This window comes from Citrus sinensis, chromosome 5 (assembly GCF_022201045.2).
Source record: "Citrus sinensis cultivar Valencia sweet orange chromosome 5, DVS_A1.0, whole genome shotgun sequence".
In the NCBI taxonomy this organism is placed as follows: Eukaryota; Viridiplantae; Streptophyta; class Magnoliopsida; order Sapindales; family Rutaceae; genus Citrus; species Citrus sinensis.
In genome coordinates, this window is record NC_068560.1 from 33,826,757 (window position 1) to 33,966,630 (window position 139,874).

The following is a 139,874-nucleotide window of genomic DNA, read 5'->3' on the forward strand; positions in this document are numbered from 1 at the left end:
AGTAATATATCATCACTAGATGTGTATAATATTGGTTAATATTATTATTCATTATTAATAAGATTATTTTACAATCTAATCAATAAGTGGCATATAAATTGTCACATTAATTAGTTGGGATAAAAATTATTTGTGTAGGGATAACTTCAATCTTAATTTAAATAAATGAATAAAAGCATTAAAAATATATAAACTGATATATTAAAAAAAAAATTCACACTTGACACCTTGCTTAACAGGACTTTGCTAGCTTATAAGCTACGGACTGCAGCATCAGCCGTTGGATGTCCTGCTTAACATTATTGGAAATTAACTATTGATTATTGTACTACGAGCACCAGATACGATATGGTACTCTCTTATTTGACGTTGCTAATTGCAATTGCTGGATAAACAAAAAATCTTAAATTAATGAATAGCGACACTTTGCAGCACAATGGTCTCAATCGAGAGACCCGGCCCGAACCCGAACAAGACGCCCCATTGAAGCCCCTCACCAGTGGTGGCTTTCCTTTCGTCCATGGACTTGTTCCTCATCTCATCAAGTATAAACAGCACGCTGGGACTCCACATGTTGCCATATTCGCTCAGCACATGCTTGCTGGCTCTTAATTTCTCCTTTGACAATCCAAGCTTTTCTTCCACTACTCTGAGAACTGATGGGCCCCCAGGATGAACTACATAAAACAATGAGTTCCAGTCACCGATACCAAATGGAGCGAATGTTTCAATACAGCATTGTACTATGTTGTCGCCAATGACCTTGGGCACCCCTTTGGACAAGTAATATTGCATGCCCACTTCTCTTATTCGCCCCACAATCGCATTATCTGAGTCAGGGATCATCGTTTGAGCTGTAGAAACAAGTTGGAACAGTGGACGTTCATTGCTGGTATCAGTATCGGGATCAGCACCAACAATGGCGGCGGCAGCTCCGTCGGAGAATATTGTTGAGCCAACAAGAACATCCATGTATGTATCAGAAGGTGCATGGAAACACACAACCATCAGTTCAGAGCACACGATGAGAACACGGGCGCCAACGTTGTTCTCGGCAAGGTCCTTGGCGAGGCGAAGAGCAGTGCCACCGGAGAAGCAACCTTGTTGATAGATCATAAATCTTTGAACAGAAGGTTGAAGGCCAATGAGCTTGGCAACCTTATGATCTGCACTAGGCATGTCTATCCCGGAAGAAGTACAAAATATGAGGTGTGTGATTTTTGACAGAGGCTGGCCCCATTCTTTGATGGCCTTCAGTGCTGCTTCCTTGCCCAGTTTCGGTACTTCGTCAACTAGAATTTCTTGACGTGTATTAAAAGATGGAGCGTTTTGGGTACCGATATTAGGGTTCTCCTTGATAATATCTTCAGTCAAGTACATGTGGCGTTTCCTTATAGTTGATTTCTCACCTGCAAATTAAATCAAAATCTTCTTCAAATGGGTTGTGAACAGTGTATATATATAGTCATTATACTGTTATGATTATGGTTTAATATCTTTTTTCGGACTTTAATAATCTTCAGAATTCCGAACTAAATCATAATTATATATATAAAGTTTTTTTTTACCTTATTCCTAATTTTATGTATGTATGTATTAATATAATCATTTTCTAGTAAATGCATCCTCACTTTTTTAAAGTAAGGATGCCGTTAAAAAACAAAAAAAAACACATATATTAATATACTAACAGATAAAAAAATAAAATTTTTAATATATTGAAATTCGTATTTTTTTATATTTTTAGTAACATCCTCACTTTATTACCAGAGAAGGACTTATATATAATCATTCTCTAGTGTGAAAAAATCTATGTTCTTTAATATTTTACTAACATCCTTACTTTAACAAAATAAATATGTCCTCACTAAAGAAGAGCTATATGTATATAATTTTTCAATGAGGAATCATTTGAATTATTAAAGTAAGACAAAAAAAAAAAATTCAATACACTATGTAACATAATACACAACAATGAATTTGTGTGCTTTGTTTATATTTTAGTTTATTTCTTGCTTTAATATTTTAAATGATCACTTGTTAGATAATGACTACACACACACGATCACTGGCAGTAACTGGGAATCCTATTACACCTAAAGCCAACTTCAATTCACCAAACCAAGGTTCATCTCGTGTAGTGATTATGGACTCGTACAAGGATATTGATAGGACCGAACTAAGGAAAAACTATCCCATAATGGATGAACGGAAATAATCCTTTAACAAGCAAGTTTTTATATATATAGAGAAAGACAAGAGAGATTTTTCAGACCTTAACAAAGTGTAGAATCCTAAATTAGAACATTATATATGTATGTATGTATGTATATAGAGGAGTGGTTGATGCCTAAATGAATTTTTATGCCCTAGTTCCCCTAGGGTTCGAACTCAGTTGGCCAATTACAACATAGTTAATTAAAGAACTATATAATATCAAATTGATCTTTAATAAGTAGATTTGAATATTTTTTTTCCAAAAAAAAAATTTTGAAAACAAAATTTGAAAAGCTATTAGTACCACAAGTACCCTTGCACTTCGCTATTATGACAATACTAGCTAGTTTAAGCTTAATCGAATTAATAATTTTTTTTTTGAAGTTACATGGTAATCTAAGGCTGCCTTTGACAATTAAACATTACAAGTCATAATTACAATAAAATAAAAATTATAATTGTGAAATAAAAATCATTAAAACTTATCAGATGTGACTTTTAAATTTTGAGGAATAATATTTTTGAAAAAAAAATTGAAAATAATAATTTTTTTAAAAAAATGAAGTTAATACTATGAGTTCCTATTTATTTGGAATTAAATTAATATAACTTTTAAGTTGTTAATATATTTTATGTATACGTAACATACTTTTACTGCTGCAGCTATGACATCAAAGTTAAAAGCATACTAACTGTTGCGACACAGCAACACCATGCAAAGCCTAAATGAACTTACACATTCGTTTGAACTTGTCTTTTAAATGAGTCAAATGCTCGCTTTTGGTAGCACGGAAATAGAAATCTGGATAATCTGATTGATAGAAAATGTTGGGTGGATTTGCGGTCCCGATTGCTAGAATTGCAGCAGGGCTTCGACCTCGAGCCTGCCGACTCTCCATGATATTTCCCATCGACGCCATATTTTTGCCAGCTGCTTCAAAGTTTTCAGTGTTTTATGAGGAGATGATATAAGTTATAACTGAGCTTCTTTGCTTTTATAGGCCAAAGAGTCTGTGCATTCATTCATTGTGCCTTCGGTTTTGGTAAATCAACGCTTTACAATTTAAAAATAGAATAATCTAAAATAAAATCGATTCGTCTGAGCTCTTTTTATTTTTTTAAGTATCGCTTGCTGACCAAACATGAGTTTTCCAATTATTGGGTGATATAAAAATGTAATCCTCTCGTGATCCTCAAAATTTATCAAGAAAAACCACACAAAAACGAGGAAAGCAGGAGGAAGAGGGCCAAAAGCTTTATTTTCTTTAAAAAGAAAAGACAAAGTAAAACTCTAGTAATATCAACAGTCAATATAATATAAATTTATTGATTTCATCCTTTAGATTTTGTTGACATTAGTTGTTGTATTCATATCCGTTTGCGTTCATGCATGGTTTTTGTTCTTTTAATATTTTGTATTGGTTTGTTATTAGGTTGTTTCGTAGGGTAAGATTTATTATATATCCCGTTAAATTAAATGTATCTCTTTTTCATTTTATTTAATTGAACTTCTCTCGTATCGTTGAGGTTCAACCGGAAAAAAAAAAGGCTAAACTTTTTTCATTATGAAATTGCATAATTACTATATCATAATCAATAATTTTTTTATATAAAATTAAATTCAAGCCTAGTTATTGCATGGTTACTGTCATCTTAATGCGCACACCCGCAATCATTATTTATGTGTATATGTGAATGATTTTTCTTTTTTTTTTTTAGTGTATTAAACTATCTGATATCCGAATATTACATTAAGCCCCGATTAATCTAGATTCAAGTCAGGTAGGACCACTAGGGCGGTAAAGTTTTCTCAACAAGTATTTAACACAACTACATTTTCAAGTCTCAAACCAAGAACCTTAATTAAAATAAAACAACTCATGTCAATTGATGTGCGCAATTGTTGGTAATGACTTCTCTTTCACCTACCGTCAATAACTAGTTGCCTTCTTTTGCAAGCCGCTGGCTGCTGGGAACTTGGAAAATTGATTTAAAGGTAGCCTGAGATTTCCCCAAATTTTTTTAACTCTAGTAATATCAACAGTCAATATAATATAAATTTATTGATTTCATCCTTTAGATTTTGTTGACATTCATTTTTGTCTTCACATCCGTTTGCGTGCATCAGTTTGCGTTCATGCATGATTTTTGTTCTTTTAATATTTTGTATTGGTTTTTATTAGTTTGTTTCGTACGGTAAGATTTATTATATATCCCGTTAAATTACTTGCCTTTTTTGGCAAACCACTGGCAATTGGAAAATTGATGTAATATCAATGGCGGCTAGTGGAAAGATGTACCCTGACGGCTATTAGTTACTTGCCTGTTTTGGCAAACCAATGGCAATTGGAAAATTGATGTAATATCAATGACGGCTAGTGGGAAGGATGTAATAATGAAACTGCGTTCCGGGTTTGCTACTCTTTTCTGTTGTTTTTTTTAAGGTCATTTATAATGGAGTCTTCTTATTTGTTATAAAAATAAAAATAAAATTAAAATTTTTAAATTTTCACACATTAGTCCTATATCCAAAAATTTTCAATTGCATTAATACTTATGGAGCCACGACTTTATTTAGAATTTAAGCATCTATAAATTCAAGCACTTACTCTCTTTATAAACATAAACACCAGTAAATTAAAAGAAAAGTTTTTTGAGTTGTGTGATTGAATTTGAGGCGCAATAGTTAAGAAACCAGGTTTAACAACATACAGCAAGACGAAATGGCTAATTCCAAGCCCAAGAGGAATAGCTCTACCTCCGTGGACCAAGAAGAAGTTGGAAAACTTGCCGTCCGACTAGCTAATGCGGCCGTTCTTCCGATGGTGCTAAAATCAGCTATCGAGCTCAATGTCATTGACATCATCTCTGCCGCCTCTGCTGCAGAAGATGGCCATGGTGAGTTACTCTCACCTTCTAAGATTGCAGCTAGGCTACCTACCGAGAATCCAGACGCACCGTTTCTGCTCGACCGGATGTTAAGTCTTTTGGCGAGCTATGACATACTCAGATGCTCGCTTCAGACGGGAGATAATGGACAAGTGGAGAGAGTTTACGGCGCCGCGCCGATTTGCAAGTTCCTGATTAAGAATCAAGATGACGATGATGGGTCTGTTGCCCCGTTGTTTTTGCTACACCACGACAAAGTATTCATGGAGAGCTGGTAATTTTAGTTGTTCATTGAATGTAATATACGTTGCTAGGTTGAAGATTCTCTATCGATTTTAGTTACTAATATATATTATCATACATTTTTTTTCCCAAATCTCAGGTACCACTTGAAAGACGTAATATTAGAAGGGGGTATTCCATTCCGCCGAGCTTATGGAATGACACAATTTGAATATCTTGGAACTGATCCAAGGTTCAACGGGGTATTCAATGAAGCCATGTCAAACCATAGTGCTTTAGTTATGAATAAGATACTAGATGTTTACAGAGGATTTGATGGTCTCAAAGTGTTGGTTGATGTGGGAGGTGGCATTGGTGTTACTCTAGGCATGATCACATCTAGATATCCTTGTATCAAGGGCATCAGCTTTGATCTCCCTCATGTTTTAGCCAATGCGCCTTCTTTTCCGGGTATTGGATTTTAAATTTATAATTAAAAACTACGTGGCCTGTACAAGTATGTTATAGTTGAACTTGCCAGATTTGATCTTGTAATTCTTTTCCATAAATAGGTGTGGAGCATGTGGGTGGAGATATGTTCGAAAATGTTCCTAGAGGAGATGCTATTTTCCTGAAGGCGAGTTTTTTTTTTTTTTTTTTTTTTAATTTATGTGAAGATAAATACTCATTTATTTCTTATGGTTTCAGCAAATTATCTAGTTAATTAGTCCTCACTTATACTTTAGAAAAATTATTCATATATATCGAATTTGCTTGAATTTAAGTTATGTTAGACAAAATATTATTTTACGCTTAAAAAATTCAAATCCAATTGTACTAATAAGAGTAACAGTATGACCAATTTTTATTAACTTTATGAAAATATAAAACTAACTAGGTAATTGGCCCAAATACTAGGGGCTAAAGGGAAATTTAACGTATTATAATTTATATAAAAGACATTGATGAGCCCCTTTATTTATAATTTTTTAAATTGTTTTAATTTGTACATGAAATTAATTATAATTTGCAGTGGATGCTACATGGATGGACTGATGAACACTGCTTGAAACTACTCAAAAATTGCTGGGAAGCTCTCCCAGAAAATGGAAAGGTCATCATTGTTGAATCGATCCTTCCTTTGGTTCCTGAGAATCAAGCGTCTTCTCACATTGTCTTCGAGCAAGACTTGTTCATGTTAGCTCAAACAACAGGAGGAAGAGAGAGGTCCAAAAAGGAATATGAGGCCTTAGCAAAGAACTCTGGTTTTTCAGGGCTTGAAATTGTGTGTTGTGCCTACAATAGCTGGGTAATGGAGTTTCACAAATGATCGAGCACGCTGGTTGCAGATCATTCGGAAACTTCAATTTCAATAAATCGTTTATATGCTATTACACCTTGTATTCTCTCAATATTAAATAACGATGTGGAACTCAGCTTGTGCATTATATGAACAATTTTTTTCTTTTTTGGCAGTTTAAATTTTTTAGTTTACTATGACACAGACAGCTCCTAGTAGAGGACATTTGGTGAGTTTTGAGCCCCAAAGAGCTTTTGTTGCATCTTTCAGTAACTTTATTATGTAATACAGTATTTAATAAAAGATATTTACAAAGCAATTCAGCATTAGGGGCTGAACTTTACCTAGGATGTATTCAACCAGATCATGGCCAGTATTCAAAACACTCATAAACTTTTCTATAATAATTATAACTTCTATTCCACATGCCACACGGAAGTTGTAACTTAAAAATTACAAAACCACAATACCAAACAAAGCTAAGTCTAATGGTAACACATATACATTATAAAGAGAAAACTAATTTTTCTAATTTTTTTACCTAAATGCAAATAAGTTTTAACTAATAGAAATAAAGTAACCATAAAGTAACAGTATTTATTTCCAACACAAATATTTCTTGTATACCTGAACAAAATCTCTATTCTTGCCTTACTAACAATGTTATAAAGATAAGTTGATCGAATTTGTGAAATATTTTGGATATGCTTATTAACAGTTACTTTCAAATCATTATTATGATATTATGACCCAGCCAATTAAGTCGTGCTAGGCAGGCTAATTAATTAGATCGTAAATGAAGCTGAACATCAAGCTTGAAATGTCGGACAAAACTTACTTTTTGTAGAGCATCGTCATAGGGATTTCACAACAATAGACAAATTCTTATTCATCAAGCTTGTAAAATTCAGAGTACAAATACACATTAATAAAGTAACAATCAGGAAAAACATAGAAATGAAAACAGTTCAGCCACCTCTAACTATGTATCTGACACGCTACAATTATGCTAATGTCAGACTGGCTACCTGCTATCAACTTGAGAGTAATGATAGAGCTTGGTTTATATAATAAGATGTGGCCGGCATTTTGATGTTCAAACAGCAATTTGATCGAGGTATTCTTCGACGGTGGTATTCTTAACTTCAGGATATAGCTCCGAAGCCTCGACCCCAGAGGCCGTATTGATTTCAAAGTTGGCCTGATGGCTGATCTCCTTTCACAAAGGTTGCATAGGTGATTGCTAACAGAACATTTAAGGGAATTGGGGCATCTGCAACGAAACAGCCAAGCTGAAGTTGAGCAAAACATACATGCATATAGCTAGAAAAGCTCAACTACATGAGCATCGTAATATTAATTACATACTAACCTTGGATGTCCTCGAGAAGTTTCTCCTCTGGAACATAAGTCTTCTCTAGGGTTTTTCCTATCTTGTTTTCCCAGAGGGTAACAAGCTCGTTGAATGAGTAAACGTTTCCGGGAGGCCTGATGTACAGAGTCCTGTTCAATGTTCTTGGGTCATCAATAGCTTTAATAGTGTAAGTTGCTATGTCATCTTCCTTGTTATAAACCGCTGCACGGAAAATCGGTCAGTTTGCAGTGAGCCATGTTTATGTATGAATGATATATCTACGAACTGACACCAAAGCATTGATAACTTGATGTAACTAACTGAATACCCTACCCCTACATAGTGGCCGACCCAAACACTTTAGTTAGGTCCAACGGGAATTCTCATGAATTCGTGGTATATTTTGTTATCTCGTGATGTTAAAAGTTTCTTTTTTTTAAAGAAAAAAAAAGATTTTGTTGTCCAAAGAATAAGATGATATTAAAAAAACTTTTAAGAGGTACGAGGTTAAATTCAAAATGTGGGAAGGTTTCAATTAAAATTTAATTATACCTCTGGCGTTTCCGTCACCAAAGATTGTGACTTTTTCTCTTGGAGGAGCAGTGGCTCCATTCTGGGCTAATGTGGGGAGAAAATAGCCCGCGAAGCAGTTGCAGGATACATAAGTGTATGGGATCCCTCTACAAGTACGTTTTTCTTATTAAAAAAACGAGACTCTCTAATTCACGTAGGGATAATATTGACATACAACTAAATTAATATCCAACCAATCAACATTTTTGTGACTGACTAATAATAATATTGGCGTAGTTCGATAGACAAGCCACCTAACAATCAAACCGAATATTATTATTATTATTATTAGTGTTATTTTTTTCCAGAATAGACTAAAATATGTTAACAACTAGCTATTAAATTAACCATTCATTCTCAAGACATAAGGAGGCTTTAATAAGAGTTGAGCAAGCAAGAGCTGACATATATAGATGAAGTTGCTTTCCTTTTAAGGAGATTTTTATCCCACATCAGCTAATTAAGAATAAATTTTATGCTAAGTATACAAGTTTGAAGTGATCCACAGTTCATGAGTTAGATTTTAAGTATGAATTATGTTTACGATTTCTATACAATATTAGAGTCAATTAGTTTCTGAATGAGACTTAGATATTTGCTACCTTTTCCTTTGATTAGGACCAACCATATTGACCAATTTGCATGTGATGGAATATGTTACGAGATAATCTCATGACCATGTGCAAAGAGTTAGAGACAGTCTTTTTGAAAATCAACAACATCACTCACCTGTGTCAAATATTTTCTCAAAAATCTACGACTAACTTTTTTTCTCTAGTACGGATGCCTGCATTTTTTAAAATGCAAAATCGTTCTACAATATATAGTGTATTAGTATTTTATCATTTTTTTTCAATTAACTCATACACCATATGATGTATTCAGCGAATCCATATTTTTGAAGATGCAGACATGCATACCTAAAAGCATATAATATTTCTTTATAAACTAATATTTTGTTTGTAATTTTTGAAAGGTGAGAAGTGAACTAAGGACAAATCAATGTTTTAGTCTTCTACCTTATAGAATTTGAACTCAGAGAACCAATAAAATAAAACGGCTTGAAAATCACTCAAACAAGTTCATGATAAGGGAAGTAATAAGCATAGTTTATTTCAATAACACAAGCAAAACGTGGTGTTCAAAGAGATCCAAAGAGCAGAAGCATATATTGATTCGATGGTGATCGCTTTGCCAAAAGCTGGGGGCGCTTTCCAATAGTTCTTGAGCAGTTTCAAGCAATGCTCCTCGCTTCAATCACGGAGTATCCACTGCAAGTTTCATCTTATATGTATCAGCAAAACGTGACGAAATTTGAGCCTCTTGTTATTAAATTATTCATACCTTCATGAAAATTGCACCTCCTTTCGTAACACTTGCAAACATATCTCTCCCATATTCTCTACACCTACAATCAACGAGCCTTCAGTTACTCATGGTGAATACAATTGACAATTTTTTTCTCTCAGGATTCAGATTTGAGTAGTTGATCAAAAAACGTTGCTTGGCAATGTCGAATTCAATCAAGCCATATGAGCGAATGCTATTCACAATTGATCAATGCATTATTGAAATTTGAAAACTCACTACGTCCCCTTCCAAAGTTTACTTGTTTTTATTGTTTAAAAAAAACAAATCGTGCCCCTAAAATTTGCATATAAAAAAAAACTTAAAAACAACAATATTAATCATCTAGTGAGTAATGAAAAAGAAGAAATTCATCAATACCTGAAAATGAAGGTGCATGAGCTAAAACATGAGGTAAATCAAAATTATTACTCTTGATATGAGAATACATAGAAGTGATCATGATAAGAGTAACATCAATTCCACCACCCACATCAACAACAATTTTAGGTCTTGAAATCCGCTGTAGGCATGGAGAGCACTGTTCATGATCAAGGTTGTGTGATTCGACATCGTCTGATTAAATAACTAGTTGAAACTTTGATCAATAACAGGGTATTCAAATGAAGTCATCCCATACGCCCTGTTGAAAGGGACCTCGCCTTCTAGTACCACATCATTTAAGTGATACATGAGGAATAAAGTTATTTAATCCAAACAAAATGTAACTCTAAATCACCTAATTAGCTAGTGAAGTTGTAATCAATGAACTATTAGAAAATAATATCATATATATGTACTAACTCTCCATGAGGACTTTATCCTGATGCAGCAATAGCAAAGTGGCAACTGATCCTCATGTTAGCCTATATGGCTATAAATATTGATTTTGATGATAACAAACCACATGTGTTGATTAAACAAAGATTTATGTATTGTGCTTTTATAATAAGAAAATGATTTTATGGAGTTAAGTTGTTTTTCAAGTTGCGAATTAAAATGAAAGAATTTTACAATCTTTGATTGTAATAAATATTGTTTTAAATTTCAGATTTGGACCTATTTGAAAGTATTTAAATATTTTTAGACCATTCTAAAATTTCACATATTTTGGGTCATATCATAATTTCAAAAACTTTTGGGATTAATAAAGTAATATTTAGAAATTCCGAAATTGGACTTATTTGAAAAGATTCATAACGTTTTGGGCCGCAATACAATTATATAAAGTTTTTGGGGCCAAACTATAATTTTTAGAAAATATTTTACTGTACCAGTTACTTTAGCAGGCGGCTATCCGGATCCTGACAAACGGTAGATCGGATTTGGACAGTAAGCTTCTGGAAAATAAACGACTATCCAGATTTCATAAGCGGCATACCGAATGTTCAAAAATTCAAATTTTGGTTGTAACGGTAACATTAAGTGACTAACCGGATGTCCATAAACGGTAAGCCGGTTATCACCAAAATGTGCATAACAGCTAGTTTTTTAGCTCAACCTATAAAAATTCAAATCTAATTCATTTTCACTCTCTCTTACAAGCAAAATAAAAAAGCAAACAACATTTATTAAGCTCTCATTTCGCAAATCATAAAACCTTGAATCATCTTTTATTCTTCAATTTGTATATCTATTCTTTAAGAGTGTTTTTATTGTAATATTCAATTCCTCATAAATTTGTGAGTGTTTGAGTGTGCGAGACACTTGAGTGAAGAGATTGAGAGTTAATCTCTTTGTTGTAAAGGTTCATTGACACCTTAGAAGTCAATTGTAATCATTTGAAGTCTTGGAAGGCTTGGATAGTGAAATCCTCAAGCTTGGATCGCTTGGAGGCGTGGACGTAGGTGGGGTTTGCCGAACCACGTAAAAATTCGTGTGTTTGTTTTTCTTTTCCCTTACTCATTTATTATCGTGCTTCTATTGAACTTATTGCTTTCGAATTTATTAATACATTAGATTGGATTATTGTGTAGTTTTGTTAGGATATTTTTTAAAATATCAATTCACCCCCCTCTTGGGTTGCACACTTGTATTTCATTTGGTATTAGAACAATGTGCTCTTTTTTAGACTTAACCATCTAGAGTTAAAGATCAATGGCAACTCAAAATGATTCCACATTTAGAGAATGACAGTCCACCACTAGACCACCATATTTTGATGGAAACGATTACCCGTATCGGAAAATTAGGATGAGAATTTACTTACAAGCTTTAGATTACGAAATTTGGGAAATCGTTAATGATGGTCCTTTTATGCCTTTGACTAAAAATGAAGTCGGGGAAGATATTCCAAAACCTTCACGGAAATGAAATGAATTGGAAAAGAGAAAAGCTTATCTAAATTCTAAAGTTATGAATGTCTTGTTTTGTGCACTAGATAAGAAAGAGTTTTATAGAGTGTCTAGTTGCGAAAGTACTAATGAAATTTGGCACAAACTTGAAGTTGTTTATAAAGGCACGAATCAAGTGAAAGAATATAAAATAAGTAGGTACACTCGACAATATGAATTGTTCCAAATAGAACAAAATAAGAGTGTGTATTCTATGTATATTATATTTACAGACATAGTGAAAACTCTAGGAGCCCTAGGAAAGACCTTTTCAAATAGCGAGAAAGTTAAGAAAATCATTAGGTTGCTACCTAAGGAATGAAGACAAAAAATGGCTGCCATTGAGGAAGCTAAAGATTTAAATACATTACCTATTGATGATTTAATTGGTTCTCTCATTTCATATGAAGAAGATTTGTTCTTCAATTTGTATATCTACTATTTAAGAGAGTTTTTATTGTAATCTTCAATTCCTCATAAATTTGTGAGTGTTTGAGTGTGTGAGACACGTGAATGAAGAGATTGAGAGTTAATCTCTTTGTTGTAAAGGTTCATTGACACCTTAGAAGTCAATTGTAATCATTTGAAGTCTTGGAAGGCTTGGATAGTGAAATCCTCAAGCTTGGATCGCTTGGAGGCGTGGACGTAGGTGGGGTTTGCCGAACCACGTAAAAATTCGTGTGTTTGTTTTTCTTTTCCCTTACTCATTTATTATCGTGCTTCTATTGAACTTATTGCTTTCGAATTTATTAATACATTAGATTGGATTATTGTGTAGTTTTGTTAGGATATTTTTTAAAATATCAATTCACCCCCCTCTTGGGTTGCACACTTGTATTTCATTTGGTATTAGAACAATGTGCTCTTTTTTAGACTTAACCATCTAGAGTTAAAGATCAATGGCAACTCAAAATGATTCCACATTTAGAGAATGACAGTCCACCACTAGACCACCATATTTTGATGGAAACGATTACCCGTATCGGAAAATTAGGATGAGAATTTACTTACAAGCTTTAGATTACGAAATTTGGGAAATCGTTAATGATGGTCCTTTTATGCCTTTGACTAAAAATGAAGTCGGGGAAGATATTCCAAAACCTTCACGGAAATGAAATGAATTGGAAAAGAGAAAAGCTTATCTAAATTCTAAAGTTATGAATGTCTTGTTTTGTGCACTAGATAAGAAAGAGTTTTATAGAGTGTCTAGTTGCGAAAGTACTAATGAAATTTGGCACAAACTTGAAGTTGTTTATAAAGGCACGAATCAAGTGAAAGAATATAAAATAAGTAGGTACACTTGACAATATGAATTGTTCCAAATAGAACAAAATAAGAGTGTGTATTCTATGTATATTATATTTACAGACATAGTGAAAACTCTAGGAGCCCTAGGAAAGACCTTTTCAAATAGCGAGAAAGTTAAGAAAATCATTAGGTTGCTACCTAAGGAATGAAGACAAAAAATGGCTGCCATTGAGGAAGCTAAAGATTTAAATACATTACCTATTGATGATTTAATTGGTTCTCTCATTTCATATGAAGAAGATTTGTTCTTCAATTTGTATATCTACTATTTAAGAGAGTTTTTATTGTAATCTTCAATTCCTCATAAATTTGTGAGTGTTTGAGTGTGTGAGACACGTGAATGAAGAGATTGAGAGTTAATCTCTTTATTGTAAAAGTTTATTGACACCTTAGAAGTCAGTTGTAATCATTTAAAGTCTTGGAAGGCTTGGATAGTGAAATCCTCAAGCTTGGATCGCTTGGAGGCATGGATGTAGGCGGGATTTGCCGAACCACGTAAAAATTCGTATGTTTGTTTTTCTTTTCCCTTACTCATTTATTATTGTGTTTCTATTGAACTTATTACTTTCGAATTTATTAAGGCATTAGATTGGATTGTTGTGTGGTTTTGTTAGGATATTTTTTAAAATACTAATTCACCCCCCTCTTGGGTTGCACACTTGTATTTCACCTCCATCTTCATTCTTAACTAGGAACTTGCAAATGGGTCTCGCACCATAGAGTCTCTCAACCACCCCATTTTCTCTCGTTCGAACCGAGCACTTGAGAATGTCATAGCCGGCCAAGAGCTGAAGCATTCGATCGGGCAAAATTAGGGCGTCGTGGTTCTTGGCGGGGAGCCTACTCGCGATCTCTATATATGAGGGGAACGCGCCTTCACTTGATCCCGATGAAGCAAAAATTGTGTCTATTATGTTCAGTTTCAGTGTTGATTTCAACACCATTGGCAGAACCGCCGCGTTCTCTAACCTTATGGCTAGCTTCCCCAACTCTTGCTCTTCTTCATCTTCAAATTTGGACATCATGTTAATTTCGCTATAGATAATTTTTTTTCACACAAATTTAACAATTGGGATGGATATATGGTATAATTTTAATATTTGTATTACCTATGCCCGCTATTCCAAAACCATGTATATGTATTTATAAAAACCATATTCAGTAAAATATTACAAAACATTATTCATCCACTAATTATTGTATATTTAACTATTATTAAAGGATTTTATCACTTTACCACCAAATGTTTTTAAAAATTACTTTTTCTCACCTTATATTTCAATTTAATATAAATTACAGTAAACATCTATTTTACCCCCTAAACTATATAAGTACAATTTAATCCTCTAAATTAAAAAAGTACGAAACTAATTATACATAAAGAGATAATGCTTTTATCTGTTGATTATTTTATATATCTAAAATAATCAATTGATAAAATTGTAAATATTATAATACTTTTGGCTTAATATACTAAAATTCTAAAATGCTCTTGTGATATCAGCAATTTTTTAATGGATTTCACAGTTGATGATGAAAAGTGAAACATTATGTGAGAAAAACCAATTGTTAAAAAATTTAGTGGTAAATTGATTTGTCATAAAAAAAAACTAGGTAGAAAAATTATAATATCCCATTATTAAATTATACATCAATATGTGTTTCTGGAGGGAAGATTCTACTTTTTTCCCTTGATGAAAACAAAATTTCTGGATACTAGATTTTTTAGTTGAAAAAAATCTCTTGATTTAGAACAAAAGGTTTGAATCAGGCTCATATGGATGGGGAGGGTTTAATTTTATATTTAAATAAAATAAATAAATAGATTATTAAACCCTATTTTTATTGAAATTAACCATTAGTTCCTTCATGTTTCATAAATCAAAGTCCTCCGTCGTTAACTTATTATGTGTCTTTTTATTCTTTTACCCTTGATGCAGTAAAACCCCCCAATTGATGGTAAAAATAGTAAAGTATTTAAAACATTGAAAATTAATAATTTTTTTCAACATTCAAAATTTTTTTATGTGTTTTTGAAATATATAGGGATAATGATTAACTTCGGCAACAATAAAGGAGTTTGATAATTTTCTCCATTGTTAATGCAATAATTAATTGTTGTTAATTAGCCACCACTTATTGGACGCAAGTCATACCGTCTTAGCAAATTGAATGCTATTCCAAGTAGTATGCTATTGGATTTGAATTAGTACGCCAAATGGATTTGAATTAGTGCTAATATGATCTTTGTGGTTTGTGCGCCTGTCAAGGAAGAGATGAACAAGTCTGGTTAATAAGTACGTAAGGACATACTGATAGACCAAATAAATATAGGAGAAGGGAGCTGGCTAAGTTACAGATTCTGTAACATACAGATCCAACTTAGCCAGCTCCTGATTGGTTAGCTAGCTACCAAACAAAAACAATTGCATGCTTTTTCTCCATATGCAGGACAGGTGTGGTGCATGCATTGGGTGCGTATGTTACAGCTTCTGTAACAGCAGCCAATGGGGAGCTTCCACGGGTGCTAGAGGAGAGAGACCGTTTTTAAATATATGCCGTCTTTCAGGACTCATTATTACATCCTTGGACCTGTCTATGGTACAGATTCTGACAAACATCTCCCGTCATCCCACCATCCGATTGGCTATTGTTTAGTTTCTCACTCCACATCCAACGGCTGATGCTGCAGTCTGTAGCTTACAGATTCTGTAGGCTAGTCAAGTTCTACATCCCTTGACTAGCTGTCATTCGGATTAAATCAATTTTCCAAGTTTCCAACAGCCAGCGGTTTGCAAAAGAAGGCAACTAGTTATTGACGGTAGGCGAAAGAAAAGTCATTACCAACAATTGCGTACATGGATTGTTTTATTTTAATTAAGATTTTCGATTTAAGATTTGAGAATGTAGTTGCGTTAAATATTTATTGAGAGAGTTTTGCAGCCCTAATGATCATACTTGATTTGAATATAAATTAGTCAGGGTTCAATATAATATTCGAATACTAAATTCTTTAATATACCGAAAAAAAGAAACGAAAAATCATTCACAACAATAGATACACATAAATAATGATTGCGGGTGTGGGCATTAAGATGACAGTAACCATGCAATAACTAGGCTTCAATTTAATTTTATAAAAAAAATTATTGATTATGATATAGTAATTATGCAATTTTATAATGAAAAAAGTTTAGCCTTTTTTTTTCGGTTGAACCTCAACGATACGAGAGAAGTTTTATTAAATAAAATGAAAAAGAGATACATTTAAATTAACAGAATATATAATAAATCTTACCCTACGAAACAAACTAATAACAAACCAATACAAAATATTAAAAGAACAAAAACCATGCATGAACGCAAACGGATATGAATACAACAACTAATGTCAAAATCTAAAGGATGAAATCAATAAATTTTTATTATATTGACTGTTGATATTACTAGAGTTTTACTTTGTCTTTTCTTTTTAAAGAAAATAAATCTTTTGGCCTTCTTCCTCCTGCTTTCCTCGTTTTTGTGTGGTTTTTCTTAATAAATTTTGAGGATCACGAAAGGATTACATTTTTATATTTCCCAATAATTGGAAAACTCATGTTTGGTCAGCAAACCGATACTTAAAAAAAAAAAATTAGAATGGTCCGGCTGAGCGCAGACGAAACGATTTTATTGTAGATTATTCTATTTTTAAATTGTAAAGCTGTGATTTACCAAAACCGAAGGCGCAATGAATGAATGCACAGACTCTTTGGCCTATAAAAGCAAAGAAGCTCAGTTATAACTTATATCATCTCCTCATATATGAGCTGTGGTGTAGGTTTAACATAAAACACTGAAAACTTTGAAGCAGGCAAAAATATGGCGTCGATGGGAAATATCATGGAGAGTCGGCAGGCTCGAGGTCGAAGCCCTGCTGCAATTCTAGCAATCGGGACCGCAAATCCACCCAACATTTTCTATCAATCCGATTATCCAGATTTCTATTTCAGTGTTACCAAAAGCGAGCATTTGACTCATTTAAAAGACAAGTTCAAACGAATGTGTAAGTTCATTTAGGCTTTGCATGGTGTTGCTGTGTCGCAACAGTTAGTATGCTTTTAACTTTCATGTCATAGCTGCAGCAGTAATAGTATGTTACGGATACATAAAATATATTACAACTTAAAAGTTATATTAATTTAATTCCAAATAAATAGGAACTCATAGTATTAACTTCATTTAAAAAAAAATTATTATTTTTCAATTTTTTTCAAAAATGTTATTCCTCAAAATTTAAAAGTCACATCTGATAAGTTTATTTCACCATTATAATTTTTATTTTACTGTAATTATGACTTGTAATGTTTAATTGTAAAAGGCATCCTTAGATTACCATGTAACTTCAAAAAAAAAAATTTATTAATTCGACTAAGCTTAAACTAGCTAGTACTGTCATAATCGCGAAGTGCAAGGATACTTTTGGTACTAACAGCTTTTCAAATTTTGTTTTCAAAGTTTGTTTTTTGGAAAAAAAAAAAAATTCAAATCTACTTATTAAAGATCAATTTGATATGTATATAGTTCTTTAATTAACTATTTTGTGATTGGCCAACTGAGTTCGAATCCTAAGGGAAATAGGGCATAAAAATTCATTTAGGCATCAACCACTCCTCTATATACATACATACATACATATATAATGTTCTAATTTAGGATTTTACACTTTGTTAAGGTCTGAAAAATGTCTCTTTGTCTTTCTCTCTATATATAAAAACTTGCTTGTTAAAGGATTATTTCCGTTCATCCATTATGGGATAGTTTTTCCTTGGTTCGGTCCGTCAATATCCTTGTACGAGTCCATAATCACTACACGAGATGAACCTTGGTTTGGTGAATTGAAGTTGGCTTTAGGTGTAACAGGATTTCCAATTACTGCACGCGATGGTGTGTGTGTAGTCATTATCTAACAAGTGATCATTTAAAATATTAAAGAAAGAAATAAACTAAAATATAAACAAAGCACACAAATTCATTGTTGTGTATTATGTTATATAGTGTGTTGAATTTTTTTTTTTGTGTATTATGTTACATAAAATTAAGAATAAGGTAAAAAAAAAATTATATATATAATTCTGATTTAGTTCGGAATTCTGAAGTTTATTAAAGTACGAAAAAAAATATTAAACCATAATCATAACAGTATAATGACTATATATATACACTATTCACAACCCATTTGAAGAAAATTTTGATTTAATTTGCAGGTGAGAAATCAACTATAAGGAAACGCCACATGTACTTGACTGAAGATATTATCAAGGAGAACCCTAATATCGGTACCCATAACGCTCCATCTTTTAATACACGTCAAGAAATTCTAGTTGACGAAGTACCGAAACTGGGCAAGGAAGCAGCACTGAAGGCCATCAAAGAATGGGGCCAGCCTCTGTCAAAAATCACACACCTCATATTTTGTACTTCTTCCGGGATAGACATGCCAAGTGCAGATCATAAGGTTGCCAAGCTTATTGGCCTTCAACCTTCTGTTCAAAGATTTATGATCTATCAACAAGGTTGCTTCTCCGGTGGCACTGCTCTTCGCCTCGCCAAGGACCTTGCCGAGAACAACGTTGGCGCCCGTGTTCTCATCGTGTGCTCTGAACTGATGGTTGTGTGTTTCCATGCACCTTCTGATACATACATGGATGTTCTTGTTGGCTCAACAATATTCTCCGACGGAGCTGCCGCTGCCATTGTTGGTGCTGATCCTGATACTGATACCAGCAATGAACGTCCACTGTTCCAACTTGTTTCTACAGCTCAAACGATGATCCCTGACTCAGATAATGCGATTGTGGGGCGAATAAGAGAAGTGGGCATGCAATATTACTTGTCCAAAGGGGTGCCCAAGGTCATTGGCGACAACATAGTACAATGCTGTATTGAAACATTCGCTCCATTTGGTATCGGTGACTGGAACTCATTGTTTTATGTAGTTCATCCTGGGGGCCCATCAGTTCTCAGAGTAGTGGAAGAAAAGCTTGGATTGTCAAAGGAGAAATTAAGAGCCAGCAAGCATGTGCTGAGCGAATATGGCAACATGTGGAGTCCCAGCGTGCTGTTTATACTTGATGAGATGAGGAACAAGTCCATGGACGAAAGGAAAGCCACCACTGGTGAGGGGCTTCAATGGGGCGTCTTGTTCGGGTTCGGGCCGGGTCTCACGATTGAGACTATTGTGCTGCAAAGTGTCGCTATTCATTAATTTATGATTTTTTATTTATCCAGCAATTGCAATTAGCAACGTCATAAGAGAGTACCATATCGTATCTGGTGTTCGTAGTACAATAATCAATAGATAATTTCCAATAATGTTAGGCAGGACATGCAACGGCTGATGCTGCAGTCTGTAAGCTAGCAAAGTCCTGGTAAGCAAGGTGTCAAGTGTGATTTTTTTTTTAATATATCAGTTTATATATTTTTTTAATGCTTTTATTCATTTATTTAAATTAAGATTGAAGTTATCCCTACACAAATAATTTTTATCCCAACTAATTAATGTGACAATTTATATGCCACTTATTGATTACTTGGGATACTAACTATATATCCCCACTTATTGCTTTGAATATTTCATATTTTTAGTCATTTTCCCATGCAACCTTTTTGAACGGAGATGATGATCACACCAACTTCAATAATTCATATTTGTTTGAGCCTTCCTTGACTGTCTAATAACCATATTGGCACCAGATATCATATGCAAATTTTATTTATAAAAACAATTGTAAATGTTTTAATAAACTCAAAATTATAGTTTTGTTTGAGCGATTGTTTATTGTGGAGCTAGAGAAACTGGATAATTAAAAGAGCTGAGCATGTATTGATGTATCACTCTCTTGTGCATTTTCTGAGATATCAAAATTCCGCGTGTTAATCAAACATATCTCTCCCATATTCTCTACACCTACAATCAACGAGCCTTTAGTTAATCATAGTGAATACAATTGACAATTGTTTTCTCTCAGGATTCAGATTTGAGTAGTCGATCAAAAAACGTTGCTAGGAAATGTGGAATTCAATCAAGCCATATGAGCGAATGCTATTCACAATTGATCAATGCATTATTGAAATTTGAAAACTCACTACGCCCCCTTCCAAAGTTTACTTGTTTTTATTGTTTAAAAAAACAAATCGTGCCCCCAAAATTTACATCTAAAAAAAAAAAAAGAAAACTTAAAAACAACAATATTAATCATCTAGTGAGTAATGAAAAAGAAAAAATTCATCAATACCTGAAAATGAAGGTGCATGAGCTAAGACATGAGGTAAATCAAAATTAATACTCTTGATGTGATAATACATAGAAGTGATCATATTAAGGGTAGCATCAATTCCACCACCCACATCAACAACACTTTCAGGTCTTGAAATCCTCTGTAGGCATAGAGAGCACTGTTCATGATCAAGGTTGTGTGATTCGACATCGCTTGATTAAATAACTAGTTGAACCTTTGATCAGTAACAGGGTATTCAAATGAAGTCATCACATACGCTCGGTTGAAAGGGACCTCGCCTTCTAGTACTACATCATTTAAGTGATACCTGAGGAATAAAGTTATTTAATCCAAACAAAATGTAACTCTAAATCACCTAATTAGCTAGTGAAGTTGTAATCAATGGACTATTAGAAAATAATATCATATATATGTACCAGCTCTCCATGAGGACTTTATCCTGATGCAACAATAGCAAAGTGGCAACTGATCCTCCATCTTCATTCTTAACTAGGAACTTGCAAATGGGTCCCGCGCCATAGAGTCTCTCAACCACCTCATTTTCTCCCGTTCGAACTGAGCACTTGAGAATGTCATAGCCGGCCAAGAGCCGAAGCATTCGATCGGGCAAAACTGGGGCGTCGTGGTTCTTGGCGGGGAGCCTACTCGCGATCTCTGCATGTGAGAGGAACGCGCCTTCACTTGATCCTGATGAAGCAAAAATTGTGTCTATTACGTTCAGTTCCAGTGCTGATTTCAGCACCATTGGCAGCACCGCCGCGTCCGCTAAACTTATGGCTAGTTTCCCCAACTCTTGCTCTTCTTCATCTTCAAATTTTGACATCATGTTAATTTCGCTATAGATAATTTTTTTCGCACAAATTTAACAATTGGGATGGATATATGGTATAATTTTAATAGTTGTATTACCTATGCCCGCTATTCCAAAACCATGTATATGTATATATATAAACCATATTCAGTAAAATATTACAAAACGTAATTCATCCACTAATTATTGTATATTTGACTATTATTAAAGGATTATTATCACTTTACCGCCAAATTTTTCTAAAAATTACTTTTTCTCACATTATATTTCAATTTTTATCATTTTACCACCAAACCTTTAAAAATATATATATAATTTTTAATATAAATTACAGTAAACATCTATTTTACCCCTAAACTATATAAGTACAATTTAATCATCTAAATTAAAAAAGTACGAAATTAATTATACACAAAGAGATAATGCTTTTATCTATTGATTATTTTATATATCTAAAATAATCAATTGATAAAATTGTAAATATTATAATACTTTTGGCTTAATATACTAAAATTCTAAAATACTCTTGTGATATCAGCAATTTCTTAATGAATTTCACAGTTGATGATCAAAACTGAAACATTATGTGAGAAAAAGCTATTGTTAAAAAATTTAGGGGTAAATTGATTTGTCAGAAAAAAAAACTAGGTAGAAAAATGATAATATTCCATTATTAAATTATACATCATTATGTGTTTCTAGAGGGAAGATTCTACTTTTTCCCTTGATGAAAAAAATATATTTATGGATGCTAGATTTTTTTGTTGAAAAAAAATCTCTTCATTTAGAGCAAATGGTTTGAATTTGGCTCATATGGTTGGGGAGGGTTTAATTATACATTTAAATAAACTAAATAAATAAATTATTAAACCCCATTTTATTGAAATTAACCATTAGTTCCATCATATTTCTAAATCAAAGCCCTTTGTCGTTAGCTTATTATGTGTCTTTTTATTCTTTTACCCTTGATGCACTGAGAGTCTGAAACCCCCCAATTGATGGTAAAAATAGTAAAGTATCTAAAAAATTGAAAATTAATAAATTTTTTTTAACATTCAAAATTTTTTTATGCGTTTTGAAATATATAGGGAAAATGATTAACTTCGGCAACAATAAAGGAGTTTGATAATTTTCTCCATTGTTAATGCAATAATTAATTGTTGTTAATTAGCCACCACTTATTGGACGCAAGTCATACCGTCTTAGCAAATTGAATGTTATTCCAAGTAGTATGCTATTGGATTTGAATTAGTACGCCAAATGGATTTGAATTAGTGCTAATATGATCTTTGTGGTTTGTGCGCCTGTCAAGGAAGAGATGAACAAGTCTGGTTATTAAGTACGTAAGGACATATTGATAGACCAAATAAATATAACCAATTCCCAACCAATCAAGATTATATTTAATATCATTGGCAAATACGATCGACAGGCAACCCAATTATCACAGAGAAATGTTATTTTAACCTCGTGATAGTCTCTTCCTCCGCATGGATCACAAAATTATAGTAATTATGATTATATTTTCCTTCGGGAATCGAGATGGATCACGTTTGGTCTAACCTGTTGGAAATATTAATACATAATCCTACATGTAATAATTCTCACCTAATGTATAGTTTGTCCGAATATAACAATCAATCATTGATACTTATAATTTTGTTAATTTATAAAATATTTTGCAGAGAATTTTTTTTCCCAAAACATTGTAGTAGAAGCTAGCTAATGATTCATTAATTTATTGGAGTAACTGATCGTTTAATCCCTTTAGTTCCAATAAATTACTCAATTAAGCTTTATATTTTTTTTCTAAATTAATCAAAAGATTCATGTTGCATAACCGCCTTCTAATTTGGGTAATTATTTAAATACAATAACTAATTGCATAATTGGCTTAGACTGTATACACTGATGGAGTATTTGCCTGATTTATTGATTATTCTGAAAGGAACAAACTACAGAAAGGAAGACTGTCTTTAGTCTAGCTCTCATCAATCATATAAAGGTTATGAACAGATTGTGAATCGACTATTTAAGGTTTTTACTTAATTTGATATTTTTGCAAAATCTAGAAAATACATATCTATTCTTTCACACGAGTGTCTTCCTTTCCTTTTATTTGATTGATGTTTTGATATATTTGCTTCTCTCATATTCCTCTTTGTTCATGTACGTTTTAACCTCTTTTTTTTTTTTTTTTTTCAAATTTGATTGTGGATTAGTCAACAATGAGTTCTGAGAGTCTAATTGAGAACTGCATGGGGTGGGCAATATATGTGCACCCTGTAGCTAGCTGGCTCGCTCAGACTAAATGATGGGCAATATAAATTTCTTACATTTCCTTAAACTAACTAAAGTATAGCTCTTGTCCTTGATAAATTACATGCAGACATGAGATTGTTGGAGCTGTAAAAGAAGTCGGATCAAATGTCAAGTGCTTCGAGGTTGGTGATCGTGTTGGAGTAGGGCCTTATGTCAACTCATGCCAAGATTGCAACTTTGCAAGTGTGAGCAGTGCTAGCAACAGTCGCTCATGCGTGCGACTCTTGCACTCGCTGCTTCACCGGACGACACGTGTGTGACAAATGTGTCAGCTTATTAAATTAGAAAAGCACTTATATTTTTATTTCTTTCACAATCCACTTGAGCTACTAAAATTACAATACTGCCCTTATTTTTTTGGCATTCACCAAGCACGCCGGTGACCACTGCTCATGAACTTTGATTCGTTGACTGACTGATGCTCCCATCTTTTGTAGTTCTTTTTCATTTTGTTTAATTATTACACTGATTAGTTTTTTTTTAATTTTAAAAAAAATCCTCTACATTTTGAACTATTATTTTGATTAAAGCATTTAACATTAAAGCCTTTTTTTTTCTCTGAATCATCGATGATTAATTTATAATTTTATATGCAGGCCTTAGCCAAATCTTATGACTTTATAATCGACACTGCAGCGGGTGATCACCCATTTGATCCACATATATATCTCTCCTGAAGATTGCCGGTGTTTATGTCATCGTTGAGGTTCCCAAAGAAGTCAAATTTAAAACTGTAAATCTTATCATGGGTACGTAATTGAATATTGCCTGCACAATATGTTTAGATTTTAATTAAGAATTTAATCATTTCAAATTTCACTTTTTTTATAAAAAAAATAAATAAATATTGGTTGATACTTTGGCAGAAATGAGGACAATTGCAGGAAGCATAGTAGGTGGTGGAACACAAGAGACAAAAGAAATGGTAGAATTTTGTGCTGAAAATGGAATATACCCGGAGATAGAGATCATCCCAATTCAATATGTGAATGGAGCTCTTGAGAGGCTAGAAAACAGGGACGTTAAATACCGATTTGTGATTGATATTGGGCAACACCTTGAATTGAAACCCAGGGTAGGGCCATGGTCATGCATGGATAAAATTCCAAGTAGGTTTTGATGTTATTTCCTTTTTGAATAAATTAAAATGCAATAAGTTATGTCTTGTTCCCTACCTGCGAAGGAGATTGAAGCAAATAAGTTATGTCGACCAAAGAAATGTTGGCGTGTTGCGCGGCGAAATGGAATAATACAAGCCCAAATTCGATATGTAAACGAAGCTCTTGACAGGGATGTTAGGCATCATCAACCTGTTATTGATATTGCCAACTCTTCAACTCCCTCAAGTGACTCCATGTTCCATGAAGAGAGAACTAAATTCATCCACATATTAAACTTGGGTAAAAAATTAATGTATCCAAATGGAATTATTTTACAAATAATCAGATGAACGTTGATTTCTCATTTTAATTGAAACCTAAATCTACGGTCTACTACCGTGTGCTCATCAACATTGTTATTTTGAGCTGCTAGTTGAATTGTTACAAGCTTTACCAAACAACATTGAATTGAGTTAAATGAGAGGAGATAGAATAAGCTTAGGATAAGGGCAAGAGAACAGTATCACTCACTCAAGATGATTCTTGCCAAATTGTAAAAAGAAAATTATAATGACAACTGCTTCCAGACAAAGCCATAAATATACACTCCATGGGACAGAAAGACAGAGACGAGGAAGAGGGCAAAATACACTCCCTAGTTTACAAAAGGCTCTCTGGGAGGGAATTACAAAGTACAAGCTCCAACTAGATATTTTTGAATTCCCATCCCGATATTGTTAGAGGGATATGAAACTATATCATAAATCAGAAAAATAATTAGAAAAACATGAAGCAACTCAAGAGGACTTAAAAACATCTCATTGATAAAAAAACACTATGCTATATGTTTTACTTTCTGGAATTAGTACAGATTGGGAAGGATGCATGCACGCCCTTGACTATTGTGCTATGTACCAATGATTCGCTATGGGCTACTGGCAGATCTGCCAATCCTCAATTCTCATGCTGCATATGCGGCAGCCATAATCAAGAACCCCAACATCTATTTTTTCAATTTTTTTTTTCCTGTTTTCACCAATAGGACTCTTACGGAGATGGTTTCCAATCAAATTGTAGATTATTGAAACCATTAACAGCTCCCAGCCCATTAAGCAGTTGATTCCCCAAATCTTGTTGATGATTCATGCTCTGATCCCGAGCCATTGCCGTCATGCCTACCCTTCCATTCATCATGGAATTATTACCCATTGCAGCTCTGATTCCATTAACCATTGCTGACTGGCCAAGACCACCCCCCATGTTGCCATATCCACCGGTTCCTATACCAGGATTATTGTTGACCGTCCCATTTCCCACTAGGCCATTGCCACCATTGAGTACCGTATTGTTGCCTGTTGCCATAATGTCGTTGACATTTTTAACATCATTCCCCAAAGAACCAACACCAACCATGCCCCCACCTCCCCCACTGCCACCATTAAGGTGGCTGCACAACATCATTTCATGCAAGATTTTCTGGACAGCACTTTGAGAATCACTTGGATCAGCATCACCAGAAAGAGCTCTTGGGTCAGCCTCACCAGAAAGAGCTGGCTGTTGAACTGATATATTTGCTGGTGAACTAGCAGAACTCATGTGATTGGCTGCTGTTAAGGCACTGTGAGATGTTTGCGGGGGATTGTTAGATGATGAAGGCGTTGGTGACTGGAAGGGGGAAGGGTTGGGTTGAGCCTGGGGAATATTATTGGACGAACCAGGGGATGGCATCTGAACTGAACTTCCACCATAAGGGCTGCTTGCATTATTCACGGTATTTTGCTGTCTGGAGTTCATAGAATTTTGGTGGAGAAGCCCAACGATGGTGCTGGCAGTGGAAGAAGCAGATGCTGGGTTGAGTGAGTTATTTACATTAGCCACACCGTTGCTAGTGGCAAGTTGCATCGCATTGGCCTGGACAGAACTCTCGCTATTTGAGTTCTGGCCCACTGTTTGTTGTTGTTGCTGCTGCTGCTGTAGCTGATCCTCAGGCTGTTGCGATGGACTGTGAAACCCAGAAGCTCCGCTTGTTCTACGAGGGAACTTGGCCAAGCTCTCTGAAAAAACAGAGAAAATTATATGAGCCACCATGACGCACAGAACCATAAATATATTCCAAAATGAGACTAATAAACTTGGAATAAAACTTGTAAAAAATTTGTGGCATGGAAGCAATTAAGTCCATGCATATAGTTTGACATATTGATCATAATGAGGTAGAACGCTGTTTCAGGTAACCATAGGCAATGACAGCACAATAGCAGGAGTAAAGTAAGAAGCACTTCTTTTTACATAATACAGGAAAGAGAATCCATAAGCTTATCCGAGCAAAGAAGAGAATTAGAGGGAACTATCAATGGTAAAGACAGTTTTGAAAAAAAAAAAAAACTAGGAGCAGGGTGGTGAGTTGGAAAAGAGAGAAGAAATAAAACAAAATTAAGATGGCAATTCCAATAAACTAAATCCAACTACAGAGGTGCCTTGTTTTGTTAAAGAGCTACAACTGAGTTGCCCAACACTGTAACTGTAGAGGTAATATTATATTGAAAGTCATAGGCAGATGAAACAAAAGTCTTCTTGTCAACAGGTCTTTCAGAAATGACTCTTCATTCACCATCCACTAACAGTTCTCCCAAGAGCATTTCTGCTATCTTCACCAATTGCAAAAATCAGACCCTCATCCTTTATGTGTCTACTGTAGTTTCAGGTCACCAAAGAAACAGTGAAACTACTCGATGCATATAATTAAGATTCTTAATCTTACACCCTTGATCTTTTTCAACAGACCCATTCTCCAACAGACACCTTGGCAAATGCCATAAAGTAAAGTATAGACAAAATCAACACTACAATCACATGACAGACAAATTTTCAACCCCCCCGCGCCACAGAAAAAGAAAAAAAGACAATTCAAATCGGGGCTAGATAATGAATAAGTTTAAAGGGATGTTACTACCTTCCCACTAGTACCACATTCAGAGCAAAAGACAATGAAGATAGAGAGACAGCAAGGGGAAGGGGTGGAGAAGATTAAAGGGATGTTACTATCTTCCCTCTAGTACCACATTCAGAGCAAGAGACAATGAAGATAGAAAGACAGCAAGGGGAGGGGGGGTGGAGAATAACTATAAGAATATATGATGAGAAAAATTATCAATCTTACCCATAGGTCCAGTTCCTGTAACTCGACTGTAATCAATCAAGTCCTTCATACTATTAACTACTTCTGATATCTGCAACATACCCAAAATGTGATAAACAATCATTAGGAATGGCAACCAAACTCCAATACAGTTCTTTTAATGAAGCAGCTTGTCTTGAGATTCTTGTAGTCATTTACATTACAAAACGACAACTACAAAAACACTATGATAACAGTATGACACAAGATTATAAACGAATGAACCAATAATAATAATCACACATGAAGAGAAAAATGAAATCACAAACACTTTATTTAAAAGGAGAAAAAATACATACATATGTTATTAAATTAAGGACCAATCTAAAAGACCTGAGAAACACACTCCAATCCAGTGGGTTTTGTCCTGTTGTGTATTGGAGTTTGTGCTTTTCTGTCTTTTAGCTTGGTCATATATATATGGTCCTGATCTAGTGCGCACGGTTGTGCACCACAAGCTCTCATTTGGGGGCTGTGATGTGGGTTCCACGGCTTACCAATGGGAGCTTGACACAAGCGTAGTCGCATGTCTTATGGTGCGCAACTGTACTTACCTGATCATGTTTTTGTGTGTGTGTATTCTGCACAAATTCACTGAATAAAGCAATAATGTCCTTTGAATTGTGCATTGAAACCAAATGTATGTCCAAAATCACTCAACAAGTGGCAATTGTTGAAAAAAAACACCATATTTTCAACAATAAGGATCAACTTCAGCGCCATGTTCCCATATTACCATACGATGGACATTACCTGAAGGCAACGAACATATCTCTTCGTATATCCTAAATCATTTACCAATGGCACTTCCAAGGCTTTCGCTAATTGCCGAGCTGATGCAACAAACCTGAGGAAAGCAACTCATCAAAATCAAAGGTAGGCATGCCATATCAATATGGTGTACAAAAATCAGTCACTGATAACTCTGGTATAATTCAGCAACTTTTATACAATTATGACGAAATTTTTTTTTAACAGAACTAGCTTCAGATCAGACACACAGTAATTGAATAACCATGGAATAGGACCATCTTCCAATGAATGCCATGACTTTATGTTATAATAGAATTTCCAGATGTTTGTTATCAGTCATAAAAACATTGAAACACGACAACAACAAACTTACATATTACAATTATTTTGTAATTCTGGGGCAGATAAATTAGATGATGCATTTTGAGTCGCAGCCTGGTACTTTTGAGCTGCAGCCCCAAGCTGACTAACCTGCACCACAAAAATTTTTGCCACTCAGAAAACAACAGAGCCTACTAACATCTATGTAAAGTATGTAAGCCAGCCAGGTTTAATTTAGTAAACGGTTCTGGTCAAACTGCAATAACCTCAATAATCAAGGTAATGCAGACCATCATCTTTCATAACATAATAAAATTCTGACAAATGAAAATAGCACAATCAGTAACCTGGGGTATCAATAATCTTCGAGGAATAAGCTCTTCATGACGACGAGCACAAAACTCCCAAGAACATATCTGGCAGAAAAACAGATGGAATCAAAAAGAGCCAATAAAAAATTTTACTTATAATCTTAAAGCAAGAAAACAATGAGGACCTTCAGGTCTGGTGAGAAAACTATCCGAAGTTGACCATCACGCACAACACGTAGTTGCTCAAAAACACTTTCTTGTATGGCTTTTGCATAGTCTAGTACAATTTGACCTGAAGCATTCTGATATTCACGGGGCATATCAACATAAAGAAGTTCTTCTAAAGTACCACTCTCATACTTTATCTTGAAAAGCCTGGGAAGAACCTCCACGGTTGCTTCTGCAACAACAGTTAACATAAATCAGAATAAAATATGAAACTACCATTGAGTTACACTCTGAACCCATGGATTTCAAAAAGACGCAGGGAAAACTTAAATTTATACAAATCTACTAAAATGACACACCAAAGCCACGGCCTGGCTTCCGATTGCATATCTCACAGTGCCATACATCCTGCACAGTCAGCAAGTAAATTAGCCCGTTAGAGTGAAGCTTGGCAAAACTTGACACCAGCCAGTGAGAGGCAGGTAAACCAATAGTACAGATCAATGTGTTTGCTCATCTAATAGACCATTAAAATTGTAGAAGCACTAAATTGAAGTGAGGAAGTTCAAACATAATATAAAGAGGAAAGTAGAAGAAACCAAAAAGCAATCCCCAGTTACACTTGACTTTGTTCAAACAAAAATACGTAAATGAATCAGATACAATAAGGTCCACTGAGGCTAAACATGCTCAGCAATAATAGCTAAATTTTCATTTTATTTCCAAGCAGCAGACCTGAGGAAAAACTCCAGTTGCTTGCCGGCCACTTCCATACATGGATACGCACCACTTTTTCTTGGCATTAGGAGCAAAGTATTCAGCAACAAATTTTCTCCAGAATTCAATATTGTTGTCCTGCACAAATACGCGAGAATTACAAATCACAATAGTTATGCACCATAAGCTGACAACAGATTCATCATGATGAGAAAATCTTACTTCAGGTCTGTGTTGTTGCTGATACATATAATGTGTCAGACGCCGAGCGCACATTCCTGGTTCATATACAGGTTTCGCAGGAGATCTCAAAGGCAAATTCTGCTGCTGAACAAAATGCTGTGGTAACTGGGGGCGTTGTTGAGGCATTGCCTTTAAGAGTTGCTGTTGCTGGTGCTGTTGCTGCAGCTGCAAATATCTTTGTTGTTGTAGAAGATTCATTTGGGCAGCAGCAGCCTGAGAGGATTGCCTCGACATGTGAAGGAACTGCTGCTGCTGCTGTTGCTGCTGCTGCTGCTGCTGCTGCTGCTGCTGCTGTTGCTGTTGTTGTTGATGCAGAAATAGTGACTGATCCGAATGTTGTGGCTCAATTTTTACAGGCGCCATACTTCTGATATTCTGAATTTGTTGGGGTTCCAATTTAACTGGATTAAGGCTTCTCAATGTTTGTAAATGCTGCTGCTGCTGCTGCTGTTGCTGTCCATGTTGATCGCTAGTCACCTGTGGCTCCAGCTTAACTTGTCCAATACCAGTTAACCCCCTTACTGATTGAAATTGTTGTTGCTGCTGCACCTGCTGAGTGTTATGTGCAGCAGAGAACTGTTGCATTGGTTGCTGACCATGCTGAAAATTCTGAGTTTCAAGCTGCTGGGTCTGCTGTTGATCTGGTAATTGATTGCTGGAAGGGTTTGTAAACTGCTGGCCCTGTACTTGACCGGATGAACCAGGATTCACCAAGTTAGATGGTACAAATGACGAAGAAGCGGCACTAAAACCCATTCCATTAGCAACACCTGAAAGTGGATCCGTCTCAGCCCCAGTATCCATACCTCCACGCTGACTATTGCCAGGACCAGAAAGCCCTGAAGTTGGACCCCCATTTCCAAAGGACTGATTAAGGAGAGAACTCACATTGGGTACATTTCCAAGCACATTCATACCCATGTTACTAAATTGTGTTCGAGGTGACATAAGTGATGGGAACCCTGCTTGGGAAGGCAAAGGACCCCCTTGACCTCCCAACATCCCCGAATTTGACCGCAAAAGAGAAGGTGAAACAGACTGGGCACCACCAATCGGAGCCTGCCCTGGTGGTACCATTTTACGAAAATGACAATAATCTAAGAACACTCACCGAAAACTACAACTATATCTAAAACAACATGAATTCAATAAACTATAATTACACAACCACACACGAAAAACTGGAGATAGAGCTCAGGCCAATTAGCATTTCAACCCAACATCCAAGGCTATAGGCTTCCAAGTCTTCATTTTGCACCAGCAGAAAAGGTTGTGTTTTGTGTCTTTGCATGTGGTGTTGAGTTCCACAATAAACAAACCACAAACTGAAGAGAACCAAAACCAAGGAACAAGCTTCAATTCTGAACATGCTAGAGTTGCGCCAACTCCACAACAGGAGCAGTACTCGTACGGCTTTTGCATGAATCTCTGCACAATAGAATAATTCTTAGATCCGCTGTAACAAGAAACATTCCAAGCAAACGAACAATTAACAGCAATTCAACTTTCAGTACAAAGCATAGCTTCTAACTCAAAATGACCACACTATCAACCAAAACCCTAAACTACCAACCACAAATCATCTTCAATCAAACGTTAAAAAGAAAACCAAATCACAAAAACCCAGAAAAGTGCAATCAAAATTAAGCAAAACCTACAAAAAGGACTTCTTGTTCCCACTATAAGCTCAAATTCCAACCTCAATAACCCCAAAACAAAACACCAAAAGCCCAAAAAACAAAAATCAAAACTTCAACAAACAAAAACCCAATTCCTGCTCAACCCATCAACCAAAAAGCTAAAAGAAGCTCAAAACAACAACTGAACAGCCTCGATCGAGCCCTGAAGGGGATAAATCAACGATCCAAACTCCCAAATAAGTGAAAAAGATAATGGGTATTACACACACACAAAAAGAAAGGGTCAAAGCTAAAGTCTTTGAAAGAGAAAGACTCACCGGAGTTGAAACCGAACAGTAACAGTAAAATATATATATATATATAAAGTCTTCAGCAATCTCCAACACAACCCCCAAAAAAGGAAAAAAAAAAAAAAAAAGAAACTTCAAACCACAATCAGCTCCTTTTATTCCCACTCATTGAACAAACACTAATCAGTTGAATAAAAAAGGTCTTGCTTTGGCCTTCTTCTTCTTCTTCAATAAAAAATCTAATTATTTTTCTTTAAAAAAAAATGATTCTAAAGAGTGGAGAAGGGTAGGGCTTCAGTGTAGGCGCCCTGTTATTCGCTGTATTGTAATCTAGAGAGAGAAGGGATTTTTTTAGAGAGAGAAAGAAAGAAGAATGTGTCTTGCTGTCCTTGCGGACGTCAAAATTGTATTCGATCTGATTGAATTTGTATTATTTTTATGTTTAGCCTGCCTTCATTCTTTCTTTCTTTACCTTTTCTTTTTACTTTCTCTCTCTTCTTCTCTTCTCTTCTCTTCTATCTATCAAATGAAGTCAAAATGCTCCCCCCCTCTCTCTCTCTTCACTTGCGTTTATTATGTTTTTACTTGCCGCTACTATTTTCTTATTCTGTTTTATTTTTATGCCTTGTGTGTGTGTGTGTGTTGTGTATGTGGTGTTCATAACACCACCACCATCATCATCATCATCATCATGTATGATTTTGGCGTGATGTTAAGAGAGACTTTGTTACGTGTGGTTTGCTTATACCCTGTTGTGGTACACAACCCTTTTGTACTTTCTTTCAATCTTGTATGAAAAAAAAAAGGGTTAATTTTATCCTGCCTCCAAATGTTTTAACATTTTTCGCCACGCACCTATATATTTTAAAAATACTCACTTCACACTCAATTTTGTTAATTTGACCGTTATGTTTAACGGAGTTATTTGAAATTTAAGTAAATATCCGAAATACCCCTTATCTTGAATTAGAAAAAAATAAAATAAAATAAAATGTTAATTTAATAATTAATGTTTACATTAAAAATTTTTATTTAAAGGTAATTAATAATAATTCCATCAATTAAATTATTAAATAAATTTAATTTATCATCATCAAATAATATTTAGGATATGAATTTCTAAATTTACCCTTTGACCGTTAGAATAAACGGTCAAAATAACGAAATTGGGTGTGGAGTGAGTATTTTCGAAACATATGGGTGCGTGGCGAAAAATATTGAAACATTTGGAGGCAGGACAAAATTAACCAAAAAAAAAAATGGTGGCACCACACACACACAGCACCAACATTTCATACTCTTTCCCCATTTGAATCTTTAACAATTTTGTCTCGCGTACGTGTATATAATTATACATCATTAAATTTCAATTAATCTAATTATTATTTGATAACTACTGACCACTTATTTATACTTTGATCTGAAAATATTTAGATCACAAGAGAATTCTGTTTTTTATATAGAGCAGCACATTTTTTTTTTTAGTTATACAACTAAATTTTTAGTTTTCATATATTATCATTATCATATTATTTAAGATGTATAGAGAAAGACTTGTTGATAGACGATTAAAATAATAATAATAATAAAATAATAGTTAGGAATATTCACTATTATCACAAAAGTTAAAAAAAAAAAATTGGAAAGAATAATAATGTTAGGAGAGGAAAAAGGTGATTTTGGCCAAAGATGCTTCTCAATCTTTTTTTGGATTTAATTATTCACTACAAGATATTGCAATATAAGACATAAAATAGTTAAGTATTTGTATCCGTGATTCAGAAACCTTGTAACCCTTACTCTCCAAGAAATTTTAGAACTCCTAATGCATCTAATTGATTTAAGGCTTATTTTACACATGAGTAAGCAAACTAAAATGGTCGAACTTAAAGAATAAATTGATCAACCTTTCCTCAGATGCGACTGAAAAGGAGAGAAAAATGTTTCAAGATTAATCAAGAAAAATGGTGAGTTTGCAATTTTAACAAATTAATCATTATTTCTTCAAGCTCTGAATGCACGATTACAAACTTTGCACTGTCAATGTTACTTTGTTTAATCCAGTATTTCTTAGATTCACAATTTTTCTCATGCATGTTTTTTGTAGTTTTCCTGCATTATTATTATTATTTCCTTAATTACTTGAACAAATTCCGAATTTTCAATACAAAACTCCACCGTTTTAATTAAAATTATACTCTAAAGCCTAAACCATAAAACACTTGAAAACTTAAGAACATGTTATTAATAACAACAAAATAGACAAAATTTTTTGTTCGTTTGAGCGTCTCAATCAAGACCGTTGAATGGTCTCAAGCCTGCTGCCTATTTTTGCCGCTTTGAACCTCATTAGAAACTGATACCGATACACACATAGCTCGAGATTTTATATCGTATTTAATATCAATGATTGAATTTCATTATTATTCTCTTTTCTTTTCTTTTTCTGGGTAACGTTCTTCTTCTTACATGTTATTAGATCAAAATTGTACCGTCACGAAAATTACTCGAGGATGTTAATGGAAAACTACAATTTTGTAATCCACATGCTCACGAAACTAGATATTTGTATCCATAAATGCTTTTCGCCGTATTGTTTCTGATTTGTCTTGGGTAGTTTTATTTTAGTTGTTTTTGTCCTTCTTGTTGATTGATGTTATGCTAATACATTATTCTTTTTTATTTGATACTTTTGAGACTCATATTTGAAAAGTTATATTACATTATTAATCAAAGGGACTCTCTCCGATATAAAAGTATCAGTAGGATGCATCATTTTCTTCCTTATTCATTAGTACGGCTTATTAGTTGATCTAATAGTATATTATAATGAATTTCTATAGGGTTGGGTAAATTGAGTTTCGGTTTAGGTTATATTCCATTCGGGTTAGAGAATTTAACTCAATCGAGTTCAAAACTTGAACTCAGACCAAACTGAACCAAATTTAATTCAGTTCAGGTTACAAATTCAAGTTGGTAAGAACTTTTATTTTCTTTCTTTTTTTAGAGGTGGGAAAATTTATATTCCAATAAAACCGATCAGATTTTGGATTGATCGGGTTGAGGAAAAAGTAATCTAAAATTAATTCGAACTTATAATCTGATCCGTACTATGGTCAGATCAAATCGGATAAAAAATTTAAATCATTTCCTAATGAAAATTTCCACTAAATATCCAATATTAACAAGTTAAGCTTCCATTAAGTAATGATATAGACGATTCAATAACCCCACTCTGACCTAAAACTAACAATGCTCTAAACACTCACAACCATCACCAATATAGTTAAGCAAGAAAGATGATACATTAAGCGTGTATTGGTTGGGTTTTGAGCCAAGACGATGGTGGTCGATCAACATCGAAGCATTGTTGTCAAAGTCAAGCAAGCTACAGCAACGGTTGAGGTGGCCGATAGAGCAGACTACAGCGAGTCACGGTGGAACAGGCTGCAATAGGTCGCCTCAACATGTCATGGTGGCCTGACTCCACGTTGGCCGGCAGGCTGGGTGCATGGTGATGAGTTTGGTCTGATTGGATCGATTTGTTTTGATTCGTGCACGGTGTTGGTTTGATGGGTTTCTTCAATTATTGTGTGCTATTATTGTGTAGCGTGTCGTGTGTGTAGTTAGTAGATATTTAGGTTAAAATTTAAAAATTTTCTTTCTAGTTTAGTATGTAAACCCAATTGAAATTTCTGATTGATTAGATTGGCCAAAATTTCACCCAATCGTGTTAGATTATTCATTTGTATTTATCTGAATCTAAATTTTTTAGGTCGGGTCGAGTCAGATTAGATTGAGTTATTTGCTCATCCTTTCTTTTTTTTTCTGCATTTGTCCATCAACCAAACACAATGACAAAAGGAATCCAAAAAAAACCACATAAGGTAGATTGAAAAAATAGAGATAGTAACATATCAAAATAGAAAAAAAAAAAAATTACAACATTTCAAGTACAAAAAGTTATCAATATGGAAGCTTGACGCCTTGAACTGGAATTTGAAGTTGACCTTCCCCTTCGAAAAGATTGAAAATGAGGAGGTAGTGGTAATCAGTTTGCATGCAGAAGCTAGCTAGGGACGGCAAATGACAGTGAATGCAATTTCTGTGTTTTTTTAAAGAAGAAGAAGAAAAAGAAAGATTAGGGAGCCATGCCATTCAAGGAATGACATACATACATGATCATACATGACCCATAAATTTAATTGTGATAAAATGAGATGATGATTGACATTACATGACCTGCAGTGATGTATCTTGTGTATGTTTGTTTGATATTTAGTCACATGTTACGTGAAATTTGATGGAGAAGGCCATGGCCGTTTAAAAGGTTTAAAATCACTGCAGCAGCTGACAGTTGGACCCTGAACTTAGGTGCTTCAAAAGGAGGTTTTTCACTCTTAAATAATTTGTTTTGAGATCCAATAACCTACGTGTCGCCTGACTCTGAGCAGTTATGCATCACCATTGCATGAGTGACACTGTTTTACGAACGTCATTTTATTGGGAATCGTGTGGGCTGGGGAGAGGGGTGTGTGATAAGAACGATACACATTATCATAACTGAGAGTTATTTAGTTAACTGTGTGGTTTACGATGCGAGAAAATAAAGTAGAATATTTTAATAGCGACTAATGTGAGAACTGAGGTGCTAAGATTTAATATGTGTTGATTAATAGATTCTTTCAACGGTAGTGATGCAACCTCTCAGCACCGATTCCATTGCTGGTTTGGTTCCAAGTTTTCACATAATTGTGAATCAATTGCATCACTTTAATTTTTGGGTTGTTGTTGTTGTTGGTCTCGTCGTCATTGTTATATACACATACATATTTTATTAGGCTTTAAGGTCTTTGTTGTCATATATCATTAAGATTTAACAAAAGGAAAAAAATAATTAGTATATAATACGCCATCTTATCACATAGAGAATTTAATTAATAAGTTAATTAATCAAAATTTATTTTTTATAAGATAATATCATAATTACCAATAAAACATGGGGATTTTCATACCTACAATATGACAAGTGCATGTGTTACCAAAGGATCGAAGCCGGTGCACCATCTTAGAATAGTGATAGTGGCGATAACTTATGTGTCACCATTAGAAAGACTACAAATGTAATTCGTTGTTAAAAGTTATTTCTTTAAAATGGTCAAACAAAAGACTTGATTCCTCTTTTACGCCTCTTAATAATCTAAATCGTTGTTTATATAATTATCGACATCTCTACTCACATGGTATGGTTTTAAGAGTTAAATCAACACTACGGTCATCATTTAACTCTTAAAAACATGCTGTTTGAACAAACACTAATCAAACTCCATTAAAAAAAAAATGAAAGCTGCTAACATTATTTTGATGAAATAATTGACTTTATTTTTTTTACAAGATAATATTATAGTTGTTAATAAAACATGGGGTTAAATTTTCATATTTACAATGTGATAAATGTTGATGTTGCCAAAGGTGGAGGGGCGGTGCACCATTTTAGTAGTGATATTGACGATAACTTATGTGTCACCACTAGAAAGACAACAAACGTCATATTCGTTGTTGAAAATGATTCATTTGAAACGGCGAAATATGGGACTCGATTCAACCTTTACGTTACTTAATAGTCTGAATCATTGCTTATATAACTATCGGCATCTCTACTCACATGGTATGGTTTCAAGAGTCAAAACGACACCACTATCATCCTTTTAACTCTTAAAAAAAACGTGTCATTCGAATAAATACTAGCAAAAATCTATTTTAAACTAAAAAAAATTGAAAGTTATAAAATTATTTTGATGAAAGATTGATTTTATTTATTTAATTAGATGAAATATTGTTTATTTTTATTATTATTTTTTTCATTTTAATTGATAGCCCTACCCACACACATATAATTTAACTAATTTTGGTTTGAAGAGAATTGACGACCTCTAGAAGTAACACTAGACTGTCCTCATCATAGATGACCAAGATGGCATTTATTACATGCCACTTATAACATTTTAAGCTACAGGTCAAGTTTTTAAGAATTGGGATTTAGGAACCAAACGGCCCACGGACTTGTAATGTTAGTTAAATTAATATTAAAAACATTAAAAATCAAAATAAAGAGGTAAGAGTGTTATGAGTTACGTGGTTGGTTTGGTAGGTTGGATTTAATTTAGAATAATAACATTTGAAGCCTCCCATTTCACTATCTTATTATTGTACACCGCCAAATTGATTTAATCACACCAATTTTGACACCCTTTACTACATGACTCCAATTTATTATATATTTTCTAAATAAGAATTGAATCTCTTCTCTCTATCTTAAGTCCTAATATTATATGCACAATGTTTGTTTAGGCTAACACATTATATTCTGCAAGAGAAAGATGTGATTTTCATGAAAAATGAGAATGATTGTTGCGTTGATGCATCATCTCCTTGCTAGTAGAACTCCCAACTTTTGACCACAAAAGTGGACTTTTTGTAAAAGTAAAATTATGGTGGGCATAGGCCCATTTATGAATATGGGCTTGTTACCTTTTACTCATCTAAAACATATTTGTTACCTAATTTGTTAGATTGTGTTGACGTCTTGGACATGTTTAAAATAATAAATAATATTTTCAATAAGAGTAACAAGAAAATCACAATCATTTTATATAAATAATTGTGTATAAATTAATTTCGCATGAGAAGATTAGGTATATATAAAATCATCGTAGGCTCACATAATTAAAAAAATAATTATTTTTATTTTTTAATTAAATTTTTCATATTACATCAGTTTGTATGTTAATTCTTATAATGCTGGCCAAACCATCCATTTATGTAGCAGCCGTACAGAGGACTAACGAAAAGGCGCCTCTAACTACTTTTTAATCAAGGCCAATTATATTAGAGTTTTCGCTTCTTCTTCGAGTTATATTAATGATATGAATGTTTATTGTAATTAACGGTGATTATTGAAGGCTGATGCGAATGAATTACCGCAGCCTCAGGAAATGCCAAGCACAAGGCTACCCAACAACGAAGAAAAGGAACAAGTGTTAAGAAGTTGAGTTGAAGCTCAACTCTTGAAGCATCTCAACTTAGTTTAGTGAGTCTTAAACTCTTCATTGTGTTTATTTATTATTCGCATATAGTGTTAAAAAAAAAAAAAAAAGGCTTGTGCTCTAGCGTGACCAACGTTATGTGTATTTACCTTTTGTCTTTGAGCAAAAAGTTTAGTTGATTCAACCATAGTAAAATCTTTATTTGTGGGTGCATGTCTATCAAGAAAGTATTTTTGATAATGAAGTAAAATTATTTACTAAAACAAAAAAAGAGGAAAGGTAAGATCTGCTATTTGAACCGAAAGCAAAGAAGGAAATACTACAAAGGGAGTTTAATTAATTAGCGATGGGTGAAAAAACTATTACAGTTCGATGCAAGTTTCATATTTTTTTGTGATTGAAACATTACATAGTACATAAATGCTTTTTCTTCTTTCAAATATATCACTATTTAGTAAACAGCCGTTCAAGAAATTTGATGCACTCAAGCTATTTAAAGTCTACATTTTCTCGAGAAAATTTTGCGTATGAGACTGAAAAACAAAGCTCAGTCGAATCCTTAAAAAACAAAGCATGGAGTCGAAAACTTACACTGTTGCATCGCCTCCATCAACTGTTACACTTAGCAACCAACGATTGTTTTTTATTTATTTTTCTTTAATTTTTACCAAAAGGAACAATCGACGATCTTTGCTATCTGGACTATTATATTATTAACGTTCAAAATCACAAAGACAAGAATCATTAAAAATATGGGTCGCTCTGTGATGATGTAAATTTTTACAGTATTAAAAATGTAAAAAATACATATCGTTAGATCTAATTAATAGTACACGTTATCTTTATTAATAGAAAATTTTTAATCATTTTAAAAATAATATTGCTAGTTAACAAACTGATTTTAAATTTAAAAATAAAAATTATAAGAGATAGGATAAAATAAAGTATCTCAAGTTTTTTTTTTTAATTGAAATTGAATTCTTGATGAATTCTTTTATTTGGTATTGAATTCTTGACACATTAAGCAAGTAAACTTCATTATGTAATGCTCGTGCATGCATTTTCTTTTAGATAAAGATGCTATATTCAAATATAATCAAAATATAAAATGGTTTTTGAAAGTTGGAGTTTGAATTAAGCTGCAATTAGTCATTTGCCATGCTTACACAACAACAAGAGACCTATTTCAAGGTTTGCATAGCAAGAGACCTATTTTAACATTTGTATAACAAGGGATCTGTTCTAGCAATCAAAGAGGAGCAATGGATTCAATTCCAGCGAGCAAAACATATTTTGTGTCAATGTCATTGTCATAGAACCTTAGAAATTTCTCTCTCAGTTGCTGAAGTTTAAGTAATATACTTGTGTATTATTCTAAATACATTACTAGATGTTGATTGGATGTAATTAGTTAGTTTTCTTTGGATTAATAATATCTATATTGGCAATTATCTAGTTATTGTACTTACTAGATGATAGGAAAATTTTAAATTAATGAAACTTTACTAATAAAAAGTGGATGTACACAAACTGGTTAAAGAAATTAGAACTTTTTAACTAATTAATTAATTATTTATAATTTATTAAATTATATTTGATGAATAACTAGGATTAAAACACTTAAATTTAAGGATCAACAACAATCTCATTATGAATATTGTAAAAATACATACAACAAACATAGAGAAATCCTTATTTCTCAACTAATTTATGCTAACTAATCTAATGGTGGATTTATTGCTTGGATTGGGAAATTAGAATAATTGACGATGTTTACTTCATAAAATAAGAGTGAAAATCGAGATTGGATTCGTGGGACCTACCCTAATTTGGGAATAAGGAATAGAGATTGATTCATACTCCTTTGGGAATTAGTCTTCCATTCCGGAGAATTATGATAATAGAAATTATAATATTCCTAGAATGCTCTCCCTTTAAATGAAAAATATTAATATAAAAAAAGACAAATGTCTAAGCCTAAGCTCCTTGCATTAAAGCTCCATCCAGCTAAATGCCATCGCAGTCAAACCTCATTGTCGATGCCAAAATCAACCATTGTCTTCATCGTCACTGGTTCGTCGGCTGTGGAGTAACAGCTAGTTGCCGATTTCATCTTTATTTGGGTCTTTTCAGTTTTGTCTATGTTTTGTCTGTCTTGGCTACATCTTTGACGGGCACAGTTCCGATATGATGAGGATGATGATGATGTTAACGATGAATATGATGTTGACGGCGACGATTTGTTGTTGCCATTGTTGTAGTTGTTGATGATGATTTCAATTTTGATTATTATTATTACGATGATGATGATTGATGATGATGGTGATAAAAAAGTATTATAATTAATTAATATATTATTGTTGATAATAATAATTTTTGAATAATAATAATCACAATAATTAAAATATAAAATAAAAATTATGATACTAGTTAATAAGGATTTTTAATAATTTGGAACAATATATCTCATTTTGATTTTAATTTCAAAATAAAATAAACACATAAATAGGAATAGAGTCAATTCTAATCCCAAATTCTATAGCCCAAGTAAACAACTTATTTGATTTTAATTTCTCATTTCAATTCTAAGCTTCTAACTCATTTCGATTCTACCAATTCCAATTCCTATTTAATAAACACACTATAAAATGACAGCAGTGAGATTTGAACCCACGCCCACGCCTTATGCCATTGGGCCAAACTTTGACTTAAGTATTGAGAATTAATGCTCCTTAATTAATAGCTAAATAGTAGCCTTTATTTAATTCTGTGTGAAAAATTTCAAATAGGTAGAGTAAAAAAGAAAAACATCCCGGTGGGATTAACAGTATACAATGATAAAATTGAAGGATAACCCGAAAAAAGGCTCATATGGAAGGTCTGCTTTATTCAAAATTAAGATTTTAAATAAGTTCAGCTAAACTGGCTATCTATTATATTACATTTTCATTATTGAAGGGGGCAATAAGTCATTTGTACCGTTCAATAGTTAATCCATCCTCCATTGTTGAATATCTAAATGTAAAATTAATAAGTAATCCATCTTCCGTTCTAACTATAACTAAAGTTATTCCTAGTGAGAAAATAGGTGAATAAAATAACCAACTTTTCTTTTGCATCATGTGATCATTTTGACTGTTGTGAAAAATTAAGTTCTAAGTGAGTCATCCTCCAGTCAAGCTTGCACATTTGCCCTTCCTTGGCCTTGACTTACAAGAGACTTAAAAAAATATTTTTAGAACCTACTTAACAGTAATCAAATTAAAATCCCCTAGTAATTATTGACAAACAAATAGCTCCTTTGAGCTACAAGCAAGAAAAGAGCTAGAAGAGAGCGTTGCCAGTCTTAACTATAACATTTACCTTAATTAAAGAATTATATGATATACTGCAAACAAGTAGCATAATATAAATGGTGGTTAAAAAACCAACACCTGGAATTTCCAACCTTTCCTTCATTCTTCAAGTCATTGTATTAATTAAAAAACAACAATACTAACTTTATAATGGATCAACATATTTGTCATGTTCTTAAAAATGAATCATTATTTTGTCATCAATACCAATCTTAAAATCATTATATAAATTACAAAACGACAATAATAACTTTTTAACAGATCAACACGTATTTGTCGTGTTTTTAAATATAAAATCTTTATTTTGTCGTTATTATGATAATTTAAGGTCATGATATTAATAACAAAACGACAATAATGACTTTTTGGCATATCGTCGTATTTGCTGTGTTAAATCTTTGTTTTGTCGTTAATTTCATAATTTAAAGTCATTGACCAGTAATAAAATGACAAGAATAATTTTTTAACGGTTCAGCAGAATCACACCGAAAATCTTTATTTTGTCGTTATTGACGATAATCTTGGTTTATGATATTCATATTTAATGCAAAATGGCCTAACAAGGATCTTTTCTTTTCTTTTTCTTTTTTTTTTTTGGTGAATTAAAAGAACTTTTGCATATATTGTTCAACAAATTTAGATTGCCACATTCAATCAGATTTACACATTTTTAAAAGAATATATGTGGTTACCTTAATTGAGATACAAGGTAAAAAAAACCATTTGATATTTCTTTTTAACTATTTAGGTAACTCTTTGGCAGTCAAACAAGAGTCCAAGGACTAAAATGAAGCAAAAATTAAATAGAAATTAGAACGGACTTAAGTGATGCATTTAGACACAACTAGCCTCATATTTTCGTTCTATAAACAAGAAGGGCCTCCAGTAATAAAACCACGAGCAAGTAGAAACCTTACCCATGAAGTTTTATCTCTTTTCTTCCTCTTTTATTTCCTCCAAGTCCAAAGTACAAACAAATCAGTTCAGGCTAAAATCAGAGCGGTTACATAGAGAAGAATGAGATTGCCAAATGGCCGAATCTTTCTCACCTATTCACTCATGGCTCTCACGCTATTTGCACTGCCTTGTGGCCCTGCTGGCACTAAAACCCTCCCCTTCTTCTCTATTTATAAGCAAACACAAACACTCGGTCATTGCATCTCTTCTTCAACCTCATACTATATAGCTTGTTTCTGTGTTTTGCTGGAACAATGGCAAGCCCAAATCAGTCACAAACAGTGGAAAATGAAACTAAGAATCGTACCCTGCATGAAGCTCGTGTAGCCCGGGTACGTAAATTAAAGCATTATTTTGTTTTGAAATTCCATTTTGTTTGATCGACGACTTTCTTTTTTCTAATTCTGTTTGGTTTTGGTTTGATTTCATGCTAAGCAGGCAAGACCAGTGGTGGAAGCTTTCATACAGAAAGTGAAAGAAACTTTCGTAAGTTATTTTAAAGCCAGGACTTCTTCCTTATTTTGGATAACGTTCACTTCTATGTATATATTATTTTCTAAAGTTTTATAGTCAAAGTATTTATTAATATAAGTGGCGATTAATTAATCAAGGCTCTGGCTGGCACTGCGGAAAGGCCTGCGGTAGAACCAAGTTCAAGCACTAAGCCTAATGAAGAAAAGGAACCTGATGAATTGAAGTTGGGGGATCTCAAAATTAAATGAAGCTCTCGAGTCTCGGCAATGATCGGCGTCATAGATCTTTTAATTTATCTTTGCAGTTGTAATGTCATGTGCTCTAGCACAATCATATGTATCAGTTACTGTTTTCCCTTTTGCTTTCAATAATTGTCTGTCGTGTGTTTCTCATTTGGTTTAATAAATTTCTAATTTTCAGCAGAGGTTTTTTTTTTTACCCTTTCAAAAAAGTTTCCACGGAGGGTTACCCTCGAACAAAAAGTATCAGTTACTTTCTCACTGAATAAGATCAAAGATTGGGCTTTAGGACAAATGCTCTGATTTATCATGAACTATATATTTTACCAAAAAAGACCGAAATTTTATCCTCCCTGAGCTTCTTCCAAGCAAAACCGAAGGTGGTAATTGATAGTTATCAATTGTTCGGAAGATAATTCAAACATTAGATGAGAATAATTTTTGGGCTAAGTATATATGCCAGGGGTTATAGCAATTTTTAATTTATGAGTTACCCTTTCCACATGATAAATACAATACTATTAAAAAAAAAAACTTTTTAAGTGCAAGATGTTAACAAGATAATCCAACCTTGACTAAAATACATAAAACTCGACTTACTGAATAGTTAGGCCCATGATCTTCTTCATTAAGTTCAATATATTGGCAACAAGATCCTTTTAACCATGCGAGTACAAACATGCAGGATTACATGATACGTGTAGCACATAAATCAAATGATCTTAGAAGATTTCCCGTGCCCGTAGCTGAGTAGCATATACATTTTTCACAGCTCATGACAGGAAATTTGAACACAAACTGCTTGATGATTCGAATCGTTTGAAGTAGCATTTTTGAGAAAGAGAAACATATGCATGAAGGAGCGAATATTGGCACTGCCACAGCCTGACACACAAGCTCACTCAAATCCATCAAAGACAAAGCATGGAGTCGCAACGCCTCTCTGCCCTTTGGCTTTTACTGCATCGGCCCACCAGGGACGGTTACATTTCAGCTATCAATGCTCCTGCCATCTGTAGATCGTTATCACCATGGCTGACACGTTCATATGTGACACATAAGCACAGCTGTGGCGTTTATTTCCATATTAGTTCTTCTTCTATACGTATATAAATTCAACTATAGAGTCCCACGATTTTATCATTCAACAAACATTTAAGAAAAAAGATTCTCAGATTTCTTACTCTGTGGTTTGTAACAAGTGTGGAAGAATCCAGTTGATGGATACTAAAACCCCTCCAGCTCCTGCAAAACTTGAGAGGAGACCATCAATCGAAACCGAACCCAAAACTTTGTTTGATGACGAAACGAACTTAGCAAGGGTTCGTGAAATTTTTGCATTTTTTACTTGATTTTATATATGTCTTTAACTAGAATTTCAGAGATAATGAAATTGTTTTCACAGGAGGCAGCGCTGAAAGTGATCAATAGTAAAACCAAAGAGGAAGCATTAAAGATATTTCTAGAGGTATATATATATATACCTATATACACATCAACTCTTTGTTTTTTTTTTTTTAGTTTTTAAATTAAGCTCATCAGTAATTAATTGTTCAGTTAATGCACGTAAAATACTAATAATTACATTTTTTTTTTTGGGTTAAATTTAATGTCTTTAGGGTCTGAAACCTGTTGGAGAAGTTGCAGTGGACCATACTTGGGATTTGAAGCCTTATTCTGATGTGGGTGCATAGAGTGATGGAGGCAAATGGTCTTGTTCTTATTACTGTTTTTCCTAATTCTCGATCGTCTTAAGCAAGTTTGTGTATAATTTGCTAGTAGGACTATGAAATAAGCTTAGTACATACATAAGCCATCAGTCACCTATGTTATGCCATCTTAAATAATTAAATTTTGCCTTTATGTAATTTTAAAAAAAAAAGAGAAAAAAATTGGGGTCTATTGTGTCTATGTTGAATTGATTTCCTCATATCAGTCAACATATTGGTAGATTAAATGGAAATTATTGTCACATTTTTTTTTATAAAAAGAAATCATTTAAGATATAGTTCAATTATAAAAGAGTACAATTTACCTCAAAACTGACCTTGCTAATGTATGAGTAAACATTGCAATTAATCCTCGAAACATGCCTCATTTGAAAATTATTTTTATGATCATGGTGCGGGTGCAAAAATCCTAAACAATAGAATTAAGTTAATTGGGCAGTTAAACAAAAATGAGAGCCGTGATATTTGAACCAACGCCCCTTCGGACCAGAGCCTAAATGTGGCACCATAGACCACGTGGCCAAACGAACTTCAATTATGCTAATTAACTTTTAACTAAAACTAGTTAATGAAAATATCTGTCAACGAACTTGAAGGAGCACAGAAACATTTATACGGATTATTTTATTCAAAATTAAGATTTCAGACTTTTAGTTGAGTTCAGCTAAAATTGAACTTCTGTTGCATTTTTCATCATCAACCATAATCTTACATATATGATTAAAATCATCACACCAATTATGTAAATAAAATTATCCATGTTTAACAAATCAAACATACTATCCGTGCTCTTATTTTTGTTTTGATGTTACCAACTATAATTCTGATCAAATATTTACCTAATTGTTGTGAGACTTAATATTTTTGTCGCATTTGATCTGTAACGAAAAATTTGTCGTATATGATTTGTAGTGAATTATTATTTTTTCCTATAATAGAATGACATAATTAATTAAATTATCGTTCTTGGTCAGATACGTGTGTAGTAATGACTTATTAATTATTTTTTTACAACAATTTGATAAGGTTTTCTAAAATTAAATTGAGGATTTGATATTTGATTTATTTGATCTTATTCCTGAACTCAGCACTATACTAGCCCTAGATGCTTTGGCAAATTTCAAATACAAAATTTCATATATATTTGATTGCTCTTAAGCCGTCATTTACTTAAAAAAACGGAGATACATTAAAAGAGACCTAATCCTATGTATGCACTCCAATTTTGCTATAGCAACAGCATCATTCGCTAGTCACCTGATTTACATTTCATGATGATCATGGAAAGATTATATATCTTAATTACTTGTAGTAAAACTAACTTAGTAGTGAAGAAGCAAAAACCCAAAAGAAAATAACTCATCCAACTTCCAGAGGACTGTTACGCCAAAGACAAAGCTTTTGTTGCCAAATGTGCGCCTTGATACCTAATTGCTGCCACGTCCGTATGTGCTGTAGTTTTCACAATATATATAGCTCTACTTCTCTATGCCCTTGCCCCTCAAATTGTTAAATCACTTAAGTTCTCTTTTCACTGCTCAAACCCCATTAGTCAGCTATAGGAATGGAAAGCCAGCAGCGATCTTTTGATCAGCATGAGGATGAGAGCAAGTCCTCCATGGAGTCAGAGCCAAAAATAACTCTGACCCAAGAGCAAATTGAACTAGCTATGGTATGCTTTCTCTTAAAATTAATTAACCTTACATAATTATATATTTGTAATACATTGCATATATATGGTCTACTTTTTGTTCGCTAATGATACCATACCAATCAAATTAATTATATTTGTATGTTCACGTATACGTACAGTATGCCATTGCATATATTAAAGCAAGAGAGAAAGAGATGGCTGAGAAGCAGGCGGCCGAAGGAGCGGAGGAGGCCAAGCCAGCGGAGAAATCAAATGATGGATCTGCCAGTACGCCAGTGGCAACAATTCATGAAGTTAATAAACTCTGAAAACACAGACAGTCACAGCCACAGCATCTCTATAATTTGTGTTTTAATTAATTTTATGTTGTCTCTCCTCTCGTATACTCGTCGTACATGTAACAACAATATCAATTATCAATGATAAATTAAAGAGTACTATATATGGCTGGTCATGTTACCGTGTGTCTATTAATTATATGCTAATTGCCTTAATTTTGAATCATTTGAATTTCATTTTTCAATTCTTCACCAAATATTGAGTAATTAATCCTACAACAATTAATTAGACACAGCGTTTTGAACAAAGTATCAGATACATGAAATTAGATGTTCATTGCTACACGCGCGCGCACACACACACACACTCGCTCATGTGCACAGCTGAAACCCAAATAAGCCTGCCTTAGACTTAGAGGAGAAGATTGATCATGAATGGTTAGCTGGTGATTCAAACAACCAGTAGCAATAAACTAATAATTAGCATGATTATACAAAATCATAATGATTAGAAAGACTACATGACAATCCTTGCGGGATATTGGGAGAAGACGATAACTAAGCAGCTGAAACCCTAATTTATAAAGACCGAAACAACTCATCATCATCTGTAGAGCAGACGACGGTTACATTACGCTCAAAGACAAAGCGTTTGTTGCCAAAAGTGCAGTATCTTTGTCGCCATTCGTAGCATGGCTGCCACCTCAAGACATCCATCAATTTAGATGCTTTTGACTTGACAAAACGAAAAGAGGTATTTACTTATTTGTTAGAAAGGGAGGAATATATTATGAATTTCTTCAACTTGGGCTAGGGGCAGCCCAATTTCATCTAGACCCATTCTTGATTAGCCCAGACACCAAGTCATCCAATTTCTGAGTTATTGTTCAGCAAAACTTAGGGCTATACTGCCAGGGATAATGTATCTAAACTTTTAGTAGATCTCATATTATAATAATTGAAAGAAAAAAGATATATATTATTTCTTACCCCTTATTACAGTTATGAATGTAAACAAACTAATGAAGGAAAATTAAATTACGCTATGGCCATTGACAAACAATAACTATGTGTACCGTGGGTTATGCCAAATCTAGGCTCTATTGAGGATCATTCACTCAACATCTCACATTAATTGTTTTTGAGTTTTGTTATTAAAGTTGCATATTAAATTAGATATAGTTGATTGACAAATTGCATTCACGGTCCGAGAACCAAAGTCAATTTCCATAAATTTAACTTGAAAAAGACGCGCAGCAGGTAGAGCTTTTGCATACAAGTTTTGTGCGGTCACGAACCTCAAATATTTATCTATACACACGCTCTAATTAGCATGTACTACCCACTAAATGCATATAACCATTTAGATTTTGCTGATATATTCATGAATCTTAAATCTTTATTATGTTCATGTTTTTACTAGTTCAAGGATGCCCCAGCCCCCAGTTGTGTTTGGAACGTCACCGTCCATAATTTGGAATGGAAAATACTAGACTTAAAAAGTACGATTCACTTGGAAAATTGCAAATTGAAGCCAGTCAAAATATCATTTCACATGATTCACTTACACATCTTATCTCTGTCTTGTCTACATTTCATCATCTAATTTCATTGGGAAAGTACAAAATTACATCAGAAAAAAAGAGGTGCGGTGGGGCGCCCGCGCCCGACGGGTACTGATCATAGACAAAGTGGTAAAATTTGAGGCAAAATCTCTTAGGAATGGTGCCCAGATTCTGCACTTCAAACTTGTTCAACTAGAGCCCCGTTGCCGTTAGCCATCTTGGTTCCTTCTAATGGTTTCTCTTGGCCCATTTCAACAGACCCATTTGCTGCCGATGGTTTCTCAGGCTCACCCTTCTTGTGATAGATGAAGTACAAAATCAACTGCATTGTGCCTAGCCCACACCCAAATCCATTGGGAACCTGCAATATTAATTTACTCAAAACATGAAATGAACAAGAATAATCATAATTCTCCAGAATTCAAGAACAGTGAGGTCAAAAAATATAAAACTTACGGCCACAAAAGGGTCACGGCCAAGAAGGCCAAACACGAACCAAGAGGTGCCACACAGGAAGACAAATAGTGACAAGAAAAATGGCATGAACTCAACACTCTTTGTTTTAATCACCATTCTCTGCATAACACTCACATACAAAAAAAAAATGCTCATAAATATAATCTGAAGCCAATTGAATACTTATTTTGAAACAATTGAGACAATAAAAGGACTAAAATTAATTAATTAAATTAAGTGAGCTTACCATGATAGAAAGAGGTGAGGCATACATGATAATAGAGAAAATGGTAGCAGCAAAGCCACAGAAAATCTTTCTAGCGTTGCCATGAAAGGCTAAGAGAGACACCAAGGCAACAGCAGCGAAGACTGTGAGAACAAGCATGAAAAGCCCAAAGATTTTCGCTTTCTCCTTCTTTGGCGCAAAGAGTAGGAAGATCAAAACATATATGATCTCAATTGCTGAACCAGTTCCATTGATTGTTGATACCAAAATGTTGTTCTTCGACACAAAAGGGAGACCATACCTGAAATATAGCCAAAAATTGGGTTAAAAAGCAAAATCTTTAAAAAGTTGCAAAGCCGGGCGATTTCATAAAGAAATTAACAAGAAACCCACCAGGCAGAGAGGAGACAATTAAGCAAGGTCATCACATAAGGAATTCCAGAGAATTGCTCTGTGGATTTCCTTCTTACAATCCTCCTAAATGTGATTCTGCATCAAAGATTTTCTTCAGAAAGAAAAAAAAAAAAAAAGAAATACCAGAAAAGCAAAAACCAACTGCTTTCTCGGTTACCCTTTCCAAGAAAAGATCAAGAATTGGTAGAAACTAAGTTCTGAAAAAGAAAGGGAAAACAAGAGTACCCAAACTAAAGAAAAGTAACATAATCAAGAACTCAAAAATCTGCGAAGATAAACCCCGAAAAAAAAAAAACACACAAAAACAAAAGTTGGTCGTTTTTGTATGCTTACGTTGGAGCCAAGAAGAGAAATAAAGCAGTAGCATTTCCTGGCAACAAAAACACAAAGAAAACGCAAAATCAAAACAAGCCAAGAAACGTAAACCAAGAAACAAAATAGCAGAAAGAACATATAAAAGCTCACCAAAAACACCGAACAAGAAATGTGCAATATCCATTATCTTCTTCTTCGAATCTTATCTTCAGTGAAAGAAGGGAAAGGAACTCAGATGAGGAAAGCACTCAAGAAAATGAAAACAAGCACGAGTTTCTTTGTGAAATGCAAAATGACTTGTGGGTAGCAGACTAGAAGCAAAAGCGGTTTATATAGGGAATTCAAAGAAACTAACTGCAACGCAGTAAAATAATAATAATAATAAAAAGTATTTTTGATTTGGTGCTTATCCGTGACGGAACTTTTATTTTATTTTTTTGGTTAAGGAAAAAGAGAAAATGGGAGGCAATTCTTGTAATGAAACTGTTGCTAACTGACATGAAAACTGAAGGATACGTAGTGGGATGTGAAAGTGATGCAAAGGATGGGGTTAAAAAATATTAAATTATGAGATAATAGAAACTTAAAATATATTGTGAATTTTTGGAGTTAAAAAATTGGGAATATTAATCTTATTTCTTAAGAGGTGTCCGCCAAAAGAATTAGAATCGGTGGGGGGAAATTTGAGATAAGAAATGTCACGCATTTGGTGCGGGCGCGCGGCTATGTCTGCCGGTAGAAATAAGGTGAGCATTTCAAATATTATTGAAAAAAAAAAAAAAACTGCAATTATAAATGTGATGGGATTGTCCTATTTTTGTGAATTTAATGGTAATTGGACACATATTTTCTGATGATTGAAACTATGCGGTAATTATCAGGCTCCGTTTAATATAACATTTTTAAATTGAATTTATTTAGGTAGAATTTTATCCAAATTTTTTTTTAGTTATTTGGTTGTCAAGGAAGTTTTTATTAAAAAGTATAAAATTACTTTAATAGATAAAATTTTAAAATTATGTTATAAAAAAATTGAAATAAAATTATTAAATAAGTAAAGAATATTTTAGACATTTTAATATTTGAAAAAACTTTTCAACTTCTATTCTCAAAAGCCCGAATTTTTGTTAGTAAAAATAAAATAACTTATTTAATTTTCAAAAACTCTATTAAAAAAACTAAACAATAATAAAAATAAACACCTACAATTGTTAAATAAGTCATACCAAACAGTATAAGTTTTTTTTTAAAATTTTTGTTGATTTTTATACAATGTCTTGCATTCCAATTTCATTTGGTAGAAATTAATTAACTTGTAAACGCACCATTAATTAGCTTGTCAAGGTTTGTATTAGATAGAAATTGGATGAAAAAAAATTGATAGTTATGCAGAACAATTGATTGAAAAAACTCACCTCCCAGGACGTAGTTGGGTTGGTTGCAATGTAGTTGTAATCTCTACTAAAACCTAGGTTCGATTCTTGGAAATGATAAAGGGTTAAAAAAATTATATTTGAGCTTACTCACCCCCTACCTTTAAAAAAATTAAAAATTAACAATTGGCTGAAAAAACTCAAGAAAGAAAGGTCCGTGGAGCATCAAAAAGTGTAAGAAATTTCCCCATTTTACCGGAGGGAATGTATCAATTGTTTAATTAGCTAGGATCCTATATTCAAAATAAAATAAAATAAAATAGAGATGCTGTACAGAATATTCTTATCTATTGGCAAGATTGCGGTTTAATAAAGTTGGGGGCAATCATGTCAATTCGTGTAGATATATTTATTTCGATTTTGGAACATCCAGAGGCATGGGTCACGAGTTAAAAGCAAAAAAAAAAGGGGGTTCTAAAATAAAAAAAGAAATGAAAACTTGTAACAGTTAAAATCACACGTGTGATGATGGCATGGCACGGTAGGTAATGTAACGATGATCAGTTACGTGTGACGTGTGTTGATGTGTCCCACTTTCGGCTGACGCATCTATTTACTGACAAACCGACGGATCGTCTGCTTGGAGTTGTAAAGGAAGGTGCCGTGCCATTCCTTACTCGCAAGCAGCAGTTGGAATCCTATGAATTTTGGGTTCCTAAAGTTGGTAACCCGATATTTATATTATATACTTTTTTTCTTTCAATCTATTGTTGAAAATCAAATCTTACTTTAGATATTAGATTGAATTTTTTTTTCTCTTTTACCAACAAAAGAATATGATATATAATATTATTTGAAAGCTCCTACTTGATGCTAAATCCGCATCTTAATGAAGATAGTTTCTAATAAGTGGATCCAAAGTGATATAAAGTCATGAGTTTTCATTTTCTTGAAAAAACAACCACAATATTAATTTTTTTATTTTTTATCATTTTATAATTAATTACCAATAACTAACTCCGTCTATATTTTAAATAAAAAAGGACACTTACACATTTAAGATTTGGAGAAATAGTCATATAAATCCCTAAGTTTTCAGTAATGGATACCAGGATTTCTTTTTCACTATAATACCATTTGGTTTTATTAACTTAAAAAATCGACTCCAATATTTTATAATAAATAAATGTAAAAATATACACAGTTTGAAATATTTTTTTTCCATTTTAAAAATATTTTAATACTTTACAATCTTATATTTTATAACAAATAGGAACATAATATTAAAATAAATAAATAAAAATCTATATTCTTTTCAATATTATGTAAATAATTCTAATATTATTAATACATGAGATATATTTTATTAATTTTAAAATCTACTTAACCCAAAGATTTATATAAATTTTTACAATAAGTATATTTTATTAATTTTAAAATCTACTTAACCCAAAGATTTATATAAATTTTTACAATAAGTACAAATACTATTAAAATAATTATAATAATCTATATTTAAAATTTATTTTATATATAAAAAATATTATAATATAGTTAGTCTATTAGACAAATTAAACTATTTAAATTATATTTGTATTATTAAAAAAATTTTAAAGTCGATTTTTTTAATTACTATTTACAAAGGATATTATAGTTAAAAGAGGGACTTGGTATCTTTTATTAAAAACTTAAGGATTTACATAGTTTTTTTTTTTAATTTTGGAGGTGTAGGTATTTTTTTTTTCTTAAATAAATGGACACTTTGGTAGGTGATAATTGTCATGTTAAGTGATGGCAATGTGGAATGTCACATCTTCGAAATTTGCTGCTAATCCCTCTCTTGAACCTCGGAATTAAAGGAAGGTAATTACAATTTGTATAAAGAAGCAGCACCTTTCTTATTTGACCCCAGTAGGTTGAAAGGAAAAAAAAGACAAATAAGAAAGAAATTTGTTGAAATTTGTTTGACCAGAAAAAAGAAATGATTCAATTATTGAAATGGTTATGGCAATAACGTGAATATAAAATATGTGCAAGTTGGATAATCAGTATCAAAAACCTAGTAAAAATAATGTTCACGAAAAGTGACTTTTCAATTAGAATATCGATTTAGCTGTTTTTGAGAACACACATGCTAGGAAATAGGAATAGGAATTTATCATGATGAAAGCCAATTTAGAAAGGAACATTTTCCTGAAACATTATAAAAAGGCACCAATTAAACTTTAAAACTTTTGAGAGCACGAAGTAGAGGTCGAAAAATGAGTCTAATTTTTTTCCGCAATTAGAAGATCAAAGAACTTGTCATCGGTAATCAAACTTTGGAATACACTTGAGTGGCAAGACCCATTTGAAAGGTAAGTACGTGATGCAAATTAAATTGATTGTCAAAAATCCCAAAAAAAAATTGCAAAAATCAATTGCATTGGACATGTGTACAAAGTCCTACAGTAAAAAAGAATTGATTACAGTGCATGGATCGATCCATAGCTGCTATACTTTTGTACATTTATCGGTTTTCGATAGAGAAATGATATATCATGCATCTATATATATATATATATGTACGTATATATTTGTGTGTATTTTTCCCCTTTTTTTTTTCGCTTTCTCCTCAACAACTCAAATTCTGATGCATCAAAATCTAATAGCCAGTTTCCAACCTCCAAGAATTTTTAATTACCCCGCATTGGTGGAATGAGAGAGGGAGGTTGTACAGTAAATGGCTGCCCGTACATCACATGCATTGCAAATGCAATGAAGCGATTTTAAAGCATGCAGGATGTGGGTCGCTCGAAAGCTTACTCAGTTTAGGCCAATCAAAAGGCTTTTTCTGACATGTCTTGTGACTTGTGGCAAATAGAGGCCTGTTCATTTAACATGTGATCCATAGTATTGAAGTTAGTGTTTAATGTTAGAACGATACAATCAATTACTATACGCATGAGATATGTATTTAGATCTAATATAATCACTAATTGTATGATGAGTTTTTAAAATAAATATACATATATTATAACATGATTTATTTGTTATGCGACTACCATAGTACATCTGACGTATTGTAGAATTTTTCTATTTATGCATACAGTAAAAATGTGCTGACGGTTTTACTTGTTCCATTTATTATATTTTTGTTTTTTCAGATGTTCAATACCTAAGATTTCGCAAAAGAAAAAAACTGTAACTGACTCCACTCAATCATACTTAATTAAGGGAGAGTGAATTCATAAAGATTCGAACTACTGCTCTCACTGAAGAAATGGAGAAATTTACTCCTCTATGTCCTAATACTTTTTTTGTATGTCCTATCTTCCAATATCTGAGATCAATAAAGAGAGACAAGTTATATATATTTTAATGCTAGGTCATTCTACCATACTAATTACAATTCTAGGCCTGGCCGTTTATTAGAAGCTGTTGTGAAATTAATGCTTTAATATTATTTGCAGGTGCCTTTCTCAAACTATCCACAATCTCTTCATAGTTGACATGAGCTTTCTTTATTATTAATGCTAATTGTTCCAATTTTCTAAGCATACATGATTTTATCGAGAAAATACTTAAAGTTGAGACTAATCACCAATATTTATAAAGTGGAGGGTCCTGAAGTACAACATCTTCGCTATTTATTCCAAAACAATAGTGCATGTGTCAAAAAGGGGTACCTTTCAGATCCATTGGTATGAATGCCTGTCAATTTTTCTCTAATTCTTGCTTCATCTTATTCTAAATTTTGTCCAAGCGTTTCCATTTACTCCACTACTAGGCAAATGCAAAAAGGGATATAATTTTTATGGTTCAATAATAGTGTTGCTTTACCAAGACTAGATCATTCATTGTTATCATTATTAATTTTACTGTTAATCATAATTGGACACGAGACTCTTAAGTAACAATTCAATGTATTATTATGGAGTAATGATATAGCCACAAACTCTTGTATAAATTTATTTTGTACAAATTGATGTGGCGTTAATTCATTAGTTGAATTAAATATCTCTTGACCCACATGATTTATTTATATTATTTTATATTTTCATTCAACCAATGAATTAATAACACATCAGTTTGTACAAGAATTTGTGGTTGTATCATCACTCATTATTATGTCTTATGTCAGAATCAAATACAATGGGGAACACTTAAATGTAGATGAGGCTTGAATTAATAAATTCCTTCTTGCTCGTCAAATTAACTTCTTAATTTTTTTGATCACATGACCGGAATCTGGCTCAAGTTTTTGACAAAGGACTTTTAAGTTGATCCATCGTGTAATTAATTGGTCTCAAAAGTCAAAACTGATCCTGATATTAATTATGACCGAATCAGTCAATTGGAGATCCTGGGTTTGCCTTGTAGTTTCAGTATACGGCTTCCACTGATTGAATGCTGTGGCAGTCTAACTCCGTTATTGGGTACCCATAAATGCGAGGACTCACGATCTATAAGATGATGGATACTTTGATTCATCTTAAAATTTGTATTTAAAATTTAGATCATAATAATTTTTTTGTATTTTATTCTACTTCTTGTGTTAATTCGATAACAGAAAAATGTATTGTTGACGGATAAATGTGATATTTTAATAATTAAATAAACTATTACTTTAATCTATTGAAAGTTATCAAACAATCAAATTTTATATATAAACATGTCAGCTTTATCATTCGACAGTGATTTATTTCATTATTGTTGTAACACTAAAATTAAAATAAGTCACTAAAAATTTTTAGTTATGTGAGTGGGAAAAATAATATCTGATAGAGACGTCATTCTCCTCTAGAACAGAAAGCAGATGAAACTAGTGATTAACCGTGTAACACCTGTTATTTTAGATCCTCATAATTAGTCCCCACCTAATTTGCTATTTTCTAAAGCATTGTTACTAGTTGTGAAATGAGTCGGTCCAATTAGAAACCAATAAATGACAGATGTGTATCTGGCTTGTTCTATAGAAACTTGTAAATCAACAGAATTTTGGGTTTGATCAGTTGGTTCAAGCTCGTTTTTGGATCCTTCTGAAAATTAAAATTATTGTCCCCGAAAGGAACATCTAACTTACGTTTTTGCTTTGTCTCTTTCACTCAAGAAATTAATGCAACGTACTTGTGTTCAGTTTTGTTTCTGAAAACACATTTATCTTTGACCACTAATAAAAATTAATCATAGCCTAATCTACACGGTACTTAATTTAATGAAGAACTAACTATATTTATTTTGCTTATACGGAAGAGTACTAAAGAAAGCCAGAATATATATTATTCAGTGTGAAAGTTTGCATGCGCACTTGAACTGAAATCTTAACGAAACAAATTAAACAATTTTATTTTATGCCCAATGTTTCTTTGCAAATATCACAGTTCATCAAGTCTAGAGTAGATCCAACGCAGTCAAACAAACATTATCTTCTGTAGCTTTTCAAGATTGTTTTACTAAGCTTCCAGTTCAAGTCCGTATTGAATGATGAGCAGAAAACAGTTTTGAAACGATTCCATGCCACTGGTGCAAGTTTTCAAGAACATTTGTCATGTCCCTATAAATTGCTTCATTGTTTTCATGTTCTCTTGCTGCTCCAAATGCACACGAAACTTTAGAAATGAGAATGTCAAAGAAAATCCATTATCATTATGATCATGAGAGAAATTATTGGGCGTAGTGTTTTCATGGGGACCAATTTCTTTAAGGACATGTACAGCATATATCATAAATGAGGGCTGTATCTGCGGCTTGAAAAGGCTATATACATTGCCCTCAAGGGAAGGACTCTTCTTATTCAAAGTGCTTCGCGGTTGAAAGTGCTTCACATTATTGTAAGGATTGCTTAGAAAAGGTTTGGCCACATATGGAAACCTCGAGCATTTATAATCGAAATAGCGGATAGCTAGGGACAATATTCATGGCCAAAAACATCCCAATTACTTAATATAATATGCTCTCAGAAGTAGGAATCCAATTTGTGGACGCAAGTTCATACAGCATTAATGATTTTTTCGAGCATTTTTCTTTATAATTGATCATTCTTCTATTTGGCATTTTGAGTGACCTGTGAGCCAGGTAATTCTGCAATAAAGGATTTCAAATATGTAGCCAAACTTGTTTTCTCTTCTACCCGAAGGAGTATTTTGTTCATGAATTTTGATTTGTGATGAGAATAAAAAAAAGCGGCACATGTGGGAACTTTTGAAATTGGTGTGATTTTGACTATCACTCCATTTTGAATATAAAATTAGTATATAACAGGTACATTAAGGGCCAATATGGTAATACTGTAACTTTTACAATAGTAGTTGCTAGCTATATTGTAAAAATAATCAGTTATGCATATATACAAAAAAAAAATAGTTATAAACAAATTAATTAAACGTTTGGTAAAAAAAAATTTTTAGAAGTACTGTGAGTTTTAAAAATAGCTGTATGTATTTGGTAAATCTTATAGTTAAACTGCTATAAGAATATAAATGATTAAATTAGATATAATATTAAATAAAATTTATTAACACATTTGTAAACATGTATATAAATTATTTTTTTATTGCATATATAATAATTGATAACTAAAATAAATATTATACAGTATTTTTTTCTCAAATATAATTGGTAATAATAATAATAGTCTCTTTAAAGTTAATGATTTTATTTCGTAATTACTAAAGATAATTTGAGAGTTTTATAATATATATATATATATATATATATATATATATATATATGAAATTATATTAAGTATAAAATTGATTTTCAAAATTAGATTTTGAAAAACCACTCCATTTTAACTTCTCAAAGTCCATTATAAGATATGGTGATTTTATCAAAAATGATTTTAAAAAAATTACTGAACATTAAAATTAACCTTTAACTTTTTAAAATCACTTTTGAATTCCTAGATGGGCCCTAAGAATATTTAAAATAAAAAAATACGTACAAGAATTTGATTTGTTTGTATATTATTGTTCTATATCATATTCGATCATAATTCGTTTAATTTTGAAGTAATCCAACTCAATTTATAAAAACATAGTAAATGGGATTGAGTTGTATATCAGAATAGGTTAATCGAACCAACAAACGCGTAGATCAACTGTCATGGGGTTGTTCTAACTTAACCAAGGTCCTCGGTTCGAGGCTTGGGAATACAGTTGCGTTATATACTTGTTGGGAGAGATTTGCCGCCCTAGTGGTCCTACCTGGCTCGAATCTGGATTAGTCGGGACCTAATATGGTCTTCGGATAACAGATGGTTTAATACACCGAAAAAAAAAGAATAGGTTAATCGAGTAAATGACATATACTAAGTTTTGTAAATTTGTTTGTATGGTATTGTTCTAGATTCTATATCATGAATTTTCCTTTTTTTTGTCTATTTAATATGCTAAGCTGGAGGAGGGCGGCCTTATAGTGACTGGAGATGAAGAGGAAGATAATGGGGTTTTTAGGATTGACTCACGTTACTGCCTGGTGGGGAGGTTCTTAACTGATAAGGTGATTAATTTTGGTGCCGTGAAAAATACTATGGCGGCATTGTGGCGGTCGGGCAAGGGTGTTTGCATCAAAGATTTGTCTCCTACATTATTTTTATTTCAATTTTTTCATGAAATTGATATCAAGAGGGTATTAGATTCTGGAACTTGGACTTTTGATCAGCACATCCTTCTCGTTCATAGACTGGAAGCGGCCCCAACAAGTCCTTTTATTCCATACTACTTTTTAAGTCCAAGCTTACAATATACCAATAGGTTTCTAATCGGAGAAAGTCTTGCAAAGTATTAGAACTTCTATTGGATCTTTTCTAGAATCAGATGAAAACAATTTTAAAGGTGTTTGGCAAAATTATATGCGGTTGCGAGTGTCAATTGATGTCAGGAAACCTCTAAAACGCCGAATGCGTATGAAGCGAGCAGGAGGGGAATGGATTTGGGTGGACTTAAAGTATGAACGGCTCAACACTTTTTGTTTTATTTGTGGCCTCCTCGGTCATACTGAGCGTAATTGCCCTTCGTTATATGAAAATGTAGACGGTCAAGTCATTAAACCTTATGGTCCCTGGATGAAAGCTCCTATTAGGAAAGACCTGATGAATTCCGACGAGCGTTGGTTGAGAAATGAGCCACCGGAGATGGAGGCAAGTAAATTTGGTAATAGCTCAAAATCTGGGAGTGTTATGATTATGGACGTGAATATGGCCACTAAATCCGTGCATGATGACAGGGAATCGCGTGGCAAAAATACTGCAGATGGGAATGTGCCAATGCATAAGGAAAGCCCAATTTTCCCCATAATTAATAGTCAAATGGGTTTTAATGGGCAAGATTTTGGAGATTCAGCCAATATCATGGCTCTACTCAAGGAAAATGAAGCTGAATATGATTCTGCATTAATTGTTTCGGATACCAAGCGAAGGAGATCACAATTTAGGCAGCAAAGTTCAGTGGGCCGTGATGACTCTAGTAATAGTAATATGATGGAGATTACAACCAGCCCAAAAAATGGATCAGCGGTAGGACCTGTGAATCAGGCCCACCGAGAGTAATGAGTTGCTTAAGCTGGAACTGTTGTGGGTTAGGCCACCCACGCACAGTTCAAGTTCTTGTAGACTTGGCCAAAACAAAAAAACCCGATTTTATTTTTCTAATGGAAACATTATGTCATAGAGATAAATTAGAGTGGATAAAAATTAAGCTGGGATATGTTGGTTTATTTGTTGTTGAGAAGGTGGGCCGGAGTGGAGGGCTAACTTTCTTTTGGAAGCCCAATTACAGAGTTAATATTCTTAAGTTTGGTAAAACTTTTGTTGACTTGGCTGTTGAAAACATGGAGGGGGAAAAATGGAGACTCACCGGCTTCTATGGCTTTCCGGAGTCAAACCGCCGACGGGATTCGTGGAATTTGCTGCGGACATTGGCTTTAGCTTCCTCGTTACCATGGGTTTGCTTAGGCGACTTCAACGATCTGCTTTACTCAAGTGAAAAACGTGGGAAGCATGCTCATCTTAGCTGGAAGTTACAGGGCTTTCAAGCTGCTGTTTCGGACTCGGGGCTTCAAGATTTGGGCATGGAGAGTTATCCATTCACATGGGAAAGGTGAAGGGGTACTATGGACTGTGCTTTTGCTTCAATATCTTGGATTCATTTATTTCTGCGAGCTAAGGTACACAATTTAGAAGCTTCCTGTTCAGACCATCTTTCCATTTTTCTTAAGCCTGCCCCTTTGGTTTTTCACTCATGGATTATGATATTTCAGTTTGAAAATGCTTGGCTCCGTGAGCCCGATTGTATGGAAGTTGTGAAGGATAGCTGGCTTTCTTCTGTTGAAATATCTATTCAATCCAAGATTGCTAAATGTGGCTCTGATTTGTTTCAGTGGGGTGATAATCTCTCTCGTGAATTTCGTAATCGAATGATGGAGTGTAAAAGGAGGATGAGTCTTTTACGGGGTAAGCGGGATGATGGTAGTATGACTCAATTTACAGAAGCTCGGTCCATGTATAATGAATTGCTGCACAGCCATGAAGTTTACTGGAAACAGAAATCGAAATTACTTTGGCTTAAGGAGGGCGATATGAACTCCAAGTACTTTCATGTTATATCTTCGACAAGAAAGAGAGTGAATACGATTGGAAAGCTCCGAAATGGTCAGGGACAATAGTGCACTCGTCCAGAGGAAGTAAATGAGATAATTACTGAGTATTTCACTAACATTTTTATCTCTGATAGAGGTTTCTGTCCTGAAGTTCTTTATTGTGTCAACCCAAAGATATCAACCGCTCAGAATCACTCACTTCTGGAATTGTTTACTGCTACGGATGTCCAATAAGCCATCTTCAGTATGCATCCTGATAAATCGCCAGGCTCGGATGGTATGAACCCTGTTTTTCTCCAAAAATCCTGGTCTATTGTTGGTGATGATGTCTTATCTGCTTGTTTAGACTTTATTCATAATTGTGCATTCCCCACTGGCTTGAATGACACTAGTGTTGTTTTGATTCCTAAAAAGTCCAATCCTGAGTATGTTACTGATTTGAGACCGATAGCATTGTGTAATGTTATTTATAAAATCATTGCTAAGATGCTTGTTAATCGGCTCAAAGGGATTTTGGGGTCTGTTATTTCAGATTCACAGAGTGCTTTCGTCCCGGGTAGAGCCATAACTGATAATATTATGATCTCTACTGAGATTATGCATTACTTAAAGCGGAAAAAGCAAGGTAGGGATGAGGTAGCAGCTCTAAAAATAGATATGTCTAAGGCTTATCATATAATCGAATAGCCTTTTCTTAAATTGATCATGCTCAAGTTAGGGTTTGCTGCTGATTTTGTTAACTTGATTATGTTGTGTGTAACTACTATTACTTATAAAATTGTGAGAGATGTGATGGAAATAGGTCCTATTGTACCTAGTCGTGGTCTAAGACAATGCGACCCTTTATCACAATACCTATTTATTATTTATGCAGAGGGGTTTAGTTTGTTAATACATCATTACGAGAAGGCAAGTTTTTTGCATAAGGGCTGGAGTAGCTAGAGGTGCTCCTTATATCTCGTACCTTTTTTTTGTAGATGATTGCCTCTTATTTTTCAAAACTAGTATCCAAGAAGCTCACTTAATGAAGAATATCTTGGCTATGTATGGGACTGTGTCGGGTCAAAGAGTTAATTTTCATAAATCTGTTATCGCCTTTAGCCGCAATGTGAAAGAAGAAGTTGCGCAACAAGTATGCGATTTGCTTGGGGTCCAGTCAACTGCTGACTATGGTACTTATTTGGGCTTGCCTTCCTCTATAGGTCGAAGTAAGTCTGCTGTTTTCCGCTACATTAAGGATAGAGTTTGGAAGCGCCTACAGGGCTGGAGTCAAAAGCTATTATCTAGAGCTGGCGAGGAGATTTTGTTCAAGACAGTGGTACAAGCCATGCCCAATTATGCCATGAGCGTGTACATGCTTCCTCTTGAGCTTTGTCGGGATATTAAGAAGATGATGAACTCTTTTTGGTGGGGTAATAAAGGTACGAGCAGCAAGGGTATCATTTGGATGAGATGGGAAAGGTTTTGCAAGCCTAAAACTCATGGGGGACTTGGTTTTAAGAAATTGCATCAGTTCAACATATCAATGCTTGGCAAACAAGGTTGGCGGTTTTTAACTAATCTGAATTCTCTTGTGGCTCGCTTATTTAAAGCTCGATACTTTCCTAAAACCTCTTTTCTTGAGGCTTCTTTGGGCAGTAACCCCAGCTATGTTTGGAGGTCTATTTTGGCAGCTCATAAGGCTATCTCACTGGTAGTCGCATTCGGATTGGAGGGGGCCATGAAACAGTCATTGGCCATGCCATCTGGCTTCCGGACCAAGATAATGGCTTTATAACCTCTTCACTGCCCACATACCTTTCTAATGCCACAGTAGACAGCCTTATGGTGCCTAATCTTCGTTGCTGGGATTTTGATATGGTGGCTGACATTTTCAATTGTAGATATCGTGATATAATCTTACAAATTCCTCTTGGCTCTCGGATTGTCGAAGATGGTTGGTATTGGTTACCAAATTCAAAGGGACAGTATACAGTTCGAAGTTACAAGATGTTGGTGAATCTGCCCATTCCTCCTAACAGCAGTGTATGGCGAAATCTGTGGCAGCTTCCAGTTCCTGCAAAAGTTAAAAATTTGCTTTGGCATGTTATGGCCAATGTTATCCCCACTGTTGATAATCTTGTGCAGCGCCAAGTTGAGGTACACCTTTTATGCCCTATATGTAATGTTTCCAATGAAACTATCTACCATGTGTTGCTTGAGTGTCATTTTGCTAAATCTTGCTAGTTAGCATCTGTTGTTGGTTTTATTGGGAATTTTGTGAATGTTGGGGAATGGCTGGAGACTCTCTTTACTCACTGTAGTAAAGATGATTGCAGCTTAGCTGCTATGATTTGCTGGGGAATCTGGTTGAATAGAAATAACAGAGTCTGGAGTAGAGATGAAAAAATAACCCGGACCCGGACGAACCCGGATAATCGGGGCCGGGTTGAACCCGTACCAAAATATAAAAAAATCTGGGTCCGGAATAAATTTTAATAACCCGGATATATCCATATCCGGGTCCGGGTTTAGGTTAACCCGGACCCGGATATCTAATTTTAATATTATTTTTTAATTAATTTTATTGATTAATCTAGATGTGTTATTGCTTGGAAATGTATTAATTTTTTATTTTTAGAATTTTAGAAATTGATATTGATTCATTGATCCGGGTTCAAAACCCGGAATCCGGAAACCCGGATTTTTCCGAGTTGAACCCGGACCCGGGTGAAAAAATCCGAGTCCGGGAAAAGAAAATAGTATCCGGGTCCGGATCCGGAAAGGCTAAACCCGGACCCGGACCCGGATTTTGCCATCCCTAGTCTGGAGGAATATCAATAGAAGGGTTAGTACTCTTCTCAATTTAGCAGGTCATAATTTATTCCAGTGGCAGCAAATTCGTAAGAATCCTTACTTCTCTCACTCTTTTGTGGCAAATGATCATGGTTCGGTTTGCTGGAAACGACCTCAGGATGGATGATTTAAGTGTAATGTTGATGCTGCCATCTCTCGACACAGAGGAACCATCAGCTTTGGGGCTGTTATCTGCTCCTCACAGGGTGATTTTATGCAGCTAAAAGTGCTTCCCTTCCTGGTACATTTGCATCTTGTGAGGCAGAGGGAATCAGCATGCGAGAAGCTCTCAGTTGGCTCATGCATCTTCCAGTTCGGCCAATTGTTGTTGAGATTGATAGCTTACAAGTGTTTAATGCTTTACATGACAGTGTTACTTATTCTAATGGTTTTGGTACTATAATTGCTAATTATAGAGCTTTAGCTCAATCTTTAGGAGAGTTTGTTTTCTTTTTTGTTCGTCCATCTGCGAATACCGCTGCCCATATTGTTGCTAGGGTGAGGGGTCTTTGTCAGGTCTGGGAGAATGGAGGCATGTTCCACCTCCCTGGTTGATTAATTGTCTTGGTTGATTTATAAAATTTACCTTTCTTCAAAAAAATATATATATATGCTAAACTATTTATGCACGGCAGGTTTTTGTAACATTAGTCGTTGAACATAATCAAATTGTTAAGGAGAAGCATCCTTTCATAAAGCCAAGAACCGATCAAATTAATAGTGGACCAATTATAATCTTATCAATTCGAAAGTTCAGTGGGTGGAAAGTCTACGTTATTCTGGATAACAGAGATCTGTCCAGTTTTGCATTATTATTTTCCGGAGAGAATAATTTATTATCGTCAGAAAAGATCAATAGAATTGTGAATTTATTGAACTCTCGAAGGATTAAACATCCTAATTAGAGAAGGTATATATGTTATGCTTTAACCAACATAAAGATTTCAATAATTATGTGATCTTCTTTCTTCCCCCCCTTTCCAGCCTTAATTCCATTAGAACATTCGATACAGATGACCCAACTCAAAAAGTACAAGCGATTCTTGTTTTTTCTTTTGTTCTCTCTGATTGATCTAAAATATTTAAGGAACTTATTTTGATTAATTTGGAATGCGTTCCTCCAGTATCAAGATTCGTCAAATAGCTATCTCCTATCTGGTTTCCCCACTTTAATTTTTTAATTTAGTGGAAGAGGGGGAAAAAAAAAGCATCCACGGCTGAGCCGGCCGGATTTGCCTATTATAAAAACCCTTTTCCTTGAGGTCTCATCATTTTTGGATGAATCCAATATTGGTTTCAACATGCATGATTTAGACAGTTGTTGATGTTTATCGATCTGTATACTGTTCGATTCAATACATGTAACCAAATCCTAATACCCACGTAAATGAAGAAGCAAAAGAGAGAAGAATTAATAATATATAGTTTTGCCGGACTTCTAGATCATACAAAGAACTGAGCCCTTTTATGAGTTTATCAGCTGGCAGGTATACATCGCCCATAAGACTGATAAGTGTGAGACAAATTTGCCAAACTTTACTGGCAAAAACTTTTGCTTCTTCTCGTTTGTTCTACACTGCTTCTATTTTGATCATTCACCGAAAGCAAGTTGGCGTATTTTGTCATAACACATGCCAGGCATGGCTTATAATTTTTATTTTAATTTATGGGACCAAAGCTGCCTTATTAGATTGCCGCCCATCTTACCAAAACAAGTAATTGATTCACTTTTCAAAAGATTTTGGAGTCTTCTACTGTATATCAATCCCAATAATCTTTCTCTGATGATGACCACGCATAACGAAAATTAAATTACTTTTTTTAAAAAAAATTGTATACTTAGTTAATGCATAACTTCAAATTCTTATAAATAGTAGTACAAGGCAATTTTTTTTTAAAATTTTGTTAATGCAACGTAACATTTTATGCATTAGAATCTTTAAATTCATATTTTAAATAGTACAGACTAATGCACTTGAGAATTTTTTGCAAACACATATTTTACGTATCAAAACAATTATTGTCAATAATAAGACGAAACAAATTATTATTATTTTGTTAACGCAATATGACATCTCAAGTATCAGCATGTCTTAAAGTTGTATTATAAAATATGCTGGTGAATGCATCAAAGAATTGCTATATATGATCGTATCAATTGACTGCCTTTTAACTTACTAGATTGCTTAAATCGAACACAAAACAAATGAGAAATAAATACAAGCAAGCGAAACAGGAATCACATAAACTATTATATAGGTAGCCATATCTTGGTTTCATAGGCCATTTTCGTCTATCTCATTCTTGAGTGCTCCATATATTTTTTGGTCTGTGCTTTTCAATATCTTATTAAAAACCCACCATTCACTCAAAATATTCCTGGAATGTGATTGATTGATTGATTCTGAAATTTACGGCGCCTGAAAGAAGGAGAAGCTCCAGCTTTTGTCCAAATTTTGTTAAGTCATTTACTTGGACTTGAAGATTGTGGTCAAGACAAAACACAAGTCCTGCATCAGTTTTTTGCATAATTGCATAAAACGTTTTGTCTTTCACGCAAACAATTTGTATACTCCCAAATTTACAAATTTTCTAATTCAAAGCTTGTACCAATTGTTCAGGCAAACAAATACAAGAAGGAGGAGCTTTCAAGTAACAGGTGAAAGCCAAGTCCATCAATTCAAATACGGCCCAATTTACAATCTAGCCCGGAACATAAAATATCTGTGGCGTAATATTTCACTGCCCTTTGAATTTGAACACTCGGAAACAATTTTTCTTTTGATTCAATAGCCAGCAGGGAAGAGGCATCTTTACACTTGAATAATTGACAAGCAAAACTGATTTTTATATTGAATATTTTCTATCAGTCATATGTTATAAGAACAATTCTATTACGAGTGTGATACCATCCATAGGTATGCAGCTTTTCTGCTGATAATAACATTCACTATCAAAAGGCCAAATGAATCGGAACCAACCAACACACTAAATCAAAAACCAAATTGATATGCTTCGTTTCCAAAAATAGTCATTTTGCATTTTCAACATCCCATCACGGGAAAATCAACACAAAAATAAAATTAAAATAGTACTTTTGATATTAAGAAACTACTTCATCATCTCTAACCATTTAATTTGAAGGTCGTGATCCTTAAGTGCAACAAACATCTCCCTATTTTCTTTTTCGAGAAAAAGTTTAGTGGCTACCCAGAAAAGCTCACTTCCTGTCCCGATTCCAGGCATGCTACGCAACATATCCATAACTTTTGCAATGCTATAACTACAGTCATCGTTTCTGGCCAATATAATTGACCTTTTCTCTATGGCATCACAGATGCGACCCAATTGTGTATACAATTTAGCTGCAGCTTCATCTCTCGCCCGAATTGTATTTTTTCTTTTTTCTTGCTTTCTCTCGTCTAGGAGGAGCCAAAACAAGTAGAACCTTCAGCGCTGATGTCCATATTCTCCTCCTGACCATACATTCTGTTTAAGTATCAAGCAGAGCTCGTTCCTTAGTCCTTCTCCTACAGCAAGAACATCTTGAACAAAGTATGTATGCTGGGCTGGTTCAACATGTTTCAAGCCTTTTCAACACATTCTTTTTGTTACATAAATCTATCCTATTATCAAATGAGTACCTACAACACATACAAAAGTATAATATCCTGGAAATTTAATGTTAAAACTGATATTTAAATTAGTTGTTTTTCTAAAAAAACAAAGATTGCTAAGAACAGAGAGATTATGTCAATGAAGGGAATCTTTTACATTGCTCAAGTGGAATTAATAAGGAAAATGGTAAACAAACAAAGGAATGAATGAAGGACGACAGAAACGGCAGTCAATGCTACCGTTTCACGCGCTCCTTTTTCTTTTTTGTGGGGCCCACAAATACCTTGTGATATCAAACTTGATTCACTCGTTCTCCAACACTCACTTCGTAATGGGAAAGAGAAAGTTACCAACTATCTGGCTACAATTTCATTAGTATTGTTGGCGTTGTCTTTGGCACCAAATTTAGATCTTCAGGATAATGGCCACTGGTTTTATTTCATTTTTCTTCTATAAATATAAATGCAAATATGAGTTCACTTGGTTTGATTTCGTCGGGTTTGGGAGATAATGATGTTTTAATGTTTTCTTTTCATTATTTAGTATTTTCTTTTCATTATTTTAATTTTTTAAATAAAAAAAGGAACAAAAGTAGGATCTATAAAAATGGTAGCACCCGCTGCCATTTATGTCGTCCTTCTTTCGTTCATTTGTTTGTTTAGCACTACTAAATTAATAAATCATGAGATTGAAATTTTTAAAAGAAAAATTTCTTGTAGAGTTATTAGATTATTAGTCTGTGGAAGATCTTAACTTTGCTCGCTCGTTGAATATATTAATCATTTGAAAAAAGACCCAATATATCAAACATTTTCTTTCTAAGATTTTATATATGTATGTATGTATGTATGTATAACAATTGGGCATCAATAATATAATAAAAAAATGAAAGAGAGAATGACGAAACTTACCGATGAAAGATGAGTACAATGTCAAAGTCCTCTGTTCCGTAAAGCTAGCTATAGATTAAATAGATAGTTGACGGGCTTTATCGTGGGGAGTAAGGGTAATACTCGAATTAGAAAAATAACTTTAGGCTATTTTTGTCAATTCCTAATTTTCTGAAGTAGAAGTGAGTCCAAGACTGAACCACTGGCAATGGAAAAAACAACACAACACCGCGCAGGCAGATGACTTGATGATATCTATTTTAATGCGGCAAAATTTCAGTAACATGAGAAATCAGAATGACACATTTGCCCGACATCCAATCGCATATTACAAAAATCCCTCATCACAAAAACTATCTGAAACAACACTCAGAATTGAATGTACGATTACAACAAAGCAAGACTGCAAATCAACCAACTTGGTCCTACATCATCAGAAAACACCTCACTCAAAATGCACCAAAAGACGCTCTTGTTATTTACAACCAAATTCGCCGTAAAGGACAATACATTTTAGGCCTGGTCCCTTTAATTTTCAAGGCTTGTACGTCTCTGTCAAGCATTAGCGACGGCAAAGCTTTGCACGCCGAGGCTGTCAAGTCTGGTGCAGATACTGAAGTCATGATTGGAACTTCATTGGTTAACATGTACGCAAAATGCGGCGATATATTAGCTTCCCGTAATGTGTTTGATGAAATGCCTGACAGAAATGTGGTTACGTGGAATGCTATGATCGGTGGGTATTTGAAACATGGGAATACAGATTCTGCATTTGGGTTATTTGCTCAGATGTTGGAAAGAACAGAAGTAACTTGGATAGAGATGATTGATGGGCTTGCAAGGAGTGGGGATACGGTTAAAGCTAGAATCTTGTTTGACAAGGTACCGGTAGAGTTGAAGAACGTGGTCACTTGGACTGTTATGATTGATGGGTATGCGAGTAGTGGGGAGATGGAGGCTGCCAGAGAACTTTTTGAGGTGATGCCACAAAGGAATTGCTACGTGTGGTCATCCATGATTTCGGGTTATTTCAATAGAGGCGATGTAAAGGAAGCTCAGGCCATGTTTAATCGGATTCCAGTCAGGAATTTGGTGAATTGGAATTCATTGATTTCTGGGTTAGCACAAAACGGGTTCTTTGAGGAGGCATTGGAAGTTTTTTGGAAAATGCAAGGTGAGAGGATTGAGCCGGATGAAGTCACTTTTGCAAGTATTTTATCAGCATGTGCTCATTTGGGGTGGTTGGATACCGGTAAAGAAATTCACAGTATGATTGATAAGAAGATGATAAAGCTTAATCAGTTTGTTTTGAATGCTTTGGTTGATATGTATGCGAAGTGTGGGGATTTAGCCAATGCAAGATCCATTTTTGAAGAAATGGTGCACAGGAACGTTGTCTGTTGGAACTCTCTGATCTCAGGTTTTGCCACTCATGGACACTGCAAAGAGGCCCTTGAGTTTTTCAGTAGAATGGAGATCACAAATGAGATGCCTGATAAGATCACATTTTTGTCTGTTCTTTCAGCTTGTGCACATGGGGGTTTCGTTGATGAAGGCTTGGAAATTTTCTCCAAGATGGAGAATTATGGCTTGGCACCAGGCATCCAGCATTATGGGTGCTTAGTTGATCTCCTGGGACGTGCAGGACGATTAAAAGATGCTTACAATTTGATCAAAACAATGCCAATGAAGCCAAATGATGCAGTTTGGGGGGCACTGCTTGGAGCTTGTCGGATTCATGCAGACACAGATATGGTAGAACAGATTATGGAAGAGCTGAGCGCATCAAATTCTACCTCGGACTCCGGTGATGATTCACATTATGTACTGCTGTCAAACATTTATGCTGGTTCTGATAGATGGGAGAGGGCTGAATCAATGAGGCTGGTCATGGCAAAGAAAGGGCTTCAAAAGATTCCGGGTCGCAGTTTAGTTATGCTTAACAATGTTGTGCAGCACATTACTACTGTTACTGGACAAGATTAAAGGTATTGAGTAGCGTAAAAACCAATCTGAAGGCAAAAGCCAGCGGGTGAACTTTGTAGCTATTTAGCTGTTTCAATTTTAAGCCTATTATGTCATCACTTCCATGAATTTTGATGGGTACACTGGAGAAATGTTCAATGACAGACTATCGGTTCAATTGAGTGTTAAAAATGCAAGCCTGAAGCTGCCTAAAATGGAAGATTTTCATACCTATGTAATCTAACTATTAATCAACTGTACTGTAGATACACACTCTGTTGTACTTATAGATTTTTCCTTTTTCCCAAAATGAATATTGTGAACAAAATTATATAACCTTCATTTGAATCCTTCTTTTCCTAGTAATCAAGAATCACAGTATATAAGATATACATACTCTATTTAAGCACTCTGAAATCAGAGTTCCAACTAGACAACACGAAAAGAGTCTGCTATCTTCTTCAAATCCGTGTAGTGCCTCTTCCATTGAAGACCTACAAAATCATTGCAGCAAGTCCAGTTTCTCCAACAGTGTTATAATTCTGCATTTATGATATTACAGAAAGTAGGGTAAAATACCATACCATTTCCAGTTACACTGAACAAGTAAAGACGATTTCCAGCCGCAGTTGCTGTTATCAGTACATGAGGTGGCTCCAACTCGTATCGGTAGTATGTCCGTCCAGAGTGCTCTTCTACATTCATGCTCAAAACCTTCCCCTCAACATTTTCCCCTATGACTTCTGGTCCAAATGCATTAATCACTTTTTCTGGAGGTCCAATCTTTTCAATTGTAGCGTCATCACCAAGATCTATAATCATAAACAGAAGCGCCAGAAAAATGTAAGATGTTGAAAAATGTAACTGTAGAGCTCGGTGTAATTTAAGTTCTAGTTGAATTGTGTGGGAACCGAATCTATTCAAACTCTCTGCAAAATCTGATAGCAGAAAACTAATAGAATAGAAATCTTAGCAAATGAAGCTAGAGCTTACCATCTGCAAATCTGAGAACGGGAGCAACAATAACAAATAACCGTCCTTTCTTTGGGCTTGCAAATCTCAAGTCAATCTCTGTGCCACCCAGATCCGCGATTGATACTGGAACCTATGATGTAGAAAAAAGAGAATCCGGGAAATAAACAAAATCAATTATGTGAAAGAGAAAGAAGAAAAGGAAACAGAGACTTCTGCAAACATTTACATAAAGAAAACACTTGTGATGATGAAACAGGAGTATAAAAATACAAGTATAGAGCTAAGACTATGAGTCAAGTACGGAGCTTGGCACCTCATCCCATTCTTGAGGAACTGAAAAGAGATATGGAATGATTGGACTCCATCCAACACCATGCCCTCCAGATTTATCATCTGGTCTTCGATAAGTCCTCCAACCTGTCTGAGTGAATATTTATCTATTAAGGTGCCATAAACATACAAATAGGAAAGCAAAGGAATCCAGGATGCAAGCTGTTTTGAGATTCAGTTTCTGCTTGGTTTTAGTATCAATAGACAAACTTTTACATCCAATTCCAGCCGTATACAAGGACTGTGTTATCTTTACAATTTACTTATATAATTATGAACATAAATTACTTCTTATATCCTAAACTGAAAAGAGGTATGAAAGGCGCCGCTAACCATGCAATGAACAAGCTGCACACAATCAACTTTCGGTACGAATATCATTCAACAATCTGGATCTTTTTTTTTTTTTAAAGTTCATGGGAATGCATGTTTAAATCATGATACATCAGTTTGTCAATCTAAGACATACCCAAATAAGAAAAGAAATGAAAACTTTTGCTGTTGCATGATAATATCTTAAGTATAAAACAAAAAAACAGAGAAATAGAATGGATGTAACAACAAAAACTAACCTTGTTCATCAGGTTCAGACAAACCAGGTACCCTCCCAGCTAGAAGGCCTTGCTTCACAACAGCCAATCCATCTGCTGGAAACCCCAAAACTGCAGAGGATATTAAAGAAGCCCCTGATACTAAAACTGATCTTCTCTTCATAACCCCATCAACAGAGTCACTCCCCGTTGAACATGCAACAGCTTTAACCCTTGAAATCCCATTTTCTACCGAAGATATTTGAGCAAGAAAGCTGCAGCTACTGAACAAAGTTGTTCCCATTTTCCCTTAGTCCTTAAACCCTTTAATACCAGCGCTTTTTTAAGCGCGAATTCGAGAGAAAACTAGTGGCTTGGTGTATCAAAGAAAATATTCTAGAGAGAATTGAAGGCGTTAAATGCCCCTTTTTTTGTTTTGGGCTCTTGTTTTTGTGGACGTGGAGTCACTGCAGTTGTCGTTGCAGATTCTTTCTGATAGAAAATAATTGTTTAGATCCTGACACGTGGTATATTGGTATTTTACCAGTTGGGTGATTTTTATTATGTGCCCCAGTCGATATAGTTCTTCATAAAGTCAAATAAATCTCCATTTCTATTCGTCAATTGAATTAAGATTACACTATTTCTTCAGGAGTAATGATAAGTATTTCTTCAGGAGTAACGATAAGTACAAATTGATGTGATATAATAAAATTAATTGAATTAAATATCTCTTAACTCATATAATTTATTTTTATTATTTTATATTTTTATTTAATCAATAAATTAATGACACATTTATACAAGAATTTATAGTTATATCATTACTCTCTCTTCAATGTCGAAATTTTTCAAAATGACATATTTAGTTAAAACCCAACTCATAATAAATGTCAAAAACCCCAATATAGATATATATATATATATATATATATAATTGAAAAAGTTAACCTAGATCAACAAGTTCAAACGCGGTCGATGTAACCCAGCAGACCCAATTAGAATGGGCTTGATCATAAACAATGTAATCAACAATCAGATAGATGTAAGGTCCGGGCAGATATATACTGAACTATTGAACTTTGTAACGAAGCAGTAAGCATGTGCGCCAACAAGAGATGAGACTGGCCACAATGCATGTGAATGCTATAATATCATTAAACATTTCTTTTACAGAAGTATACAATCAATTTGAAGCTGTCTATACAAGACTCGATATAAGAAAACAAAAATACCTGGTCCACCTAGAGAAATACTCTATGACTATAAAGAATTAGTAGTACTACCGCCTACAGGAACCAGAAACTTTTACCAACTGAAGTAATGTGCACAGAAACGATATGGCCAAATGTGAGAGATCCTAATCATAGTCAAGGCAACCGCACAGGAAGTTTCCAGTTGTTGAATTCAACAAGGTCTCTATTCACAATAGATCCATTGTGCAGCCAGAATGTCTCAGCTGACAGGTGGAATTGCCGCACTTTCCTCTGAAGTTCCCACATTATTCCTTGCATCGCAGAACAAGGCTCTGTTTCTGGAGCATAAGCCCATAAGCACCTTATTTGCCTACCATGGGCTATCATCTGCTCGATATGTTCATCTGAAACACAGACCAAAAGTTTAGTTGTGCGATGCCTACAGATACACCTAATGAGGGAAGGAAATAAATAGAGGTTGCTGATCTAACCTGGTATTGTAGCTAGGTAATCCAAAAGTTGGCGACCTATTCGAGATGATGGCCATTTTATTGATATCTGGGTGTAGTCAATGACATTCTGAAAAGGAAATTCTGCTTCATCTGATAAGATAACAGGGACGCACTCCTGTTCAGCAAGAAATGTTTTACCTTATGCAATCATTCAATGACGCCAAAATTTATTTGACAGAGCGGGGAAGGGGCAAGAGAGAGAGGAGAGAGGCCAGTACCACAAAAAAGGACTCATAAAACCTAAGTGTCCATGATGATTCTCCTCGAGGTGCAAGACAGAACTTGGCATTGCGCAGGTGTTGAAAATATTCAATCTTTCCCAATTTTTCAGGGCCTTTAAACTTCAAATCTGGAGATTCCAACTGTTTATAAAATCAATATGCATACTTTCGATACCAATTAAGAAAAACATGGAAAGTAAATGTTATCAGATTGAAGTTCCAATAGCTGGTCTAAAGATACAAGGTTACAATGTTTGCATGCTAATCAACCATAAGATTCCAATAGCAATATGGCATAAAATAATCCTTCGGAAGCCACCTACATTTAATAGAAAAAAGCCAAAAGAAAATTAAAAAAAGATTACAGAAAAGGCTGTGTTGCCGAAGCCTCACAAAGATATACATGAATTCTCATAAAAATTTACGTCATGCCATGTTGATCACCATATCAAACAATAGAACGAATTCAATTAACTACATAATATGGCATAAAATAATCCTTCAATTAACTACCAATAGCAATATGGCATAAAATAATCCTTCTGAAGCCACCTACATTTAATAGAAAAAAGCCAAAAGAAAATTAAAAAAAGATTACAGAAAAGGCTGTGTTGCCGAAGCCTCACAAAGATATACATGAATTCTCATAAAAATTTACGTCATGCCATGTTGATCACCATATCAAACAATAGAACGAATTCAATTAACTACATAATATGGCATAAAATAATCCTTCAATTAACTACCAATAGCAATATGGCATAAAATAATCCTTCTGAAGCCACCTACATTTAATAGAAAAAAGCCAAAAGAAAATTAAAAAAAGATTACAGAAAAGGCTGTGTTGCTGAAGCCTAACAAAGATATACATGAATTCTCATAAAAATTTACGTCACGCCATGTCGATCACCATATCAAACAATAGAACGAATTCAATTAACTACATAATATGCAAATGATTCTGAGTGTAGGCGATATAAGGAATCAAAGTCAAAGACAAATACGTTATATTGTTTCTGTGCTACTGAAGATGTTCTGTGCTGTAAAACCAAACTAATGTCAGCAACTCAACATATCTACTTTAGAAAGTCACCATTATATATATGACAGAAAACCAAGCAAGTTCTGCTTCCAAGTGCTCATGTAAAATCCCATGTACAGATGCATTTAAATGTCTCAACTGAACTATATATTATGCTAAAACTTAAATCATAACATAAAGTTTGATGTATAAGATACCTTTATCCAGATAATTTCTAAGACACATAAAACAACATACCTGATCTGGATATTGATTTGCAAGCTCAATCAATTGAAGACGCCCAACCTTCCCTTGTGCACGACCTAAATAGTTTGCCAAGTACTTACGTTTTGATAGAGGCAAAGGCTGGACCAAGGTAAGCCCACGTTTAGTCATCCCATCATCAACGTTGCCAGGAATGATGATATCTTTCCAAGTATTAAAGGCACTTGTGTCTCTCTTATCAGTTCGATCCCCCTGCACCAACAGACAACATTCTTCAGTCAAATAATACACTAGATTAGTTTCACATGACAAATCCATAGCTTTTCTAACAAACAGGAAATCAACAGATCTAAAACTTCTTTTGTTGATTTTACATTCCCATATTCTTATCACTAACGCCTCAAAACCTATGACAATCAATAGTGGATTAGCAATGGCGCCGAGATCCAGATAGTAGCAACATCTTAGGTTCTAAAGTAAACTGATACTGGTCACATTTTTAAACACGCAATAGAAAAATAAGAGCTCATTAAAGGGTGTTGGGAAGGATAATACCTCAGGAGTAAGAATTATCGACCGATTTATGAATGTTGCCCAAGATTTAAACAAGTGAGCTCCTGCACCACTGCAAATGTAAAAAGGCACACACACATTTGCATCAATATAAGGCAAACTTGAAACAAAATTTTACTCTGCCACTACTAACTTTTTGGCATAAGAAGCACGTGACTAAACCTTGGGAAGACAAAAATGTGATCGCGGCCTCCAGATCGCCTAAAATACGGCATTTGTCTTAAGACCTGGAAACAACATATCAGTAAGAAGAGCAGAGAGAGAGAGAGGGAGGAGGAGGAGGAGGAAAAAAAACACATTTATAATAAATAGATAAATATTTATACCTTGACATAGGTTTGGTTAATCTCTTTGTCATTAAGACCTCCCATCATCCTAACACATTTTGCATACGCCGGCACAAAGAATAAATCCGCTTCCTCTTTCTTTTTGGTTCGAAATCTCGATTGCAGAAGCAGCCTGTGTATTTTAACCTGCAATTCACATATTCAAAAGTACGTAATGGAATTGCAAACTGTTAGTATAATGAGTACGGGATTTAAGAGTATAATAAATAAAATGATCAAATTTTGGGACAAAATTTAAATACCTGAGTGCCCCACTGGCCTTTCACGCAAGAATCAGCTGAAATGGCTCCGTCTCTGCCGTACAACAACAATTTTAGACCGTCCAGCTCGTTCTCGTCGTAGACGTAGATCTTGAGGGAGAGGTGGGACCCGTAACCTCTCTCAGGCCACGAGATTGATCTGCCGCCGTCGGATATGTGAACGTGGTTTCGATGAGATATGCCGTCCTGATTGACGGGGGAGGAGTGGCAGGGAGAAAATGATTGATCGAAGAGCCTGGTGAGGAAGAAAGTTGTGGTGACTAGTAGGAGGGCGCCGATCTGGTGCGTGCGGGTGCAGGGAGTGAAGATTCGAGATTTGTTGTTGTGTGAGCTTCCCATTTCTCTGTGTAGTAGTAACAAGCTTTAGGACGTTCAGTTAGTAAAGTTACGTGGTTTCACTGTTTGATGTTTCGGTATGAATTGAAAGGTGAACTGAGCGTCTGAGCCAGGCACTGAGTCCGCAAGAAATCAGCGTTGCGAAAATGGCGACCGTATCCAAATTTGCAGTAATTACTTATAGGTCCCTAATTTTTAGATTTATATTAAATAAGTCCCTGTACCAATTTAGAAAGACCAGATTACCTTTGAAATTGGGGCATTTGATTATGCAACGCTGAAACCGCTGTTACCTGCAGGAGAAGGAAGGCATCATTAAATGTTTAGAACAACTTGTGAAGAAATTTTATTATTGTAAAGTTTGAAATTGAGGTGTTATATTTTTTAAATTACAATTGATGTGAAAAAAATTATAACTATAAAATAAAAATTAATAATATATAATAAATATAAATTTTGAATAATAATTTTTAAATTATTAAAAATATAATAAATTTTTATTACACAAGTAAAAAATTATATCAACATAATTTTTAAATTACAGTAGTTAGTATTTACTAAACAGTTTAGTGCTATAACTTTCAAGTTGCTTGATTATGCAGATAGAATCTACTTACTTCAAAAAAGCCAACAATTTTTAATGGGAAAAAGGCTTACAAATTTTATCTGAAGATTATCTATGATGATCAAAATATGAAGGATATATCCGAAAAATTAGCAAATGAGTGATACAAGAGAGCTCCAAAGAATCATCCAAATTAATAGTTTGATTCTGCAGCCAGTCCCAGAAAAACTCCATGTATTGCTGAATGCTGAACAAGGTCACGCCTGCCGTCAGCTATCATTGGCTCTCTATTTTCATTCATCTGAGCCGTGAAAAATCAAAGTTAAGCAACACGAAATGTTGAGGATTAAGAGTGTAACATGTGAATCAATAATAAGTAAATAAAGTGCTGACCATTGATTGTTACTTGTGTGTAGTCAAGGATATTCTCAAATGGCAATTCTATTTCATGATAACATGACATTCAACACAACCATTAGCATTATTTCAGTTGACTTATTGTATCTATGAAGTTGTGCGGGAAATGAGAATGTATGGCCAATGAAGTTGTGTGGATTATCTTCATGGGTCTATATCCTCAGCAACAAAGTTTTATTTCAGTTGACTTATTGTAGAATCTGGAGTCCAAGAAGATAATCTATGAGGAATTAGGCAGAGCTTGGCATTGTTAAGCAGTTTAATTATTAGGAAAAATGTACTTCAAATCTCGATATTTCAACTTTATAATACCAAATTATTGCAAATATTATGTGCATTAAAAAACATATAATGTATTAGGATTATCATGTGAAAATGTTTGATGACATACGACTTTTCTTGTATGCAATTAGAACTAGTCGTAGGTATTAGATATCATATCCTAAATGACGCGATAAAATCATATGGTTCAAGTTCTAATTGAATGAATTGAATTGTGGTGAGGAATTTAATCTGTTTTAATACAAAAATTAAGAAATGAATTGAAATTTAATTATATCCCAATAAACTGATTGTGAAACTATATATTGGATTTTTCATTAATAACTTGAGTTAACTTAGACAAACACAAGCAAAGAGCTATAGCAATAAAATTCATTTATTCCTAATTCAGCTATACGTATGTGATATATGTAACATATATTATTAATTTCTGTGACACTAAAGCTATATATTAAACCCACTAAATGCTTCAATTAACAGCAGCGCAGACTCGTCTAATCTCCCCCTCTGAGCCAGTTTTGACGCCAAGATTGCCCATCTTCACCATTGCTTTGGCAAAATCAGCCTTGAAAGATGGCAATGGCCCAGAGCTAGAAGAATTCCCGACAGCGCTACTAACATAGGATTCAAGTATCTGCTTGGTGTTCTCATCATCATAAAGCCTAGCATCAGACGCTATCACAGCAAATCCATTTTTGATGTTCAAAAAAATCTGATCATCGAATATGAAATCAGTCACCGGATCCAGAGGTATTCTGGTATTAGGGTCGCCCTGAAATGGGCACTTGGATTTGAGTTGCTTCAGGAATTCAGGATTTATCGCTGGATCCGAACCACCTCCAGGGGTGAAATTGTAGAGACGGACTTGCATGAAGAAGCAAGCAGTGAGTCCAATCGTATGCCCACCTGAAAATAAAACACCAACTTAGTAGCTTTAATTATAACATAATTATATAGACTTCTAAATGTGTGTAGACAATCTAAACCAACAAAAAGATTCTTAAAGATTGTGTATCGGTATACCGCCACTAAGAAGGACAAGATCTCTATCAGAAAGACCCTTCTGCCTGAATTTAGATTTAAGAAGCTGAATTGAGTCATCAACTTCGGGTAAATTATCAGCCAGGGATTTGCTTGAAACCTTTCCATCCCTACGGCCGGTTGGTACTTCGTAAAATGGCCCTTTAACCTGTCAAAGATACCAACGCAGAATTTTTTTTTTAATAAAAATAATAATACAAAAGCAAATAAGTGAAATCTCCCGGTATAATAAATTTTACCAAAGCCACAGCATCTCTGGCAGCCAAAGCCACAATATCCGCGCAAGAAACAACTCCAGGGCAAATACCTTCCAATTTTGCTTTGGCTTCTGCTATGATCTCAAAACCACCAACTCCTAAGTTTCCCGACGCTTTTCTTTCTCCTTCTTCACCGTTATCAATCAGTATTGATGCGTCACAGCCCTGAACAAGCAATATATCAGCAAAAATCCTTCGGAATTGTGTGTGTGTGTTTGTGCACGTGCCACAGAGAAAAAAAAAAAAAAAACCTCGACATAGCAGTCATGGAACTGAAGCCTTAGCAAAACTGCGGCACTTCCTGGGTCACGCTCAAAGGTTTTCTGAGTGACAGAACTGACAATGGATTCGGCATTTGGGCATGTTTTTGAGTAGAAGCCAACTTGGAGTTGCCCTTGTGATGAAACAGTTCTGGCAGCAAGAAGGTTATAGATAATAATGAGAGCAAAAACTAAGGCCTTTGGACTTTTAAAATTGAGCATTTTGAAAAGATGAAATAAGTGACATAAACAAGATAATGAGATATAAATTCTGATCTATAAATTGTATCTAAAGATTTCAGATTATATGATTCATCGATGAACCGATGGCCTCTTTATATAGTACTGCAGTTGTGCATGTGCAATGTGTCCGAAAACTGCATATTTTCTGTTCACTTCCATCATTAGTTTTTGTTTGTCTTAAATTTTGTTTTTTAATATTGGGATTATCATCACATCGTTTGCAAATTTTTTTCCAGGGTAAGAATGAAAATTTAGCTCATTTATTTTTAAAGTTCATGATTAGGTGATCAATTATGCAATCAAAGTAACCGAATAAAGCAAAACGAGATCATAATGTCAGACTTTCTCTAGTTAAATTCAAACCCCGATATAGCAATATTCTTTAACTTGGAGAATTTTTTTGACTAATTAGTACCCAAAAACTAAGAAAGCTAGTTTTATTTTATTTTAAATGCAGCTATATATTATCTTCCTTTCTGGTTTACACCGACTGGTTGAGATTGGAAAAGTCTTGAAGAAATCGTCATCTCCAGCAACTTTTTTCGCTTCAGCTTTGGCACATACTAACTATAGCAGTAGGAGTTATAGCTAGCAAGCTGGCTGGCCAAAGTTTCAAAGTAACGCCTACTTTGCTCTCTGCAGAATTAAGGCAGTTGGGCATCTTTCTCCAGAGAATTCACACTGCTCATTCAAATGTTTAGTACAACTTTATTATTGGTTAGGTTGTAGGAAGCTGGTAAATTTTGTCTGGGAGAGAATTTAGCCCAACTACATAGTGTGAAATAATGACTTTCACTTGCACGGATCGCTTGAATATACATAAAGACAGTTTTCAAGACCCTTATCTTACTCACTTTCAGGCTCTTTCTGCTCTCTTAGAATATTAGATCCACATTTCACATGAGTAAGATTATCTACTGTTTTTTCTTATTTTTTGGTACTATTACTGAGCTCTTACTCAATATTAGTGGAAGCTTTTGAATTAAACAGCTTCATTACCAGCTGGCGAAGACAACTGATGGGATATTGTTGCACTCCTATCAATTAATGAATTTAGTTTCTACTAAGTTGAGGGTTGCAACTTCTTTTGTCGTCTTGCACTCCCATCAGTTAATCACTTCCTAATTTTTTTTCGATAAAAAGTATTATTCTTTTTTTTTTTTTTGGTACAAGGGATCATCTTCTCGACTAATTCAAATTCGAGTCGCGTAGGATCACTAGGGTGGTAAAATTCTCCCAACAAGTATTTAACACAACGACTAATCCATATTCGAGTCGGGTAGGACTACTAGAGCAGCAAAAATCTCTGAACAATAATTTAAAGCAGCTGCATTTTCAAGTTTCAAACTGAAGACTTTAGTTAAGTTAGAACAATCTTATGTCAACTAATCTACGCGCTTGTTGGTAAAAATATTATTTTTTTAATTACCTTGGAATAATATAATTACCAATACTAGGGCTGGCAAAATTTGACACGACCCGATTACCCGACACGAACACGACATAAATAAATGGGTATGAGTCGTTAAATTTAACACGATTATTAAATGGGTCGGGTTCGGGTCAACACGATTTTTTTCCGTGTCGGGTTTGGGTTAAAATTCTTAACCCATTTACCCGATCAATGACCCGATTATATTTTCTATTTTAAAATAATTTACATATTCTTATAATTAAAACTCAATTATTAGAGATGATTTTCTTTTTTTTATTCTTTAAAAGGGTGAATATAAACACAATATTTTATTTATAAAATTTTACATACATTTAAAGTTTCAATAGTGTAAATGTGTAAAAATTGATAGACATGTATATTTTATAATATTGATATATAATATTATATATATATATAATTAAAACCTCAATAGTGTACATGTGTAATATATTGGTAGATACATATATTTTATAATATCGATAAATTATGTATGTATGTATGTATGTATGTATTTATGTACATACGTATGTATGATAGTGTGTAAATATTTAATGTAACTTTTGTTCAATATATAGATATTAAACAGGTTATTGGGTAACCCGATTATTTTTCCGTGTCGGGTTTGGGTCTCAATATTTTGACACGATTATTAAATGGGTCGGGTTTGGATCGACCTAAATTTGACACGACACGAACACGACCCGATGACCCGTTTTGCCAGCTCTAACCAATACCACTAAGATTCATAAAATTACAATAATATAATAAAATAGGACTCCCTCAAAAGTCGGTGGTTAATTTATTTGCAAGCACATGACTTATTTTCTTGAAGACTCAAAAAGTATATGTTCTCTTTCTTTCCTCCGGTACATCCTTAACGCTAATGTTTATGTAATGTTGAATTATCTGTAGAATTTTTCTAATTGTTAATATCAAAACTTAGTTAATTTTTAATAAATAATAACAACAAATACAATTTTAAATTTCAGAGTTCTGACAAGCACATTATTTGTAAAACCCCAAAGCAGGCCGAGGACATTGAGCCTAAGCACTCAATACAACAAGCCCAATAAGCCACCCTTTCTTCAGCCCCCCGGTCTTTACTTTTAGAACCCGTATTACAATGATTTTTCAAAATCATTTATATCTTCGAAAATCATTAGCTAACACAATTTTTTTTTTTCTTTTTCCCCTTTGAAGGAAACACTCATTTATATTTTAATATTTACTCTGATGGTCTTATGGCATCATCTAATGTTACCATCAGAAAAAATAAATAAATGAACAAATGATAATTTTTTTTAAAAGTATAATAAATAATTTCACAATGAATGTATAAGATTAAATTTTTTTATTAATAGCTCAAAGTTTGAGCCACTTTAATGTATGATGTATCACTTCTAAAATTATTTACACATAATTATATTTTAATCAGCTAAATGTATTTTTTTTAATTATCGAATATCAATAATAATTTTTTAAAAAATGTTGATCGTAATCTATCTTTGTATATATTTAATAGTAGATTAATAGATATTATTATAATATTAAACGAAGTCGGTTTTTAATTTGTTTATATCTAAAGAATCCAAAATGAAGTCGTTTTGGTCTTATCATTGTTCGGTTCCGTTGGGAAGACTGCACAAGTAGTCTTAAATTAGTCTCATCTTCCTAACGCGACGTTAAAATCCCGTCCTAGGGTTTCATTTTCTCTTTTCTGAATTCCTGTCAGTTAATTGTAATAAACTACTCAATAGTGATACAGTGAGATTCAGATTTGATAAGAGTTCAAATATGCCTCGTCGACGGGATGACGACGACGACGAGATGGACGCGGAGGAAGACGAGTACGACGAGCAAGTCATGGACGATGAAATTGACGAAGAAGAAGAGGAAGAAGACGATCGCTCCAGCAGGAAGCGGAGGAGATCGCAGTTCATAGATGACGTGGCAGAGGAGGATGACGAAGAGGAGGAGGAGGATTATGACGATGATGAGGATTATGGAGGTGGTGGCGGCGCTGCCAGGAAGCCTAAGGCTAAGAGGAGGTCCGGTTCGGAGTTTTTCGATCTGGAGGCGCAAGTCGATAGTGATGAGGAAGAGGATGAGGAAGAAGGAGAAGACGGTATGCTTCTGAACAATTGATTCGGTTAATTTTAGATATTTGTTGTGATTGGGTTATTTTAGGGTTTGGCAATAGAAATTGGTAATTTGATAAGCTAGAAATTTAGATTTTTACTCATATATTCTTTTTTCTTTTTTTATGCTTTAGTTTATGGCAACATTATGAGAATAGAATGAACTTCATTACAAAGTAGAAATAAAATCTATTTAGCTTCACACTGAATTCTGTCCACAATGCCTAGAGAACGTGTTGAAATCTTATGTAATTGATTAGCACTGCTGTTATGCTTCATTGGGTACTTTTAAGTGACAATTGGTCTCCATGGATTGGATGTTGCAGATATAGGGTGCATGGGGGGTGGATGTGGTGATGTTTTTATGTTTCTCTTTGATAGAAGTGCATTTAGTTTACAATGTAACTATTAGTGAGAGATTAGAATTCATGAAGTAGTGGTACAAAAGAATTTGGTCGTGTAATTTACAAATAAGATGATCTTTTTTTATTGCTTGTGAAGAGGATAGAGCTGCTGAAATGGACCTTTTATTTGTCAGAGGATGATATGTAGAAATAACTGACTGATTCTTGAAATTGAACCTCTTTGGCTGAGTGATACGAGACTTTCTGGTGTTAATAAAATTCACAATCTTTAGTCTGTTAGATATCATTGGGGGTGGGAAGTATTGGAAATCTGTTTTGTGAGGTCTAGGCTTTTGCAATTGAGCTTGTGGGTTCTTATTTGAGTCATATCTTTTGGAATGAGTGCAAGAAATTATTTTACAATAGATATATTGAAGCCATAGCATGTAGTGATAAATGTCAGCATTGAGTCAACGAGGATACTAATTTGATATGTATATTCTTGATTAAGTAGTAGGCTGTGTAGTTTATATGAAACTTTGATTCTTCCTTGATTGAGATGATGGATAGGGTAAACTGTGTAACTTAGTCTTTTTGGTTCGAGTGTGTGTTGCAGTAACATTTCTTAACCAAAACAAAAACAAGCTGTTGCAGCAGCCATATTTTGGTTTTGGAAGACAATATCATCTTTGTAGTCTTGAATCTGGATCCTTAGATCGTTTAGCTGTGTAGAGGCTAATTTGGTCCTCGAAAGAGTATTTTCAATGAGGGTCCATTTTCCATTTTGGGTGTGTTTTCTTGATGTGTATATGCTTTCATTTACGGGAAAAAGTGTCCCAGCAACTGGTGAATTCCTGTTTCTATGGTTTCCCTTTTCAGCATTTGCCACGTTATTTCTGTGAAGAAAGTATTATGTCAGCTAATTAAAATTATAGTGAATTGAGAGAAGATCAACCTTTTCAGTTATTCATGCACTTTTATTTTATCTCTTTCGGAAGACATTAATTATGTAAACTATACCTGTTTGCGTGCACACACTGAAGTTTGACTGTTTCTAGTGATTCTTGGATTTCATTTTCTTCTTCCTGCCCTCTCTGTTGTGCTGATTTACATATTGTTCAACATGCAGACTTCATAGTAGATGGTGGAGCTGAGTTACCTGATGAAGATGGTGGTAGAGGGATCCATCGCCGCCCACTTCTTCCTCGGGAGGATGAGCAAGAAGATGTTGAAGCTCTTGAGAGAAGGATTCAGGCAAGATATGCAAGGTCAAGTCACACAGAATATGATGAGGAAACCACAGATGTGGAGCAGCAAGCTCTTTTGCCATCTGTTAGAGATCCAAAGCTCTGGATGGTTAAGTGTGCGGTATGTTATTTTATTTTATGCTCCTCCTTTTTGTTAGTTATCTACTTTGCTTGTTTATCTGTCCACCCCAAAATTTTCTTCTTTTTCTTAGTATTATTTTTATTATTATCTAGGCTTGTTATATTGTTTAACTGTGTTAAGGAATGTTAGATTGGCCGTGAACGAGAGGCAGCCGTCTGTCTAATGCAAAAGTGCATAGATAAAGGATCTGAATTGCAGATCAGGTCTGCTATTGCTCTTGATCATCTTAAAAACTACATCTATATTGAAGCAGACAAAGAAGCCCATGTGAAGGAGGTACATGATAAGTTTTGATCAAGTTGTACGATTATTGATGTGTAGATGCATAAATGATGATTTCAAAGATTGATCTATTGTTGTTTTGCTTCTTTTTCAGGCGTGCAAGGGTCTGCGAAATATATATTCACAGAAAGTAATGCTTGTTCCAATAAGAGAAATGACTGATGTTCTTGCTGTTGAAAGCAAAGCAATTGATCTTTCTAGGGATACATGGGTCAGAATGAAGATTGGTAATTATAAGGGAGACCTTGCTAAGGTACGATTTGTGAGTTTTGTATCCCATGTGATGCTCTTGCTCAATTTTTATTGATCTGACATAAAGTTTTGTGCTTTTAGGTAGTTGATGTGGATAATGTGCGGCAGAGGGTTACTGTGAAATTAATCCCCAGGATAGATTTACAGGCTCTTGCTAATAAACTGGTATGATTTTTGCTGCCTATTTTATGTTTTTTAACTCGCGTGTGATGGATATAATTTTTAAAGTTGTGTCAGGAGTTATATTAGTTATGAAGAGGTTTTCTACTGTTAAACTTGTCAATGTGAAATATCTCCTGTGATATAGGAGAGTGTGCTTCGTAGGTTGGATTTTCCTTTTATTTGGTATCATTTGGTCTTTTGTTTTGTTAGTAGCTGGTATATGTTGTTAATCATGAGGAAATCTCGTTTTGGTGCACAGGAAGGTAGAGAAGTTGCGAAGAAAAAGCCATTTGTGCCGCCTCCACGTTTTATGAATGTTGATGAAGCTAGGTATAATTGATTGTGTCCTTCTGTCTCAGAATATTTATTCTGAAATGTATGTGTAGCATAATTTTTTGCCTATGGTTTTTTTTTTGGTCCAGGGAGTTGCATATACGTGTAGAGCGTAGACGAGATCCAATGACTGGTGATTACTTTGAGAATATTGGTGGTATGTTGTTCAAAGATGGTTTCTTGTACAAAACAGTTTCGATGAAATCAATTAGTGCTCAGAACATACAACCAACTTTTGATGAACTCGAAAAGTTCCGGACTCCTGGGGAGAATGGAGAAAGTGATATTGCTAGTCTTTCAACATTATTTGCGAACAGAAAGAAAGGGCATTTCATGAAGGGTGATGCAGTTATTGTTATCAAGGGAGATCTAAAAAATTTGAAAGGTTGGGTTGAGAAGGTTGATGAAGAGAATGTTCATATCAGACCAGAAATGAAAGGGCTTCCTGTAAGAATTTATGAATTTTAAGAAATGTATTTTTTCTTTGAAAATAATTGTCCAGCATGTATCGGATACTAATTATTCTGGTCACCGGAATGACATTGCCTTTGAATGATTGATTTGTAGAAAACCCTTGCCGTAAATTCAAAAGAGCTGTGCAAATATTTTGAACCAGGGAATCATGTGAAAGTTGTCTCGGGAACACAGGCAGGTGCAACTGGCATGGTTCTAAAGGTTGAGCAACATGTTCTCATCATTCTATCTGACACAACCAAGGAAGATGTAAGCCAAATACTTGTTTTCCCTTTTTTCTATTTGTGGGTTGAGGGGCATTGTCTTTGCAACATAGTACTGGACTTCATGATATGTTTTGATTGGAAAAACATTGAAGAGATAATAAAGACGTCTGTTCTCTTCAGATTCGTGTGTTTGCCGATGACGTTGTGGAGAGCTCTGAGGTTACTACTGGTATAACCAAAATTGGGGACTATGAGCTTCGTGATCTTGTTCTGCTGGAGTATGTTTCTGTTTCTTCAAGGATCAAGTAATTGCTATTCAGTATGCCATTCTCTGTCTTACATGTTTTGATTATTTGGTGCAGTAACAATAGCTTTGGGGTGATAATACGTGTGGAAAGTGAAGCTTTTCAGGTAAGTTTCCTTACCTCAAGGGCCAAATTGTGAATATACGTTTAAACATTCTAAGCATGTTACATGTTTTCAGGTTCTGAAGGGAGTTCCTGATAGACCTGAGGTTGCTCTTGTTAAGTTGAGAGAAATAAAATGCAAGCTCGAGAAGAAGTCTAATGTGCAAGATAGAAATAAGAATACTGTTGCAGTGAAAGATGTTGTGAGGATTGTTGAGGGCCCATGCAAAGTACGATTCCCCTTTCAAATTTTGATTTGGATTATTAGTTAAGATGAGTGCTGGCTTATTCAATTTCTTTTTTTGTGTTGTTAGGGTAAACAAGGTCCTGTGGAACACATATATAGAGGAATTTTATTCATCCATGATCGACATCATCTTGAGCATGCTGGCTTTATTTGTGCTAAATCTAGTTCTTGTGTTGTTGTGGGAGGATCACGTGCCAATGGGGACAGAAATGTAAGTCTTTTTGTTTATACTGTACATTGATGTTTTATATTGGGGAGCATCTTTAGGTTTTGCTAGTGTCTTGTTAGCCCCTTAGAGCTCACTTGTGTTTCTAAAATTGCTTAGGGTGATGCCTACTCAAGATTTAATAGTTTAAGAACACCACCTCGTATTCCCCAATCCCCAGGAAGATATTCTAGAGGTGGTCCTCCAGGTAATTGCTTGCCACTGAATCATTGCCCTGGTTGTTTACAGAAATTTGTCATTGCTGGTTGTTAATATTCTCAGCATGTTTAATGATTTTTTTAATTGAATTGGATTCTATTTCAGCCGGAGGAAGGAATAGAGGTGGAAGAGGAGGACATGATGCTTTGGTTGGGACTACGGTGAAAGTTCGCCTAGGTCCTTACAAGGGCTACCGCGGGCGGGTGGTAGATGTTAAGGGGCAATCAGTTCGTGTTGAGCTGGAGTCACAAATGAAGGTTGTTACAGGCAAGTTTCTGTTTATTTGGGAAGCATTTGTATCTTAATTTTTTTTTTTACTGGTTCTCTGTATGAACAATTGAAATTGTTCCATATGCAGTTGATCGAAGTATGATCTCTGACAATGTGGTTGTTTCAACACCGTACCGGTACATAGAATTATTTTTTATATTGTTTTATCATTTTTTAATGTTAAAACTTACTGTACACGTGATTATGTTTTGCAGTGATACACCTCGTTATGGTATGGGAAGTGAAACTCCTATGCATCCTTCTCGAACTCCACTGCATCCTTATATGACTCCAATGAGAGATGCTGGGGGTATGTACTTCATGTTTGATGATCTGCTGGTTCTCTTTAGAGGCAACCTTTGGAAAAATATCTAATACTACTTCCTTCCAGTTTATACCTTTCTTGTAATTAAATCTTCTTTCCTGCAGCAACACCCATTCATGATGGCATGAGGACACCTATGCGTGATCGAGCATGGAATCCTTATACACCAATGAGTCCACCTAGGTTTTGCACTGGATCTGACCATTCTGTCTTGTCTTCTATTTTTCTGGTTTCCATATAATGAGAATGCTTTGATTGATTGCTCTGTTAAATTTTAGTAGATCAAAGCAGTAGTATGCTGTTGAGGAGATAGACCCCATTTTTTTTATGTTTTCCACATCCTAGCTTTTACATATCTAGTTGATGCAAGCTAAGGTTCTGTTTTAGTAATGCCCATGGTTTACAATTTTAAATGTTGAAAACAACATTCTATTTCTGAATTACTTTCCAAATTTCAGAGATGTATTTAAGTTGTCTTGGTATCGTATTGGTGCTGCATTTTGTCAGCACGACATCTTCAAATTATCACCATACCCCATGGTGTCTACAATGGTGAAAACCACCTAGATATGCATTTGGAGTTGAAGAGATCCGTCTTTTCAGATTTAGTTTTCTAATTTATGAGGAAGACTTCATGTGAAACTAAACTGTAATAAAAAGCATTCATATTTCTTAAATATGTTTCACACCTGGGAACTTCTTGTATTCAATGGTCTTGTGAGTTCTGAATGCTAATGAGAAGATTTTGTTTTGTATGTTTTTTGATTAAATGATCTTTGAATTTTGACGACAACAATATAGGGATAATTGGGAAGATGGAAACCCTGGCTCCTGGGGAACCAGTCCACAATATCAGGTGGGAAGATTTTTAATTTGACACCATCAATGGTGAAAAATGTTCCATCTTCCCTCTTTTTTTTTGGGTTGAGAAGTAAAAATCATTGTTGTTTCTTCCAGCCAGGAAGTCCTCCTTCACGTGCATATGAAGCACCTACTCCTGGTTCAGGTTGGGCTAGTACACCGGGTGGCAATTATAGTGATGCTGGAACACCAAGAGATAGCAGTTCGACTTATGGTAATTTGTTTGTTTTGACATTAATCATTGAACCATTCATTTCATTTCTCCTTCCTTTTTCCCCCCCTCTCCCCCTCGTGTAACCAAACTTGAGTTGTTGTTGCAGTCAATGCTCCAAGCCCTTATCTGCCATCAACTCCAGGTGGGCAGCCAATGACGCCAAACTCAGCATCCTATCTTCCTGGCACTCCTGGGGGGCAGCCCATGACACCTGGAACTGGTGGTCTAGATGCTATGTCTCCTGTTATAGGTGTGGTCAAAAGTTTCCCATCTTTGCTAGTATACATTTTTTTTTTTTTTTACTCCCTCATGATTGATACGTTTAGATTTTGTTGCTATGAACCTTTTTTCTTGGAATTCTTTTTCAGTATTTTGATTGTTTCTATTCTCTGATGTGATGTATGTGTTGCATATGTGAGCTTGTCATGCAAAACATTCTGCATGTGAAGTTGTGCTCTGATGCATAATAGAGAAAAGTGGTTCCATTTATTGAAAAATTTGACAGCATAAGTACTTGAGCTCTGCTTCAGATTGCGTTAGTTTATAGAAAAGCCAACTTAGGAACCCTATTTTGAGTAGCTATAATCTACTCAACAAAGCCATAATTTGCCCATTTGGATGTTGGTTTCCAAATCTAGTCTCACGTTACCTATGAAAAAATTGTTAATGTTAGAAGTGTTTTTGAAGGCTTGAATATTCTTCCTTCCCTTTTAATTAGCTGTTCCCAGGATTTAAAGCTTACGTTCAATTGCAGGAGCGGACAATGAAGGACCATGGTTCATGCCGGACATCTTGGTACGTAGGTCCGGAGAGGAATCGGTTGTTGGAGTCATCCGAGAAGTGCTTCCGGTACGCATTCTTGTTGCTTGTTTGGTTTTATTTTGGTATTGTACGTGAATTTTGTACTGTAGTAATGGCGACAGTCCGGAGTGGTACTTCATGAGATGGAAATTGATGGCTTTTCTTAGTTTTGCATATTCATCCAGCGCACATTTCAGTTTATGTAAATGATGATGATGATGTAATAATAATAATAATATGTAGTTAACACTGGCACTCCGCGGTGCAGGATGGGTCATGTAGGGTGGTCCTTGGTTCAAGTGGGAATGGTGATACAATAACGGCGCTTCCAAATGAAATAGAGATAGTGCCGCCAAGGAAAACCGACAAGATCAAGATAATGGGTGGTCCACATCGCGGTGCAACAGGCAAATTAATTGGTGTGGATGGTACTGATGGAATTGTAAAAGTAGATGTCAGTCTTGATGTTAAGATATTAGACATGGCTATACTTGCAAAATTAGCACAACCATGAGCAACATGGTTATAGACGAAAATTCATAGTGTATATTTGTTGTTCCTAAATTTTGAGTAAAATTTATTAGAGGATTTTCTTTCATGCGATGAATGGACGCTCTCATCATTTTTGTACTTTGTGCTTTTAGTAGGGTTTCACTTCCTGAGCGGCAATGATTGGTGCCAACTATTGACTTGTCAATTAAAGAAACTAATCAAAGCTTGTTCTGGCACATAACTTTTCCATCCATCCATCCAAAACCTTTAAGCATGTAGTTGAAGAGGGGTGGCAATTCAAGTTAGATATGTATTTATTTAGTTTAATTGGATCTGATACTATATATTCAAAATCTTTTGAATATGGATATGGATGTTTATAAAATAATCAACTGGATACTGGATGAATATGGATATTAGATATTTAATTCATTTATGTTAAAAAATAAAGTAAGAAATTATATATATTTCCCATGATATCCATTTATTGAATGGATATCTCTTTTTATATTTTCAATTTTGCAAACCTTAGTTTATCTCTTTTAGTTTCACACACTAGCCGCTCGTTCTTTGCTGGCCACTGATATCATCGACCGTCGCTTGTTTGCGGTTTATTAGTTATTCATGATTTTGCTCTCTCTTCTTTGGTGATACAGTTGCTTCTTCTTCTTTTAATTTAGGATATCCTTGTCTCTATATTTCTCTAAATGCATCAATTACACGTGTTAGCTTTTGTTTTATGTTTTGATATCAATTAATGGTCCAAAATGTCTTTTGAACTGTGGAAGTTACCTTTTTTTTTTTTTTTTGCTTGAATTTAATGCCATTTGAAATTTATAGGTAATCTGGTGTAATTCGCATGTTAATTTATGGTAATTAGGTGCACTCTCACCATCCGCATGTTCTATTTCTCGCCCTTTTTTAAAAAATTTTAAGTGTGGATAACATCTTCTAAAAGGGTGGAGTTGTTTGAACATATGGGTAACCGCCAATTGAAGTTGAATTGTGCTAAGCGTTTGGTGTTTGATTGTACAACAAAATTGAATTCAACATATTTGATGAAAGTTGCTTTGATCTTTAAAGATATTTGTACTTGTCTAAAGCATCGTGATAACCAATATAAGCAAGTATTTGCCTACTGAAGTAGTGTCGAAGTTAGCAAGAGTACTATGTGAGCATTTGAAGCCCTTGTATACCATGATAGAAATGTGATGTGAGGAAAAAATATGGCAAAAAGTATGTTAGAGAAGTTTGGAAAATATTGAGATGAAATTTATGGTGTGATGGCTGTTGTTGTTGTTGTATTGGATCTTAAATACAAAATGGTTTTAGTGGATTAATTCTTTTCTCATATTTATGTACGTGAGTCATCAATTCAGATTGATAAAGTCTGTTTTCTTTGTTCTAACTTATGTACCAAAAGAAAAAAAAAAGTTTGTTAGGATTGAATTTGACTAAAGGATTTGGTGAGTTTAGCGTTGTTTTTAGTTCTAGTTCTAATTCAGCTATGATAGGCATGCAAAAATTTAGTGTTTGCAAAAGTTTAAGTTAGTTGGATACTCACTTGGAAATGAAGGATAAGACTATTCTAAGTAATAGAGGATAAGACTATTGCAAACTTTGATATTTTTATGTGGTGGACGGTGAATAGAAGCAAATGTCCTATATTGTCAAAAATCACTAGAGATACATTAGTTGTTCTAGTCTCTATAATTGCTTTCGAGCCTACTTTTAGCACGAGGGATCAATTTTTAAGCCCGCATCGCATTAGACTTCATTTGAGTACATTAGAGGCTTAATGTGTACTCAGAATTATATATGGGTTCAATTGGAAAAAGTATCAAACTCATTTTCCTTCTGTATTTTTAATATATTAACTTCCCGGATTAGGAAATCGAAATCATTAGTAGCATTTACTTCATAAAATAGAGTAAAAAATCAGAATCAAAATAATGGGATTTACCCCAATTTCGGAATGGAGAATAGAAAATTGATTCCCAAGGGGTCCCCCATTCCCAGGAATGACCATTTGCCCCTTACACAAAATAAAAAAATTCCATTTTGTCCTCGGTTATAATTAATTAATATAATATTATAACCAATTAATTAATATAATTATTACTATTAATTAATATAGTTGTTGTTATTATTATTATTTAATATATTATTAACAACAATTATTAATATAATAATTTTTGAATAAATTATTACTGTAATTAAAATAAAAACAATAATTATGACAATAGATCGTTAAGTACTTTTTAGTAATTTGTTATAATTTAACTCATTTCATAATTAATGGCAATACAACTCATTCTCATTCTGATTTATGTAGTTCAAGCAAACAACTTATTCGATTCCAGTTTAGTAAACGCATCATTTATTACAGTTTAGCCCACTGAAACAGTCAAGACCATTTATCTTCATCTAACATTTCTTTGTTCTAACTTATGTAACAAAAGAAAAAAAAATATGTTAGGATTGAATTTGGCTAAAGGATTTGGTGAGTTTAGCGTTGTTTTTAGTTCTAGTTCTAATTCAGCTGTAATGGGCATACAAAAATTTAACGTTTGCAAAAGTTTAAGTTAGTTGGATACTCACTTGGAAATGAAGGATAAGACTATTCTAAGTAATGGAGGATAAGACTATTCCAAACTTTGTTATTACATTTGCTTGAATCCTAAAGACGCAGGACGATGTGATGTGAGTGAGATTGTATTTCTTAACATGCTATCTGGAAACATTTCCCAGACTCTGAAAGTGGCCAAAAAACCATCACTCCATGCACAAAATAAACATAAGTTAAAATAACTTGGTGTGTGGACCTCGACTTTTTGCTGCCATTGCAATTGCCCAAATAAACTTGACTACTCCCTTCGCGTCTGAAAATATAACCTGCTAAATCTGGAATAAAGCATTCTACAACAGAAGCTTGCAGAAATGCACAATATTCACAAAGATAGTGAAGGAACCATTACGTACCTCTTTAAAGGTTTCATGCATGTGTGATAAGTAATGTACGCACGGATATTCTTTGTCGATAGCTTCAAGAAAACTTATTAGTGTTCTTACCAAATCAGGACTCTCTAATGTTGTCAACACCAATTTTACCGATCATTAGTAACCAGAAATCAAATGGTGATTTTTCTCTATCTTTAACATTTACAGAATTTTTTACCATTCAAAAAACATATGCAGAAGTTTTTGAGCAGAAGTCTTGGATACATTACCATAATTATTCTAACAGCATCAATTGATTTATAAAATGCACAGTCATCATCACTCTATAAATAATCAGATACTCCCCTAGTTAAACATCAACCAATTATTGTAAGAAATAGAAATGGCATCAGAAAAGCTTCAATTGATTGCTCTCGTCGTCCTCTCTCGCGCTCTCTTTTCTATATTTATTACTGATATATACTCACTTTTGTGTTATAATTATTCTTCATTTTTACGTTATTATCATGTTATTAAATATTGTTTTTATAAATTTAATCTTTTTTAAGACTGCATTTAAAATGACTTTGATTTGATTTGATCTGATATGCGTAGAAATGGATGCTCAAGTAGCACCATTAAAGTGTACCTTCAATGAAGGAAGATGCGACTCGGATTTTGATTGTGCTATACGATTCGGATCTGGCGCTCAGTGCATGCCTGTAAATGGCACAACCCAATTCAAATGCTGCTGCATTAATAACTTACCCCCTCCTAGACCTAGTGATGACTAATTAGATTAATTATTGTATATGTCAATTTAATAACCCCCCAATTATTTCCATAATTGGTTCTGTACTTGCTGCTCATGTTTTTATAACAAAATATGGATTTAAATCCTAACTGGCTTTCACTTCTTTTAATTATTTGATGAAACTTTTATAAACCATCCTGAAAGTAACTTATTGAAATGAGAGAGATCAACTTCAGTTACTCGGGAAAATGAGCTATTTTGTCCAAAGTCCAAACCAACTTGATATCATGTGGTTTATTTATCAATTTTATTATCTGAGAATCTAAAAATCAAATGCGATATTATCAAACAGATTCATCCAAGAAAATGATCACCCCATGTCCGTCGCGTTGTGTCTAGGGATATTATTAAATTAGTACGTAAGTTATTCTACCATCCGATTTTTTGAGAAATTATAATTTATCATATGATATTTTTTTTATATCAAATCACCACTGCCGTTTAAGTTTATGGAGTGAAAATATCTTATACTTTTGATGTCAGATTTTTTTTTTTTTTTAAAAAAAGCCAAGTTAACATTTTGGTGCTAAATTATTAAAACTTGAAATGTTAGGTGAGAAAAAGTAATTGTTAGAATTACTTAGTGGTGAAGCGATAATGGGTAGTGATAGGCATCCCAAAATTTTACCCTAAATTATATAGGCAAGTGGTCATATCATTCAATTAATTGGTTGATAATTTTTCACAAGTTTCAAGTGATTTAATTATATTATCTCCACCCTTCACTTGGAGAAATTTTAGAATACCCCAGATGTACTATAATCAATTGATGCATACATGACATGTGTAATTGAATTTAATACAATCATCACTTGCATGATAGTGGATCAAAATAAATGTACATATCTCATGGCATCATTGCTTGTTGTATGGGTGACATGATAACTCAAATGTATTCTAGAATTTCTCCTCCATTTGATGAATGTCACATTATTGTGTAGCACTATTAATACAAAATATGCCATATAACTAATGTGAAAAGATATCCGCTGCTGAGATATGAGAATTTCTAAATAACAATTATTCTCACCAGATCAATATTCTCTGAATCTAATTAGATCGGTCCTTCATTGGAAATCAAATGCGGATTTTCTTATGTGTTAATTACTATTCCTTCAAAAACTTGTTTGCAAGTAAGAATACTTGAACCTGTAAAAAAACTTAAAAAACACATTACATCCATGTCTTATAACAGCCATCACGAATTTAAATTTAAATTCTGAATTTTTCCTTTAAACAGCTCTCTCAATTCCAAAATTACCCCTTATTCTTCTTTTCTAATGACGAACTACATCAGAGATTCATCAAATCTTTTCTGCTATAATTTTATACCCATAAACTTGCTGAGTGTTGCTTACAAGATCATTGTTTTTGGGACTAAAATAATTACTCATCATGAATTTTTCTTAGTTGATCAAGCTCTTCAAATTTGAATCATTTTCCTGGGCAACGTCACTTTGAAGTTAATTTTGTGCAAAATAAACTGTGATATTTCCTCTATTTGCAGTTGCAGTGGTAGTGGCAGCTAAAACTCTTACTGATCTTATAATTTGTTGATGACTTGTGTACTTTTAATTTAAATTTTTTCGGATAAATTAAAAGATTTAGGTTCTTAAAGGCTGAACTTTGGGGTGTCTTGCATGGGTTAAGAATGGTATGGGACCTTGGCTATAAACGTCTCCAAGTTGGAATAGATAACTGTAGTGTGGTGCAGCTTATAAAGGAGAATAATGCTAATGTCAACGAATATTCGAATATAATCGAGATGATTAGGGAACTCATGAGGAGGGATTGGAGGATTCAAATTGATCGCATCTACCGCGAAGCAAATTTGGCGGCTGATTTCCTTGTTACGCATACTTTGAGTTTGCCTGTTGGAGTGCACTTTCTTCATTCTGCCCCTTTAGGTTTGAGCTCTGTTTTGTATTCGGATATGTATGGGGTGACACAGCCCCGTTTTGTACCCCTCTAGCTCTTCTCTTTTAGAACCCCTTTTTTATCAAAAAAAAAGATTTAGGTTCAGTTATGGATTCATAATGGGAACTCATTTCTTCCTTGCGCTACGAAGTTGAAGCAATGAGACGGTTTACCGATTGAAAAAATAAATAACTAAAAAAAGGTAGATGTACAAAATTCGATATGAAATTAGGGACACGAACCAATAGAATAATGATATATGTACGGGCTCGACTATGTTACACATAATATACAACATACACCAAACTGATGAGTTGAGTCGTGTACATATGTCATATGATATATTAATTAAATAAATAATTTGTCCTTGGGTTAATTTTTTTTTTTAAGTCCCTTAGTACTTTTGTCTTCATTTTTATCCTTATTACATGTATTATTACTCATTTATTGAAAATCAAATGGATTTTAACGTATGTAGAATTTTGAATATGAAAAAAATTCGATGCTATATAAGCGTAAGTAATTGTTCCAAATGTATTAATTGAATTGTGGGCAAAGCCATCATCAGTATTGTTATTGGGAATGTTATAAGGTATCAATCAATCAATTGAGATGAATATTATGAAAACGACAGATATATATCACAAACACAAACATGCTAGTGCACTTTTATTGATTAAAACTTAGTAGAAGTAAACATCAGACGACATCCAAAGCAAAATCAAACATCTTGAAGAAGAGCCAAAGACAAAGCACTCCTCCAAATATCACACAGCAAATCAACAAAGCAATGACCCGGCCGGCCAAATAATGAGCACCACACACGCGCAGTGCCTCAATTATTCAACTTAACTGTAGAGCGTTTACTTTGTATATATCACATCATATAGACCGCTTTTTTATTCTTCTCAGTCACTCTTGAAATTATACCACAAACGACACAAACACTCAATAATATTTGTCAAACAAAGGCTGCAACATAACAATGCATGTTGTGTAGCTAGCGACGGAAGCTTCTGGCCTCGCGTGGAGGATCGGTCTCGTTGTCACGGAGCTTGACGACAGTGTAGGTAGTAGCACCAGCTAGAGCTCCAAGCGTGGGTGCCAGTAGAAATATCCATAATTTCTCGTAGTTTCCTGCCGCGACGGCGGGCCCCAGAGTCCGCACAGGGTTCATTGAACCACCACTTGATGGCCTGGTCAAAATCATAATTATCAAATGTAAGCATCGGCGCATTAATTCTAAAGTAAAATGTGCTTGTTATGCGGTTGCGAATTAATCTAATCAGAAAGAATAAAGAAAGCGGTTTAAAGTCACCAACCCTGCTATGAGAATGTTGAGCATAACAGTAGCTCCAACAGCTATTCCTGCCAACTCCCCCACCTATATGTATATCAAGAGTCAAAGAGTTAAATGTAGTTTGAATTGAATTGGGTTAGATATTTAATGGTGCAACTAATTTTTATTAAATTGTAATAAAAGAACTAAAAGAAAAAAAAGAAAAGAACGTACTGCTCGAGTGTCAGTGGCGACTGCAGTGACGACGAACAAGAGATTGAAAGTGATGAGAAACTCGAGCGCAAAAGCCTGCCCAGTGTTTACGGAGGGAACGGTAACGCCACCGGACATGAAGGGATGGAACACGGCCTTGAGAGCAAAGGAGGCGCATATGGAGGCTGACACCTGTGCCATTATGTAAGCCGGAACCTGAACCCATGGGAAATGTCGAAGCGCCGCAAATGCTATGGTAAGGGACGGATTCAGGTGAGCTCCAGAGATGTGTCCTGTTGAGAGAATAATGATCATTACGGCTAGCCCTGCACATGCTGCATTCCCTATCAGTGTCTCCGCCCCACTGTACTTCTGGTTCACTATGGGTCCTGCTGTTGCCGCAAATATTAGAATGAACGTTCCCACAAACTCTGCTCCTACCTGCATGCGTCCATCATCGTTAATTTAATTAATTTACTTTATAATAACGACTTGGATACATTGACAATTGACATGTGGCGCTTCCGTGGAAATAAGTCACATTAGAGGTTGTTTGTTAAATGTTTGAAGTCTGAAATTTTATTAATTTTAGATCTTTTCTAAAATTTACTTATTTATTTTTTGGAACTTATATATGATTTTCAAACATTTATATCTGAATAGAAAAAATAATTTTTTGTGACTTTTATCTGAATGAGAAAATGTCTGAATGATAAGTAAATATTATATTATAAAAATATTTCTATAAAATAACTTATTTCCTAAACTATAAAATCTAATCATCTTTTTTGTTTTAATTTACAAGGATATAAATGTTAAATAATTAAGTTTAAAATATTTTTTATTATAAAAACAAACAAAATGTCACTTATATTCAGATATTAAAAAAACAAAAACAAACATATCATTTAAATTTCCATATTCAAACCCATTCAAGCTTAGAAAAAATAAGATTCATTTAGATTTCAGACAAAAAAATAAACACTACCTTAGTTTCCAAGAATTTAAGCTAATCTGATTAATCCCATCCATCCCATTTAATTATATTTGAACCATTTCTCTCATTGCCTAAATTGATCAAAGGGATAGGCATGTAAGATATTTATGCACATCATCTTACTTTTGCTGAGAAGATAAACTCATAAAACAAAACGCAGCTTCCAACAATACATAATAAAATAATAGATTAGATGAGATGTCGTTTGTTTTAACGTCTTTCTTATTCTATATATATATATATATATATATATTTAGAATACCTATCCAACCCATTTATTATTATTCCTCTCGAGCATACGTCCATCCTTGTTATTAAGAAGCAAATACAAATTAGTGAATCTCGCTCTTGAGGACAGGATTAGCTATAGGTTCCTTAAAAAATATATTGAAAAAAAGGGGGGTCGGCGGGGGGGCTGATGCAGCTGGTGCGTGTACCGTTAATTAGTCGACCCTTGCTAAGAGATAGGGACCGTTTAACAAGCAAAATATAATATAAAAATAATAAAAATAAATAAATCTAATAATGTGCAATTATTATTGATACACGTGGCGTGAATGTATAAACTATAATGATTCTTCAATAATATTAAAAGCCGGATTATTTTAGCAACAACAATACGTGAGCAATGCTGGAGGATCATTTTAGTACTAAAAAAAAAAAAAGAAGGTTTAATTAATGAAGCAGAAATTAATTAAGCCCAGCTGGGCGGTACCTTGCGGGTGAGAGAGACATTTGGAACTGGAATATCCGGGAAGCTGCAGCTATTTGTGTGACCCCAGCTGCTTGGTGCAGTCACCGGCAAGCACTTGAATCCTGACTTCGCCTGTCGTTCATAAGACAGCGAGTCCACTCTCGCTGCTGACATCAGTGCTCCACCTGGCGTCCCTGGAGTCGCCGGAGTTGAAACCGCCGGCGTCCCCGGCTCTGATTCCGCCATTCCCCCGGTTCTAATTCTTTACTTCTACAGACAACAAATGACAACTATTTTTTTTTTTTTTTTTTTGGTTTTTATAGGTAATAAAAAAGGGATCAGACCTGTTACATAATTTGAAGGCTTTTATAAAATTGTTGCTACGGAATGGTCTTAATCCTTTCCAGGACTATAATAACACTAAGTATCTATAGAGATCTTTTACAAGAACATTAAGAAACTAACCCTACGATTTTTTTTTTTTTTTTTTTTTTGGTTTCGGCTTAATTTGAAGGAGGGGAAGGACTAAACTTACATGATTTACAGGCTTTTATAAATGTATTGCTAAGGAGTAGCAGATAACACGAATCGAGCCAGATTAACTGAACACTATATAATTTTTACAAAAATATATCAGAAGCCGGACTCATGAGTTAGAAAGAATTTCTGGCAGGAGGCAACGAAGAAGCTAAAGAAAGGGGACGGAATTGAAAGAAAAGGCAAATGCAGGGCGAGAGTCGATGCATCACAATAAGTGATGTAGTTAATATGTATATATACAGAAAACGAGGCCCTGAATTTCTTCGTTGAAGTGTCCACCTAATGATAATAATAATAAAAAAGAGAGCAAAGTCAATGACTCAATGCCCGTCCCCATGGCATCATCTTTAGCACCGAATGCTGCGGTTACAAGGACTAGCACGTTGAGCTTCATCACAGACCACAGTTGCCGTGTGATTTGAGTAAAAGAGCACATGATTGCTTCAGATCAGATCAAAGTTTTATCTATGCAATCGGCTCCTTCTTGTGAGCCTATCTTTTTGCATTACTTAAGTAATTCCACTACCCTTCCAATAATGTATGTAATTAAGTAACAATTGAGACCTGCCTGTTTAAATATCACAAAAGAACAATTTTTTAAAATGAACTTCATTAGTATTATTATTAAAATGTTTCATGACTTTGGTTATTAAATTACCTCCAAGTCCTAGGTACGTACAGTAGTCGTAAAGATATGCGCTTGTGTGGCACACTGTTTACTTTCATTATTTAATTTGGGACGTGAACATCTTTTCTTATTAGTTTTAATTTAGAGCCACAAGTTAAACTTATCAAAACGTGAACATCTCCATTATTATTTACTGTGAACTGCAATTTGTTATTAAGTTTTGCTTTGACCGAATTTTAACCATTATTTACCAACTGAGATAAAAGCCCGAGAGAAATTGAGAGGCTTTTGAATTGCACCATTCTATCTTTTCTTATTAGTCAAATTAAGTTTGTGTGTGTGTGTGTGTGTGTCAATGAGAGTATCGCTTAAGTCATTAATGTAAAAAATAAGCTAAAAAAACATATTCTAATATATTATAGGAAAAAAAATATGTATTACAGTATGTGTTTTTCTTATGTTTTAATTTATCATTTACTTTAATAATTTAAGGATATGTTTGACACACGAGATTGAATTGGACTGGATTAGATTGAATTTGTTAAACTAAGTTATATAATATTGTTTTATGTTCGTACAGTACTGAATTAGACTCTGTAAAATTATATTTGAATAGTATTAAATAGTATTTAAGTTGATGTTCAGATATAAACATCAATTTTTCATGAAATTTTATAATAGTAATTAAAATAAATTTAAAAACAATTAATAAAAAATTACATATATTGTAAATAAGTTATTGGGCAGTCATAATATAATAAACAAATAAAAATATATAATTATTTAATTATTTTTATCAAATATTTAAAAAATTTATATAAAATCAATTAATTAATGGTATTATTAATTTTCATGATTATTTTTAATATTGTATTAGTGATTATTAAATTTAATACAATTAATAATGCAATAAATTATTAAATGGTTAATTTTGTTAATAAAGTATTAAATACACAAGTAATGAAAATCTAACCTCAAGAGTTAGTAGAAGTAAAAGTACCAATTTAGTTAGATCATAAATAATAAATAAAAAATAAAAATTAAGTGAATCATAAATATAAAATTAATTAATTAAAAATAATGATATAAATGAAAGCCTCATAAATAGAAAACTTTTTTTTCTTTTAATTTTATCCCTACTAAACCCATGTGTAAATTAGGATTACTAATCTCATGATTTTAGGATTAAATTTAAATTTAGGTGGCGTTTGTTTTTTTGTCTGAAATCTGAATAGACATGAATTAGTCTGAATTCTGAATAAATCTAAATGTCTGAATCTGAATAATTTATTTGTTTTTTCGTCTGAATCTCTGAAAATAAGTATTAAGTTGTTTTTTTTTTCAACTTAAAAAACTGAAAATGTGTAGTTTTACATTTGTATCCTTATTAAATTTAAATGTCAAATAAATAATATATTAAATACCACAATATTTTAACATTTATAAATAAAACTAGATTAACAAAATATATTCATATAAATAAAACAATACCCAAAACGCATAACGAAGTGTGTCAGATCCAAAAAGAGTAGCAAAGCTATTAATTATTAAAAGTGAATGCTAGAAAACGTAATTGAAAAGTCAAATATAATAAAAGTGAATGCTAGAAAAGGTAATTGAAAAGTAAAAAAGAAAGGCCCAAGTCAAGTGCTTGCCTGGTGAGCAATTAATGGGAGATTCAAGAGAAATTAATGGGAAATTCAAGAACTGGACGAGAGAAGCAAAGTGAGGGGAGATTGCATGACGGCTAAAAAAATAATGATAAGATTATTATGTGGGATAAATTTTTTTAGGTGAGTTTTAGGATAGATATGAAAAACAAATTATAAAGTAGGGATATTTTTGACATTAGAAAGTAACTGACTTAATTCAGATTTTTCCATTCAGTAAAAAGCTAAAAAAATTAGCTTATTTTATTAAGTCAAAATTATCTAAAAAGTCCTATTAAGTTATAAAAACAAACACTTCTAATTAACTTAATTAATTAAGTTAAGTCACTTTAAGTTATTAAGTTAAAAAACAAACGCCACCTTAGTCTTCCTTAGTCTAATCCAACTAAGTTACCAAATATAAGATAAACATTTAATCTCAAAATTAGTCCAATCTCATACTTAATCCTAGCATCTAAAGATGGCCTAAAAGATTTCTAATTAAATAATGTGATATTAACCAATGGGCCTTTGATTCAATGGGAGAAGCCTTACACTTACAATGTTGAGTGCAAGTATTTGAGCCTCCATAAGAGCTTTATAGGGGTTAATTTCAGTATTCCCTCAATTATAAACATAATTGAGTGGAAACTGTCTCTCCCTTACGAAATGTGAGTGGAGTAGGTATCCCTCGAATATTAGAGAGGGTTTAAAATATATGGGCAAGTGCTTCAGTGTGTCAATGTATGGCAGTGGTCCCAATTATATAGTATGATTGTAAATATTAATTATAATGTCTGATATAATGTCAGTAACATTCGTGTATAACAAACTTTAAAAAAAAATGAGATTATGACTACCATCCAATCTTTATAAATGACTAATTAGGAATCCTTTAAATTATTAACATAAGGGATAAATTACAAGGAAAAAAAATACTTTAAATTATTTTGACTAATAATTTTGTGTTCAATAAAAATTCAGGTCAACAATGAATTTTAATCTAATTTGATTAAGTTGATGAATAGACCCTCGGGCGTTCTCCTTGATTACATTCGTTTGTTAACTTGTCACCATCAAACAAGAATATATTCTTATTGAACGTGTGCATTAAAAGTATATCTAGAGATTAGTTTTTAATTTGCCCTAGTTTTGCTTCTTCTTCCAGTTAATCATAACCCCACTTAGAAGTTATTGGACTGCCCTTTGTCCATATAAATACAAACTCATTTAAGTATTATACCACTTGGAACCCACCTTTTAAAGACCCGAGTTCAGGAAAGTTTCCCGAAGAATCTGCTACAGTGTGATTGCACACGTGAGTACCCTAGCATGTTTTGCTTGATTTTTCCTTTTTTTTTTGGCCTTTTCTACGTGAGCCAGAGACTTTGGGACCCATTTGTTAATTTCAGAAAAAGAGTAAGGAATGACAAAGCAAAAGCAGGTTCTGGCTCTGACTCGTCACATTTACCCACTTTCAACTATTTTTGGGCCTCATTTTTATTTGGGCTCTGGCTCTGAAGTTCAGATCATGCATAAGAAAGACTTGATGATATTACGATTATAAAAATGGCTTAACTTGTAAGACTATTAGAGATTGAATCATAGACATGAATGAATCTGTTATTTGTTCACACTCACACTGAATTTGTTCTCATCACTTTTTTTAAAAAAAAAAATTCGCAAACAAGTATACAACGGAAAGGCACTAGAAAATAACGTTTTACATTATGACCACAAAACAACAATACTTATAAAGACATCTTTGCAAATATTAAAATTTTGAACATGACAATGACACAGACCACTTTGAATTATTTATCTACACAAACTACTCTTCCATCCGGATGATGCATCGGAGACCTTCTCCTCTAAGCATGTACTCAAAGGCCTTGTTGATTTCGGAGAATGGGACTGTATGGGTAATGAATTTTTCCACTTCAAGCTCCTGCAGCAACATTCATTTGACATGAATCAATCAATTAAGTAATTAATTAATGCATAATCTTTGTCATCACCAAAGCCATTACTCTTGACCGAATTGAAAGTGGAAAGTTGAAAGTTGAAACTACTCGTTGTACCTTGCTCATATATTTTTCTACAACCGAAGGAAGGTCAGAACGAGGCTTGTAGTTTCCAAAGAAGGTGCCCTTAAGAGTTCTTTCATTCAACAAATTCATGGGGTGCGTCTTGAACACAGCATCTTTGTGAGGAACGCCCACAAGAACAGCCACACCCCAGCCCTGAAAATATCAGGAGTCAATTCCGTCTGTGTTAGCAGGATTTCCAGAGAATTAAAAACCGTTAATTAGGACCAGATATTGAATGTACATACATCGTGGACACATTCGAAAGCTGAAATCATGGCATCAATATGTCCAGTGCACTCCACACTTCTGTCCACTCCTCCATTCGTCATTTCGGCAATTACCTGTTTAGCAATGATGTGAAATTCCTATTGATTAGTACATTATTACCAGATGCAATTATGACATAAGATATTTAACTTTTGTGCTTATTGTTTAAGAATTTAATTTGGAGACAAACCTCTTGAATTGGTTTATTGTAGTCTTTTGGGTTCACAAATTCAGTCGCACCGAACTTCTTTGCTGAAACGACCAAGATGGGGATCTCAGTATGATATCAATTTATGGTCTCTTTTCCTAATTATTAAAAAACCAAAAGCACAATTTGTTTACCTTCTTCAAATCTATTTGAATTCAGATCAACACCAATAATCCTTGAAGCCCCGGCAATCCTGGCCCCTTCAGCGGCCTGATCAATCACATTGAAAAAACATAATATGAATATGCATTGTCATTTGCAAATTTACCTGAAACAAACACAAAGACAGTTCATTTAGGCAGATGAAGATTGCTTACAGCGAGGCCTACAGCGCCCAATCCAAATACAGCCACTGTTGAGCCTTTTGCAGGTTTTGCAACATTAAGTGTTGCGCCCAGGCCTGGAAAACAAAGCCACTGTTAAATTGTGAATCCTAACCGAAATTAAACCTTAAACAGTATTAAAAATGTCGTGCTCCAATAAGTACCCGTCGAAATTCCACAGCTGAGAACACAGACTTTGTCAAGAGGAGCCAACGGATTGATCTTGGCAAGACAGCCAACATGAATAACGGTGTACTCACTGAAGGTTGAGGTTCCAACGAAATGATAAATAGGCTTGCCATTGATGGAAAATCTCGATTTCCCGTCGTTAAGCATGACGCCTCTGTCAGTATTGATCCTGAGAAGATCACACATGTTGCTTTCTTCTGACTTGCAATGAGCACACTCCTTGCATTCTCCGGTGAACACAGGCAGAACATGATCCCCTGGTTTAAGATCAGTCACCCCCTCGCCGACGCTCTCCACAATCCTGCAAAAATTTCAACAGATATCATATCAAATCACAATTGAAGAAAGGTAGCTAGATCATGAAAAGTAATCCATTTATGTCAGAGAAATTAAACTGAGTATTCACTTACCCTCCTGCCTCATGGCCATAAATTCTAGGAAATAAAGGGTTCTGTCCCTGCATTTTAATAATTAAAAAAAAAAAGATATATTAGTATAAAAGTGTTTAACTTGTACGAGTTCTAAAGAAATACAGACTTTCATTCTAAATAAATTTTACCTTGGCTTCCCAGAAGTAGACATCAGTGTGGCAAAGGGAAGTAAAGAGGATCTTCACACGAACTTCATTAGCCTGCGGCGGAGCCACCTCAACTTCTTCCATCACCAGTGGCTTCCCTGCTTCCCAAGCTACCGCGGCTGCAACCACAGTAACCAAAAAAAAAAACAATTATTCGAATATATATAGGCATGCAAAGATCAAAAGGCACGAAATTACAACCATTTTTCAAATACCTCTACAGCGTATGACTTGTCCAACAGTGCTTGACATCTTTTAGGAGAAACTGAGAACTGAAAGATTTTTTAGAACTCTTTAAAGCTTGCTTTAACGTTTGCTCTTGGTGGGAATTTATGGCAGTTTATCAAGGTATTTATAGCCCTATGAAACCAAATTAAAGAAGAGGTATCCCTGATTTAATAATGGATTCTTGTGCTGTTTAACTATTTATGATATTATTGTAATAATTGTTTAGACTTTCAGATATAAACTTTTGCCTCAATACAGGATACACACACAAGAGGGGCAAACCCAAAACCATTCCCAGATTTGTTTCCCCGGATTTTAGTCCCTCGTTTTACTGTTGGTTTACAGTATTCTGTTTGGTATATCATAATTCAATATTAAAAGATAAAAGACAGCTGGGATTTTACTATTAAAATATTTATGAGTACGTTCTCCATTCTATTTTATTTTAATTTATGTTTATTATGATTGTCAACGTTAAATTCTTTTTTAAAGCCTTTTTTTTTTTTTAAGTATGCGACTTGCGGAATCAAAACCCTGTTACAATTGACTCCAGTTTCTGTGTGTTCGTCCTGGTTTTTCTTTACAGCTGTTTTACCATTTTCAAAGTCGAAAACAACTAATGGTTTTAGTCTTAACTTAAAACACATCAAACAGATATTGAAAAAATAATAATAATATAATAATAAATATAAAATAAATTTGATTTCAAACAACTAGGGGGACTGCCATTTTCGTTTTAATTACTAAAATTATCATTCAATCACCAAAGTCGGAGCCAAAAATTGACTTTGTAACCCTTCCTCTTGTACACAAACATAAAATTCATTAAAATACAAATTTCTTTTTGAAAATTTGAACTTTTTATTTTTTAAAACGATGTTTAAGAAATAAATGAGATGGTACGGGGCTTTTTTTTTTTTTAACTTAATTACTTAATTGACTTAATTTTAATAGTTAAGTCATTAAGATCATTTTTTTTTTTAATTTCATAAAAAATTTTAATCATTCAGTCAATAAGTTATTTAAACAATTTGTCTTACCTTTTTGCTTAATCTAAAAATTAAAAAAAGTATTGTACCTTGAGAAATATTGTGTAAACTTAAAAAAAAAAAGAAAGAAAGAAAGAAAGAAAACAATCAATAAACTTCTTCATAAACTTTTCACTCTCATTAATTCCAAATGACTATTGACTACAGATCCTTGTTTATAAAAGATAACAAATGACAGTAATTTTATATTTATTTGTATATAATGATGATTCTTACTGTATGTACATGTCGTAATCCTTTTGATTATTGTCACATCTGCATGACGATATTGATTCCTATTACATGTGCTAAGTGTATTGATAATTTAAGAGTCACAAAACGAATAAAATTTCAAATCGAATGGTAAACAAATTTGGTCAAAATTCTACTGATTCGGATTTGATTTATTTATTAAATGAATTGAACTTCTAAGATTCAGATTCGATTCATTTATTAAATGAATATTCGGTTCGATTCGTTTAATTCGTTTAATGGAATTAATAAACGAAATGAATTGAATTCGGATCTGTTTATTATTCGTTTATCTTATTACGAATCCATAATGAATTGAATCAAATCAGGATTCGTTTACAATTCATTTAAAAAAAATGTAATTAATAAACAAAAGTAAGCAAAATAAAATATGAAAAAGACACAAATTTAATATCCTAAAATAAAACACAAATAATCCAAATCATATTCTAGGATTAAATACACAATCATCCAAATTACAATATTAACCTTCAATTTTAAAAAATTTCAAATAAATTTAAGGACAAAAAAGTAATTTAATTAAACAAATAATAAATGAATTTTAAACGAATCAACCTATATTCAATTTGTTTATAACCCGTTTATTAAACGAATAAATGAATCAATATCTTCAAATCCGGATTCCATTCGTTTAATTAGCGAATCAAATCGAACTCACTCATTTATTAAATGAATCAATTTTTTCAAACATTTAATTCGCATCAAATTGAATCGAATAAGCGAATCTTGACCCATATTGTCTCTCCCAAATTTGATATTTTATCACATACACATCACATATTAATACTGTTGATTCTAGCCAAATGTCTTGATCCTTCTCATATGTTGATACAAATGATGTTAATTCCTTATACTAATAATGCATATGACAATTCTTTATATCAATTACATGCAAACGATTTCATACTTCTGGCATAGAAGACCAATTGATGTCTCATATTTTATATGTATACGAGGGGCAAGTTTAGTGGACATAGTTTCATACATAATTTTAAGCACGGCTTTTAAACTATTGGATTAAAGTTTAGCTAAGGGTTAATATTAAAATTGACATATAATTTTATAATTTTAAAAATTAATTAGTTAATTAATGTGGATCCCACCATATTAAAATTCTTCTTTCTTTTTCATCGCATCAATTTTTTATTTTTGTCCCCAAAAGCTTTCCAACTCCATCAACCTTCCATTAGATAATTTTCTTATAGTATAAACATCCATTTAAATTAGAATAAAAAAAATTATATATGTTAATTTTACTTGTTAGACGGTGAATCAATCTAAGTCGTATTTGGACAAATTATTGAAAAATTTCGCTCTACTTTGATAAGATTTTAACATGCCAAACAGTGGGCTGCTGTATGACAGAACTTGGAAAAACCATGTTGAGTTCCACTCCACAATTGTTAGAGATCAATTAATCTCCCAATCAATTTATTTTACCGTGTTCATTGTATCAGATTCAATCACCAGAGGCATTGGACCTACTTCCCAAGCTTTACCTATTATATAATATTGTCACGAATTTTACTTAATACTTACTGATGTCTAATTTTATTTGTAATCTTAATTTTATCTCTTCTTCTTTCTACCAGTACCAGGTCTTAAGCCATGGTGGCTGATTATATTAACTGGCTCAAACAACAGTCGACCAGTTAAGCCAAGGGGAGACCTAGTGGTTATTCATACTCTTGGTTGTTATTATTATTATTTTTTATAAATAAAAAAAATCGATTATACTCGTGATTATGAGTTTGAGAGTTGCGGAGAAATAAGTGTGAAAGAGAAGAGGAAAAAAAGTGGAACTTAGGAAGAGAAAAATAAAAGAGGAGTGAAACGTGAGAGAGAGAGAGAGAGACGTCATAATTATTAATTAAATAATTTAAATAATAAGCTAATTGGTGGTGGATGGTACCGATGGAATTGTAAAAATAGATATTGTCATTCTTGATATTATCATAGGAATAGCTACAATTTGCAAGATTAGAATAACCATGAACAACATCGTAATGTCTAAAAACGTATACATTTATTTATTCATTGCCATTGACCAACTGAAAGACACTACACAAGAACATCTTTAAATTATGGCCACAAATTAATCAAAATAATTTAATTTTACAAAGCATCGTTGCGTACACATGACATTAGAGCATTTGTGATTAGGACCACTGTTAAGAAACATCTCAAACTTGTTCATGCAATAAATTCTACTCTACTCTTCCATCCGGATGATGCATCGGAGACCTTCTCCTCTAAGCATGTACTCAAAGGCCTTGTTGATTTCGGAGAATGGGACTGTATGGGTAATGAATTTTTCCACTTCAAGCTCCTGCAGCAACATTCATTTGACATGAATCAATCAATTAAGTAATTAATCAATGCATAATCTTTGTCATCACCAAAGCCATTACTCTTGACCGAATTGAAAGTGGAAAGTTGAAAGTTGAAAGTTGAAATTACTCATTGTACCTTGCTCATATATTTTTCTACAACCGAAGGAAGGTCAGAACGAGGCTTGTAGTTTCCAAAGAAGGTGCCCTTAAGAGTTCTTTCATTCAACAGATTCATGGGGTGCGTCTTGAACACAGCATCTTTGTGAGGAACGCCCACAAGAACAGCCACACCCCAGCCCTGAAAATATCAGGAGTCAATTCCGTCTGTGTTACCAGGATTTATAGAAAATTAACAACCGTTAATTAGGACCAGATAGTGAAGGAACATACATCGTGGACACATTCGAAAGCAGAAATCATGGCATCAATATGTCCAGTGCACTCCACACTTCTGTCCACTCCTCCATTTGTCATTTCGGCAATTACCTGTTTAGCAATGATGTGAAATTCCTACTGATTAGTACATTATTACCAGATGCAATTATGATATAAGATATTTAACTTTTGTGCTTATTGTTTAACAATTTAATTTGGAGACAAACCTCTTGAACTGGTTTATTGTAGTCTTTTGGGTTCACAAATTCAGTCGCACCGAACTTCTTTGCTGAAACGACCAAGATGGGGATCTCAGTATGATATCAATTTATGGTCTCCTTTCCTAATTATTTAAAAAAACAAAAGCACAATTTGTTTACCTTCTTCAAATCTACTTGAATTCAGATCAACACCAATAATCCTTGAAGCCCCGGCAATCCTGGCCCCTTCAGCGGCCTGATCAATCACATTGAAAAAACATAATATGAATATGCATTGTCATTTGCAAATTTACCTGAAACAAACACAAAGACAGTTCATTTTGGCAGATGAAGATTGCTTACAGCAAGGCCTACAGCGCCCAATCCAAATACAGCCACTGTTGAGCCTTTTGCAGGTTTTGCAACATTAAGTGTTGCGCCCAGGCCTGGAAAACAAAGCCACTGTTAAATTGTGAATCCTAACCGAAATTAAACCTTAAACAGTATTAAAAATGTCGTGCTCCAATAAGTACCCGTCGAAATTCCACAGCTGAGAACACAGACTTTGTCAAGAGGAGCCAACGGATTGATCTTGGCAAGACAGCCAACATGAATAACGGTGTACTCACTGAAGGTTGAGGTTCCAACGAAATGATAAATAGGCTTGCCATTGATGGAAAATCTCGATTTCCCGTCGTTAAGCATGACGCCTCTGTCAGTATTGATCCTGAGAAGATCACACATGTTGCTTTCTTCTGACTTGCAATGAGCACACTCCTTGCATTCTCCGGTGAACACAGGCAGAACCTGATCCCCCGGTTTGAGATCAGTCACCCCCTCGCCGACGCTCTCCACAATTCTACAAAAAATTCAACAAATATCATATCCGGTCATTCTAGTTCACAATTAAAATTGAGACGAAATTAAGATTTTAAGTTAAACATACCCTCCAGCTTCATGACCGTAGATTCTAGGAAATAAAGGGTTCTGTCCCTGAATGAGGTTAATTAAAACCATATGTTAATCTTGATTCAACAGTAAACTTATAGTACATGAAGGTAACTGCAAATCTGCAATGATATGTATAATCAGCGTCTTTACCTTAGCTTCCCAGAAGTAAACATCAGTGTGGCAAAGGGAAGTAAAGAGGATCTTCACACGAACTTCGTTAGTCTGCGGCGGAGCCACCTCAACTTCTTCAATCACCAGTGGCTTCCCTGCTTCCCAAGCTACAGCAGCTACAATAAAAGAAACATATAAAAAAAATTATTGAAATATATGCATTCAAATTCGTAGCACAATAAACCAAAATACAGCATTTTTGAGTACCTCTGCAGCGTATGACTTGACCGGCTGTGCTTGACATTGTTTGAAAAAACTGAGAACTGAAATATAAACTCTTTTAATCTTTCATAAATGATTGCTATTGATGAGAAATTGTGGATGTCTGTGAAGGTATATATACCTATGAAAGCAAAATAAGCATAAGTATACTTAATTTAATAATAGATTCTCATGGTATTATGTATTATGTTATAATAATTGTTAGACTTTTCAAATACAAGTTAAAGCGCAAAACCATTCCCGGGTTTTGTTTCCTTCGATCTAGGTCCCTGGTTTTACCGTTGGTTTACTTTCGTTTAATAATTCTAAAGATTAAAGATAATGACAGAGGATGTACAAATATTTATGAGGAATTTTCAAAAAGACTATAGTGACATAAACTATTCCCTATTAAATAATGTGATAGCTTTTTCTAGTAGACCAACTGTACATGCAACTTGCGGAAGAATCAACAAATATATATGCAACTTGCGGAAGAATCAACATCCAGATTGATTTGACAAGCTGTTGCTGACTTGCTTCTTTTCTCGTGTGTTTGTTCTGGTTTTTCTTTGGAGGATTCCAACGGATTTTAAGGCGAAAACAGCTCTTGATTTTTAAAGAAAGCAAATTGCTATAATTTATTTTGAACTTCCATTTCCATATGCACTCTTAAATGATTCTATGCGAATTATTGACTTCAATTTATTGGTGCAGCCCAATTCGAGATAATGGAACTGGGCTTATAGCTATGAATCCAATATGATGAACCCATGTTCACTCAAGAACAAATATTTCGAATTTCAACCGAAGATATTTTATGTCAAACTAGAGTATTATTATTTTCTTAAGTCTTCCGCGAAATTTTAATTCATTATTTATATTAACGAATTATAGATAAAGTAAAAAAAATGAAAAGGTCCGAATTATCTCTTGACCTAAGTTGGGGTGAGCCTTAAAAGCTGGTGAACACTTAATTATTTTTATATTTTTATCTAATAATTATGGATCACTGACTTGTATTTTATTCAGAAGAAAATCATGGTAAAAAATTAATTAAAATATTTATATTTTCATGATACAATTATGTGTCTAGACATGAGCTAGATCCACTCATAATAAAAGTGATTTCTTAATTTGAATGTTTGCAATAAGGTACTTTTCAGCGGATCAAATAAATTACGTTTGGAAACTTCAATAACAAGAATCCTTTTAATTTGATTGATTGGGAGACTATCATTTCTTTATTAATTTCTACACTAGTAATAGCAAAAACTTTGGTTCATAGGTTGCTTTTTGGCTAATGCATTTATCCGAAATGCTTCCTTACTTTTTAATATATCAAAATAAAAAAGGAAATACCGACTTATCAGGCAACAGTCTCTCTTGTTCGCAAAGCTTCAATTTTAAGGATATTTGGTCTTCCTTTCACATACAAAATCTAGCAGAAAAAGGCATTAAAGCAAATAATTATTTGACCAATGATAATACGCATACATATAGTTTTAGACATCAAAGAACACTAAAAGTAAAAGAAAAGGTAAAAAGATTTTATCCTTTTTTTCTTTTGCTTTTTGTTCTCTCTTGATTCAAGCAAACTTGGTTTCATTTTTTTTTTTTTTTTTTAATCAAAACAGCTTTACTTTAATAAATTTACCCATCTCCAACAAGAATACATATAAGTCTCCTACCTTAATCATAAGTCATAATATATATTTCCTTTTTCTTTCGGCTACCACTACACTATGCACTAGGAGCCTTTTTAGAATCAATCCTCCACTAATTTGCCAGTCATTTCCGGAAAAGACACTTTTGACATATCTTGCTCGTCACATCATAATACTTTCTGATGAGCTGCTTCATTCGATTCACAAGCTTCCCTTGGCTTTGAATTTTGATTGTTGTCCTCATAATGCTCCCAGATTTTTGCACTCATAGGCCTAAGAATATGTAATAGAGGAGTGTAACAGGCAAAGAAACTAACATGCCAAAGATAACCCTGCAAAAAAAGGAGGAGAAAATTTTATAAATTTAAACGAAAAAGCCTCTCGAATCAAGAAATTAATTTTGATGTGTGAAAGTGATTACAGTTGGTAAAACAAATTGTTGTTTGTTGCAATATGTGAATGAGCTTTCTTTCTTTTTTTTTTTTTTTTTTTTTTGCCAGTCTGAAAACACATTATTACGTCCAATTAGTTGTGCCTCCACATTACCAAAATCTATAATTAATTTGCTTTCGCTAAAGTTACCCCGGAAAAAAGTAAAAAGAGAAAAGAATTGCACTTCTTTTTGATATCAAAAGCAAAGTAGCTTTTCTCAGGGTTTTGATGAAGTCAGATCAATCAAAATTCAACACTTCTGAACTACAAATTAAAGTAAGTCTTTTAAATTAATTAATCCACACAAAAAAAAAACTCAAATTAATTTTAGTTTCTTACCCTGTGCTCAAAATATCAGGATGCAACCCATATTCCCTAGCAAACACAAATGGCACGATCCCTTGAGGAAGAGCTGCCTGAAGTTAATACTCAGTTCAGTAAACCTTCATCATAGAACATGCAGTACTGATCTTCTTGAGCACACGATTTTTATCTTACCTGTACAATGGCAGCGTGTAGTTTAACACTCTTCAATCCGACTGCAAAGGACGCGGCGGACATTATTATGGGGCCACAAATGAACCGGATTGCCATCCCCATCGTCGCCCTTTTCGCCCCGCAAGCAATAATCCGCGGCTGAAGCGCCATGAACAATCCTGTTATGATATTATTAGCAGTATGTGCGTGTCATAATCAAAATTCCATTTGGGACTAACATCAATTCATGCGACAGTAACATGATGATTACCTAAACTGAACATGGCCATCCCAAGTCCTGCATCTGAAATAATTTTGATTGAATATTTCACCAAGCTTGGCATCCCCACATTCCATCTGTTAGATCCCAACCATCTTGTTACAAATTACCAAGCTGATATAGCAATATTTTTACATAAAAGACGCTTTTTATGATAATACCAAATATATTGTGAAAAAGTTAATGAATGTGACTTAATTAGAATAATAATATAATTAACTCACTTAAATGAGATTAGGGACCAGAGAACCCCTAACACACTTGAGTATGTGTTGGGATTTCGAGAAAGTTTCCGTCCAACAACAGTGAGAATTAGTCTAAGCATTACTAATGCATGTGGCATTTTTTGGTTGGTTGCTGCTTCCTTTGATTCTGCTTCGTCTGGCATTGGAATTTTTGAGCTGTCTCTGAAGCTAATTTCTTTCTCTGAGAGAAAATGCAACTTATGTTACATCAATTTGTAATTTAAAAATGCAAAATTTGCTAACAAATTTATTTTTTGACGATAAACACTAATAAAACACAGAATATAATCAGATTATCAAATCGCAAAAAGTAAAAATAAAATAAAATAAATAATCAAAAGTCAAACATGGTCGATAACTTGTGTTATAAAGGTCAACCTTTAAAGAATCCAAAGCAATGATAATATGAGAATATTGGCCGACCGGGATTTGGTATATTTACTATTTATTACTTAATGAGATTCTTTACTAAGACTGCCATTGTGGAATCATTACACACGTGCTCCATGCTAATGATGTTGCCTATCAATTAAAGGGCATGACTTTAGGTAAAAAAGTTAACATTTAAAAAAAAAAATTAAGATTATTTTGACCGTATTATGTTAATTTTATTTCTCTTTCGATTGTGAAATTAGGGGTGTGCGATTATGGATGGGCCACTGGCCACCCCTATTTTAGTTATATGGTGGAAGAAACTTAGGGCTAAAGAGAGAAAATTTATTAAAATATTAAGGTCTACTTTTTAATTTTAAAAAATACAATTATATATTCACATTACGTGTCTCTTGTTCAAAAAAGAAGATATGGAGGATCTTTGCCAGCATTTGATGGTGTAAAATATTAATTTATGATAATAAGATTATCTCAAATTGAAGAACGGGAATAATTGAAAAACACCGAGACAGAACACACAAAATGCAAAGGATGTTTTGTCCCCCTGCACAAACAGAGTTCATTATACACAACATATCAACACGTACTTCATTGGGCCAGCCATAGCAGTACGTTTTTTCTTTTTTCTTTTTTTGTTATTACTCATATTATAATTAATATTACATGAAATTCTTAATATAATTTAAAATAAGATAATTACTGAAATTAATTTACATTAAATTTATATTTACTCCACACATATTTTTTAACAAAAAAAATTATTTTCATTCAATTATTTTTATTAAAAAATTAAAATTTATAATTATTTTTATAAAAGTTTAAACAGCTAGTATTCTCCCGCTAATCTAAAGGACTATTAATCTAAACAATAACACAATCAATTTCAACAACTTCAATTTTCAATTTTATTATCGTCAGTTAATATCGTCTTTAGATTTTCCCTCCGGTAAAATCTGGTGAACTGGTCAGATCCAGACAAAAACATTTATTGTTCTGCCCCGACCATCCGTACAACGAATCCTGACAATGCTGCTCACTTCTTTGTTCAGATCTTAAATTTCAAATTTCCATAATCCTAGCCAAACCCCAAAAATATATCAATCAAAGACACAAAATTTCCATCTATCTATACACTAAATATTTGGTACGTAAAATGAAAATTGAACAGTGGAGGGTGGCTTAGTCATCTCAGCTGAAAATAGGGCCTATTTGATATACTCTGTTTAGCAATTATAAAATAATAGGAAAAAAAGAAAAAAATTATAAAATAATAGGGATCTCTATGCTATTAACCCAGTAAACGACAGCGTTTGAATGAAAATAGTGATGGTCCTTACCAGGGGCGTCTTTGCCAGCTTGCCTATCTCCTTGATACTTCCCAGGAGAATCCCACACCATTCTCCCACCAGGAACCACCGGAGACGGGTTCCGAAACACCTTCCCGGCGACCGGAGACCTTGCCCACGTTGGCGTAGTGGCGGTCATAACAGTAACCGCGTCCATTTCATTGAAGTTGGAGGCGCGTGGCGTAGGCTGCAGCGAGTAGGCATCCGAGGAAGCGTAATTTGACAACCTGGGACTTGTGGCCGAGCCCCAGAACACAATCTCATTATTCGAATTGTAATGATAATCGTGTAAAGGAGCCGGAGTGTTAATGGAGAATATCTCAGCGTTGGAGAGATTCGAAGCCCTGGGAGTTAAGCAGATTGAGGATGATAAAGCGGAGTCCGGCGCAGACGACGTGGACCGTCTGATCCTCACCCGGATGCGACCGTTTCCGTCCGTTTCTGATTCCGTCTTGAGCGGGTCCCGCCCGTCGAGAGAAATCACGTCGTTGTCGAGCTCGAACTTGGCGATGGAGGCCGCTGCTGGACCGGGGAATTGCGTTTGGATTAAGACAGTGGCCGCTCTATATTCAAAAAGAAACAGCAAAAGTGTGTACCTGCAAAATGCTAACATCTAAATTCTCTCTTTCTTTTTTTCTGTCTTGTCTTTTAACAACCCTTTATTAGAAGAATATATGATTCTTACCATATGATGCATTGGAGAACGACGAGTTGCACCATGAGGGACTGAGTGAACTCTCCGTACATGGCGCTGAGCAAGGGGATGCCCATAACGAGAGTGTTAGGCAAAGTGGCGACTGAGAAAAGAGTGATGAGCCAATCCAAGCCGCCTTTGAAGAAAATAGCCCAAACTGAGAGCAAAACAAGGACCAAAACTTTAGACAGAGTGTCAGCCAATATGAACTTCGTGTCCATTTGGTACGGATTGTTTTGAGCTATGAAGTGAAATGACAGAACGGGGACCGCGAAAACGGCGACGAATCTGTTGATGCCGGAGCACTGCTGCGGGGTGAAGATTCTCCACCATTTGACGGACCCGTATGCAATTAGCATCGCGAAATATAGAGGAACCATTGCGCACATAACTTTGTAAAAGTCATTTGCTGTTATCATTTTTATTTTCTTTGATATGTTTCGTTTATTTTCCTTTTTTTTTTTTTTTACTTCCAAGTTTTCGAGTTTAGTGAGATTTGTGCACGGGTTGTGTGTTTATATAGGAGATTTCTGGACGAAATTGACCCTGTGAGGATTGTTGATTTACTTTCGTGGCACTGCAGTTAGCGGGAATTTCGGTTGGTAAGCTGAATGATGAGGATGAGGAGAGGATCAACTCATGAATTTTTGGCTCCGTAGAAGTTTCGAACAGGAGAAAATTTTAATCTGATGATGATTTTTGTCGCAAAATTGGATGATTCATTTTTTTTTTCCATGTGACAATTGGACGAATATAACCTAAATTTTGATCTGAATTTTTACTTAAACGGAAATATAATTAAGGGATGGAAATCTAATGTTGAGCTAATTGTATATTACTTATATGTATAGTAATATACAATTAAGGAATAAGTAGTTTTATATTTTTATCTAATAACTACTAATTATATCTTTCTAAAAAATTAGGAAAAGACTCAACTAAGTATTGAATCTAAATCCATAATTAAGAGTTCAATTCCAATGCATAGAAAAGTTGAAGTATTTTAATAAATATTTTTAAAGTTTGAATTAATGACACATTTATCCAAAAAATTCGGAATTTGTTGGTAAGGTGCATATTATTCTTTTATAATTAATCAATAATGTTATTTTGTTTGGGAGAAATCGTACGGACAAATAAAAATCTAGAAAGGGCCATGGCAAGACTATTTAAGATTTTCTCCTATAAATAACATTTTATATAGTTAATTGGATGAATATGTAAAATGTTATATCATAGTCACATGTAATATTTAGAAAAATAATAACATTGAATAAAGTAATTAGATAAGAAAATAATCTAAATTGTGAAATAATAGAAGCATTTTATTGTGTTATATACTTTGAAGTTAATATTTATAATGAGAACTGCAATAATGAAAAGCACATAGGAATTTGAGCACTCTTTGATGATAATAGGATCTTAATTGGTTGAACATTGTGCTTTGTGTCACTAATAATTAGGTTATTAACCAAATGGCATTTTTTATTTAGGTGATGAATGCAGTCTGAACCACACGATTCACTAGCGGTGCCATGATATCAAGCATGATATAGAGAAAACAGCCTTGTTGGAAATTAATTATGTTGCCTGTGGGCGACAACTAGATACATAATTGAGGATTATGAGCACAATCAAAGTCATTAGCCACAGTGGATGTATATAGTGCAGGAAAAAGTAATTAATATCTACTATCAAATTATTGTCTAGCATGTGCAGTGGATGATGCAATAAAATAACAAAGTTAATTGATAGTTAATTGATCAGACACACATGCGCAACAATGCTTCAAAACTATAAATTTAGGTCAATATTAGCCTATTAGGCATCAAAATTGATTGACCTTTTGTTTTTCACTGTTCAAGGATAAAGGATTAAATAATCTATCCAATCATGAAGACTGTGAGACTATTATTTATACATGTATTATTTGTTTAGACTTGTATCAAACTTAAGGTAGACTTTTGGCCGGGGCAACTCGGTCATGCACAACTAACGCCTTGAGTTCGAATAGTATTAGGGTGGAAAGTTTTGTGGATTAGTTTCTTACCTTTATGTAAAGGCGGGAAAAATGAATGAACGAATCGAAACGTAAACGAATTGAGTTAAGATTCAGTGAATTCAGATTTGATTCATTTATTAAATAAGCGAATTGAAAACTCATGATTTAGATTCGATTTTTTTATTAAACAAATATTTTGTTTGATTCGTTTAATTTGTTTAGTAGAAATAATTAACAAATTGAATCAAATCTAGATTTGTTTACTATTCGCTTATTCTATGTCGAATACATAATGAATCAAATTGAATATGAATTTGTTCACAAAAATATAATTAATAAACAAAATAAACTATAAAAAAGACAATAAATTTAACGTTCTACAAAATACAAACTTATTATTATTTATAATTACTATATTAGCCTTCAAATTTTAAAAGTTACATGTTTAAGGATAAATAAGTAATTTAATTAAATGAACTTTTAACAAATGGATCATATTCGATTTGTTTATGACTCATTTATTAAACGATTTTAAATGAATAAATGAATCAATATCCTCTAAATAGAATTAGATTCATTTAATAAGCTACCGATTTGAATTCACCTATTTATTAAATGAATTAATTTTTCAAACCCAAATTCATTTAATTCACATAGAATTGAATTAAATAAACCAATTATGACTCAGATTGCCCCCCTATCTTTATCTTTAGATTAAATAGTTTAACTAATAGGATCCTAAAGAGCTAAAATTTCCTGTTCATAACCCTATATCCGCATGATCATTTTGTATAAATTAATTTACACTTCAATTTTTGCTCATTTTCGAGCCTTTATTTATTTAATTCTATCCTATTTTCGGGCTTATGCTTCAATCTTCTAAATTCCGCGTGACGTTTTTAAAATTAAATTCAAACAAAAAGTTTGATAGTATTAAAGTACTTTTTTTTGGTAACTTATAAGAGGTATTTCAGCCTACTTAGGAGTAAATTTCTGTTCAAAACAGACAATTCTGTAATTAATTTTTTACATTGTAAATTAATGTACCGATGTAAGCATAAAGTTAGCGTTAGAAAATTGGATTTGAATCGCAATGAATGGTGATTGAAGTTCAATAGTTAAACTAACTCCGACTCAGAATTTACGCATCGTAATATGAGAGCTAGCTAGCTGTGCTAAGAAGGGACAGAGAAGCCACTTCGGCCTTGGTCGGAGTGGTGGGCTGCTGCCCTCACAAGCATTGTGAGGGCAGCGGTTCAAGCCCCCACAAAAGCATTTGTGGGGGCTAACGTGCTTATTTGTTTAATATTTCAAAAATTTCCTCTCCCTCGTGCAATATGAGTGGAGTATGGACATCCCTCTTCTGTAAGGGATTATTTGTCTGGGCATGTACTTCACAGAATTCAATGTAATAATATAAGTTCCAATTATGTATTTTTGATTGTAAATATCAGTGTAATATATCTGCTATAATAGCAATTGTAATTATCTGTGTAATGCAATAATATGATGATTAATCAGTATTCAAAAAAAAAAAAAAAGAAGGGACAGAGAAATGAAAAGCTAGTCTTGCATACATAATAACAGACGTTTTTTTTAATTTTATAATTTATTATTAACATGATATCAAAACTAAAATCTCTTTGTTGGACCCTTGCATGCCATTGAATCTCAATCTATTTCTTATTTTTATATTTGTTGGTCGCACCCATCAAATCAATACATTTTTTTTTTTTTTTGAAATGGGAATCAATACATTTTTTGATTTGGTCTAATCATACTCTTTGTATCCGCACATCTGGGCTAGCTCATAGACTTGATTTGAATATGATTATGTGAGCAATATCTGGGGGCCAATAAATTTGACGACTTAAGGAAAATTAAAGGCCATATGTACAAGCTGAGCATGCATGGAGTTACTTAAAGAGTGAGGGTGACAGCAATCCAACCCATTTGCCAGGTTAATTACCACGTACCATTTCCAGGAGAGTTGTTCTGACAATTCATTGATAGAATTAAAAACAACATTTAAATTGTGTCCTTTTCACTTTCCATATGTGCCAGTGCCGCTGTGCCACCTGCAAAAAAATACAAACCCTTCCTCTTGCATTGAAGAGCACATATAAAGATCAAAAACTTCTCTCATTATGCAATGAGATTGAGATAAATGAGAATCTAGAAAGAAAAATCTTCAAATCTACTGGCAATAATCGTCCAATAGTGTACAGTGATAGCTTTTCTTTAAACTTTCGGAAAAGTAAAACTTGTTGGATCCGGAACGGTGTAGAGCTTTTGCTGTAAGAAGAGTGAGAGAACACCTTTTCAGTTCTGAGTAAAGATTATTTGTTTTTTGTTCTCATGTATAGAGTCTTTTAGCTTTTTGAGTTGTAAATTAAAGGGTGAACTGAAATATGACTTGTATTATCCAAATATCCGACGTCCTTTTTGTTAGAGAAAGATCAATTTTTATAAATTTTTATAAAATTTTTTTAAGATCATTCTCATATAATATATAAAAATTTATAATTTAGAAATTAAATCTTAAAAATTTGATTTGATTTTTTTTACTGAAGTAATTTAGGCTCTCAGATCACGATTCGTTATCACCACACCTGTTAGATCATAATATATCACCACCACGCCTGTTAGATCACAATATATCACCACCACACCTGTTAGATCACGATCTGTCACCACCACGTCTGTTAGATCACGAACTGTCACCAATAATCTTCTAGATTATGACTCATGTTTGATCTGTACTTGACGTGTTGGTGCCTTTATCACTACCAAAACAACTAGCACGAGAAATTTTTTTTCTCAATAATAAAGAGAAATTTTTTTCTCTAATCTGTATAAAGTTGCTCTTCTCTTTGTTTAAAGAAAACAAGCCTTTTATATCTCTATTTAATGAAAACTCTAGGCTCCAAATAATTAAAAAACAAAACTCACGTTACTTATTTTTTCTATAGGGGACCCACCTTATAAAATAACATAAGACCCCTTACACACAAACTAATTAAATGGAGTCTCCCACTAAATGATATATTTAAGCTTTTGATCCAAATAACTAGTTATCTTGCTTATTAATCCAGTAGTGGTGCAGTCAATTAAATGAGCTAACCTGGGGATCATTTGGGAACATACAATAGTAGCTACAATAATTAGGCATGTAATTAAACTAGCCCAATTATTTAATTCTAAATCTACTCTACTAAAAGATTGGAACCGACTTCTATAATCGTATGCTCGAATAATAATTCGTCCCAAGCCACATTGATTTCTTTACTGCACAATCTTTTGTACCACATCATTAATTAAATTGATATCTCAACTGTTCAATCAATTTAATAACATCTTATTCCTTGATGCTTATTGGTTTTCTCTAATGATTATTTTCAACATACTAAATATGTTGACACACTCTGGCTAGAGAATTCTATGATCAAGTGCCGAAAACATATCAAGAGATGTGTTGTACAAATTCTATATTGTTAATCTATAACTCCAATGCTCATAAATGCTCCCACCAAGATACCGGGTAATCTAGACTATAAGTATGTGTCATGCCTATTGGTAACTCAAATAAAATAACAATTACAATCATGAAATCATAATTAACTCAAGATTAAGATTACAGTAAAATCAATGCCTATGAGATTTGATAGGTCTGAAAGTTATTACAAAATTAATTAAATCTCATATGTGATCATGTTCAATGTAGTCGTACTACATCAATAAATTCATACATGATTAAGACAAATCATTCAATGAATTTATTACATTCTATACCTAAATAAAGTGTCCAACTTTATTTATCAACTGTGAACTAAATTTATTTAATCATAAAATAACTTGTATTTATATATTCTGTGAATCTATATGGTGATCACATAAATACATATAATATGATTAAATAGACTTTAATAAAAATATTAATACAATTAAAATATTTAAATAAAATACCTCATTAATTTTATTAATTAAAAAAATATTTATTATAATTAAATAAACACATATATTTTTAAAAAGCATATTTTCCCAATACTTTTTCTCTTAAGAAATGTTATCGAACAGATACAATCAACCTTAAATAGATGCCACGCAATTGTGACAGTGGCATGAAACAAAAAAAAAGACGAAGAGTTAATACAAGCTTTAGCTTTCGCTTTGTTTAGAATGAAAAAAGAAAAAATTTACAGTAAAGGGCTAAAATGAAACTATCAGAAGTCAACAACTGAAAAAAGAAGAAAAGGAAAAAGAGTATGGCAGAGCATTAGAGAAATGTAAAATCCCCATCCATCAGTATGAACCATGAAGTGCAAAAGATGATGATGACGGGACGGTGGGGAAAGCGGACTGAAATGAGAGGTGGCGTGTGGTCTGTTAATAAGAGGCAAATCCTTGTCCTATTGTGTTTGGTTGAGAGTTTTGATGGCGAAATGACATGTGGGCGTGACGTGGACCCCACGATCCACCTGATTGGGTGACAACGCATGCCCCGTCTGCACCGGCCCATCAATCTATCTCCAGTCAGTCAGTTTTAGGGCTGGGCCCCACCTTCTCTGGGAGTGAATCATGGACGATCAGTGGCCACCTCACGTTGTATCTGTACAGCCTTCACTTTAGGGTCATTCATAAGTAAACAACAAAGCAAACACGGTGTAATTCGTATTGGACTGAGCCCAAATTGGGCCTTTAAAATCGGATTTCCAAGATCCACTGACCTTTGTTCATAAATGGGCTCATTTGATCTGGGGCGGAATCATTTGCATCGAAATGAAATCTGACATGTCAATTGTCAAATTATATATAAGATGATTTGTCACGTAGCTGGCATGGAGGAACACCATCGCTCTCACTGTCATGTAAATCTGACTGCATTCCTGTCAAACAAAAGTTTATTTTTTTTTTTTTTGTTTTGACCATGAGATATCACGGAGAGGGTCTCTATTGTGGGAGACACATTTAAGTTCGTACCACAATTTAGATTAGAAGTCCCTGCTCAAACTGAGAGGCACGGATTCTCCCAACAAAGGCGATTTCCTTACGACTCGAACTGGGGAGTAAACCCAGTCAAGTCACTTAAGGGGACTCCATTGCCAGTGGAGCCAACACTTTATTGGTAAAAGATAAGGTGTTTATCACCAAATATTTGTGGCTCAGTTGTCAACACAGGCTGGATTTGTGGAAAGAACTCTTTTGTTCGATCCTCATTAAATACACCATTTTAGGAGGGGTAAGGATCTTTAATTGTGACTACACACTGAATCTAGACTAGTTGGGACCCAATACAGTCATCGAAAATCAAATAGATCAAAAAAAATATAATAAGGTGTTTATCAAATGACAATGGTTAGTCTGAAGCTGCTCTAAGGTAGAGTACATAAAATGATAAATAATAAAAAATATATTATAATTTTAATTACGTGATTTTAAAGGCGTACTTTACCTTAAAGTGGTTTCAACGTAACTGGAACTTTATCAAATATATCACAATTGACAATTTTAAGATGCCACCATATGTTGAGTAATGCACTGGAGGATAGGATCCCATTAGAACTCTGCACTAACAAAATCCTTTAGGAGGGCAGTTACCGAGTGAGGTGGCCAAATTTAAAATGACTGGTCAACTTGGCTCATGTTAGCAGTATTTTTGCTGAAACTTGGAGAAGAAAGAGAGAATTACCTTACTCTCCTCTCAGAATAAATACCAACACACATGGGAAGGAAGCCACTGGTGATTGAAGAAGTGGAGGTGGCGCCACTAGAGAAAGATGAAGTTCGATTGAAGATTCTATATATTCACCCCTTTGTGCCGTACTGACGTTTACATTTTGCGAAGCCAAGGTATATCACGCACTTTTTTAAATGCAGATGTTACTATGCAGACTATTATATGTATGATCCTCTACAATCCAATACCCAAGTAAGAGTTTAGCATCCAATTACTTACAACTATGTACAAATTTTTCTTTTTGTATTTAACCTGTATGAATTCTTTATCTAAAATTAATTTTGTCCTGAATTTATTGTTTCTTTATTTAATATTTCTATAGCAAGAGCACCCTGGGTATTGAAATGATTTAATATAAATTGCAGGGGCAAAAGCCATTGTTTCCTCGCATATCTGGTCATGAAGCCGCAGGGTAAGCTATGCACGTCTATCTCTCAATGCTTAAGACAGAACTAACGAGTTGAGAGTAATTAGCAGTTAAAAAAAATGTGCAGTGTTTTGAAGTTAATATTACTGAAGATTTTTTTTTTTTTGTTTGGAATTGTGGAGGGCGTTGGGGAAGGGGTATCTGGTCTCAAACCAGGAGACCATGTCCTTCCTGTGTTAACAGCAGAGTGCAGGGAGCGTTGCCAACTCGCCATTGTCAATCAGAAGAAAGCAACACGGGCGATCTTCTTAGAATCAATACCGAGAAGGGAATTATGACCGACGATGGTCAGTCGAGGTTCTCAATCAAGGAGAAGCTGATATACAATTTTCTTGGCACATCCACATTCGGTGAATACACAGTCGTCCATGTTGGCTGTGTTGTCAAGATCAGCCCTGCTGCTCCTCTCGACGAAGTTTGTGTACTTAGCTGCGGCATCTCCACAGGTTTGCAAAAACTTCCTTTTCTTAAATCTATGCTGGAAGTGTAAGTAGTAGCTATGTAGCAAGTTTCTAATTTTGAAGGTCTTGGTGCTAGTTTGAATGTTGCAAAACAAAGAAGGGCCATTCTGTTGCTATTTTTGGACTAGGTGCTGTTGGCCTTGATGTATGTTTCTTTTATTTCTTTGTGTCCAGTTGGTTCAAGGCTACTGGGTGAACGTGATGACTAGTTATGCTTTTCGTTTTGTACTAACTAATTTCTAGGCTGCTAAAGGGACAAGATTATCAGGGCGCTTCGACGATCGTTGGTGTCACCTTGAACCCCAACAGAATCAGTGACGGTAGGGTCATTTTCTAAATGGGTATATTCAAAGAGCCCGCTTCATTTATTTGTGTCATATCTAGTTACTTTTTGATGAAGGTTGAATTATATACTGACTTCTGCAGCCAAGAACTTTGGTGTTACTGAGTTTGTAAATCTAAAAGATTATAACAAACCTGTTCAGCAGGCTGGTTCCAAAGCCTAATTTTTACTTACCTGTGCTATACACATGTGTATGATCATTGACATATGCTTTTGATGATCAGGTGATCGCGGCGATGACTGATGGCAGGTTGGATCGGCGTGTTGAATATACTGGAAACATCCAAGCCATGATCTCAGCTTTTGAATGCGTCCATGATGTAACAATCATCTCAGTCAAGATCCTCTCCTTATCTGAGTTTTTATTTGAGCAATTACCTGTAAGTACGTTTATTGGTCTTAGCTCGGGGAGTTGCTGTCCCGGTTGTTTTGCCAAACAAAGATGATAGTAATTAGCTAATGTTATGTAATATCTTTGGTTATGTTCCTACAGTGTTTACTAATTACGTACATTGTACATATCTTGACGTTGCAGGCAGAGGAACTGGAGATGGAGAAATTTATCACTCACTCTGCATCATTCTCGGAGATCAGCAAGTCATTTGAATACATGCTTAAAGGAGAAAGCCTGAGGACCATCATATGCATGGATGGCTAGACTTCTGCTACTTGCAGCAAGCAACCGTAAGCTTCCCTTTCAGTTCGGTGGTATCTTGCTAAGAGTTGCATAATTGAGCAGTGTGAATGCCTAAATTTGTCCTTTCAATACCAATTTGGTCTAAATTTGTCCCTATGAACGTCTTCCTTGAATTAGATTTCAATTCTGCTTAAAATATCGATGCATTGATGTTGACAGGTATGCATGTTTTGACTTATAATACTCTGTATTTTCTAGAAAGGTACTTTACAAATTACAGACACGTTCAAGCTTTTTATTGTACTACTCAATTTTTTGTTCTACGAAATAGAAAAATTATGATGTGTAATAAAAAAAAATATCATAATATACAACGGACGGTTGTAAGGTAATTTAAACCTAGTTTTAGTCTATTTTACAAAGATATTAAGATATCTTGGGAAGTGTACATGATTACTAGTATATAATATTGATATTTTTTTGATACATTGAAAACCTCCCGAGGGTCTTAGTTATTGGTTATGTAATAATATATATGAGATCTCTATTTCTCGTTCGGTTTTAGCCTAGTTTTACTTAGGCTCCAATGTATTAAAAAAAAAAAACTTAAGTAAATCAGGTTCCGATGACTTTTAAATTTTTAATCTTTCTTTGGGTCCTTCGGCTGTGAAACCATGGGCTTCGACAAAAGGTGGGTACTCATTTAATTTTCAAATCTGGAAATGCATGGTAATGCCGTAAAAGGATGGTGGTTTCATGCAAGTCAAATGTCCTATTAGGATAAAGCCACGTCGGTGTCATGGGGAAGATAAAGGCACACGTGGCTGTCGATGAAGAAAACCAGGGGTCCATCCTCTGCCGCTGGTTTTGGAAATACAACACAGGAGCAGTGTCAAAGTATTTTACACTCCCGAATCCGGAGAAATTTTAAATTATACAAGTCGTATGAATACATCAAATATTATCTCACTCGTTTAATAAATAAGTGGATGATGTTTTAGTATGAATTTTTATTTTAAAGATTATAATGTAAGTAGTAATAATTATATTAAATTTAATTATATATATTTATTAATTATAAGATTTCTAGAAATTTTCAATTACACGTGGGATGGGAGTCCACTATAATTTGGATGAAGTTGAAGGAACCGAAAACGGTATTCTCGTGCGCACACTGCTATAAATAGCGAGCGAACCCAGATTCCTTGTTCAGGCTAAACACTGCTAATTTTACAGGTGTTGAGAGTATCATCATTCATCATCAATATGTCTGGCACAGCTGGTCAAGTTATTCGCTGCAAAGGTGATTGACAATCCGCTTCTGCCTTGACTCCAGTTGTTGGGTTTCTCTGTAGATCATCTGTTGATGGATGATCGTGACATGGATCATGGTCACTCTGGTCATCCATTTATTATTGTTCTCTAAAGTTCTTTTTCGGACGGTTGTTAACATATGAGTCACTATTGTTTGACCAAGTAGTTTCCTGTATGATGATGAGCTTTTTGTGTGTCCAAAAACAAAAAAAAAAGGTTCTTTTTTTCAAGACTGATTCACGTTAATGTTTTCTTTCTTTTTTTAAAAAAATTTTTTTTGATGTAGTGAGAAGTGTTGTGTTCTTGGTAGCATGCGGTGCTTGTATAGTTGTTAATTGTTATACTGGCTTATTGGGTATATGTGGGTTGCAGCGGCGGTGGCATGGGAGGCGGGGAAGCCACTGGTGATTGAAGAAGTGGAGGTGGCTCCACCACAGAAAAATGAAGTTCGATTGAAGATCCTCTTCACCTCTTTATGCCATACTGATGTTTACTTCTGGGAAGCCAAGGTGACAGCAAATTCATATCTTATTCATGCATGTGGATTACATTTGTTTAACTAATGGTAATGCATTTCCTAAGAAGAAGACTCACCACGAGATGATATGTTGCCGATCTGTTCATTGTGTGTGTTTTAAGGAATTTTATTAATTCTTGTTGTGAGACTGGCCAAATTCTTTGATTATGTGGAGATTTGTTTTAGTATGAGCTCAAATCATATTGTGAATTCTTGGTATTAAAGATCTTCCGATGATTTTGTGAATCTATTGTTTCTTTGAGTCCTCCTCTGTTTCCATGGCATCTTTAATGTTGGAAACTAGATCTCTCCTACACTTGCATTGCTTGGAAACTGAAATGATTACTTTCTATTGCAGGGACAAACACCTCTCTTTCCTCGCATTTTTGGTCACGAAGCTGGAGGGTATGTTTATCTCTAAATGCTTAGAATTATATCTAAATGAAGCTAAAAAAAACAAATTTCTTGAAACTTTGTTTTCATCCATATATGGTAACATTCAATACTGATTGTACAATCTGGATGTCCTATCAGACACTTCTGTGTATTAACATTGGCCTCTTTTTTTCCCCCTTTTTGTGCTGCTGATGTCAGGATTGTAGAAAGTGTAGGGGAGGGGGTAACTGATCTCCAACCAGGAGACCATGTTCTTCCTGTGTTCACAGGAGAGTGCAAGGAATGTCCTCACTGTCATTCAGAGGAAAGCAATATGTGTGACCTCCTCAGGATCAATACTGACAGGGGTGTTATGATTAATGATGGTCAGTCGAGATTCTCGATTAAGGGGAAGCCAATTTACCATTTTGTGGGCACTTCTACCTTCAGTGAATACACTGTTACCCATGTCGGTTGTGTTGCTAAGATCAATCCTGCTGCCCCTCTTGACAAAGTTTGTGTGCTTAGCTGTGGAATCTCCACAGGTCTGAAAACTTCCCATCCCTTAACTCAACAATACTGGCAGTGCTATAGTTTCTAACTTATATAGGTTAATTTATCTTTTTTGTTGAAGGTTTTGGGGCTACTGTTAATGTCGCCAAACCGAAGAAGGGCCAGTCTGTTGCCATTTTTGGATTGGGTGCAGTTGGCCTCGCTGTAAGTTACTTTATTTGCTTTGTGTCCAATTTTTAGAGGCTATCTGCTCCAGAATCTAATATTAGTGTATTCTGTTCAATTTTTTAGGCTGCCGAAGGGGCAAGGGTATCAGGGGCTTCCAGGATCATTGGTGTTGATTTGAACCCAAGCAGATTCAATGAAGGTATAATGGTTAATATACATGCATAAAACAGAAAATATCATAAGTTATAAGCTCTACTCTATATCAATAAATGCATTTGTGAAGATGCATTCTCTGCTTCATATCCAATATGATTTGCTGTTTACTTATTGATGAAAGCGCATATTGTTATTCTTGCAGCCAAGAAGTTTGGGGTTACCGAGTTTGTGAATCCAAAAGATTATGACAAACCTGTTCAACAGGTTGGTTCCTAGACCTTTTTGAGTTATTTTGCAAATGATAGATCACAACCTTAGCTTCCAAAGCTGTTGTTTTTCTTGTAATTTGTATAATAATTTAATATCCTTTTTGCTGAATATGATCTCCCATTTGTTGTGTGCATTGTTTGTTGTTTAATTACATTTAGCCATGCTACCAGACTGTCATTTGATCATGCAGAAATTGATTTATGCTTTTTATGATCAGGTGATTGCTGACATGACCAATGGTGGAGTGGATAGAAGTGTTGAATGTACTGGAAGCGTCCAGGCCATGATTTCAGCATTTGAATGCGTTCACGATGTAATTAATTACCATTAGCCAATCTTCTGTTTACCGTTTGGAACAAAGTAAAAAATGAAAAGAAAATGAAGTAGTTATTTTCTAATTCTGCAATCTGGGTTCCGTCTCAGGGTTGGGGTGTTGCTGTGCTTGTGGGTGTGCCAAACAAAGATGATGCATTCAAGACTCATCCCATGAATCTGCTTAATGAGAGGACTCTTAAGGGTACCTTCTTTGGCAACTACAAACCTCGCTCTGATCTTCCTTCTGTTGTTGAAAAATACATGAACAAGGTAAGCATACGCTTTTGACTGTTTGAATGTGTTTGCTTTCTTTATTTTCCATTTCTCTAAACTAAAACTGCCTCAATGTTGCAGGAGTTGGAGGTCGAGAAATTCATCACTCACACTGTGCCCTTCTCGGAGATAAACAAGGCATTTGACCTCATGCTTGCGGGAGAAAGCATTAGGTGCATCATTCGCATGGATGGTTAGATGTGTCTGCTGTTGCTGATCAATCTAATGGAGGCAGAATGAAGATGATCACATAATTTTCCAAGTTATATATTACCCCGAGAATAAGTAATTTATGCTGTATGTTTGATGACTTGCTGCGAATGGCTTTCAAAGAGTTGTGTTTTCTACATATTTCTTACAGTCCCTTTTTTTGTTTTGTTTTTCTGTTTGATGACTTGCTGCATATGGCGTACAAAGAGGTGTGTTTTCTACCTATTTCTTACAGTACTTCTTTTTGTAGCTTATGTAATAAAGATTTTCGTGTAAATCTTCTTTCTTATACGCCGTTGCAGTGTTAATGATATGGTAATTACGCCAGTCGCTTTTGTCGGCTTCAAATAGACTTCTCTGCCACCTTAATGTAATAACCTTTGCCAAATCCCATTGTTGGTGCTCGAATGATTTCCCCAGGCTTCACTTGAGACCAGCTTTAAAAAAATTGAAAAAAATCAAAATAAAAAGGTTAAATTCTTAAATCTCTTGTGGCGCTCAAATAATGGCAGATAAATGAAAGCTCATCAACCTGTATTTCGTGGCCAAGACGTTAAGAAATAGTGTCAATAACACTTTACTGAACTCAGCACCAGGGCATAGTCTTATTCCTTCACCAAATGGGATGAAATTTTTAGCGGAGGTGACATTGTTTTCTGCCAAATGCTGTTATAAGTAGCATCATTTATCACTCACAAGCCAAATTTGAGGAATTGTGTATTTGTCGCACGAGTTTGATACAAAATGATGCAACCTTCCATCTCCATGGATTAAACACAAAAGGGTCTGTGTACGTTTCTGGGTTCAAGTGAATCGCTGATGGAACAACCATTATCGTCCAGCCTTCCGGGATTGTATATTCTGCAAAACTAAGGTTCCACTAAATAAAAGGGTTATTTTCAGGGACCTCCCCTGAGGTTTAGTGTATTTACAGTCGGATAGAAAGTATGCATGTAATTACAGGGACCTCCCCTAGCGTTAATACAAAAATACGTATAACGTTATTATAAAGGGCAAATACGTAAAATTACATTTAAAATTAAAAAAAAAAACAAAATTCAAACGAAACTTGCTTGGATGTCTGGAAACTAAAGACACGAACTCCCTATTACCCAGTGACTATCGTTACCCAACAGACAAACGAAAATGAATTTTTTCAGAAAATGCACTCCACTTCAAGACACAACTTACACAAATCGTTGGAGAGCTTACAGCCTTACACAACAAAACCCAATTTCATTTTCATCGTTGGAGAGCTTACACAACAAAACCCAATTTCATTTTCATCGTTGGAGAAGAAGCAATCACTGATCTGTTTTCATCTAATGCACGAGATGACATCGTGCGGTGGTCCAAAGCTTCCACGAAGTGAGCATCGCCGACGGCCAGTGTCTGTCGCGACTGGAATTGGATCACAAAAGAGGTTAGTCTTCGAAATACAGCTTGCTTCCTTGAATTAATGGCTTACGGCTTTTGTTGATTAAAAATAACAATGGGTCTGTTTCAATTAATGAATATGTTGCTAGATGTTGTTTTTATTTGGGGTTGTTGGTGTTGAGTTGAAAATGTGTGATAAAATGGGTCTGCTTAGCTGGGCGATTGGTCCTGTCATTTGCTGAATTATTAATAAGTATTATTAATTGTTTATGGACAATGCGTGATAAAAAAAATTTGAGATGAGCTGCCGAAAATATGTAGTATGCTTGTTTGAGGGGTGCAAATATGGTATTTTTATGCTGTAGCAGTTCATTTCACAATGTTTTGTTTTTCATTTAATATTTTATAGTGACCACATGCACCGACTTTAACCTTACAGCTTAATTTACATGGACATAGAAGCTGTTGTGAGTGGTAAAATGGTTAATGTTGCACATGTCATTCCAGAGCAATACACATTGAAGAAGTTGTGGGAGGATGTGAAGGATGTTTGCTTTGATTTGCCTGTATATGAAGCTAAAGAAGTAAGGTTTGAAGTGCTGCTACCTTGGGAAATATTGAATATGAGTTTAAAGACTGACTCAGACCTACAAGATGCATTCAAGAAGTTAAGGAATAAGCATTACTCTTGGGCAATGTTTGTTATCAAGACTGAGTTAGATAGTAAATCTGTTTTGAGTGTGCAAAATCAGAAGAAAAAAGCTCCATTTGATAAGTTTTCAGTTACACAATATGCTGAACCTGAGGTAGATTGGTCTGACTTTGCTGCGGAAAATGAATTTACCTTGCCTGATTTAAATGCTGAAACCTCCAATGCTGGCGCTGGGGTTGGAGTTAATATTGACGGTTTGGATTCTGGTGACAGTGACGAAGAGTTTGATTATGTCAATGAAGATAAATGGGATGCACGATTGGATGACTATTATTCAGCTGACGATAGTGGGGCAGATTCAGATGCTGGTGATGATGAGAATATTGTATCAGCTACTTGCAATTACGAGGCAAATTCTGGTGGATTTGAGTTCACCCCTGATGGTGCAAATATTGTACTTAAAATTGGGCAATTATTCAAGACAGTTGATGAATTTAGAAATGTTGTGAAAGTTTTTGCAATAAAGGATGGTTTTAGGCTTAAGAGGGTGAAGAATGAAAAGAGCAGGGTGACACTTAATTGTGCAACTCCAAGATGCACTTGGAGGATACATGCAAGTCCAAATTGGAACAAAAAACATTTTCAGATCAAGACTTACATGCCTGAACATACTTGTGAGAGAAACAATGAGAATTATGAAGCAAATTCAACATGGATTGCAGCCACATATCTCCATCTATTTAGAAGCAACACACAACTCCCCATTGATGTGCTTGGCTCAGAACTTTTCAGAAACTATGGGATAAAATGTTGCAACCAGAGACTGTATAGAGCCAAGAATAAAGCCTTGGAGTTGCTCGGTCAAGATCACAAGGCTAGCTTCACAAAGCTGTTCAGGTATATGAATGCTATCTTATCCTCTAATCCCGGTTCAACAGTCTCGTTAGAAAAAGATTGGTTAGGTGGTGGGGTGAATCCTCATTTTAAATTTTTTTTTGTGTTTTTTAATGCTAATAGAAGGGGATTCTTTGAAGGTTGTAGGCAATTTATAGGTGTAGATGGTTGTCACCTTAAGGGTCTGTATAAAGGGGTCCTATTGTCTGCTGTTAGTGTAGATGCCAACTATGGCATATATCCGTTAGCCATGTGTGTAGTAGACAGTGAAAACACTGAGTCTTGGACTTACTTTATGGAGAAACTGTATGAGCAAATAGGCTGTAATGGTGGTGAGGGTCTTTGCTTTATGAGTGACAGACAAAAGGGGATATTGAATGCTCTTGAGAGGGTTTTTCCTTATGCTTTAAAAAGGTACTGTTGTAGGCATATTTATTCAAACTTCAAGCAAAAATTTCCTGGTATGTTGCTGAAAAAAGAATTCTGGGCTGCATGTAGAAGTGCAAATCAAGTTGATTTCAATAACCATATGGCTGAAATTTATAGTATCAGCCCTGCTGCTCACAAATGGTTGTTGCAAATTCCAGTGGTTTGTTGGGCTAAGCATTGCTTCCCTGTACAAATCAAGTGTTCGCATGTCACAAACAATATGACTGAATCCTTTAATAATTGGATCAGTAACTTCAGAGGCATGCCCATTGTGAGAATGCTTGAGGAGATTAGAAGGAAGATTATGATATTGATACACAAAAGATATGAGCAGGCCAACACTTGGCAAGATGAGCTGCCTCCACTTGTTCGGAGGAAGGTTATAGAAGAAGGGTTGAATCTAGAACATTGTCAGTTATCTTTGGTCATGACAAAACCTTTGAAGTAATGGAAGATATTTCTAAGAGGTGTGTTGTTGATTTAGGCATGAAGCATTGTGATTGTAGGGAGTGGGATGTATCAGGCTTACCTTGCAAGCATGCCATGTGCTGCATTGATGCAATGAGATATAACGTGAATGATTACATCCATCATTTATTGAAGAAAACTGCATTCAAGAAAACTTATTCTCACCAGCTGCATCCAGTGCCTGATGAAAGCAGATGGCCTTTACTTTTGCATGATAATCTGTTACCACCACTTGTCATAAGGGCTGTTGGTAGGCCTCAAACCAAGAGGAAAATGGAGGCTGGTGAAAATAAGACATTTAAGAGGAGCTCAAGCGTAAGGTGTTCTAAATGCGATCAGTGGGGCCACAATGTCAGAAGCTGCAAAGTTACTGAGAGAGGGGGAAAAACTAAGAAATTTCTGAAAAAGAAAGTCCATCAGGTCATATTTATTCATTGTTTGTAATTTTGGTGTATATTGCTTTTATTATAAATTGTGTTATGCTAATCCATTATTTAATTGTCTACATATAGGATAAAGGAAAGTCATTGGGATCTACTACTACTACTGGTTCTGTGAATCTCAGCCAGAATAGTGTCCATGGAAATGGTATGTAATCTTGACAGCATGTTTTAACTTACATTCAGTTGCTGCATTAGCTTAATTAGAATAATAGTTTTTTTTTCATGATTTAATACAACCACAAGTTACGTTTTAATTTGTTTACTTTAATCATGAAGGACAACTTACTCAGGAGTGATCACTAGTAAATTAATGCATCCAACAGCATTGAAAACATCAAGCTGTACTTACGAAGTGAAGACAGCAGAAGCCAAGCTAATCCCATCTAACAAATTTTTTTGAGGGGTTAGATGATGCATCACCTTAAATTGTAAGCATTAGAATGATAAAGATGTTGTATCATCTTTTTGTCACTCAACCATAGATATAGGTTTGAGTTTTTGTTTATTTTGTACTTGTGATGTTTATGTATAAACACACATGCTGCTACTCTATACATTGGCTACTGCTGATTTGTATAGGTTGATCGAATTCAGCCATTGATGACATTTGATACTGCTGGAATGCATATAAAATTATAAGTTAAAGTATATTATTTGTGTTATTCATTATGCTTTTTGTTATTGATCTGATTTTGCTTCTTATGGCGTTTGTTGTTGGAATGAATATTAGATGTCAGTATGAAGTAGCTTGAGCAGGGGCTTTTACTTTTATTGTACTTGATATTATTTACTTATTATTGTAATTATCACTTATCTATCATATATATGCTAATGTAGTAGTGCATATAAGGAGTTCGGCTAGATTTCATTGATATTATAGGCTTCCAACTAGGTTTTGCCACATTTTTCAGAGATGGGTTACATGAGCTTCTTAAGTGTTGATACATAGCATTTGAAAAGCACCAGAACAACTACACTTTACTATAGCCTTTCATAGATATAGATAGGATTACATAAGCTATTACATCTTAAGCATTAGTAGATTGAGTATAAAGAATGTTAGATTCAAGTACATCATCATCTTCACAGCCCCTTCACCAAATCTAGATTTTTGTAACTTCTTTACTAGAGTCTTCACTTCATTCACATTAGCTTCAATAGCATGCAGGGCATCAACATTCACAATTGCAGTCATATTTCCTTCAAAAAAAGCTCCATTGTTGAAATCATTCCTTTCTGGAACCCACCACTTGAAGTACCCACAGTTTGTTTTGTTCATGCATTTATAGTAAAGCTTGTGAGGGTTGTTATCTGATTCAGATATCTTTACTTCAGCTCTCATACGGCATTTGCATATACGGTTTGAAAACCTAATGAGCTTTCCATTAACAAAGTTCCTCCAAGCTGGCTCATAAACTTGTTCCATGGTTGATGTGCTTGATGTATTAGAGCTTTGAGAATCCATGGCTTTCAGGCAGTGTTTGAGCTTGATTTTTTTTGAATGATTTTGTTGATGAGTTCAACTGAATGAGTGATCAGTTTGAACAAATTGCAGAACCAAAGTTTTTAAGAATTTTTTAAAAGAAGTAGAAGAAGAAGAGAGTGTGCTATGGTGATTTATTAAGCCTGCAAAAGGCTCCATTTATAGGCTCTGCTGCTGAATATTACCGTTTATTTACAACGGTAATATTGGCAGAAAAATGTTTATTTTTTTTAGTGTGTAATTTTTTTATCCATTGGATATTTTGGTGTGTAATTTTTTTTTATCCATTGGATATTTTGGTGTGATTTCTATTATCCATCAGTTTATCATATGAATCAAAATAGATTTTGGCGGGAGGGGCATTTTTGGAATTTAAATAGTCAACTGACAGTCCATTTAACGGAACACTAACACCAGGGGAGGTCTCTGTAATTACATGCATACTTTCTATCCGACTGTAAATACACTAAACCTCAGGGGAGGTCCCTGAAAATAATCCCTAAATAAAATTGAACTTGTCGCAAAATTATAATGAGAAAAATAAGAGTATAAATACCCTTTATTTGGATATCTTTTATTGCTCTTCTTAAGAACCCTGGTACAAAATTACCCATTCTAAGTACTTCATTGATCACCTGCACATTACCAATTATGTCTAAATCAGAAGAATTTCGGAAACTAATCCATTATAAAAAGAAAAATAAACTCATGCCTCACTTGTTTTGTAAAAGTCAATGATCTGAATTCCTCCCATGTCATCGCAGTTTCCACACTCCTCTTTTGTACAATTTCCTTATTTTCCCTCTGGAAGGTGACATAGAAAATAAGAAATAATTTTTAAATGCCCATCGAGGCTCAAGCTCAGCACAAAAATGTAGAAGAAAATACCTCCAGCTCTTGCACCACCAAAGGATGTTGAGTAAGTAGCATCACGGTCAAAGTTAAAGTGGTTGAGATTGTCTCAAATGTGGCAAGCAGAAGGCCAAACATCATGTAAGAAATGAGGTCACTTGTTAATAGATTGTTGTTTTTCATGTCCTCCACAATGAGCTCTAGGAAGTCCCCTCTTGTTCTTTCTTCAGGCAACTTTGCTTGCCGGTCCTCGATCATCATCTTCATAATCTTCAATGTACTTTTTTGCTTCTGAACATAGAAATTAGTATTACGACTTATTTTTAATATTTATGTTCGACCTTAATTTACCTATCAACTTTAGCTTCCGGTTCTCAACAAACAATTTTTTTTTAAAGCGGAAATTATTACCTTCAAGCACCGATGGTAGGTGGTGCCTGGGATGTTTAAGGGTAAAGACATAAGCCCTTCGAAAAAATGGGTAAATTCTTCAGCTTGAATTTCCCCATATTTCACAGGATCATAGCCAAAGAGATGACTCATTGTGAAATTTATTATCATCTGCGATGATGCACAAAATTTGAACCTGAGCAAACAATACTGGTTGGTGATTGGTAAATAATCAATAAAATGCAATATAATGAG

At 34.2% G+C, this 139,874-nt stretch overlaps 18 protein-coding genes, 1 long non-coding RNA gene and 2 pseudogenes across 24 annotated transcripts; 8 read left to right on the forward strand and 13 right to left on the reverse strand.

The window, feature by feature from the left end:
• Positions 1-239: 239 nt before the first annotated feature.
• On the reverse strand, positions 240-3,194 carry LOC102613437 (chalcone synthase 2-like). The gene is made up of 2 exons (XM_006472843.3): positions 2,954-3,194; positions 240-1,409 (listed from the first exon to the last, which is right to left on the reverse strand). Exons 1-2 carry the CDS (start codon positions 3,135-3,137, stop codon positions 409-411), a joined length of 1,185 nt encoding a protein of 394 aa, XP_006472906.2. The 5' UTR covers positions 3,138-3,194; the 3' UTR covers positions 240-408.
• Positions 3,195-4,794: 1,600 nt separating this feature from the next.
• LOC102613152 (caffeic acid 3-O-methyltransferase) lies at positions 4,795-6,796 on the forward strand. Its single transcript, XM_006472842.3, has 4 exons — positions 4,795-5,380; positions 5,489-5,799; positions 5,901-5,965; positions 6,362-6,796. Exons 1-4 carry the CDS (start codon positions 4,941-4,943, stop codon positions 6,656-6,658), a joined length of 1,113 nt encoding a protein of 370 aa, XP_006472905.2. The 5' UTR covers positions 4,795-4,940; the 3' UTR covers positions 6,659-6,796.
• Positions 6,797-7,541: 745 nt separating this feature from the next.
• On the reverse strand, positions 7,542-9,183 carry LOC102629652 (phenylcoumaran benzylic ether reductase Betv6-like; annotated as a pseudogene).
• A 487-nt stretch (positions 9,184-9,670) lies between these two features.
• Positions 9,671-14,565, reverse strand: LOC102629929 (caffeic acid 3-O-methyltransferase-like; annotated as a pseudogene).
• A 2,787-nt stretch (positions 14,566-17,352) lies between these two features.
• LOC102612856 (chalcone synthase 2-like) lies at positions 17,353-19,969 on the forward strand. The gene is made up of 2 exons (XM_006472841.3): positions 17,353-17,588; positions 18,790-19,969. The coding sequence occupies exons 1-2, from the start codon at positions 17,405-17,407 to the stop codon at positions 19,788-19,790; spliced, it is 1,185 nt and encodes a 394-aa protein (XP_006472904.2). The 5' UTR covers positions 17,353-17,404; the 3' UTR covers positions 19,791-19,969.
• A 1,180-nt stretch (positions 19,970-21,149) lies between these two features.
• LOC107176327 (caffeic acid 3-O-methyltransferase-like) lies at positions 21,150-21,728 on the reverse strand. Its single transcript, XM_052442601.1, has one exon. The coding sequence runs from the start codon at positions 21,647-21,649 to the stop codon at positions 21,179-21,181; it is 471 nt and encodes a 156-aa protein (XP_052298561.1). The 5' UTR covers positions 21,650-21,728; the 3' UTR covers positions 21,150-21,178.
• A 2,430-nt stretch (positions 21,729-24,158) lies between these two features.
• LOC112497695 (uncharacterized) lies at positions 24,159-25,410 on the forward strand. The gene is made up of 3 exons (XR_008055283.1): positions 24,159-24,389; positions 24,553-24,705; positions 24,823-25,410. It is a non-coding gene; the product is annotated as an uncharacterized LOC112497695 (long non-coding RNA).
• A 150-nt stretch (positions 25,411-25,560) lies between these two features.
• Positions 25,561-33,270, reverse strand: LOC102613726 (transcriptional corepressor SEUSS). 2 transcript variants are annotated; one of them, XM_052442600.1, is made up of 10 exons: positions 33,150-33,270; positions 30,727-32,175; positions 30,523-30,642; positions 30,147-30,195; positions 29,805-30,019; positions 29,656-29,724; positions 29,361-29,458; positions 28,988-29,081; positions 28,217-28,286; positions 25,561-27,110 (listed from the first exon to the last, which is right to left on the reverse strand). In XM_052442600.1, exons 2-10 carry the CDS (start codon positions 31,822-31,824, stop codon positions 26,104-26,106), a joined length of 2,820 nt encoding a protein of 939 aa, XP_052298560.1. In that variant the 5' UTR covers positions 31,825-32,175; positions 33,150-33,270; the 3' UTR covers positions 25,561-26,103. The 2 variants fall into 2 exon arrangements, with proteins under 2 accessions (XP_052298560.1, XP_006472907.2); XM_006472844.4 differs by having other exon boundaries at positions 32,705-33,236.
• A 16,662-nt stretch (positions 33,271-49,932) lies between these two features.
• LOC102614031 (bidirectional sugar transporter SWEET1) lies at positions 49,933-51,705 on the reverse strand. Its single transcript, XM_006472845.4, has 6 exons — positions 51,538-51,705; positions 51,406-51,442; positions 51,052-51,147; positions 50,680-50,959; positions 50,433-50,552; positions 49,933-50,337 (listed from the first exon to the last, which is right to left on the reverse strand). The coding sequence occupies exons 1-6, from the start codon at positions 51,569-51,571 to the stop codon at positions 50,155-50,157; spliced, it is 750 nt and encodes a 249-aa protein (XP_006472908.2). The 5' UTR covers positions 51,572-51,705; the 3' UTR covers positions 49,933-50,154.
• A 10,148-nt stretch (positions 51,706-61,853) lies between these two features.
• LOC127902447 (uncharacterized) lies at positions 61,854-62,405 on the forward strand. The gene is made up of 2 exons (XM_052441358.1): positions 61,854-61,907; positions 62,001-62,405. The coding sequence occupies exons 1-2, from the start codon at positions 61,854-61,856 to the stop codon at positions 62,403-62,405; spliced, it is 459 nt and encodes a 152-aa protein (XP_052297318.1).
• A 7,366-nt stretch (positions 62,406-69,771) lies between these two features.
• On the forward strand, positions 69,772-71,766 carry LOC102614814 (pentatricopeptide repeat-containing protein At3g21470). Its single transcript, XM_006472848.4, has one exon. The coding sequence runs from the start codon at positions 69,980-69,982 to the stop codon at positions 71,666-71,668; it is 1,689 nt and encodes a 562-aa protein (XP_006472911.2). The 5' UTR covers positions 69,772-69,979; the 3' UTR covers positions 71,669-71,766.
• A 197-nt stretch (positions 71,767-71,963) lies between these two features.
• On the reverse strand, positions 71,964-73,932 carry LOC102614526 (psbP domain-containing protein 4, chloroplastic). 2 transcript variants are annotated; one of them, XM_006472847.4, is made up of 5 exons: positions 73,525-73,932; positions 72,936-73,039; positions 72,641-72,752; positions 72,232-72,459; positions 71,964-72,141 (listed from the first exon to the last, which is right to left on the reverse strand). In XM_006472847.4, exons 1-5 carry the CDS (start codon positions 73,784-73,786, stop codon positions 72,077-72,079), a joined length of 771 nt encoding a protein of 256 aa, XP_006472910.2. In that variant the 5' UTR covers positions 73,787-73,932; the 3' UTR covers positions 71,964-72,076. The 2 variants fall into 2 exon arrangements, with proteins under 2 accessions (XP_006472910.2, XP_015384228.2); XM_015528742.3 differs by having other exon boundaries at positions 72,936-73,043; positions 73,525-73,673.
• A 675-nt stretch (positions 73,933-74,607) lies between these two features.
• LOC102615122 (probable glucuronosyltransferase GUT1) lies at positions 74,608-78,362 on the reverse strand. The gene is made up of 8 exons (XM_052442161.1): positions 77,820-78,362; positions 77,557-77,703; positions 77,393-77,457; positions 77,213-77,282; positions 76,691-76,909; positions 75,409-75,552; positions 75,170-75,305; positions 74,608-75,082 (listed from the first exon to the last, which is right to left on the reverse strand). Exons 1-8 carry the CDS (start codon positions 78,174-78,176, stop codon positions 74,853-74,855), a joined length of 1,368 nt encoding a protein of 455 aa, XP_052298121.1. The 5' UTR covers positions 78,177-78,362; the 3' UTR covers positions 74,608-74,852.
• Positions 78,363-79,724: 1,362 nt separating this feature from the next.
• Positions 79,725-81,296, reverse strand: LOC102615479 (peroxidase 13). The gene is made up of 4 exons (XM_006472850.3): positions 80,987-81,296; positions 80,718-80,900; positions 80,461-80,626; positions 79,725-80,343 (listed from the first exon to the last, which is right to left on the reverse strand). The coding sequence occupies exons 1-4, from the start codon at positions 81,215-81,217 to the stop codon at positions 79,907-79,909; spliced, it is 1,017 nt and encodes a 338-aa protein (XP_006472913.2). The 5' UTR covers positions 81,218-81,296; the 3' UTR covers positions 79,725-79,906.
• Positions 81,297-84,276: 2,980 nt separating this feature from the next.
• Positions 84,277-92,409, forward strand: LOC102615782 (putative transcription elongation factor SPT5 homolog 1). 3 transcript variants are annotated; one of them, XM_006472851.4, is made up of 22 exons: positions 84,277-84,798; positions 86,285-86,523; positions 86,674-86,820; positions 86,921-87,079; positions 87,160-87,243; positions 87,500-87,570; positions 87,663-88,020; positions 88,141-88,296; positions 88,434-88,531; positions 88,616-88,664; positions 88,738-88,890; positions 88,975-89,118; positions 89,233-89,320; positions 89,437-89,598; positions 89,690-89,738; positions 89,817-89,911; positions 90,031-90,109; positions 90,728-90,782; positions 90,884-91,001; positions 91,108-91,251; positions 91,756-91,850; positions 92,071-92,409. In XM_006472851.4, the coding sequence occupies exons 1-22, from the start codon at positions 84,468-84,470 to the stop codon at positions 92,314-92,316; spliced, it is 3,120 nt and encodes a 1,039-aa protein (XP_006472914.2). In that variant the 5' UTR covers positions 84,277-84,467; the 3' UTR covers positions 92,317-92,409. The 3 variants fall into 3 exon arrangements, with proteins under 3 accessions (XP_006472914.2, XP_052297524.1, XP_006472915.2); XM_052441564.1 differs by having other exon boundaries at positions 92,046-92,233; XM_006472852.4 differs by lacking the exon at positions 84,277-84,798 and having other exon boundaries at positions 86,376-86,523; positions 86,665-86,820.
• Positions 92,410-98,604: 6,195 nt separating this feature from the next.
• On the reverse strand, positions 98,605-101,900 carry LOC102616276 (probable aquaporin NIP5-1). Its single transcript, XM_006472853.4, has 4 exons — positions 101,170-101,900; positions 99,479-99,898; positions 99,288-99,349; positions 98,605-99,161 (listed from the first exon to the last, which is right to left on the reverse strand). The coding sequence occupies exons 1-4, from the start codon at positions 101,392-101,394 to the stop codon at positions 98,966-98,968; spliced, it is 903 nt and encodes a 300-aa protein (XP_006472916.2). The 5' UTR covers positions 101,395-101,900; the 3' UTR covers positions 98,605-98,965.
• Positions 101,901-105,641: 3,741 nt separating this feature from the next.
• On the reverse strand, positions 105,642-108,001 carry LOC102616565 (alcohol dehydrogenase 1). The gene is made up of 10 exons (XM_052441802.1): positions 107,835-108,001; positions 107,602-107,738; positions 107,453-107,499; positions 107,018-107,343; positions 106,848-106,930; positions 106,665-106,740; positions 106,513-106,574; positions 106,301-106,396; positions 106,047-106,208; positions 105,642-105,913 (listed from the first exon to the last, which is right to left on the reverse strand). The coding sequence occupies exons 1-10, from the start codon at positions 107,869-107,871 to the stop codon at positions 105,797-105,799; spliced, it is 1,143 nt and encodes a 380-aa protein (XP_052297762.1). The 5' UTR covers positions 107,872-108,001; the 3' UTR covers positions 105,642-105,796.
• Positions 108,002-111,155: 3,154 nt separating this feature from the next.
• Positions 111,156-113,533, reverse strand: LOC102616862 (alcohol dehydrogenase). Its single transcript, XM_006472855.4, has 10 exons — positions 113,386-113,533; positions 113,158-113,294; positions 113,003-113,049; positions 112,590-112,915; positions 112,420-112,502; positions 112,237-112,312; positions 112,084-112,145; positions 111,872-111,967; positions 111,618-111,779; positions 111,156-111,477 (listed from the first exon to the last, which is right to left on the reverse strand). Exons 1-10 carry the CDS (start codon positions 113,420-113,422, stop codon positions 111,361-111,363), a joined length of 1,143 nt encoding a protein of 380 aa, XP_006472918.2. The 5' UTR covers positions 113,423-113,533; the 3' UTR covers positions 111,156-111,360.
• A 1,289-nt stretch (positions 113,534-114,822) lies between these two features.
• On the reverse strand, positions 114,823-119,566 carry LOC102617173 (auxin efflux carrier component 6). The gene is made up of 7 exons (XM_006472856.4): positions 118,905-119,566; positions 118,211-118,815; positions 116,460-116,661; positions 116,227-116,312; positions 115,977-116,134; positions 115,818-115,894; positions 114,823-115,378 (listed from the first exon to the last, which is right to left on the reverse strand). The coding sequence occupies exons 1-7, from the start codon at positions 119,330-119,332 to the stop codon at positions 115,312-115,314; spliced, it is 1,623 nt and encodes a 540-aa protein (XP_006472919.2). The 5' UTR covers positions 119,333-119,566; the 3' UTR covers positions 114,823-115,311.
• A 10,089-nt stretch (positions 119,567-129,655) lies between these two features.
• LOC102618125 (alcohol dehydrogenase 1) lies at positions 129,656-132,920 on the forward strand. 2 transcript variants are annotated; one of them, XM_006472859.3, is made up of 10 exons: positions 129,656-129,823; positions 130,207-130,343; positions 130,710-130,756; positions 130,946-131,271; positions 131,361-131,443; positions 131,531-131,606; positions 131,766-131,827; positions 132,051-132,146; positions 132,257-132,418; positions 132,503-132,920. In XM_006472859.3, the coding sequence occupies exons 1-10, from the start codon at positions 129,787-129,789 to the stop codon at positions 132,617-132,619; spliced, it is 1,143 nt and encodes a 380-aa protein (XP_006472922.2). In that variant the 5' UTR covers positions 129,656-129,786; the 3' UTR covers positions 132,620-132,920. The 2 variants fall into 2 exon arrangements, with proteins under 2 accessions (XP_006472922.2, XP_006472923.2); XM_006472860.3 differs by lacking the exon at positions 129,656-129,823 and adding an exon at positions 129,833-129,920.
• Positions 132,921-133,062: 142 nt separating this feature from the next.
• On the forward strand, positions 133,063-137,534 carry LOC127902702 (uncharacterized). Its single transcript, XM_052442500.1, has 4 exons — positions 133,063-134,054; positions 134,448-136,871; positions 136,964-137,039; positions 137,171-137,534. The coding sequence occupies exons 1-2, from the start codon at positions 133,795-133,797 to the stop codon at positions 136,429-136,431; spliced, it is 2,244 nt and encodes a 747-aa protein (XP_052298460.1). The 5' UTR covers positions 133,063-133,794; the 3' UTR covers positions 136,432-136,871; positions 136,964-137,039; positions 137,171-137,534.
• Positions 137,535-139,874: the final 2,340 nt, after the last annotated feature.

Excerpts from the sequence above, each read along its gene's own strand:
- LOC102613437 (XM_006472843.3), bottom strand. The coding sequence starts at position 3,137 with ATGGCGTCGATGGGAAATATCATGGAGAGTCGGCAGGCTCGAGGTCGA. Across the intron at positions 1,410-2,953 it reads AGACAAGTTCAAACGAATGT|GTGAGAAATCAACTATAAGG; the intron begins GTAAGTTCATTT and ends TTTAATTTGCAG.
- LOC102615782 (XM_006472851.4), top strand. The coding sequence starts at position 84,468 with ATGCCTCGTCGACGGGATGACGACGACGACGAGATGGACGCGGAGGAA. Across the intron at positions 88,891-88,974 it reads TTGTTGAGGGCCCATGCAAA|GGTAAACAAGGTCCTGTGGA; the intron begins GTACGATTCCCC and ends TTGTGTTGTTAG. Across the intron at positions 91,002-91,107 it reads AGATAGCAGTTCGACTTATG|TCAATGCTCCAAGCCCTTAT; the intron begins GTAATTTGTTTG and ends TTGTTGTTGCAG.
- LOC102614526 (XM_006472847.4), bottom strand. The coding sequence starts at position 73,786 with ATGGGAACAACTTTGTTCAGTAGCTGCAGCTTTCTTGCTCAAATATCT. Across the intron at positions 72,753-72,935 it reads TTCCTCAAGAATGGGATGAG|GTTCCAGTATCAATCGCGGA; the intron begins GTGCCAAGCTCC and ends TCTACATCATAG. Across the intron at positions 72,460-72,640 it reads CGTTCTCAGATTTGCAGATG|ATCTTGGTGATGACGCTACA; the intron begins GTAAGCTCTAGC and ends TTATGATTATAG.
- LOC102615479 (XM_006472850.3), bottom strand. The coding sequence starts at position 81,217 with ATGCTCAATTTTAAAAGTCCAAAGGCCTTAGTTTTTGCTCTCATTATT. Across the intron at positions 80,627-80,717 it reads CCAGAGATGCTGTGGCTTTG|GTTAAAGGGCCATTTTACGA; the intron begins GTAAAATTTATT and ends TATCTTTGACAG. Across the intron at positions 80,344-80,460 it reads TCTTGTCCTTCTTAGTGGCG|GTGGGCATACGATTGGACTC; the intron begins GTATACCGATAC and ends TTTTATTTTCAG.
- LOC102616276 (XM_006472853.4), bottom strand. The coding sequence starts at position 101,394 with ATGGCGGAATCAGAGCCGGGGACGCCGGCGGTTTCAACTCCGGCGACT. Across the intron at positions 99,350-99,478 it reads TCGCCACTGACACTCGAGCA|GTGGGGGAGTTGGCAGGAAT; the intron begins GTACGTTCTTTT and ends ATATACATATAG. Across the intron at positions 99,162-99,287 it reads CTCAACATTCTCATAGCAGG|GCCATCAAGTGGTGGTTCAA; the intron begins GTTGGTGACTTT and ends GATTTTGACCAG.
- LOC102613152 (XM_006472842.3), top strand. The coding sequence starts at position 4,941 with ATGGCTAATTCCAAGCCCAAGAGGAATAGCTCTACCTCCGTGGACCAA. Across the intron at positions 5,800-5,900 it reads CAATGCGCCTTCTTTTCCGG|GTGTGGAGCATGTGGGTGGA; the intron begins GTATTGGATTTT and ends TTCCATAAATAG. Across the intron at positions 5,966-6,361 it reads GAGATGCTATTTTCCTGAAG|TGGATGCTACATGGATGGAC; the intron begins GCGAGTTTTTTT and ends TATAATTTGCAG.
- LOC102614814 (XM_006472848.4), top strand. The coding sequence starts at position 69,980 with ATGACACATTTGCCCGACATCCAATCGCATATTACAAAAATCCCTCAT.
- LOC127902447 (XM_052441358.1), top strand. The coding sequence starts at position 61,854 with ATGGACTGTGCTTTTGCTTCAATATCTTGGATTCATTTATTTCTGCGA. Across the intron at positions 61,908-62,000 it reads ATTTATTTCTGCGAGCTAAG|TTTGAAAATGCTTGGCTCCG; the intron begins GTACACAATTTA and ends ATGATATTTCAG.
- LOC107176327 (XM_052442601.1), bottom strand. The coding sequence starts at position 21,649 with ATGATGTCAAAATTTGAAGATGAAGAAGAGCAAGAGTTGGGGAAACTA.
- LOC102616565 (XM_052441802.1), bottom strand. The coding sequence starts at position 107,871 with ATGTCAAGCACTGTTGGACAAGTCATACGCTGTAGAG. Across the intron at positions 107,739-107,834 it reads ACAAGTCATACGCTGTAGAG|CCGCGGTAGCTTGGGAAGCA; the intron begins GTATTTGAAAAA and ends CTGTGGTTGCAG. Across the intron at positions 106,209-106,300 it reads CTTTCGAATGTGTCCACGAT|GGCTGGGGTGTGGCTGTTCT; the intron begins GTATGTACATTC and ends TGATATTTTCAG.
- LOC102618125 (XM_006472859.3), top strand. The coding sequence starts at position 129,787 with ATGTCTGGCACAGCTGGTCAAGTTATTCGCTGCAAAG. Across the intron at positions 130,757-130,945 it reads TTTGGTCACGAAGCTGGAGG|GATTGTAGAAAGTGTAGGGG; the intron begins GTATGTTTATCT and ends TGCTGATGTCAG. Across the intron at positions 131,272-131,360 it reads TAGCTGTGGAATCTCCACAG|GTTTTGGGGCTACTGTTAAT; the intron begins GTCTGAAAACTT and ends TTTTTGTTGAAG.
- LOC102615122 (XM_052442161.1), bottom strand. The coding sequence starts at position 78,176 with ATGGGAAGCTCACACAACAACAAATCTCGAATCTTCACTCCCTGCACC. Across the intron at positions 77,458-77,556 it reads TTAACCAAACCTATGTCAAG|GTCTTAAGACAAATGCCGTA; the intron begins GTATAAATATTT and ends TGTTGTTTCCAG. Across the intron at positions 76,910-77,212 it reads CGATAATTCTTACTCCTGAG|GGGGATCGAACTGATAAGAG; the intron begins GTATTATCCTTC and ends CTGTTGGTGCAG.
- LOC127902702 (XM_052442500.1), top strand. The coding sequence starts at position 133,795 with ATGCACTCCACTTCAAGACACAACTTACACAAATCGTTGGAGAGCTTA. Across the intron at positions 134,055-134,447 it reads GGAATTGGATCACAAAAGAG|CTTAATTTACATGGACATAG; the intron begins GTTAGTCTTCGA and ends TTAACCTTACAG.
- LOC102617173 (XM_006472856.4), bottom strand. The coding sequence starts at position 119,332 with ATGATAACAGCAAATGACTTTTACAAAGTTATGTGCGCAATGGTTCCT. Across the intron at positions 118,816-118,904 it reads GTTCTCCAATGCATCATATG|GTACACACTTTTGCTGTTTC; the intron begins GTAAGAATCATA and ends AGCATTTTGCAG. Across the intron at positions 115,895-115,976 it reads TACACGCTGCCATTGTACAG|GCAGCTCTTCCTCAAGGGAT; the intron begins GTAAGATAAAAA and ends TATTAACTTCAG.
- LOC102616862 (XM_006472855.4), bottom strand. The coding sequence starts at position 113,422 with ATGTCAAGCACAGCCGGTCAAGTCATACGCTGCAGAG. Across the intron at positions 113,295-113,385 it reads TCAAGTCATACGCTGCAGAG|CTGCTGTAGCTTGGGAAGCA; the intron begins GTACTCAAAAAT and ends CTTTTATTGTAG. Across the intron at positions 112,916-113,002 it reads TACGGTCATGAAGCTGGAGG|AATTGTGGAGAGCGTCGGCG; the intron begins GTATGTTTAACT and ends AATTTTTTGTAG.
- LOC102613726 (XM_052442600.1), bottom strand. The coding sequence starts at position 31,824 with ATGGTACCACCAGGGCAGGCTCCGATTGGTGGTGCCCAGTCTGTTTCA. Across the intron at positions 30,643-30,726 it reads AGCAACAACACAGACCTGAA|GACAACAATATTGAATTCTG; the intron begins GTAAGATTTTCT and ends GTATTTGTGCAG. Across the intron at positions 29,725-29,804 it reads TTTTCTCACCAGACCTGAAG|ATATGTTCTTGGGAGTTTTG; the intron begins GTCCTCATTGTT and ends TTTTTCTGCCAG.
- LOC102612856 (XM_006472841.3), top strand. The coding sequence starts at position 17,405 with ATGGCGTCGATGGGAAATATCATGGAGAGTCGGCAGGCTCGAGGTCGA. Across the intron at positions 17,589-18,789 it reads AGACAAGTTCAAACGAATGT|GTGAGAAATCAACTATAAGG; the intron begins GTAAGTTCATTT and ends TTTAATTTGCAG.
- LOC102614031 (XM_006472845.4), bottom strand. The coding sequence starts at position 51,571 with ATGGATATTGCACATTTCTTGTTCGGTGTTTTTG. Across the intron at positions 51,443-51,537 it reads TTTCTTGTTCGGTGTTTTTG|GAAATGCTACTGCTTTATTT; the intron begins GTGAGCTTTTAT and ends TTTTGTTGCCAG. Across the intron at positions 51,148-51,405 it reads TTTCTCTTCTTGGCTCCAAC|AATCACATTTAGGAGGATTG; the intron begins GTAAGCATACAA and ends TCTTTGATGCAG.